This window comes from Molothrus ater, chromosome 5 (genome assembly GCF_012460135.2).
Source record: "Molothrus ater isolate BHLD 08-10-18 breed brown headed cowbird chromosome 5, BPBGC_Mater_1.1, whole genome shotgun sequence".
In the NCBI taxonomy this organism is placed as follows: domain Eukaryota; kingdom Metazoa; phylum Chordata; class Aves; order Passeriformes; family Icteridae; genus Molothrus; species Molothrus ater.
Window position 1 is genome coordinate 3964221 of NC_050482.2, and position 142012 is coordinate 4106232.

The window sequence follows — 142012 nt, forward strand, 5'->3', positions numbered from 1 at the left end:
ACCCCATTATTCCTTCTCACCATAATGTGCACTACAGTTTTCAACAGACTCCAGCTGGAATCAAGAGCCCTTGTGTAAAGTCTTGAGCATGTGCACAGTCAGACTTACTTAATTTCTATTTCATCAGCTAATGGCTGAGTGGAAAATGGGGAAGGGGGAGAAGAAAATCTCTTCAGACTGATCTAAATGCACTGGTGTAGCTGTGAAGAAATGTTCTATTTGCCCACCTTTTTTTGTTCCTTGGAAAATGTGAAAAAACCTCAGCATTTAAATATTTACATTTTTTTCTGCTTTTTTTTCCCAGTTAAAGTGATTCACTGAATTCACAGAAAGTCTCAGAGAAAAATCTGAAAATGGCTCCATTTAAAAAACCAGACTTTTGGTTGATCTATTTTTTTTTTACATTCCTTACAAATATTTGAAAACTTCTTTATAAAAGCCTAAGTGCTTAGAAAATTTGTTTATACTGTCTTTACTAACTTCTCACACAATACATGGGTATACATTTGTCTTGCAGCATATTTAGTAGCTCTTCTAACAGAAAGGGATCTCTTTGGAATAGAACACCAAACTGAAAGACCAACTAGGTGCTCTGGGTGGTGAAGTCTTTAATAAAATGGCATACCTGTCACTGGCAGTGTCCCTGATGAGGAAGGGAAAGAGGACAGAAGATTCAAACCTATGGAGAGAGAGAAATTCTTGATTTTTGTATCAATTTGCACTTCTGATGAAGAGCACCAGAGCAGTGATGAGGGCAGAGTCAGGCAGAGCCAGCTCATTCCAGCACCAGAGCAGTTCCGAGGGTGGAGTCTGACAGCTTGCCCTCTGCACAGAACACTTTAAAATTGCCATGTTTGCTTCTTGGCCATCAACAGATCTTTCCAGCCTGGACACCAACATATCTGCTGACCTGATACCTGTTAATGTTGGGCATGAAGTGAAATGGAATGGGATCCATCTAAGATCTTTACTTCATATAAGACTGGAAGGATGACTTTCAAGGTGTCAAGCTAGTACTTGAAAACATGGTTTCAACCAGGACCTGGTTTTGTCCAGAAATGTAAGCTAAACCGTCCCTGGTGCAAGAAATTAATTGAATTTCTCTCTTATCCAGAAAAGGAAGGTCTAAACTTGCCCTAATATGGGACAAGATTTTTAACAAGGTGTCCTGTAATAGTGGTTTCTTGATAAATTTTTTGTGCTGAATGCTGAAGGAGAACTGAGAAAGTTACAGCTTCATTACAGACATCAGATCATAACAAATACAAAGGCAACACTTTAGGGGAATAAATATTTGGTGCTCTGTTTGCAAGGACCCGACCTTGCTGAGGTGTGGGAGCATTTTGCAGGAAACTGGAATTACTGTTTCATTAAATTAAGGCCAAGGGGGCTTCTTTTATTATCCAGTCCCATGTTTTTCACAATCCCAATTTAAAAATTCTAAAATTCTAAAATATTTGCAATTTTTAAATAGATGTAATTCCAATAGGCTGTATTATTTTCTAGGACTGGTTTGTTGAAGGGTTGTTGTATCTATCAAAGCAAGAAATTCTTTTATCTGGATAGCACCAAGTGAAATTTTCAATGGTGTCGTGATGGAAGAGAAGACCAGACACCAAAATGTGACTTCTGTACCAGGAGCACTCTGAACCAGGCACCACAAAGAAACAGATCTATGAAATAGAGGAGAAAGTGCTGGGCTGATGCTTAAACAGTGTGTGCAGTGGTCTGGTAGGGTCACAAGGGCTGGAATGACAAAATGGGCTGAATTTCCCACTGACAGCCATTCATTTTACAGATATAGAAGCCACAGCAAACTTTCACAAAGCAGAAATCTGTACATTTTCCTGGAAATGTGTGGAGTTGCTCCCATGAGCAGGGACACCTATTTCATGGTTACTTCTCAAGGGATTGAGTGAAGGAATCTTCACTCTAATGTCTGTGTACATTATCATAATATCAGTGGTAAGTTATATTTTACTCCTAATCAATACTATTTCTTTTGTTGGCTTTAATATAGGTATCTTATTACAGTTTTATATTGTTATGATCTGCTAGTAGTTATTTAAATTTTATACTGTGTAGTAAGTAATTCTCATGAAAGCCTTTTGTCTGTTACCTCCTGTTCATTTGTCTTAGTAAACAATTCCTTTTTATATCAATATATTTGATTTGCCATCAACAGAACTTGCAGGACAGAGTGATTCCTTAAATTTAAACTGTTGATGAAATCTGAGGCTAAGGAAGGATTTGCCTTCATTTCTACCCCTTTCTGTGAAGGTGTTTAAATACACAAGGGAGTTCTTTCTTCCCCTCAGTGGCAGAGCTTCTTTAGTAAATTTTTTGAAGCCCCCACTCTCCCCATGACAGCTGGGGGGTCTGAACTCCACATGAGCAGGTCAGGACATTGCTGTGGTGTAATCACAACCATCTTACCTGGCTCAATGGTCTGTGGTGGCCACTGGGTGCTGTCATTGGTGCATCTCATATCAAGGGGGGTCCAGAAGGTTTCTCCATTCACCTCCTGGCACGTCCTGCTGCCAAAGGTGGGGGGTCTCTTATCATAACCTGTCTGGCATTTGAAATGTAAGACTTGTCCCACGTAATGCTGTTGGGGCAGCTTTATGGAGGCATGTGGAATAGTCTTGGGAGGACTACAGAAACCTGTGGGAGCACAAGGCAGCACATGGTTAAAGCAGACAGATTTTGCATGCTGCTTTTGTTCTTGAAAATCTTGTGTTCTTAGAAAATATAGACAGGCAGGATATAGCAAGCCTTTCTAATTCTTGGTTAGGATGTCAAATACTCATTTGCTTATACTGTATCATGTTACTCATCCAAGATATTAGAGAAATCGTTTCTTTCCCTCTGTCTGCAAAATAATTAAATATTATTCACCATTTTTACACTACTTCCATGGAAATCACCAGGAGAAGTATTGAATGAGCTCTTATTTACCTTTTTGTTTGGACTCTGAAAGGTCTTCTTGCTTCTGGGGTGCAGTGCTCATTGGTTCTAATTCTGGCTTCTGTGTAAGTTCCAACTTGGTCATGGGAGCCACTGATGACAAATTTTTCTTATCTGTGGAGGAGTTACATTTGTTGAGTTACAGCAGGACAAATATCAGAACAAAGTGCCAGAGCACTCAAGCTTCTAGAGGTTGGATAAAACTGTTTCAAGTTCTAACTTAGAAAAATAAGCAGAAAAGATCTTTTGTTAATGCCCAGATTTGTTTTATACCAAGTTACACATGGAGGAGAAACACCTCTATGTATAGAAAAAAAACAACAGTCACTCACCTAAGCATTTAAATGTTTTGTATATCCAAACAGCACCCTGCTGTTCAATCTTGCACTGAATTCCTGCGTATGCACTAGCTTCTCTGTCATAGCCAGGGTCACACCTATAGTACAGTTTGGTCTCTGGTGGATACGTGTCAGCAGTAACATCAGCAAATTCAGGCTCTGGAAGGCGTGGGCATTTTCCTGGTTTAGGGCAAATTTGGAGGAGAATTTCCAAATTAGGGCCCCTCCAGTAAGCAAACCCACACGGCCCGTCCCCCCAACAGGAAGGATTCCTCGGAGAGGAGTGGAAAGAACCTGTTTATTTAACAAGCACAGCACCCCCCAGCACACAAAATGAACAATACTGGATGACACCGCTCTGAAAAACATGACAAATTCAGAAAGTCTCTCTTGGGGGGTGGTCACTCTGTTCTCAGTCCCTCCGGCGCTGGGGCAGCTGCTGCAGGCCACAAGGTGCAGGATCTTGGTGTTTCCCAGGTCCCAGTCCGGAGCAGGTTCAAAATGATCAGAAAAAGGAAAGGAGAAACAGTCCAGGAAGAAATTGGACAGTTTAGCTAAACTAGCTAATGAGCACAAGCAAGCAGAAGCGAAGCAAGCAAGAGCGAGAGAGAGCAAAGTGAAAAGCAAAAGCAGAAAAAGCAAAAGCTGCAGTCTCTGTGTCCCGCCAGGCTGATAAGAAAACCAAAACAAAACTTTCTCTCTTCAGAGCCAGTCTTAAAGGTACAGAACATGATATCCAACATTAACAGAGCACATGAATGGGGATACAAGCATCATAACGTCACCCTAGGACAGGCATACACCTGCAAATAGAAAGCCTGAGAATCAGGACAGCCTGGCATTTTACTTTATGAATCAAGAACTGCCCTATTCTCAATACCAGACATGTCCCCTAGATGGACAACATGAAACATTTTCTTAATGAAGAATCATTATTATCAACATTTTCTTAATGAAGCTGTTAAGAATTGTTTTGGAAAGCAGCTACCACCACCAGAGTGTGCAGCTCTCAGTCTATGGAGTGAGGCACAATAGACAAAAGTAAGCAATTAAAAGTTACAATTGTCTATAAGCAAACATTGGGAATGGACATAGACTTTCAGTTCTGTCTGAGGACACCAAAGAACAGATTACTGTGAAATAAGTTTGCAAACCTAAATATAACTTGTCCCAAAACAAGGACTTGAAATGTTGTGTCATCAACAAATCATATCTAAATATACTTCTCAGTCAGTTGGAATGAATTAAGTTAGATCATTTCAGTGCACTTGAAAAGCCTGCTCAAGCTGAGCTGGGGACCCAGAGGTTGATAAAGGCACTACTTAATGATTATTTAAGGTCTAAAGGCTGAGAAATTAAAGAATCAAATAGTCTAGTTGCACCAGGCCTGGCACTCTGGATCTTTGGGTGCATGATCCGTGGTCCTTTATGCTTATGCACAACAGCAACAGCTATCAGGACTGAAATTTCTTAGTCATCATATTCTCACATTTTCTGCAGCCATAATTAATGCAGCCTTTGGCAGGAACGACTGTCAAAGGCCCTCGAGTCCCCGATAGCTGTTCATCATTTGGTGTCTGCCCTTGACTCCCAAAGTGCTTTCTCCTTGAAAGACCAACAGCAACTCAACCTGTGACTCCCAGCCCCAGCCCTGCAGTGCCCTTTTCTTTCATTTCCTCACTTCGATATTTTCTGCCCTTTTCACTTTATTTTGTCTTGATGTTTAGTAAGTCACAAAGTTTGAAGAAGGCAACAACGAAAGGTATGTGAGCAGTTTAACAGCTAATCTGCATAAGGGTTGTTTTAATCCCCTTGTACCTTTGTGTTATCAAAGGATTTGCCTTGTAAATGACATCAGACTGTGGCTTTGAGAGAAGCGACTGCACCCGAAATAGTTAACCACATGTTTTACCACAGACTGTCAGGGTGATTAAAATTAAAGAGTTATCAGATCAGCAGCAAGTTGAGATCATGTACTCTCACTTTCCCTGAAAGCTAAAAGCTTGTTTCCCTCAAGACTTCAAAAGCCTCTTTGAAGCAGATTGCATATCTGAATCTCAGCATAAGGCACTCCAACCTACAACTCATTAGTCTCTTCTTAAGAAAACCCACAACATTTAACCAACTCATCATAAAGGGCAAACATTCTTTTAATTGATGATCAGATGTTGGGTTCTTCTGAACTTGCACACATCAGACAGGGATTGTGCAGAAATGGTCCACTTGAGAGAAGGCGAACATCCACATTGCAGCTGGATCACACACAGCCTTTCTTGGATCCAGCCTTTTCATTTCATCCACATTACTCAAGTTCTTGTCTTTTCACATCTAAATAACTGCAGTATCTTCTTTGACCTTTACAACCATATTCCTTTCTCTGATTCAGAAAGAATTTTGGAAGGGGAATTTCCCAGGTCTTGTTGTGACCTTGTGCCTGCCTCCCTTTGACTTTTAACTGCTTCATTGTCACATAAAATACTTTGCTCCCATTTTCAAGAACCATCTCCTTTGCAACCATCATAACCTTTTAAAACACTGGCTTCTCCTCCCATACTTCTCACCAATGTTCTTGATCAAAGTTGTCAACTTTTGGGTTTATTGTTGCACCAGTCCTCACACTGGGAGGAGCTGTGAATGAATACAGATGTTGCAAAATATCCTTTGCCACGATTGCTCTTAATTGTCTCCAAATATCTTATATATCTTCAGAAGTGCTTCTCTTTATGTGGTTTTTACTCCTCTTTCTAGAAAAAGTAAGCACTTGGCATGTAATCCATGCACCCTCCTGCCAGGCAGTTTTAGGGAGTGAAAAGATCCTCCCTGAATCTCCTTTTCTCCAGGCTGAGCTCCCCCAGATCCCTCAGCTTCTCCTCATCTGACCTGTGCTCCAGACCCTTCCCCAGCTCCACTACCCTTCTCTGGACCTGTTCCAGCACCTCCATGTCTTTCTTCGGTTTCATGTCATGGCACCTCCTGGAATAGTTTAGGAAGACTGCAGAGAGGATGCAGACCTGGTGAGGTCAGGACCATACTGACCTCTGGAGTTAATTGTGCCTAAAACTTCATTCCATCTTTGTGTCCAAGGAAAACAGATGGTTTGCCCCTAAAAAAATCAACATCCTTGCTGTGTGAGTGGTAAAACAGCCAAGGGATTGGAAGAATCCAGGGAGAAGGGCAGGGCAGAATCCAGGGAGAAGGGCATTTTTTCTTACCAGATTTCTGACTTTTTACATTTTTAGGAAAGATTAGTTTCGGTTTTTGGGGGTTTTTTTTTGTTGTTTTGCACCTTGCTGATAATTAGTCAATCAACTTGTTTGAGTTGGCATGATATGAAAATGTCAATCTTTTCAAATGCCAGCAGACCTGGGCATAACCTGCCTCAGAGCCTGTGGTGTTTTGCACAGCTCAGCTTTCTCTGGATTCTGCATCCCTTCTCAGCTTCTCCAGGGTTGCAATCCTGCTATTACTGGTTTGAAATGCTACTCTCACATTACCTTGAGATGTCTTGATGTTTTGTTTGCCTCCTCATTTTCCCTCTGCACATATTCCAATTTTTCGTCCCCATGACAAGGTGTTGTGTGCCACTTTTTCCTTCTCTTGCTGTCTGATGTCCACTGTTCTCTCATTCCTTCATTCATTCACAAAATTCATCAGCCCCTACCAATTATTCTCACTTCTCACACCCCAAAAGTGTCCTGGGACTCCATTTCTCTGCACTTGGAGGTAGTAAATGGGCCAAACAGAGAGGTTGGTGTAATTGTGTTCACTGGGATTTAGCCTTTCTGTCAGGTGCAGAATTATGAGAACACTTAGCTCTCCTAAGGCAGATGGGAATTTCTGTGTCTCCCCATATTCATGGATTTTTTTGGTGCCTACAGCATTTATGGAAGTTCTGGAGGTGGTTTCAATTATTATGATGGAGTGGATGGAGACAAACCCTTGGAATTGTGTACTGAGACAATAGGTAGTTATCTGCTGAAGCGCTCCCTAAATTAAGTTTGAAAAGTTTTTTGAGACCTGCAAGCCTTGTCATCTGAGCCAACAGACAGGTGTGAGCTGGGGTGTCTGATGCCATTTGAGATGCCTCAGGACATCTGGGATTTCCACACGAGCTGTCAGAAATCAGACAGGAGAGGCTGGAGGGAAAGAAACCCAGTATCTAAATCAGCATCAGCTCTTTCAGATTTCTTCCCTCACACTTCCCAGTCACCTATGTTACTCACCCAACCACAAAACTGCTCTTGGTGGGTGAGCTGGCAGTACCAGGCTTCATGAAACCCTCCCTCCTGTTTCTCTTCCATGTCTGAGCTGGCAGAGCAGTGATAGATGAGGCTCTAAAGCAACACCTTTAGTCCACAAGACGTGAGTGTGGAAAATTCGTAACACGTATTTTTAGTGCTAGGTAAAACACAGACAGTGAGTCACGCCACACTAACCTAAACTCAGAACTTCCTCTGTCACGTGGCTGTGTGTCACCAGCAGTGACACTATTCTGATCTCAAGTTAAAGCAGCAAGGTGCAAAAATAGGTCAATTTTCCCCTTACTACAAAGGCAGTAGGATGGGATTGGTAGGAAACTGAAGTTTTGGGCAGAAGCAGTGGAAGAAACCAGGCACTGCACACACCTGCCCAGTTCAGAGATGAAGAGCACCTCTCCCCAGAGACAACAACAAATCAAACCAGGTGAAAATGAAGATACTTCCCCAGCTGTGCCTGAAAAGCTAAATCAGCCCTGGGGATTTATGTGCTGTGAGAAACTGGGCTCTCTAAATGGTGCAGTCTCATGAAGATGAAACTGATACAGGCAAAGCGAAGAAATTGATACCAACAACAGGACTGAAATGGTAATGAACTTTTTCTTACTTTAAAACTTATTCCCAAAGGATCCTTTAACAAGCAAGCCTCAGCTCTGCAGGATTCTTTCCCTCATTAATGTCATTTATTTCTTAAGTGAATTTGTAAGATGGGAATAGATCCCAGATGTGGGGTTGGGGTACAGACCCCAATTTTATTGTAACTTGCCTGTGAGATTATAATTAACTGTTCATTAGATTATAGAGAGATTATCTTAAAAATAATTTGAGTAATAGTGAGTCTGCAGTATGTGACAGAAATACAATGCAGATAAAATAACCAGGCACAAGTTTTAATACAAAGAGCAATGGAGGAGAGACCAGCCTTAGGGGGATGGAGTGAGTTTGAATATTCCCAGCAGTGGAGTACAAGAATCTCCTGTTCTAAGGATCTGGCAGTTCAGTCCCTGCTGAGTTTGCTGTGCCAGATATCTCTGTTCAAAAAACAATGTAAAATAAAGTAGAATATGAACTGGGACCACAGAAAACTGGGTTTGGGAGAAATGCACTTCTCTTACCTCTTGGCTTAATCTTGCTGACCAGCTGTTTGCATTGACCTAGACAGTGGAATCTAATGCAAAAAGTCCCATATACAGCAAGGCTAGAGCAGGTTGCACAGTGGACTCAGCTTTGTCATGCTAGGCATAATTTCTCCTCAGGAATGTGCCTTCTTAGCTCCTTCTGTGAGAAGGGAGCTGGGCAAACCTCTCCAGAGACACCTAATTTACCTTCTCCAAAGCAAAGCTTTAAGGTGCTTCTTTCTTTTTATCAGCTGCAGTGGTGGAAGAACCTTCTTCCATGCTCATATTGATAATCAGAGTGGTTTACCTGATGTATTGATAGATCTCACACCTGCCCTAGCAGAGAGGCTGGGCCGGGGACTTGAACTCAAAATGTGGAATTGGAAGAGGGAACATTAGCAAAGAGCGAAGAGGAAGGAAAACTAGCCTGGGCACAGTGTGCTGCACAGAAAATGCACTAAGTAAAGAATGGGGAACATTTGTTTTTGTTTCTGGGTGTTTATAACATCCTTGGTTCTGTGGTAAAGCCACAGAGCTCAGACTCTGAATGTAACCACGGCACATGGTTTTGTAGCAGAACACAGAGCCAAGTTTTGAGAATATCATACATGAAAGCTTTGTTTTGGTGTGTGACACTTCTGCTTAAATAGATAATCTCAGTAACCCACATGTCTTTGAAATTTTCATCTAAAAAGAAACAAAAATTGTCTTTTTAAACAACAGCAGAGATACAGATTCTTTCCTTTGTCTGGAATTTTCTCAGTCTTGCTTTTTGTAGGGCTGAAAGGGCAGTAGAGAATATCCTCTCCGAAAATAATTGAATGATCTGACAAGTGTGTGTCCCAGTCTTGGAAAAGTGAAAAAAAAAGAGGTCTAGTGGGGAAATTTTGATTTCAAATATGTGCTAAGGACTCATCTCACCTGACTTAGGGATTTAGCATGGTCATGGAACTTTGCCCTGGAGATCTCAAAAGTGAAAGGGAAGTTTTCTGCACACGAACATGATTTTTCTGATGTCATGCATGAAGTGTTTTTCCACATAGAGAGGGTTATATATTCTTTATGTGAAGGCTCGCACTTTACAAAATAAGAACATCAAGAAAAAGCAGCAGGTGACATAGAGTGCTGCTCCCCTGGCAGGGCTGAGGAACAGGGAATCAAGTGAGGAAAATCATGGAAGAGCTTTGGAAATGTGAGTTTTGGGGGAAGCATTGGAGGAGATGGAGCAAATACTCAGTGAGCCACGTTGTTCCAGAATTCAGGACCAAGGTCAGGGAATGGAATCCGTGGGTAGAAAATATCCAGAAGCTGGGCTTTGAAATAGCATTAATACAACAGGGAGAACAGGGCAGACAAAGCTGAATGTTGAGGAGATAGGGAGACTAAAATGACAACAATCTGAAGGCAACAGTGAGCAAAGTCAGGAGCAGTGGCTCTCTAGAAGTATCTAAAATCTGGATTTTCTTCCGCAATAAAAGGAAAAAGGACATTAGATCTCACCTCTGATGAGGTGGGAAAACAATTCCTCCAGCTGAAGAAGCAGGTACTGCAGGATCTCTGTCTGTAATATCTGCTTTTCCTCAGTAGGATCACACTTTGAAAACATTTTTTTACATTTTTTTACTTGTAGCTGCATATTGAGCCCTTTGTTGCTGAAGGCCACTGTAGCTGAAAGGTTTATGAAGGTATTTGCTCTCTAGTTGACCTTACAATAATCACTTGTCTGTGTCTGACAACTTTAATGTATTCTGCATTGCTTTTCAAATCCATGGGAGCCAGCACTAATATGCAAGTATAATGGGAAAGAAATTCCTCTCATTTACGTGACTGAGATCTGGTACCCATCTTGTGTGAATGAAATTCACATGAATGAATTTCTTTCTTTTGTGAGTTATAATCCTTTCCAAGTTTAGGTTGCAAATCTGTTCAGTGTATCCCTGTATGATGAACAGCAAGATGGAATGGTTGTAGGAGCACAGACCAGCTTTTACCCTGTGTTTGACCTTCACTTCAGGCTTCACCCATGCCTGCAGCTTCTAGGCACTGCTGCTGTGCAGGATAAAGGAGATAAATGTGATGCTCTTCACAGGAAAACCAGCATTTCTCTTCTTTTTGGCACTAAGGTGTAGTTTAATTTTTATTAAATGAATGATCATCCCATGCCTGAGCTTCCCCAGTCCCCCAGGACTTTTCCCTCTCAAAACTCTTTGGGAACTATCAGTGAAACTGTTCTGTACAACAAAGTGTTTTTATTTCCTTTTCCCTCTAATTATATTTATTCCTGATAGTGCATTTTTACAAACACCATCTAGGGCTGGATGCATTTACAAAACTGAACTTGCAGTGCTGGGACAAGCTGAAAATACTGAGGCAAAATAATAAAGTACTGTATGTGCTGGCCTGGTTGATTTTTTGACCAGTTTGACCCAGCCCCTTTCCCTTTGCTTATGTCTATTCCCAGGTCTCTTTGTTGATCCCCTTAAGGAATTAAATCAACAGGTCTTACAGCCACAATGCCTTAGTGTCTCCATGGTTAAAAACCCCTAAATTGGTGAAAGTATGGTGTTTCTACCTTAGCATATTATTTGCAGGGAGAAATTGCAAATATATATATAAATATTATGTTTAAACATTGGGAAAGACATTGAAAATAAGTATAGGAAGCTGAGGAAATAAAAGCTTAGAAACACAGTGGGGAATGCAATCCTGTGCACTAATTCATTCAGTGGTGAATAAAATTACATGAAATAGCATAAAATGCAACTGCTCTGAAACCCCTCGATTTTTTTCCAAAAAACCAGAACGGTTTCTGATAAACGAGAACTGCCAGAAAGAAATTTCACTACATGTTCCAGGCAGAGTAATTCAGAAAGTGTGATCTGGGGAACTTGACTCATCCCAGAACTGATCCCACTGACACATCTCTGGCTGAGCAGCTCGTGGTGCTGCTCCTGCACGCAGCACCAAACACTTCCCCTGGCCTCTGGTTCCTCAGCTGGCAGCGAAAGGAGAAGGTGCAGCATTCACTGGCAAAATAATGAGAATAAAATCACCTGGGGCTTCAACCTTCCTGAAGGTCCTTGCTGCATTAATCAGTTCAGTCATTAGTGACACACTCTTCCCTTGAGATGGCCAGCCCTGAGGAAAATTCCCAGCCCTGCTAAGGATGATCCATCAGCAGTTACAGCACCAGCATAACTGAGAGCCTGCCTTAGGCTGTGTCTGTTCATACCTCTCAGCCTGGACATCATCATCAGACACAGAAAGAAATATCACATTTATGGAGCGCTGAGAATGGAAGGGATTTTTTTCCCCCTGCCTTTGAACAAAGCAGTTTAAATTTAAATACACTAATGCATCACCATTTCTCAATGCACCCACTTGTCACAATAAATAAGCCAAATCTAAGCAGTGTCACCATTTATAAATGTGTAAAATTATGCTGAATTGGATTAGCTGTCTCCACAGTTTATAGGCACTGCTGATTGAAAGGCATGGCTGAAAAAATATTTCATTTCTATAGTATCCATAGCAAATTTGGATGGTATCTTTTAACTAATAGCATTGACATAAATTTTACCTACAGGGGTGCTGGCATTTCAGTGTCTATTTTTGTTTCCTAAAGTTACAAGCAAAATGGAAAAAGGAAATTCAAAGGGCTGCCTCAGGCTGCTTTGATCTGCCCACTGTTCCAGTGATGGGTTGGAGGATACATACATTAGTCAAACAAAAAAATATCCTCTAAAGCTCTGGATTTTCTGCAGTTGACAGTTTGTGGGCACAGAACCCATTTCTCTCATTTCCTTAGAATAATAAATTCCTTAAGCTCCTTAACATCTTTCCTTTGCTGAAAGGAGTCAGGGTGTTCTGACTAAGTTTTGGTGGTTCTAACAGCCACCAAAAAACCCAAATCATTTTTTCCCTCCCCGAAAGGCAAAAAGAGTCTTTTACCTGTCCTGTTCCCCTTCATGAATCCAAACAAGAGCCACATCAAAAGCCACTTGTGCTCCTTGGGACTTGTCCCCATCTTTTCTCCACACCTCTGAGGATGGTGAAGTTTCTCAGAAGTGATGAGCTGCTGCCAGCCAAGCCAAGGAGCTGGTTACTGCCTGCTGAGGCTGGCTGGGAGCATCACCCACGTGTGCAGAGAGGGCTTTGGTCAGCAAATCATCGTTTTGCTGGCTCCACAGGAAAGAACAAAGGCTGCTTTCTGTTCAAGTATTAGTCTGTACTCCAGGAAACCAAAGTCAGTGCTCGGAGTGGCAGAGCGTGCCATCGTCTGTAGGAAGTGGTTTGATGTGACTATGGTCACAAGGGTTTTCAGGATGAAGAAGAGACAAGAATGTTGACTTTATGATCAGAAGGTTTGATGTATTATTTTGTAATATATGTTACATTAAGACTATAATAAAAAGAAATAGAAAGGAAAAGGTTTCTTCAGCAGCTAGCTAAGCTAAGAATAGACAAGAATGAATAACAAAGATCTGTGTCTCAGACAGAGAGCAAGAGCCAGCTCTGCCATGAGTGGTCAGAAATCCAAACACCCACAGGAGACCAATCCCAGGTCTACCTGTTGCATTCCACAGCAGCAGATAACCATTGTTTACTTTTGGTTGCTGAAACTGCAGCTTCTCACAAGGGAAAATCCTAAGAAAGGATTTTTCATGAAAGAAGTCTGCGATGGTTTGACACATCAGAGCTCCTGGCTCCACAGCTCTTTCACATTTCACTACAGCTGAGGTCAGTAGGAGCAGGAAGATTTTTATAGGTTTGTTCAGGTACTCAGCCCCAAATCTGTGGCTGGACAGGTGTTAGAGATGGACCAGGGCTGTGGAATACATGTCTGGTGTGTGACAATGGATCTCAGGCTCTACCTGCAAAGAAAAGGTTCCATGGCTCACCCTTTTGGTTTTTCAGAGGTCTTCTGTTAGTGCTGATAAAGCCATTCTGCATTTGGTTTTGATGGAAGCATGTGTGCAGTTTCTCTGAACCACAGCTGAGCTTCTGAAGGATGGACAGCTTGATTAAAAAAAAAAAAACAGAACCAAAAAATATGAGGGTGAGGCTGCCAAGTTTGGAAAAAGTTTCCCTTCCCTAAATTGTCTGGGTGTGACATGCTTCAGTGAAATTTTTGCAAATGCCAGTGGAAAACTGGATATTACCAAGGAAGTATCACACTTTATGCAGTTTTTCTTCAGCCATTTACACAGAAATTATTTTCTCTTAGTAACTAGAGAATTAATTGGGATAGACTATAGAAAAAAACAGATTTAAACTATCTGTGGTATTCTATCATGATTATTACCTGCTGGGCATTTATTTCTCCTTTATAAATCCTCAATGAATTAAATCTTCTGAGCAGGCAAGCTAAGAAATAGATATGATAAATTTTTAACTGCTGCTGTGGCAGTGTCCATCACTCTGCCACCTTTCTCCTGATAAATCTCCCTTTGCTCTTTCCATGAGAGATTTTGTGCAGCTTTGTGATGCAGGTGACAAATCCTCCTGCAGGGTTTGCCAGCTGTGAGGCTTTGCCAGGAGATTACTTCTCAAATCCAAATGCAACAGGACATGGAGAACAAGTAAGATTTCTGAAGCAACTGTTGTGGGTACAACACTCTGCTCACCCTGGGGCTGCTTCATGCTCCCCAGTATTTACTTTGCTTCATTATTTGCCTTTGCTTCAGTATCAAATCATCTTCTATATTTAACAGTGCAACAGGAAAAGCTCAAGCCAAAGCCCTCTGAAGGACTTAGAGAGTTTCACTCCTGAAAAATCTGTCTGAAAGTCTTAGAACCCAATCCTTCCCCTTTTTCCAAGATGCCTGGAGATATGTAACTGCCTGAACCCTGGGCTGGTAAAACTTATTTATTATATTGCCTGGAAAAAAAATCCTAAACTTTTTATCCTTTCCTTACAAAATACAGGGTCTGTTCTTTTGAGGTGAAGGGATTTACTTGCCAACATCTGCTTCAATTTATTGCTTGGTCTAACTATTTGATTCCACAGCTATTTCAATGATGGACACAGAGATGAGGGATGTTTTCTGCAGTTCTCCATCCAGCTCAACCTTTCATGCAGCCATTTGTTTTCAGGTAACAAACCTCAGCACAGGTGAGTAACAGCCACTAAGGTTTTGTCAGAAAAGGTGAGGTTTTATCCAGGAATAAATGGAAAGCACAGTCAGTTGTACTGGAATGAATGGTGACTTCAGGTGGCTCATTGCTACAAACACAGATTGCAGGAGAAAGGCCTGTAAGTCAGCATTTACACCTCTTAAAGGTCAGAAAAAACGGTTATGGTTTGTGAGAGGAATTAGCCAGATCAGCTTTGGAAATAGGTCAGTTTGCTCAATGATTCTATGAAAAAAAAAAAAAAAAAAACCAAAAACCAGAGCAGATTCTGCAAGCAACAGACCTGAAGTAGAGCGAGGTAGAGAAGGGGAGAGTGAGAGCAGAGAGACCCAGCAAGGGGGGAAGGCACCCAGGCACAGACAAAAACTGGGATTTATGAGGAAAAAAACATAACTAGGATTATAATTTAGATGATCAACATGAGATGTTAGCAACAGAATTAGGAGTGACAATAAAGGACAGAAGGTGCTGTGAAAACTCAGTGGGTATCTGGGAAGTGGTGGAGAAAAAAAAAAAAGAAAAAAAGCATCTTGAGAATTAAAGATATCTGTTGCTCCTTGATTTTCCTCCTTTGATTAGCAGAGTTTTGCTGCTCAGGTAAGTCCCTCTGTTTCAGCAGAGAGCTGGGAGGAAAAGAGCCAGTCATGTAGCTCAGGCCACCACAGACAAGATCATAAAGATTATTTTTATTCAATATCACAAGACCACAAGTACAGAAATGGAGTTGCCATGGAGTAAACCACAAACACAGCTACAGCCTTCTTATGTCTAGGTTTAACAAGGGCTTTTTGAAATCCTGTAAGTGCTCTTAAAACTTCTGCACAAACTCATTTGGTCTGGAGGAGTGTCCTTTCCTTAAACTGGTCTCTCAGCCAGCTTGAAGAAAAGGCAACACTGTGATCTTACTGCAGCCCTTCCCAGTTCAAAGTAGCTGTAAACATCTATGTAACCCACAGAAATAAGCAAGCTTTGTGTTTTACTCAACTTTTCTGTTGTTAATCACTCTTACACAAGTCCTGTATTCAAGGGAAGAATGTTTCATATGGACCTTCCCAGGGAGGGTGTGGGGGTGGCTCTAGCAGCTACCTAAACTCTGTTAATCAGCATATTGCTTATGCATCCTTAAAATTACAGTAATGCTGGTTGTGAGCTCATGTTGTGCACCCACAAGGGCCCTTCCCAACCTCCACAGCAGCATCCAGCCCTGCTGCAGGGCAGAGGTTTGGGGAAGCCCGAGTTATACCACCCCCTCAAAATTATCATCAGAAAATTTTCATCCAACCTAACTGTCTATAAAGGTCAAACAGGTTTTAATCACTTTTTATCTCCCACAGAAGTGAAATGGAGCTGACACGAGGCACACAGATCTCACACCTTAAGTGGAGCATCTTTACCATGTCCATAGAGGGTTCAACTCAAGAGAGAGCTGTATGGTCAGTACAGTTGTTAAAGTTCCTCCTTTAGTCAGTGGAGAGTCAACAAAGGCATCTAGAGAGTGATTCACCTCCTCTTCTGAACATCTACATCCACCAGATGAGTCACTCTTATCTTCTCTCCCTCCCTCCCTTCCATCTGCACACAACTAAACCAGCACAACAGTTCTTTTAGGTAGCCCCAGCTGGATGAGACAAATCCATCCTGAAAATCCACACTGGGTTTGAAAATGGAATTTAAATTGATTGTTTAGTGACTGAGAACAGTCTTTTCTGCCAAACATCCTGGATATGGGTCATCATGGTTCATATTAACTGTTCCTTTCTTTGATGCTGAGATAAATATGTGAGGAACAATAAAAAATCTTGGATATATTTAGTTTCCATGTAGTGAGTACTGCCACAATGTTCTTAACACACCAATGCCTAGATTGGGTTCCTTAATACTTCCCCATGCAAATACAGCTGAATAGTACAGATAACTTCCTTCCTATTCTTATTTGCAGTCATCATTCCCTTGGCCTGAGCAAAAACAAAAATTGAGGAACTGGTAAATGAAGTGTATTATTGCATGACCATATCTTCTCCTTCTCTTCTTTTTCTTACCAGGAAGTTATAGTGAATCAAGTCTATTTAATCCTGTAAAATGCACAAGTGCACCCTGAAGTGAGCTTCTTACCCAAGATACCATTTCCTCGCTTTATTTCAGTAATATTTTTTTATATTATCTATAAAGTTATGGAAATATAACCTAGATGAATTATGAGGTGAGAATGAGATTTATTGGAAAAACTCCAAAAAGAAAAGTGCCCTTAAAATGGTTCAAAACTGTGTCAAATGGAAGGTCATATTGAGAGGCACTGATTAACTACCAGAAGAGAAGGATACACTCAAAAGTGGTGCTCAGGTGAGTCTTTGGTTATTCACTATTTCCAGCAGTTCCCTGGATGATGAAGACCAGCTGGCAATGTCACACATGAAAAACTTAAATCTAACCCTGGACTGTACAGCACATGCAAAGAAATCCCTTGTTTTGTGCTGTGACAGTGAAGCCATGGACAGGGTGCTGCCCCTACTTGTGGGCACTGCACACTGAGAAAAGTATGGAGCAACAATGGGAATGAAAAAAAGGTCTAGAAGACATTTTCCAAAAGAAAGAACCAAATAACTTGAAGCTGTCTGAGGAATGATGATGGAGAAGGGGACAAGGCAAGAGCCTTAGCAGTGGTGATGGAGCTCATCTAGGCATGGACTAGATGAGCCCTCAAATCTCCTTCCAGCACTGGAGTCTACTGGGACTATTTAAATAGGGCACATCCCCTCCATTAGAGGCATCTAAAATCAAGAGAGACAGATGTGAGCAAGTTTCAATGCTCAGTTTGGCACATCCCACTATTGCCATCCCACCTTTGGCCCTTAAATTGCCAAGTGAACTTCCCATGGTTGAAGATCACCATTAGAAATCTTTCTGCTGCATGTCAGAAGGCACCTTTCTGCATTTTCTTTACCTTCATGGGCAGGGTAGATGCTTCTGTTTAGAAAGGCAGAGCTCAGTGCCTTCCTTTAGCTCAGTAAAAGCACAGACAATCTTGTCTTCATGAATTTTGTTGAGTCAGCTCTGAATTTACCACTTTGTAGGAAGCTGATGTAGATGTTCCAAGAACTGGGGCTAAATTCTCTGCCACAGAAATTAAAAGCAAACAGTTTCATTTCAGGTCCTAGACCCTAATGTAGTGCCTTACCCTGGGAGTGAAAAAAACCTTCTGAACTGGATGGATTTTAAGGATTACTTATACAAATGCAAAAAATTAGAAGTTCTAAATGCAAATAGTAGTGGGAACTATTTAGAGAAGTTCTTCTGCTTGAGTAACTCGGAAAAATTCTATATTTAACCACTCACCAAGAAAAGTTGGTGTTCAAGTGTAAAAATTTGTGTGGTACTCAGGAAACAAATTCAGAGTGAGAAAATGAAAAGCTGTGTAGAAAGCTCAGAATGCATTTTGCTTCAGCCAGGCTGAAGAAACAGAAAATAATAGGAGTTTTTCCATCTTGAATAGAAATTATTAAATCTGTCCCTTTCATACAGTGCAGAATACAGTACATGCCTTGTTTCCTTGCTTCTAATGAGGCTCAGGACTTTGTCCAACATCTTTGTGATGAATCCCAAACCCTCTTCTTACAGAATTAAGTGCAATCCTTCCAATTTTTGCCAGAGTAACTCAGGCTGAGATTTGTTACAGAAGTCAGACCTGATGATTTGGGACAGAATTTTGAAACCATGATTTCCTGTGATTGCTGTAGGATTTTTTGTAGGGCATTTTTCTGATGCACATTCAGTGGTTCTCAAATACTCCAATGACACCAGTATTCAAGCAGTTGGAGATGAGGCAAACTAAAATGGAACAATTATGAATTAATGAGGGAGCACTGATGTTCAGCCGAGCCAGACACCTGAAGACAGAAAATTATGGGTGAGATATTAAATAAATAGCTCACTGGTGGGTACCCTTTCCACTGAGTCAGATCTCCATGGCCTGCTTTGGTGCAGTTAACCTAAAACCATTTTCATTCACTGAGAGCTATTTGTGCAGTGGAGAAGGGTGGGGTTGGGATGGGATCTTTGGATTATCAAATCATACAATTATAGGGTCACAGAATGGTTTGGGTTGGAAGGGGCCTTAAAGATCATCCAGTTTCTACCTCCCTGTTGTGGGTAGTGCAACCTTCCACTATCCCAGGTTGTTCCAAGCCCTGTCCAGCCGGCCTTGAACACTTCCAGGGATGGAGAGTCAACAGTCTCTCTGGGAAACCTGTTCCAGTGCCTTACCACCTTCACAGTAAAGAAATTTTTCCTAATATCTAATCCAACCCTCCTGTCCTTTGGCTTAAGGCCATTTCCCCTTGTCCTATCACTCCATGCCCTTGTGAGAAGTGCCTCTCCAGCCCTCTTGTGAGCCTCCTTTAGATACTGGAATGCTGCTCTAAGGTGTCCCTGACCAGGAGATGATGGATGTTTGAGGTGCAAAGCTCGGAGTAACTTGACAGGCCTGTGGAGGATCCCAGGGCACTTTGTGTCTTTCTCCTGAGGGAGCTCAACTGCTGAGACAAGATGAGAAAAGAATTTTGGATCCACAAGGTGGTTTTCACATTTTGTCAGTTAATGAGATGTTGGTGTATGTGGGAACTCAGCACATCACTCCAGATGTCCAGAGCTGCCAAGAGAACCCTTGGGGGGGCTCGGAAATCCTGGAATGTTTCCAGGAGCGTCTGGTGGCTTGACTTCGATCCCTCTAGGGATGTGCCACCTGTTTGAGGACATGAGAGTCACTTGGGAGTGAGTGGTGCAGGAATGATGTATTTACAGGGTGAGATATAGATTTTAGGGTTTTGGTACAGGGGGGGTTATGGAGCCAAGATGGAGGGATCAGGGCGTGTCTCGTCCTTCTTCTTTCTTCTTCTTGTCATCCATTTTCTGTGGTGACGTTGGCACTTGGGGATTGGCCCATGGTGAAGGTGCACTTGCTAACATGGGTGAAAGGTATTGGGAAATAAAGGTAAATATGATATACGTAGTTTTTAGTATAAAAAGACAGGACCGCCCCGTGGGTGGTCAGAGTGCCCTTGGCTGCCTTGCAGGTCAGGCCTCTGCTGGGCAGAAAGAAAATTCTGTAGACAAGAAATAATAAACAATCTGAAGACCGAAAAACTGAAGAGTCCAGACTCGTCCTTTGAAGCTGGGCTGCCCCAGAACCACCCTATGAGTGTCTGGGCAGAGACAGACAGCCGACCAGACAGGTGTACACCCAGACTTTTGAGTTAGTCACCCATCTGCTGTCACAGTGAAAGGAGAGGAGGAGAAGCAGCAGCTCAGATGACCTATTTCTGATGCCTGCATTGGGGTGAAATGAGCTCCACTGTGAAGTGGCTGCTTAGCTGTGAGCACCCAAATGCTGCAGATGTCACATTTGGTTTGAGGATACCCACCAAACCTCCCACCTGGCATTCAACTAGCACGAACAAACTCTGCCTGCTATAATTAGCACCAAACATTGTCCTGCGTTGCCTTGGTGTCCATAACAGTCTCCCAGTGCAAAAAGAACTTCCCTACCACCAGGTTTAATCTCTTCAATCAGATGAGCTAGAAATATGTCAATTGTCCTGGATCCAGACCCTCAGCATCTTTCTGACTCTTGTGCACAGGTTATAAATGCTGGAGCACAGCAGGTTTGGGGCTGGATTCCAGACAGTTTCACTCTTGAAGGGTAATGCAATTAAAGGTGAAAGCAATGGACTGCAGCTGGCAAATCTGTGCTATGGAAAGGTCCATGATGTCCACATGAGTCCAAACACCTGTTCTGTTCAGGGCCTCTGATGGTCAATGCCTCTCTACTGTTGGGAGGAAAAGGAAAGAGGAAGGTAAGCTAGACAGTAAAGCATGCTAATGAAATACAGGAGTTATTTCCATAAAGCAGTTCATATTTCATGCCCTGGAGCTGTTCTTCCAAGAAAACAGCAGCTATTTATCAAGCTGTTCACAAGTACCCTTACCCTGAGGAAGTTCTCCTCTGACCCTAAGGAATGAAACTGTCCACGTTTCACAGCCAGACCTTATTTCATCACCTGCATCCATCCAGCTGAGGGAACTGCCTGGTGGTTGGCTTTGGAAGTTGCACAGGAATCATTCATGTGGGCCAAATGGCCTCAAGCTTTCTCCCAGAGATCAGGACTAAGCTCATTGTAGCTTAAGGACATTCAGTGCTGGAAAGGGGTCCTCACCCCAAAATGCTGAGCTCACAGAGTGAGTGCAATTGGCTTAGAATCTGATTGTATTTACCAACTGCACAAAATGTGCAGATTTTGCTGGAGGTCACCTTCATCCAGCAGAATTCCATCATGTGTGGGATGATCTTGTGCTTTGAAAGGGTACAGTGATACTGCAGGCAGGAGATCAGATAAAAAACCGACATGTGAGATCTTTTATATCTCTTCTGGATGTACACTTACCCTCCTCTCTATTGATACCTCTGATTATCACAGTTCAGCCCTTCTGAAGTCCTGTCTATTTTGATCCCTGCATGGTAATAACCATAACCCTATGCAGTCCTCTGAAGAAAGCATTAAACAATCTTATAATTTTAGGCTCTGTCCTCAGGTGGACGGTTCCAACTCCTAATTTTCTTTATTTCTAGTTCCCAGAGATCAGCATTCCCTCATCTTGAGTTTGACTTGCAGCTTACTTTTAATATAGGGAATTATTAAATAAGCCTTTGAAAGTGAGAATATTTTGGGTAGAGTTTCACATGTCCTCATGTCCCACAGAGGCTGATGTCACTTTTGTTGAAGGAATAAAGAGAGGACAATTTCCAGGGCTGATTTACTTCCTATCAGCCAGATTGCCCCTCGCTCAGATGCCCTCTTGACCATCTTCATTTTATCTGTCACCTGCATGATACAAAGAGTGGCACTCAAAAAATGCCTCATTAGCCGTTTTCACGGGGAGCAAGTGGAAAAACTGAATATGTGATGTGACTAATAAAAGCCAGACACTGAGCTTCCTCAATTTGGAGTGTTTTTGTCAGGTCATTCAAAGTTAGAAGTGGAAAGCACTCCAGATGCTCTGCCAGATATGTGCAGCTTAGATTATAAAAGAATAGATGAAAGATAAAATGGAAAAAATTCATAATACAATGATAGTATCTACCTGCTTGGCTGTTCAGTATTCACCAGGATGATTACATCTGTATCATTTCTCTTTAGTGGGATCAAGAAAATTAAAAAATTAAATATTTGCACAAAGACAGTAACTGCACTCATTTTAATGCAACTGGGTTTGCATCCTGGTTGCTGTGGCATCTCAAATGTCCATGCACAGCCAAACCTCAGCTTCTCACACTCCCCAAAAAGTGACATTGTCTGAGCAGAGCTGCTGGCACTCACTGATTGTCACAGGCATTGCTCTGCCCTTGGAATGCTCCATTCTGACAACATCCAGCTCCAGTGTGGAGCTTTGAAATGAGAAATCATAACCAACAAATGGGAATTTCCAATACATGGGAAACCAGAAGAGCTAAGAGAGGGAGAGCTTCATGAGAAGGACTGGCTGCCAAAGCAACAAGCATCAGAAGGAGCCCATGATGCCTTGAGAGGCTGCCTGGAACACGGGCTAGAGAGAGTTAAAAGAATAAAGTAGGTATTTATAAAAAAGGCCTTCAAATGATACATCTTGAGCAGTACAAGAGCCTGGCAGTGGCTACACCCAAGATGGACAACTGGACAAAAGTTTTCACAATTTAATAAGTTTTGGTCCATTTCCATATTGGGGTTAATTGTCTAATTACAGCCCCAGGTTATCAAATCCCATCCTCCCAGATTGCTCTCCTTAATTCCCTGTTGTTTACACTTTTTGGGCCTGAAGCTGCAAAGGTGTCCTTGGTTCTCAGGCTGGAAAATGATTGTTTTGTCTAACTAAACTGTGAGGAGAATTTGCTAACACTTTATATGTTGGTTTATATCTTGGCTGTTTTTGTGCACAGGAATGCTGAAAAAGGGATCCTTCAGGTCTACAACAGTAAACCACCCTAATTCATCCATCAGTGTCAAAAGGGCAGAGGCATTGGCTACCACTGGGTGTATGTTCCTCTGTAATTTTGTTAATTGCTCTTACCATCTTGCACTAATCAATAACTCTTTACCATCTGAGGAGACAGCTAAGAGCACCTCATTCTAACTTTGGCTCCTCCACTAACTCCAAATGTGGATTGGGCAAGTCACTTCCTTGCTTTTCCCCTTGCCCAACACAGGCAAACTCTTGATTACAATAAATTCTTGATAAAAACCTTCATGTTAACTGCAGAGATGTCTCTATGTTCTCCTGCTTGATGCCATGAGCAGTCTTTGAGCTAAGACAGGACTCTGTCTTAGAATCACAGAATCATTTGGGTTGGCAGAGACCTTAAAGATCACTTTGTTCCATCCCCCTGCCATGGGCAGGGACACCTTCCACTATCCCAGGTTGCTCCAAGCCCTGCCCAGCCTGGCCTTGAACATCTCCAGGGATGGGGCAGCCACAGCTTCTCTGGGCAACCTGTGTCAGAGCTCACTACACACACAGTAAAGAATTTCTTCCTGATACCCAATCTAATGCTGTCCTCTGTCAGGCTAAAGCCATCCCCCTTTCTCCTGTCACTCCATGCCCTCATACAAAGTCCCTTTCCAGCTCTCTTGGAGACTGCTTAGGTTCTGGAAGGTGTCTGAAGTTCTCCCCAGACCCTTCTCTTTTCCAGGCTGAAGGATCATTGAAAACATCTCCTAACTCTGAATAACTAGAAAACAACAGAGCAGAACTTTAGTCAAAATGTTTCTACCTTACATTTAAAAAGAAAGAGAGAAAAGCTTCTTTTGTTTTTGCTTCAGGAAGCTCTCTGCACCAACGGAGAAGAAAGTCCCTTTCTAAAATAACAAGAAATTCATTAGCACTGCTTGTACTTTTTTAAGGTCACCATTACAGATATTTTTGATAACACATCCTTTTACGTGCATGTGGTCTGGTCTGATGGTGGAGATAATGCTGTTTACCTGAAGAGTAGGTTTGGGGTGGTTTTTTTTTATGTCTTCTTTGTTTTTCAGGAACAGAAGGGAGGACAATGCTCACACCTGGCCATTGCTCATTTATGGTTAAGGCATTGGAATGAGTGTAGGAGCTAAAACAAGGCACATGGTGAACACTGTCAGGTTGAAAAAGATGAAAGCTCAGTGTTCAATTTCCATCATTTGCCTTCCAGGATACACTGATCAGATCCATGATGGGATCAGATCATCAAGGGCTTTAGAGTCCTTTATCTCTGGCTACACTGCTTTTGTTTTTTTAAGAAATAGAAGAGTTGACAGGCTGGGCTGCATTACCCATGAGGGTAGTTCAGTATCAGGCCTTTTTCAGGAATCAGGATAATATTTCTGAAGAAGAGGCAAGAAATCCTGCCGAGAAAAATGCAGAATAATCAGCCTTTGCTCCTAATCTTGTTTTAACTTCCAGTCATTAGATTGTTTTATAACTTAGGAAAGTTTTTCTGTGTTGAATGAGATTCAGACTCAGAATAAACACACAGCTCTTTGTTTCTTACTTGAGCAGCATCTTGTGAATTTTAGAGTTATCAAAAACTGCATGGCAAGCAATTAGGTATTTTCATAAAATTAAAACTGTGACCAAAAATAAGTCCTGGGATATAAAGTGGAATATGGAAAGTGTCCCAGTAAATTAGGAAAGTGCTGATCCAAGGATTGTGTTCTAGAGATGATTGACTACCTGGCCACAGCCTGTGCTTGAAAACATATTAGGCATCTCAATTTTAGAAAGATAAAAATTGATGAGATTAATTATATTCTAATTGTATAAGACAACATCCCTATATATATCCATATATATGGTCCTCTTGTGAGATGGAAAGTATAACTTCTAAACAGCAGGAAAATGCTGCTTGGTGTTTGAAGAAGTTCCAAATCCTAAATCAGAGTCATATCCCTTAGACCAGACTGGTCAGGGATGAGGATGCTCCAGTGTTCCTGCCTCTGTTGGCATCACACACCTCTGTGGAAAAAACCATTTTTGGAAGGGTTGGCATGTAAGTCCTCTACAACAACCCTAAACCAGCATTTCTTCATTCAACAGATTCTGAACATCTGTCTTAGCTTCAAAAATTCACCTGGAATATCAATGCCACTGGACACGCTTCAGGGCCCAGGATGCTGCACTTGACCCACATGGGAAGAAATCCACACAAGAAGACAAGACCATGTCCCACCACAAAATTCTGCATGGAAAAGAAGCTGAATTTCTGTTTAAAAGCTGGGGATCCCTAATGGAGGAGAACTCCTTTTGACATTTTCCCAGTGGTAAGAGCACTTGGAGAGTAAATCCAGAGCAAGTCTGGATGTTAAATCTTCTCCTTCATCTCTCTGGAGAAGTACAGCAAGAAACAAAGCCATAGAAATAATCCCAGATTCATCAAACAGTTCAGATTGGAAACCAGGCTGGTAATGAGATCCCACCTGGATTTATTCACTTTGGCCTTGCAAACCTCCAAGGATGAAGCCTGCACAACCTCTCTGGGCAATTTGTTACTGTCCATGAGCATCTCAGAGCCCATTAATGTGCTTCTAACACCAAATAATTCTGTTTATACCAAGAATGTCGTGACAGCCACCACGACAGGACATCAGAGAATTCTCTTTGAACTTCAGGTTCTTGGACTCAGCTGTATTGGGCTGAAAACAGTGGTTCATAAGAACTTGATATGAATCTTGAGCAAGAGGAAGGGTAACCTCACCTATCTGTGAAGCATCAGAGCAGAGGCATTTCCAGAGCATTGTCACTCCTCTCGATAACAACCCACAGTTCTTAGAATTTAATCTCACATCCAGAATTTTATTTCAGTCCAAAAAGATTACCTGTAAATTTGGATAGAGCTTTCATTCAGATGTTTGTAAAGCTGACTTTCTTCTCCTCTTTCAAACCCTCCTTCACTGTTTGCCTTGGCTTAGTGTCTTTCTCAGTTATTAGTTTTAAAACTGGTGACCAATGCAACAGAGATTTAACTCCCCCCATCCCCCTCATTTTCATAAAATCACAGAATCATAGAACATTTTAAGCTGGAAGTGACACACATGAGTGACTGAGTCCAACTCGTAGCAAAGGTTCTTAATCCAGATCTTTGTTGGTCCATTTCAACTCAGGGTCTTCTAGAATTCCAAAAAGACAAACCTCCTGAAATCCCTCCAGTTTCTCAGGCAGTGGGATTTTCAGCATGTAAGAAACCTGCATTTTTGGCACAGAAACCCACTGTGGCTAACACGGGGGAGTTCTGAATAATTTCTTATCCAAATCCTTCCTCTAGCAGAGCAGCACAACCCTTTTTTTCCTCAGTGATGGCAGATATCCCATCTGTACTGAGTCTAGTCATGTGTAATATTTTCACTGCTGTGTTTTTGACGTTTTCTCACTTCTTCAAACAAGTTTGAGACCATGGTGGTAGGACAAAATGGTCATTTCCTCATTTAAAGCATGTTTTTTTTTTCCCATGGCTGGCCAAACAAAAACACTCCCTTTGCAGTGTCAAAAGCAATGGAGTTTTTTTCAGTTGTCATCAAAAATATTGAAGTATGTGTGTTGGAAACTTCATCTGTGATGAAATGTTTCTGTTCTGAGACATTTCTTACTCATTTTAGTTATGGAACTCAGCCAAAGTATGAAACTAGGTGAAACTGTGAAGCAAGTAAAAAATAGAGGAAAAACCCCCACAATTTTCTGGGGGTTTGGGTTATTCTATATATGGCAAAAGGCACTGTTTCTTTCACTGCTTTCACAGGCACATTTTCAGCTGTTCCCTTAGTAGAAGAAAGAATATTTCAAATGCCTTTATAACCATTTCCAATTCCTTCAGGTTGCTACTCCCTGAAGTTTGGGTTTTGGTTTTTTCTAAGGTAGCAAACCTAAGCCGATCGTCCCAAGCCAGGACAAGTTTTCCTTTGGGACTTTCCTCTTCATATTTCATTTTGCCCTGTGGGCAAAGCTGAAGATCACTGGGAGGACAACAGCAAGCATTTTGTGGGAAAAAGAAAAAAAGGAAAATCAAATCCAGAAAGGTTTGGAGGTTCTGGCAGGGTCACCACAAAAAGTGTGGTGTGTGTAGCAGGGTTGGTTCTCTGCTTGGGATCTCCACCATTGGCTGGAAACCACCATTTAATGAGATTTTAATTGCTTTTTGAGCAGGTTGACACTGGTCTGATCAGCCCTCATGTATTGCTTTTGTGCCATGTGCTGATCCCCACCATTTCCCACCTGTGTGAGTGGGAGCTGCTCTGCTGTCCCGATCCTCAGAGGCTCTAAAGGGTGGTTTCTCACAGCGCACCCCAAAAAACTCCAGTTAGGTTGCCATGTACTGCCCTCTAATGCCATTTTAGCATATTAGCAGCCCTCACCCTCAGAGGAGATCTGTAACATAAAACAAATCATCAATATCCACCAAAAACTTCTATCAATGCTTTAGGGAAATGAGACATAAATGAGACATTTAATGGCTGCTTTTTCCCCCCTCAGCACTGCTTTATTTTACACATTCTTAAAGATCACCATCAGGGAGAAAAATGAGAACTCCCAATTTACCTTTTCTGGACCATTTTGGGTGCTTGATGCTTCCAGGGTCCCCTTCAGCTGCCTCTTTTCACTCAACACATCTGATTTCTTTAGGTTTTTTATTGCACTGCTGCTTTTTGGAGAGGATGAGATACCCAGGAGTGCAGGTGGCCACTCAAACGTGCGTGTGCACGTTGGATTTATGAGGATACTTTCTCCTTTTTTAAGACTTTAATGCTTCCCAGCAGCCTGTTTGCTTTCCTGCTTCCTTCCTTCACTAAGTAGGCATTTCAGGAAAATTATCCCCAATGAATGCAGCATCTCTTTTCTTAATGGAAGCAGCTGATTTAGAGCTGCTGCTGTGTGTGTTCTGTTAGTGCTATTTTGTCTTGTGTGCATTGCTTTGCATTCATTAACACTGGGTCCCATCTGCCATCTCATCACCCAGCCAGTGCCACGCCATCCTTCTGCAACTTCTTGCTTCCAAATTTTGGCTGATTACTCTGAAAAAATTGAGATTTGTAGCAGATTTCACCACCTTGGCTGTTCACCTTTTCCAGGTGGCCTGTTGGTACAATGAGGGGTTCCAAGCAAGGCTGGTGGCTCTTCTCAGAGTGGGAAAATTGGTTTATTCACAGCTTTTTGGACCTCCCTGTAATTAATCTCATCTCCATAATCCTCCTCTCCTCTCTCTCCTCTCTCTCCTCTCTCTCCTCTCTCTCCTCTCTCTCCTCTCTCTCCTCTCCTCTCCTCTCCTCTCCTCTCCTCTCCTCTCCTCTCCTCTCCTCTCCTCTCCTCTCCTCTCCTCTCCTCTCCTCTCCTCTCCTCTCCTCTCCTCTCCTCTCCTCTCCTCTCCTCTCCTCTCCTCTCCTCTCCTCTCCTCTCCCCCAGCTGCATCAAACTCATCTCAAAATGATGAGAAAATGGTGAAGCTGGGAGAAAAGAGCTGCAAGAAAACATAAAGTCAGAGATTAGAAAGGCAGGTAGAGAGGTAGAACTGGTGACACCAGAAATCATGAGTGGGATTCAAGAGGAAAAGCACCACCATGGAAAGGTTTGAAATATGAATGGAAATAAAAATAGCAGGAAGATCAGACTTCAGCATCTGTGAGGGTCTGTAGGAGGCAAAAAGCTGGCCAGTGCTCCCCACCTTTGCAGAGGAAAAGCAGATTTCAGCCACAGTTAACCCACCTTCAAGATGTACAGTGCTGGGGATGAGCTCACATATTTCCCCTCCATTTCCAGTCTGTCTGGGACCTTTGCAGCAGGGTGAGGTTTCTTTATCTGCCTGCAGCCTCCCTGGATTTAATGAGAAGGATTTTCTTGGCTCCTCTGCTCCTAAGTGGGTGTGTACAGATACACTGTGGCTGTTATTACAGCAATGGATCAGTTTTGAACCGTGCCTACTGCACTTTCCAGGCTTAACCAGGAGCTGCTCCTCTCCTTGTGAGTTATCTGATTTTCCTGGCTTTAATTGGTAGTTATTTACAGGTCTGATCATTCAACCTTTACGCTCCCTGTTATGACTTGTTCTGAGGAGGAAATCTCCCATTGCTCTCGTGTTTTCCACCTTTGCAGACTCCAATCTCCTTTGAGTTTCTCTTTTGAGTGCCTGTCATGCTGTGATATTTCTCCGTGACATTTCAACCCACAGGGATTTCGCTCCCTACCTTCTGATGCAATTAATTATTTAATTCCTTCCCTTGACATAGGATACATAGTTCTTTTCTCAGTGGGATGCTTATGCTGTAAAAGTAGTGTCTTGGTGATATTTTTTGTCTTCCACGAGGTTACAGATGTGGGAATTACATCAATCCTTCCTTTAAAAAATGCAGGCATTGCTAAAGCAAAAAACCATAGGAAGATGCTTAGAAGGTCCTCTAAAAATAAAGTGAAGATAATTTCTTGTTATATTTAAGGAGCTTTCACTGTCATTATGAAAATAGACATATCTGTAAATGTGTTTAGAAAGACTGGGTTAATAGAAAGCAGCATAAGTAGGAGAGGAAGTAGTAGCTTTATTTTATTTATTTTTTCAGCTAACCATAGGGAAATAAACTGCACAGTAGCACAGTCAGAAGCAATGCTGGAGATAAAGACTTTCTGATTAATACAGAGATAGTGCTTGTAAAATTTTGAGGGTGAGGTGCCAGATCTATCTGCTTCAGGGCTGGAGGTTGTGTTTGGCTTTGCAGACAGTCTTGCATGTTCATTTGCATCATCATGTGGTGCAAGGGGCCATAATTCTTAGAAAACTCAGCTCATCTATTCCATGTGCTTGGTATGAGCTGGAGATACACCAGCCCAGTGTAAGTAAAAAAGAAAATCCATTTTTACCTCTGTCAAAAAGAAGATATTAAATAATTAGTGCAAGATATTGGGCTGGAGAATTGGTATGGTTGGGTGAATTCCAGGCTCAGACAGATGCAGAATTTTAAGGTTTGCTTTAGAAAACAAAAATTGTTTCTGCAGACCAAACAAGTCCACTTCTGGCCCAAATGACATAGTGCAGCAAGACCTTCTAATAGCCAAATATTTTGCAGTAACAATTACCCAGCGACCTCAGTGATGGCAGTGATGGCACAGTAAAATGGCAGTGATGGCACAGTAAAATGGCAGCGAACATGCTGGAATAACAGACAGAGTTATTTGAAATACACTTGATGAGGAATAAGTTTTCTGTTTTTGTAACTTTCTCAGGGTAACTGAGAACAACTCAGTGTTGCCAGACTCAGAGGAGTCTCATATCACTGTCTCTGTTTCCCCCCACCAAAATCTCAGGTGCCCTTGGTAAGTAACTGGAAATATTGAATGGCTGTGGAGACAGGTTCCTCACTGAATAAACTACCACAGATGTGGAAACCCAGGCACTGGGAATATTTCTCTGTCTGCTTTGGTGTCCCCTGACCCAGGGGAGCACTGACTTTGACCCTCATTCATGGAGAAAGTTTCCCAAACTTCAAGATGGACTGGAATCCACAAAAGTGTGAAATAGATTATAGAGAGCAGTGTAGGTGTATCACTTGATGAGAAATTTTTTGGTTTTGGGATTTTTAGTGTGTTGTGGATGGAAGCAAGATGGAGGGCACAGGGTGTTATCCTGGGTTTCTTCTTCATGCTTCTTCTTCCTCTTCTCATGGGTTTGGGTGGCATTTTGTAATTGGGCAGAAAAGTCCCCATTGCAGCTCTTTGGGAGCAGTAATTGGGTTAAAAGGGAAAATAATCCAGGTGTCAGTTCTTAATTCGATAGTTTAGTCTTAAAAGACCTTGTACCAAGAGATTGTTGGCCATTTTGTGCCTTCTAATGAAAAGATGCTGTACTCACAGTAGTGAGAATGTTTTAGTGATGTGAAAAACGACAATCACTTTTTTATTTTTAATTTTAAAAGTTTAATATTAATAAAATGGTTATAAAAATAGTAATACAATTAGAGTAATAACAATTTGGACAATTTGAATTAGGACAATATGAGACAATAGAGACAAAGAATTACGGACAGTCCGGGTACCTTTATCTGGGCATGAGCCTGAAAAAGGACCCAGGTTAACAGAGGGTTAACCGTTAAAAACAATAACCTGTTGCATATTCATACACCTCATACATGATGCATAAATTCCATTCAAACACAGGATTCTGTCTGGTCATCATCAACTTCTTCCTCCGAATTCTAACAGCGCCTTCGAGGCAGAAGAAGTTCGTTTCTTCTGATAAGAGGGCAATAAATTCTTTTTCTCTTAAAGATTCAGGGGTCCTGTGGCTGCTATTTCGCTGCAAGTCCTTTCTTTAAAAAAAGTATCCTACATAGCTTAGTTTCTATTTTAACATTTTTTTTTATAACCCAAAACTATATTTACCACACTACTTAAGAGAATTAATACAGTATTACTTTCTAACCCAACACATATAATATTCATTTTAATATTTGTGAAAAGCCAATCATAAAATACATGCATTTTTCACACAGAACATCCAGAGCAAACAGTGCTGGGCATAAATCCAGCCCTGCCCTCGGCTCCGGTCACTGTCACCACAGAGACCAGCGCCTGCCCGCCTGCTCTCGGGAGGACGCTGAAGATTCCAGGGACGTTGTTCAGTGCTCCTAAACAACCCCAGTGTTTAGGAGCACTGAACAAGGCTTCCTCTCCAAACCCTCCCATCCCCGTGGCCTCCTTCGGACGTGTTTCAGGGATTCTATGATTAAATAAAACCTCCGAGAGCGCAGATCACACCGAGGCGCACCGTGAGAACCCGAAGGAACCCGGGCTTATGCTCCGCGTGGGCAGCTGGGGCGGGGACAGCATTCCTCCCGCCTCCTGCACTCCCAGCCGCCCTCCCAGTCCCCGGGATTTGCCGTGCTGCCTTCCCAGTCCCCGGGATTTGCCGTGCCTCCCTCGCAGTCCCGGGATTTGCCGTGCCGCCCTCCCATCCCCGCTGCTCCGTACCGGGACGGCCGTGAGGGGCGGCAATGGCGGCGCTGCCGCTCCCTCCTCCCGCCGCCGGGGGGCGCTGGCGCGGGGCGCAGTGCGCAGGCGCGGCCCTTCCCGGCGTGCTCAGCGCCGGCTCATGGCGGCGGCGGCGCCGGGACGGGTGAGCGGTGGCTCTGGGCCCGGCCCGGCCGTGTGGGGAGGCGGCTCCGGGCCCTGCGGGGTGTGGGGACTCAGGGCAGGGCAGGGCAGGGCGGGTGTGTGTGCCACGCTCAGCGGCTCCTCGGAGGGGTCCAGGCCTATGTGGAAGTGGGGGGGGGCGTCAGGGCCTGCTTTGCCCCCTCTGTTCTCAGAGCGACGGAGGTCGCAGCGCGCCCTTCCTTTTACCGTGGGGACAGCTCCTGTGGCTCGCAGCCTTGAACCTTCCCCGCGGTGACAGTGCCATCCCTGTGAAACAGAGTAGAAATTCTTTAAAGTGGAAATCTATTTTGATTTAGGTGAAATGTACATCTTTGAGTCTGTAGTTAGAAAACATAGCTATGTAGCCTGACTGCAAAGCCTACGCTCAGAAAAACTACTTCAGTGAAAGACAGATAAGGGGGGGGGAGACAGAAAGTGATAAAGAGAGACGGAGAGACTGCTGAGAGCAAGTCAACCTGACCTAAGAATTCTTTCTGATAAAGAAGAACTAGCGGCAAATGTCACGCGAAATTCATAAAAATGAATATGTATGAACCTACTGTGAAATTGTATGCATATGTATTTGAGAGGGGGATAAAAAGAGACCTGAAGTTCCCAGAGGTACGCATGTCTTTTAAGGAGAGTAATCTCCACATGCGTCCAGCGCTGTAGTAAACATACTGGCTTTACAACTTTCACAAAGTTGTAGAGTTTTTGATTATCTCTGCAAAACAGCTCCATCCATCCATCCATCCATCCATCCATCCATCCCTCCATCCGTTGTCCAGGGAAGGGTCTGGAGCACTGCTCTGAGGAGGAGTGGCTGGAGGGGCTCAGCCTGGAGAAGAGGAGGCTCAGGGGGGAATTTCTCGCTCTCCACAAGTCCCTGACAGGAGGGGACAGTCCGAGGGGGTCGGGCTCTGCTCACAGGTAACAAGCAATAGGGCAAGAGGAAATGGCATCAAGCTGTGCCAGGGGAGGTTCAGGTTGGATGTCAGGAAGAATTTCTTTTGGAACAGGCTGCTCAGGGAGGTGGTGAAGTCCTCATCCCTGGAAGTGTCCAAGTTAAAAATGGATGTGGCACTGAGTTCTCTGGTCTGGGTCTCCAGACCCATTTGGACTTGATGATGTCAGAGAACTTTTCCACCTTGATTGATTCTGTGATTCCCCAGTGCAGGCTGTCTCCCCCTGGATAGATCAATCCTGCTACCAAAATCCCACTGCTCTGTGGCAGGTGGGAATTCCTACAACACCCTGTCCTCATCTGTGCCTTTATAACCACCTCTGTGTTCATCCCAAGACCAGATAATCTTCAAAACCTTTTCTTTTTGCAGTAAACTTCTTGCTATTGAGCCCTACCCTTTCATATTCCACTGCAGGATTAAATTAATTCTTGAGCAGTTCTCGTCAACTTTCAAACTGTTACTTTTATACAGCTTTGCTCTAGTTATGTATGTTTACCACTAGCCAGGGAAAGATCCATTTTCTCTGTCTGTAAGAAAAGTGAAATAAAAGGAGGTGTACCCACATATGCAAACTATTAGCAAATAACCTGGAAATAGGTTTGTGTGTGTCATTTAGAGTTTGTTTTTTTTTTCCTTTTGTCTTTCAGTTTTAAATTGAAGAGAAAATGTCACTTTACGATGACTTGGGGGTTGAGACCAGCGATTCCAAAACAGAAGGCTGGTCCAAGAATTTCAAACTGCTGCAGTCTCAGCTGCAGGTGAAGAAAGCAGCTCTCACACAAGCAAAGGTACAGTCCCTTCCTGTTTTCCAGACTTCTTTCATGTTCAGTGCATTGTGTTTGTGACCTCAGAATACTGATATGATAATGAGGTAATTTTGCTGGCGTTTGTCTGTGAGTTTGTAGCAAAGAGCCTGGCAAAGCTGAAGGGGAAAAAGGGAAAATTCATTTTTCTTAGAGAGAGCATTGCAAAATTAAAACTGAGGGAAGCACTGATGTATGTGCTGCAAACCCCTGAACTTTTTAACTGCAGAGCCAAAAGCTGATATTCAAGTTTAGCTTTAAAGATAATGAGATTCAGCTTTATAAAATTATTTTTTCATGTAAGTAGGGGTCACACTGTGATTAATTATTTACATGTTTACATCATTTGATGGTTGTTATTTAAAGGCTGTTGGTGCTAACTTGCAAATCATTATGTATTAGAAATTTTACAGCAAGTATTTCCAGAGTAGATGAAAAGGAGGAGTGCCAGCTGATTCTTATTAGACTGTGACAGGGCCATTTTCTCTTTTTATTGTTGCTTCTTTATATTTCACCCTTTTTCTTTGAGCAATGTTGATATTTTGGTTCAGGCAGGACAGAGGTGCTCTTTGGGCTGTGTAGGTTCTGTTGAGAAATTACTTAATTAAAAGAAGAAGCAGTAGCACTGATGCCAGTAACTCAAGTAGCCACAGCAGTTTTTTCACTGAAATTACTCCTGATTTATGCTGCTGAAATTGGGGGCAGGATTTAATTGATAATTGGAACAAACTGCATGGATGAAATTTACTGACTGCTGTATTTGTTATATTCTTTGTCCATGTGACTGATGTGCAGTGTATCCATAGCCCAACAGAAGAATAGGATAGGATTAGAAAACTCAAGAGTTCAGAAGAGTTTAAAATATTTTCTCTGATGATAAATTGGAAGAACAGTAGCTCTTTGGAATAAATCTGAGTTTCTTAGAAACTACCTCAGTTCAAACTCACCTGAAGTGATAGGATGAATTTTTAATGAGTGTTTCTGCTCCCAGTCAAAACCTAGGACCATTCACCTACCACAGCAAAGTATGTCAAATAAGCTGATTTTTAGAAAACTGCTTTATCTTTTTTAGACATTGTGTGTTTTGGTGATTTTTGCAGAGTCAGAGAACAAAACAAACCACAGTCCTTGCTCCAGTGATTGACCTGAAACGAGGCAGCTCCTCTGATGAGAGACAGATCGTGGACACACCCCCTCATGTAGCAGCTGGGCTCAAGGTAAGCCCAGGGCAGCTGAAAGTTCAAATGTTTTGGAAGTTGAATCTTTCCTAGTGGTCAAAAACCTGATTATTTTCTGACAATGTCTTCCTCTGCTGAGAGTTCATTAATTAACCTTTCAACTTCATTCAGACTTACTTGTGGTACAGCATGGAATTACCATGGTTAATGTGCAGTTATAAAACAGTGTTCTTAGAATCCTGGACATCTTAGAATCCTAGAATCCTTCAAATTACTTGGCAAGACAGCAATTTGGGCAGCTAAATAATGACTGTAATTGTGTTGGCACCAGTGTTGGAACTGGACCTGTATAACAATCAACTGAAAAATAAAAGAACTAAAGCCACTTAACCTTTTAAATTAATTTCTCGTGGTAAGGAGTCAAGAGAAACTTCTCTCCCTGCAGCTTTTTCAAAGGAAAAGTTCTGAAATGGTTCTTTCAGATTAAAGAACAGTCTGTGTGCCTCTGTTGGTATTATATTAATAGCAGCTGATAAAAGCCCTGATGAGATTGTGTGGGAGGACCCTGGCAGATGGTTGCAGCAGCAAGATGTAATAAAGCTTCTAATAGTGCATTAGTGGGGTTTGAAAAATTCCTGTCCATGCTGATTTGCTGCTGCTTTGCATTTTGCAAGGGGAGAGGGTGGTTTTTCTTCATGGGAAAAATTTCATGTGCTGAGAGACTGGATGAAATGTTAGGTTTAAATAAAGCCAAGATTTCTTCCAGCACCAGTGGGATTGGGATATTACCTCACATTACAGAAGGAATCAGAAGTGTTAAATTTTTCCTTTCCAGCTGGGTGTTGTTTTCAGATCTCAGCTAAAAAAAAGAATTTCTCTTTTTTCCAGGATCCTGTCCCTAGTGGTTTTTCTGCAGGAGATGTGTTGATTCCCCTGGCAGATGAGTATGATCCCATGTTCCCAAATGACTACGAAAAGGTGGTGAAACGTCAGAGGGAGGAACGGCAGCGGCAGCGGGAGCTGGAGAGGCAGAAGGAGATTGAAGAGAGAGAAAAGTAAGGCTTTTGTTTAGAGGCTTGCCACATTGACTCTTACCTAAATAACCATGTCAATTTGTTTAATTTTATCTCTCTACATTCTTGGAAGTTCTTAGAGGGTTTGTGAATACTGCGTGCTTGTAGAAACAAGAGCAGTATTTTAATTAATATGTTTTAATGCTCTTGGTAAAAATCACCAAACAGTGCAAAAACAATAAGAATTATCAACTTTGCAGCCTCTTTGGGTGAAAGCCCCTTGTCAAAATGATTCTAAATTTACTTTGTTTCAATAATAGCAGCAATATTTGGGTATATCATGCATCGTTAGCAGACTTTGACCTTGCAGGTGTATTTGATGTCATTGTCACCTGACTACAGAAAAACTTTTTCAACATTTGGTGATGAACCATCCTTTCTGCTTCTAAAAACTACAAACTGATCCATGGATGCATTCAGTTTTAAATGTAGCTAGTACAGCCTTTGAGAGGCATAATTGTATTTCCTTTTTTAATACTCTGCAATCAGTAATTTAATTATTAAGTAGGTTAATGATGTGTTTATTAATCTATTGTCTCTGGACAAAAGAAAATACTGCTTTATTTTTAATGCCTATTCCCTGAAATAAGAAATCTCTGTAATCATGTTAAGGAAGTTGAATGCAGATTCAGTATCTGATTGTTATAAGTGGTAAAATGTCTGCCAGCCGAGCAGAAGATTACATTTGCTCATTTCAAGTGAAGTGAATAAACAGTCCTCATCACAGTATGAATCATCTGGAATTACAGTTCTGCTGCCCTGTTTAGATTGTGGAAATTTATATCTCTAGTCACTGGGTCTTCTCTGTCTTCTCTCGGTTATATCTTTGTTTTGATGGAGAAGGAATGCCTGAGGCTCTGTCCTGCTGGCATGCAAGACCTCAGGAATCTGGGATGTCATTCCCACAGCTTCAGCATTGACTGCTCTTTAGTTGTATTTGACTTGTGTGTGGGCCAAGAGTCTTTATACATATAAACATTAGAGAAAATAAGTGAAAAATGCATAAAAAAAATCCGATTTTAAGCTGGGGAAACAATCTCAGCCAAACCTTCATCAGATGTGTTCTTTGGAAGTTCAGGCTGGACATTTGTTTTGATTTCATAGGATAGAGATTCAGAAATTCTGTATGGTTCCACAGTAGATCTGGTTTTGTCATCCTTTAGCACAGTTTTTGTGGCTGTGCTAGGAATGGGATTTGATTTGTGCACTAGGTGGTGCACTTGACTTTTGAGGAAAAGTGCTTTTCCTTTTTGTTGTATTAAAATGAGTAATTTTCCTGATCACATCAGAGAACAGCTGAAGTGCAAACAAATCTTGAAGCATTCCTTACTTCTTATTAGAAATTATTCCTGAATCTTATTTTAATTGCCAAGCAAGTGTCTCAACAATCTGATGTTTAAGCATGAGGATATTTTTTTATTCAGCAAACGATACTGCTCTGTGTAGTGTGTGATGGGAAAGTAAAAGGGATTCTGTCCAAAGCAGGGTGATTGATTAATTAATGTCTGTTACCTTGCTCTCTGTTCCATGCAAAGCCTATTCCATTCAGTCACTCTGGTCTGTTTCGACAGGATTTATTCAGGATTTATTCAGGTGCTTCCTCCTTTCCATGCATTCTTCTTGGCTCACTTGCAAGTGAAAAATGATCTTGACTTAGATCCATCTTCCGTTTAACCAAAAATGCCCCATGATGGTAAAAGCAAAGAAACAAATGGTGAAGGTGTTAACTTGCACTTTCATGGGAAACGTGTTAAATGCCAGTTGGATGGAGCAGAATAATTCACCCTGCAGAGGTGGGATCACAAATTCAAAGCAAGAATTAACTTCCATGGTTTCTCATCCTAACTTGCTGTGTCTCCTAGAAGGCGTAAAGACAGACATGAAGCCAGTGGGTTTTCAAGACGACCAGACCCAGATTCTGATGAAGATGAAGATTATGAAAGGGAGAGACGGAAAAGAAGTAAGGGAACTGCTTATGGTTCTGGTGTGGAAAGAGGAGAAAAAGAGGGAGGGGAATTCACAGTCCTATTTCATGGATTCTGTATTTCTCTGTCCTCACATGAGCACACTGTTCATTCTGAGCCTTTAGAATAAATCTGGCATTTAATTACAACATATTATAATGTAGAATACTGGTATTTTTCCATGGAGGCAGGTGGCAGCCAAATTACTTGTGGAAATACCTCTGTTTAACCTTAGTTTGTATACCTGTTGTAAGTTTCTGCATGGGTGTAGGTTCCAGGGAAGGGATGAGGCATGACATAAAATCAGGCTCTGAGAATCACTGAGTTTTCACTATTGTAACTTTTCATTCCTGCATTTGTTACATCCGTGCCCTTAGGGCTTGTCAGGTGATGTGGGTCAGAAATATGTCTTTGCATAAACAAAATCAGTCTTTATTCTCTTTCAGCAACAAAGTTACAGTAAATAATTCAAGTCTGTTGTGATATCCTCCAAGTGTGTTGTGTTCCATTTTGTTCATAGGTATGGGAGGAGCTGCCATTGCACCACCCACTTCTCTTGTGGAGAAGGACAAAGAACGTGAGTACTCCAAAATCCTCTTCTCTGAACCCAGCAGAGTTCATTTCCTGCTCAACTTTCTATTTAGTTAAGCCCTCCTGCTTTTCCCATTGGATTCTTTGTAGCAGCAGGACATGAAGGAGTTTTTTGTTCATGTGGGTAGGCTGTGGGAGACCTGTGATGCTGCCCTGCTTCACATCTCTGTTCTGAAGAAATCTTTATGTATTGCTGGACAAGTGGCTTGGCAAACTACAACCATGTGCAGCTACTCACTTCTGATGTGAAAGAAATGTCACAGGCAGGGTTCTCTGGGTAGACTAGAAACCTCCACAGTCTGGAGAGGGAATTTTTCCATTGCTCTTTCCTTGAGGAGGTACTTAGTGAATATCTTTTCTACAAGAGTTGTGCACTAGAGACAGAATTTTATACATTTTTCCAGGATGCAGTTCAGCTTGAAGAGATTTGTGTGCAGTGCTGGTGTGAGGATCTCAGTTGTCCACGAGATGGCATCATCCTGCTATAGGAACAAAACCATTCCCTTTTTTTCCCCCATGTCTAACGGTTGTAAATTTTAAAATTTAAAGCAATTACCAGTATGTTTCTACTTTAAAAAATACTAAGAAGAAAAAATCTTACGCACACAAAATTTTCTTTGGGAGTCTTCCTTGGATTTATGACAAGATTAAAATGTAGAAAGTACCTCAGAACTTAAGGGAATGATACAGTGAAAGCATTTGATATGTATAAACATTCAAAACAGAAAGACATTGTTTTGAGTAAATAATTAAGAGCAATTGATCAGTGTCAAGGAAAAGTAAATATAGGCTGGAAATAGTAGAAATACCCTTAGGGGAGAGTTTTTAAAATGTGACAAGGAAATCTTTGTATTGCTTCTTACTTGGTGCTCAAATCCAGGCTGGAAGAAAACAAGAAAATATTGGTGTAGCAAAAGTCCCATAGTCCAGTCCATCTGCTGTTTAACTAGGAATTACTTTTCCTCGTATTATATCCTCAAACTTCATGTCTGACCTTTTATTTGATAAGATACAAGAGCTAGTGTACAAGATAATATTCTAAAATCAGGTCAGTCTGATAAAAGTCCGTAAGTCCATTCAAAATTTTTTTTTCTAGTGTTCTAGTAGGCTTTTTTAATTTTCATTTTGCTATTTGACTTGTCAGTGGAAGCTGATTTAATAATCTAACCAGTGTGATTGAGATATCCAGATCCATCTCCATCACCAGGAATAGCTGCAGTTCAGAGATTTCCAGTGAGATGAGTTGCATTCATTCTTTTTAATAGAACTAATTTCTCTGCAAATGTGCAGTGTATTTTTATTACAGTCCTTGGGCCTTGAGTTGTGTGCATTGATCCATTTTTGTCATAATTCTGTTCCTGATGAATGGGAGTTTGTCCTCTGGATGATGTCTTTGTAGTGCAGGGTGGTCTCTTAATGTTCTTTCTCTCCATTTAATAAGAGGTTAATAAATGCATTCTAGAGCTGTGGAAATTACATCCAATGAGGAAAACCCAGAATAACTCAGATGTTATTTCTGAGAGAGAGAGAGGGAGGTGAGAGGATGTCAAAACAGCATGTGCAAAGGAAACATGCTTCTGATTTGGATTTATGTGTAAAACCTTCTCATAGTCTGTTAGGATTTTACTGAAAAAAAACTCAAATATGTCTGTTTTCTCCAGCTGTAGCATCATTCCCATATGAGGAAGAGTCAAGACCTCGAGCACCTTCTTCCAAAGCAGCAATTCCTCCCCCAGTGTATGATGAGCCAGAGAGACCTCGTTCCCCCACAGGACCCAGCAACTCCTTCCTTGCCAACATGGGGTAAATCAATGAGTGACCCCTGCACATTTTGTGGGAAAAGGCATTGGAAGGTGGTGGAAACCAAAAGCTTGAAATAGTTTGTCAGGAGAGAAGAGCAGTCTGAGTTCAGAGAGTCCAAACTGGCAGGATACAGGAAAAAATGTGGATTGACAGGATTGGGAAAAACACACCTGAGGTGGTTGCATTCAAGGCTGTGCTTTCAAGCCACACTCCAGCATAAAGTGTTTGTGGCAATGAAGTGTACTTGAAAACACAGGTGGCATGTTGGTTCTTCTAGATTTTTTTTCCAGGTTTGTCTTGAATTTCCTACATACCAGCAAATTGATATTTCAAATCATTTCAGCTCTGCTTTGTTGAAAAATTCAGAGTGTATTTTGCATGAATGTAGCAGCTGTGGCTGCAAATCTGCCCATTTACTTTCCTTCCTTGTTTTTGATGTTGTGTTAACTACTGTGGTAAGAAATGAATGTGAATTTATAGCTAAAAACAGCTTAGAGACCTCATTTTTGGGTTTGTTGGGTTTTTTTTTAATTGTCCAGGAAAAGATAACCAAACTTGATACTGTTGGACCAGCTTGTGCATTTTTACCACCTTTAATTAGTAGTACTATGGAACCCTGACTTCATTGAAGGAAGGGCTAAAAATCTGACCTGCCTTACTGACCACACAATTGACTGTTTCTTCTGTGACTTAGTGTTTAAATCTTTCAGCATTACATAGCCAGACTTTTTAGCCTTTTACATAGAAAAAAATCATGTAACTTGTAGAAGCTCCTGTACTTTCTGCCCCTGTGTAAGGAAGTTTTAGGAGGCAGGATATTTGAGCACTCAGGAGAAATGCAGTGTTCATGTTTTATGGAAGAAACCTTTATGAACTGATTTTTTTTTTCTCATTGCAGGGGGACAGTAGCTCACAAAATCATGCAGAAGTATGGATTCAGAGAGGGCCAGGGGCTGGGCAAACATGAACAGGGGCTCAGCACAGCACTGTCAGTAGAGAAAACAAGCAAGAGGGGTGGCAAGATCATTGTTGGTGAATCTACAGAGAAAGGTAATTATGTCCTGCACCAAGTGTGTGGGAGATGAAGCTCCTGGGTTTCTGTTTACCATCTGTCCTTGTTGAAAACATTGGAGTTGGAAAAGTGACTCATATTTGTTCTTGAGGAAATTTATCTTTTTTTTCTCTTTTTTTAAAGTAATCCTGTATGCATTATTTTAGCTCATCCTTCCCATTTAGTGGGGAAGCATCTTCACTTCCAGGGCTGATCTTGCTCTGCCCTGATGTTTTTTTCCCTGTCACATCCTGTTGATACTGCTCTCATTTCCCTGCTCCTGTCTGATCTTGAGACAACATCCAGGCTTCTGAACACAAGTGGCAGAAGTCAGAATACTTTTAGTCTTGTAGTTCTTATAATACAGTTCTGAGCTTAGGAATTATTTCCCTCTAAGAAGTAGTACATTGTCAGTGTTACTGCTTAATTCACACCACTGGAACTGATTTTTCTGCTTACTGTCATTCCAGGGAGCTACAAGTTGTGAATAACTATTCCTCACCAATATGAAAGTACATTTTATAGCTTTTATTCCATTTGATCAGTAAGATTCTGATAAAAGTCCCTAATTGAGCTTTAATCTTAAATTATACCATTATTCACTGTTTTGTCTTCAAACAGAAACGGGCAAGAAGGCAGATTCCAACCCCTTAACTGAGATCCTGAAATGCCCAACTAAAGTGGTCTTACTGAGGGTGAGTTGGGAGTAAGGGAATGTGTCTTGGTGTTGAAATGTTTAAACTTCTGTTCCTGATACAAAATTCTGCACAGTTCAAGTGGTTCTGGCCTGCACCCGTGGTGTTCTGGAGAAATTATGTGACTTCCTGGGGTACCAGCTGTGATTTTCAATCAACACTGCTTTAAATTGTGCAGTTCCCTTGCCTTAGGGACAGGGAACTGTCTCCTCCTGTCCTCCTGTAGCTCTTAAACTTTTCAAGTATTTGTGGTCACAGCTCACAGAGCATCTGTGATTTGTCTACACAATCACCTGCACAGACTCCATCCAGTGAGTTGGGTTTGTTCTTTGACTTTCAGAACATGGTTGGTGCTGGGGAGGTGGATGAAGACCTTGAAGTTGAAACTAAGGAGGAATGTGAGAAGTATGGCAAGGTTGGGAAATGTGTCATCTTTGAGGTAAGAGATAATCTGTCTCTCTTTTTGGCTTCTCTGGGCACTCATCCCTCACAACTGGAGTGTTACTGCTTAAGAGGGGCATACATAGAAGATCTCTCAGGGTCCTTTACTGTGTTGCAATTCTGGATTTTCTGTATCTGTAAGATACAAGCTTCTAACAATAGCAACTGTGTAAAAAACACTTGAGTATTGTGTTTTTGGAACCTTTTTATTTTGTTCTTTCACTGCCTTTGTGAAGAACAGCAATTGAAAACAATGTTCTTACTGCTGTTTTAATTACTTGTGGTTTGGGGTTTTTGTTTTGTTTCAGATCCCTGGTGCCCCTGATGATGAAGCTGTAAGAATATTTTTAGAGTTTGAACGGGTTGAATCTGCCATCAAAGGTAGGATCCTAAATTGTGTCCTGTGCAGCTCAGAGCTAACTTCTGTAGAGAGATTAAACAGTCTCACTGGTCAGGCTGTTTAGTTAAAGAGATGTTTATTTTATTGAATTGCTGCTTGCTGATCTGCTCTTTGTTTCAATTCCAGCTGTTGTGGATCTAAATGGAAGATATTTTGGAGGCAGAGTGGTGAAGGCTTGTTTCTACAACCTGGACAAGTTCAGAGTGCTGGATCTGGCGGAGCAAGTTTGATTTTAAAAATCTAGCTCGAGGTGTCATTGTTTTGGCAATCAGGTTTTCAGCAGTAGGCTGGGAATTCAGAAGAGAAAAGTAGCTTTCCTAGCAGACTGGAAACAAGCCTCATTGAATGGATTTTACACATTCGTTGTGACTTATGGTTTTTTGTAATATAAAGCCCTTTGAAAGTAAGAGTCACGTCTGTGTAGTTTTGAATTGCACATTTCTGCTTTCTGCTCTGGGGATCCTGGTTATTTTTTGAGCTTTCAGATGACTTTGCTCTGTTGAAAACCCACTGCTGAGGAGATGCTTTGTCTGTATTCCTGCTTTCTTTGTTCTGGTGCTTCATCATGGAGTCCCTGTGCTGGATCCACAATAAGTGTGAAGCTTTGGACAAGGACTGTGTGCTGTGATCTGCTCTTCCCTGATGGTCTCTCCTAGAGTTAGAGCCTTGCTCTCCTGAGTCCTCATCTCTGCACACCAGTGATTTGGGTCATTGGACAGTTGCAGCTGGTTTGTTCTGACTCCAGGACAAAGCTTCTGTGCCAGAATGGAGACTGAAATAACAAGGACTGAGTCTGTCTTCATAGAGCAAAAGAAAATCTATCTGTAATCCAGGGAAATGGAGAAAAGAGGGAATTTAATGGACTCTTAGCAGGAGCTCTGTGCTGGGAATATCCAGGGATAACTGATTGCAGGTCATTAGCAGGGAGAAGGGAAACTCCTTCCTGTATCTGGCCACCTGTCAGAATCTCACTTCTCTAACTCACACATAGACAACTAACTTTGTTTAACCATTTGCTCTTTCTGTTTATATTTCTATATTTGAGGTCAAATACCATCAGAGTTAGGCTTTCTTTTGGAAGGAGTGCTTGTGGAAGTTCTCAGAATAGGAGGCCATGGAGGGAAGTTCTCATGAAAATCTGAAGAGTTGACAAACCAAACTACTAAGCACTACTACTTCTAGTTGTAACTTGATGTAAAATAGTACACAGCTCTCTGCTCCTGGTTTTATGTTTGCTTTTTGTTTGGGAACAGTGTGTGACAAAGAGTTGCCAAGAGGGGACTCTGCAATGGTGGCACTTGTCTCTGTGCCCCATTGCACCCAGAATTGTGGAGATACTGAAGTGGCTGTGAGCCCTGAGGGCATTTTAGCTGTTTGAAAGCTGATGCTGGATGTCTTTTTCCTGTTACACACATGGACTGGGGGGAGGGGGGACAGACCTGTAGCTCAATGCTGTGAATATCTCCAGTTCTTGCCCTTTTGAGTTTTGGCTGCAGATTTCCATGACAAACCCTTGGGTCTTGTGTTTTGCTTATTTTGTCTGCTTGTGTTCCACCAACCTCTGTACAAACATTTGCTTGTAAAACAGAATTTTTTAAAAAACCTGGTATTTTACCTGCTGTGCATTGGCTTCCTTACTGTGCTCTTGTCTTGTGCAGGGCAGTCCCTCAGAGTTGGGCATTTTCTCTGATCCACCCTCCCTGCAGCAGAGGTGAGGAACTGCCATGACACCAAAACCACAGGACTTGGGGCAAAAACAGAATCTAGATTCTGTTCCTGCCTCTGCTCTTTGTTTTCTCTTTGACTTTGAGCAACACTTTTAAGACCTTTGCTGCTGTGTAGTAAAACAGATTAGCCTGGTATGAATTAGCATAGGTTTGCTTGTAGTACTCAAATAATTTGGGTGGCTGCTGTAGAAAGTTTAACCACTGGTAGCAGATTGAGTGTGATCTGAACTTAGCTTGAAGTATGACTTGGCTTTAAGCAATGTGATATATTTATGGCTCTTATTTCAGCAAATGCCTCTTGGGTGGCTAGGCAGTAAGTATTTCCTGAGGTACACAGGCTGGTTTGTGTGCCTTTAACCAGCTGTTCTCCTTTTTAGCACCACCTTCTCAGCTTCCAGTCTGATAACTTGAAGGTTTTCCATTTGCTGAGAATGGCTTTATTGGCAACTTTTGAACCATTTCATTCTGACAATCCTTACTGTGGTTGAAGACAGGAGGAAAGTTTATCCATGAAGATGTAAGGGAGAGGGTTTGTTCATTTAGTATTTTGTGTAGGAGATTCATGCTATAAATGAGATGTTTTTTATAGGGACACTGAAGCAAGCAAACCTGGAGCAGATTTACATCCCCTGAATTCCATCCGAGTGGTGGAGGCTGCACAAACACGTGACAGTGGAGCCAGGTGTGTAAGCAGGTGATGCAAGCAAACCTGCACAGCTCTGGAAACCTGCAAATGTTCAGACACTCACTGAGCTCTGTGGGCAGATTTTGCCTCCTTAGCAGGAAGCATTTTTTGCAAATGCAACTTCTCCCTGTTTTTAAACACACTGTGTTGGCTCAGACTTCCTCAGGCATGCATACCTTGAAATACTTGGTTCTGAATTTACTTCTCTGCTGGAGAATTGGCCTCTGGAATCTTGCCACTGACTTCTATTTCTAGTAGCTTCTCAAGTAACTTTTTATCTAACACCTCCAGCTTTTCCTGCTTACACATCCAGTTTTCTCCTCTGTTTCATCAGTGAGTGCCCTTTCCAAAGGCTCAGCAGCACTTAATTTGGAGCTCTTTGCAGCTACCAAGTTTTATTTGGTGGTTTGTCTTTACACCCTGGATATTGTGCAGCCACCTCATTCTGTCCTGTACCTTTGTGGTGACTGGTCTGAAGCAATAATAATATTTTTGTTTCTCTTTTTGTGTGGTGCCCTATAAAGTTCTGATTTCACAGAAAGTGAAGAGGATGATGAGCTGTTAGGAACATTTACCTTGCTGGCAGTGCAGGATTGGTTATAGTGCTTCATGTGAAGCACTGGGTGTTTTTCAGGTATGATTTCCTAAATTTAAGCTTTAATTCCTTGGTTTAAGCACCTGTGTAAATGCTGTGATTCTCTAATACATTGGATAACTGCATCTCCTCTTGGGCTAAGTATGAACTGTTCATTGCTTCTGGGAACTCAGATGCCTGCTTAGAGAGATCTGAGTGTCCTGAAGCCAGCAGGAGGCTGAGAGGGACGTGGAGGACGTGTCAGCCCAGAGCTGAATGAGGTACCTGGTGCATTAACAGCCCTGAGGTCTTAAGAACAGGGATTTGCACAGTGGCATCACTGCCTTGTTCTCTTCTTAATTCAGAACACTGGCTACTATATTAATAGTGGGGATTTAGTGATTTGATTACCTTCCTAATTGTTAAAACCCCAAGGTGGTTTTGAGCTGTAGCAGCTATTTCAGAGCCCATCGTTAAGCACATGGGTTATGATTTATTTTCTCACCTGCACTGTTCTGCACTTAACCTGTGTTGAATTTCACTGTCAGTTTATCACTTTGCCTGGTCAGTAAAGTCACTAAAATCTGATGTGAGATGGAGCTTGCAGGGAACATTTTTAACATTACTATTGTCGAAATCTTAAGTTTGCTTTGCCACACTTACATGAAAGGTGAGAGTTGTTGCCCCAAAGAACTTTCTGTCTGAATAGCCATGGAGGGAGAGAGGCAGGAACAAGAAATATCTTGCCCAAGGACATGCAGAAGGTGGTTTGGAGAGTTGGGATTACACCCTATTCCCCTGTACTTGCAACTCTGCAACAAAACCCACATTCCTGGTGGAGCTGCTTTTTATTGTGGCAACAGAAAATAGAATCTCTTAGCCTTGAGCTTTGGATTCTGAAGCAAGTTCAGAAGGAGATGTAATTCATGTGCTGCAGTCTGTGTAAGTGGTTGCCTTAGGAGAGGCTCCTGTAGGAGATTTGAGTATGTCAAGGTATTCTACCCTTCTGTGCAAGAGAAAAGATGTGTTGTAACATCATACAGTTCTCTTAAAGATAGGAAGACAAATATGGGAGGTTTCAAAGAGGATCTTAAACTCTCAGATCCTTCTTGCTCCACAAGCAGAAGTCTAATGGGGGAGTGAGAACTTTCAGTCCTCCCAGCACTTGGTGCAAGAGGCCTTGAGCAAGACTGATTTTCACCTTGTGTTACATTGAATTAATCCCATGTTCCTGCCTGGGATTTCTTCTCCTTAGCTACAGGACTTGGCACTTCTCATGGAGCTCCATGATGTTCCTGCCAGCCTCTTCCCAGCCTGCCCAGGTCCCTCTGGGTGGCAGCATGGCCTTCTGAGGTAGCTGCCACTGCTCCCAGTCCATGTGATCTGCAAATTTGCTTTAATGAAGGAGTTAAAGAGGGCTGGACCACCATTGACCCCTGTTCACCAACAGCTCCTGACCTCCAGCCAGACCCTGAGCCACTGATCATTCAGGCAGCTTTTGGTGTCTGCTCCTGCAGCTTCAAGAGCTTCTTTGTTAGGAGGATCTCACAGGTGACAATGTTTGGAACTCCTACAGAGGTCCAGGTAGACAATACCCACAGCTCTCCCCTGCCAGGCCAGTCTTTGATTGTGGAAGGTTAAGCTGGGCAAGCATGATTTCCCCTCAGTGAATCCAAGTTCACTGTTGCTGATTTTCTTGTCCTTCATAAAAACACTGTTATATTAGCTACTCCCAGAATTGTAGAAATTATTTTAAATTCTCAAAACATTGGAAGAGAGCAAGAACATCCACACAGCTGAGGTTCATGTATGGATGCATCTGGCACTGGTAACGTGCTCCTGGCTGGGTGCAAGACTAACCCCATTCCTGTTCCCAAAAAAGCAGGAGCTGCTTGTGGTCATGGAGGACTTGGTGTCACTTACAGGCACTTTGTGTGACAGTAAGTGCAGCACTGTAATGAATGAGTTCTTAGGGGGATTCCTGCCTTGAGGTGGTGAGTTATCCTTAAAGACAAACAGGGATTGATTGTGTCTAGCAGTGTGTGCTCTGTTCATTTGCTGCTGCTGAGCAGTGAGAGGACTCAGCCAGGAGATTTGGATTCCTGCTGTGCTGCTCTGGGCAGATGTAGGTTCTTCACAGATGGGTTTGAAAGTAGCACCTGGGCTTGGGAATTTTCTTGGTGTGTCCTGTAGACAGGACTTTTGATAAAAGACTTCCCTCTTGCCCTGTGATGCTGTGATTTTATTCAAGCTGCAGAGCAGCTAAAGAGCCATCCCAGTGCCTTTCTCATCCATCAGTTTGGTTTATCCTCACACATCACCACTGGCTTCTGGTTGTGGCTGTAGAAGGTACTTCTGAAGTCCAGCTGGAGATGATCAGGCAGCTCCTGGCAGTGCATGTGGCACTTGACTTTCTGTTTAATATGTGAACACAGCTTTTTCTTACCTGTGATGTAATTTAGAGGATGAATTCATCTGCTTTGTCTTGTTTTGAATCATAAAATCATAGTATGGTTTGGATTGTAAGGGATCTCAAAGCCCATCTAGTTCCAAACCCCTACCATGGGAAGAGACACTTTCCACTAGACCAGGTTGCTCAAAAATTCACCTTTTCCTGAAAAGTGACATTTCCTGCTTCACAGAGGAAGACAGGACTTTTTAAGGATGCAAAAACTGGTAATTATATGAGTTGCTCATAACATCAGCCTACAGAGCTGACAGACCTTAACCCCTGGGCAGCCCTGGATGTAACCATAAATACTCATGCCTTATGTCAGGAGCAGTAAAGGAGTAACTGCTCCTTTTTCCTCCTCATTGAGGGATTTATTAACTCTGAAACTTTTTCTAAATGAGTGCTTGGATTGGTAAGATTGCCTTTCTCTTCCTGCAGGTCAGTGGGTTACAAGTGCTGCTTGCTTTGAATGTCCAGTGTGATTTTACCTCCTGTTTACTGCAAAAACTATTTTGTGCCACTCGAGGTGCAACTCAGCCAGTTCGAAAAAATGCTGTAAAGTCTGCAGGAGTGAATGACAAAGTCCCTGTCTGTGTGCCTGTGTTTGGTACTTCAACCAGAGCTGACCACAAATACAAAAGTGATCCTGTTGCCAGCTGTGCTCCTTTAGGGATCTTGCTGCCTGTTTGTGTCAGGTGGGGCTGGATCTTGCTGGTGGCTTTTTGTGCACAGGTGCAAACACAGCTTTCCATGTTAGTAAGCAAAGTCTTGTTTAAATGGGGCAGGGGGGAAATGGATATTGAAGAGGAAAAGGTGCAATGGAAGAACAGGAATGAAAGCCGAAGGAAACATTTTGTAAGTTGAAGAAGGGGTAGTTTGTGTGTGCTCCTGCAGAGGTTTCCTCTCACACCCTGATTCCTGCTGAGGTCATGGTTGTGGCTTTATGGCTTTTTCTCTTTTTAGCATCAGGAAATTAGGAAATCCCAGAGCACAGGGTTGTTTGTACAGAAATGTAAAAACACAGCCTTATGTCTTGTGTCCAAACAAATATCTGGTGTCCAAACAACCTTACCCACCCCAAGCTTTCAGCCCTGTAGCTGTGGGAATCAGGGGATAGGGCACAAATGTCCTGCACCCAGCAGGCCCTGTCTCCCATGCAGAACATCCCCCTGCCCTGCTTTGGCAGCCCCAGCAGCTGCAGCACATGCTTGAAGCCCAAGACACCCTCAGCTCTATGGCAAACAAGATCTTTCCCAGGAAGATGCCTAACCCTTTTCTTTCTTCCCTTCTGCTTCTTAGTCCTCTTCTGGGAGGAGCATGGGGTTGTTTTTTCAAAGCAGCCTTTAAGCATCTTGCCACTTCACAGCCCTTGAGTTGTTTTTCCTCTCCCAGTCTCTTATGGGGTTGATCTCTGGCCTCCATTTGAGAGCTTGCAGCAAGTCAACAGCTCAGGAATCCACATGGTCCTGCCAAGACAAAGGTCTTCCACCCCTCTTGGGTTTCTCCACCTTCTGCCGCAGGCACAAAGCTGGGGAGAACTTTTGGACTTCTCTGCTTTCAACTTGTAAAACTTGTATAGCAACTGTGAACCAGAACTCAAATGATATTCTGGCAAAACACACTGAGCTCCTCTTGGGAGGATGGAGAGTGAAAACCGGTGGGGTTTTGTGGTTTTGGGTTTGTGCAGCTGAAGGGATGCAGTTACCACTGGGACAGGATGTGAGCTGGAGCAATTCCCAGTGTCTTTTCCCTCTTTGCAGGAAGGGATGTTGCACTTGAACAGCAAAATTTTAAGACCTTTCAAGGAAAATAATCCTGTGGCAATGAAGTGTACTCAAAGTGGGCTTCAGAGATTTGCTTCAAGCACAAATTTCAGAGGAAGATCCATCTCCCTGCAGCATTAGAGCCCTGCCCATCATCCCTTATGACACAACACCATTGCCCCCAAAGACACTGTCCCAGAAGTATCACATTCACCTGCAAGGACTTAGCTCTTCTGAGGAAGCCAGGAATTTATGGATAATAAGGAAATTAAGTTTTGAAAATATCTTCAGCTATCACATACTAGTCATAGTTTCTTCCCCTTTCTTCACTTGGATTTCTACTTCATCATTTAAAAGTAGTTTGCTTTGTTTTATTTCTATCCAGCAGGCTGATTTATTCATGGGCAAAGCCTGGTGGTTTTTATTTTTCCTGCAGTGTTGGGGAACATAAAAGCCTGGAAACTTGAGGCTGCTATCAGCATTTATGCTAAAAAATAATGGTGCTGGCATAATAAAATCAATACATCCTTTTTCCCCCCCCCTGTTTTAAAACCAGGAGGAGTTAACTGCATGGCAAGAATTTGCCTCAGCAAGCCTGGACTGTATGAAATAGAATTGGTCATCTGTCACTCTTGATGCATCAGAAGAAGGATGCAGATGTTTCTCCAAATGTGACATTTCCTCTTCAGTGCAAGGTGGGTGTGTGATAGCAGTTCAAAGCCACAGAAATCAAAGGAGATGGGAAAGTGAATTTTCTGCGTGGAAAGAGCAAAATCAAATTTAGAAATCTGCTGGAGCTGGCAGCAGCAGAGAAGCTGGGAAGGTTTCTACCTGACAGCTGCAGTATTTACTGCCTGCAGATCACTCCTGGGAAACTCTGTCCAGTTCTTTCTCTCCAAAACCCAAAAGCTGAAAATTGCGCAAAACAGGAGACTGGGATCTGCAAGGGACCAAGACTACCTGGTCACAAAATTATTTGGGTTAGAAAGGGACCTACAGATCATCTCATTCCAACACCTTCCACTGTCCCAGGTTGCTCCAAGCCCCATCCAACCTGACCTTGGACACCTCCAGGGATCCAGGGGCAGCCACAGCTTCTCTGGGTACCCTGTGCCAGGGCCTCACCACCCTCCCAGAGAAGATTTTTTTTTTTCTAATCTCTAATCTAACCCTGCCCTCTGTCAGTTTAAAGCCATTCCTCCTTGTCCTAAGTCTTTGACCTGCACCTCTCTAATCCAATCTCATCTCCACACCTTTATAGAGCACCTAATCTCTGTGATATGAAGATGCCAGCACTAATACCAGAGGTTAACAAAAGTAATCTCTCTAGGTCAGGCTACAAGGGGGAGATTGGCTGTAAACTTTCCAAAAGCTGATTGTTCCCAGTCCCTTCTGCATCTGAAGCCCTCATGACCTGGTTGTGCTGTCAGCCCAGCAGGGCCAGGCCAGGGGCCCCTCTGCAACTTTCCCCTGCTAAATTTTCAAGGCTGAAGCATCAGGCTGGTGATGAGCACATGAGTGAGGAGAGCCTGCTGTGAGAAAGGGAGCTGGATGTGGTGTTTTCTGGGGTCCTCGTGGCAGGAAGGAAGTGATGAATCTGACTCCATGTTCTTAGAAGGCTAATTTATTATTTTATGATATTATTATATTAAAGAATGCTATACTAAACCATACTAAAGAATAGAGAAAGGATATTTACAGAAGGCTAATTTTTTATTAGTTTCTAGATCTAGAGAGATTACTTTTGTTAACCTCTGGTATTAGTGCTGGCATCTTCATATCACAGAGATTAGGTGCTCTGTAAAGGTGTGGAGATGATATAGTGGAGATGTGAATGAGGAGAGCCTGCTGTGAGAAAGGGAGCTGGGTGTGGTATTTTCTGGGGTCCTTGTGGCAGGAAGGAAATGATGAATCTGACTCCATGTTCTCAGAAGGCTAATTTCTTATTTTATTATATTATTATATTAAAGAATACTAAACTAAACTATACTAAGGAATAGAGAAAGGATACAGACAGAAGGCTAAAAGAGAGTAATGAAAACTCATGACTTTCTTCAGAGTCCCACAGCTGCTATTGAGTCAATTTTAAATCTACATTCATCTCATGGTATGATAACATTCGTTCTCCTCACTTCTGAAGAGACAGGGTTATTTTTTCCCCAAATCAAGAGAATATTGAAGAAATTATCACTGATAAATACCTGGAAGCACAGCCAGGATCAAGATATAAATTTCTACCTCCTATCAGACATCTTTCATGTAGCAGATAATTATTTCTTCAATTATTTCTTTCTTGGAGGGGGACGAGCAGTTCAGGAAGAGCACAAGTAAATGGTGGATTTATAAAACAATTGCATCCAAGAATACAAATAACACAGGAAAAAACTTGTATTCCCTCAAGTACCACATTAAAGGATCATTTCTCTGCTTCCCTGCATGAGAGATTCAAGTCTCAGCACTTCCAGCCTTCCTGGAGACTCACACTCTGCAGAGATGAGGATTATTGGGATAACAGAGTCAAGGAGGAAAAGGAACGAATCAGCTTGAGCCTGATTGGTCATTAAGTTAGAACAATTCACATGAAACCAATCAAACAACCACCTGTTGGATAAACAATCTCCAAACCACATTCCAAAGCAGCAAAACACAGGAGAAGCAAATCAGATAATATTATTTTCCTTTTTCTCTGAGGCTTCTCAGCTTCCCAAGAGAAGAAACCTTGGTGAAGGGATTTTTCCAGAAAATATGACAGTAACAGCTGGGTACCAGTGTCTGGCTGCTGAGTGTGGGGAGGCTCAGCAAAGGCCCTGAAAACCTGGGCATGGGCTGAAAGCAGAGGTGTAATGGTCACTGCCTGGTCACTGAGGTGTGACCTTGAAGATTGGCTTAGGTGTGACCACAGCAGCTCAGCCAGGAACAGCTGAGCTGTTGGATAAGGGGTCTGATGCTGACAGGGAAATCAGGACCTGTGTAACCCAGGGGAGGAGGAGGAGAGCCTGCCTGAGCACTCAGACATCTCAAAAATGACAAACAGAACTTTGCAAGCTGGATCAATCACGTAAGCAAGTCCCCTGGTGTGCCCAGCAATTCCCAGCACCCTCCTCTTCCTTGGGTTTGTGCCATGCAAGTCATCCCAAACGTTATAAATATTTCAAAGGAGCTCTTTGCATTCTTATTTGCTTGTAGAGTGCAAGCCTTGCAGTGAAGGAGATCCCTGGGACTGCTTCTCAGGCTGAAAGCACTGACATTCCTGTCTCCCACTGCTCCCAGCCATGAGCTCACTGCCTGCAAAGGGAGAACAGCTCAGTACTCATTTCCTGGCTGGGGATGTGCAGGGCAGCTCATTGCATCCCCCTGCACCTTGGTGCAAAGCCTGCTTGTGCACACTGATGGATGCAGTGCAAGGTGGGGAAGGCAAGTTAAACCTCCATCCTGGATAAAAAGGTTTCTCTGAGCTTAAGGATGAAGTTGAGGGGAAAATTCTTCCCTGTGAGGGTGGTGAGGCCCTGGCACAGGTTATCCAGAGCAGCTGTGGCTGCCCCTGGATCCCTGGCAGTGTCCAAGGTCAGGTTGGACAGGGCTTGGAGCAATCTGGGATAGTGGAAGGTGTCCCTGCCCATGGCAGGGGATTTGGAACTAGATTATCTTTAAGATCCTTTCCAACCCAAACTTTTCCATGTTTCCATAAAATGCAAGGATTTCAAACCTGTGAGACAGGTAAAAGGATCCTCTAACTAAACAACTCCCTTGATATATTAGTAATTAAATTAAGCTTTTGCTTCCTTTGGAGACCCCTTCCTACAGGACATAGCTGGGAAAGCTGGCAGCAACCACTGAGGGTCCAAGTGCCTCTCCCACAGAAACCAGGGCTTGGGAAGATCTCAGGAAGTTTCTAGACCATCCCTCAGCCTTGGGGCACAATCAGTGCTGGCTGAAACCCTTCCCACCATGTTTGCTCAACATGTTCTGAAAACCTCAAGTGATGCTGAGCCACTTGCCACCCTCTCTGGCATTTGTGCTCTGCCAGGAGAGATGCTCTGATTTCACCATCCTGGACCAGAGCTTGGTTGGTTTCATCTAAATCTTGTTTTGGGAGCAGCTTGATTCTCAGGATTTTTAAAAATTATTACTATTTTTTTGCTTTTAAGTTGTCCTTTCTAGATGCCAGACAGAAATGCTGTTGAGCTGTGAGTAAGGGGTGAAGATCCTCATACACCAGAAATCCCCAGACTATGTTTGAAGTCTTTTCTGCTTATTAAAACTGTCTGGCACCACTGAGATTGCCTGAGGTGCTTTCTGCTTTTCACTAATATCTGATCTAGAGAATGATGCTCTGACTGCTGTGATGGCCTTGGCTGGAGCTTGGAAGCTGGATTCTGGAGTTTTCTGGAAAATGGAAAGCAGATCCGTTGGTGTGGACACCAAGGATGGTCCCATCTGGGATCTTTCTAGGTCAATGCACATAAAAACTGGAGCAAATCCCAGGGCAAGGACCAGGTGACAGAAGCACCTTAATGGGGACCTGAACCATCATCCTCTAATACAGGACCTGATCACAACTACACAACTCTGGGATGCTCCTGCTGGGAAGTTTTTGGAGCTGAAGTGGCATTGTCCAGGCAGGATCAGTGCTGGAAAAAAACCATCTGAGGAGTTAAGCCCCTTCCAAGATGTGCAGGCACTCAGGATGTTATGGACAGCAAACTTGGACATGAGCATCCAAACATAGATTTTCATGGATAAACCACTCATTTTGGGTTTAACCCTGAGTATATTGCATTAAGTTTCTTTTTCTAAGCCTTGGAATCATGTGCTGGGAATATCCTTCTGGAGATGAACTGCTAAACCCACTTATCCTGGGAAATAAAACTGTAAAAATCTGGTTTTGTAGAGATTTGAAAGCTCATCACTCCAAGGAATCTCACTTGTTTGCCAGAGCAGAGGACTGGGCTGAAGTTGAGGTGGACCCGAAGAACTCCTGGGTCCTGCTGCCCTGGCCTTGGGCATGGCTGGGCTCTCCTTCCCTTCCACCTGGAGTGAAGGAGGACTCCCCTTTACCTTCTGGGCTGTCAGGCAACAGCACATGGATGTCCAACCCACCTGCCTTAAATCATCCCAGTCCTTTAAGGTTACTAAACATCCTGGGAAATTCCATGTTTGGATGCTTTTTCCCCAAGGCAATGGTTGCCTGCTCAGTGTGCTTGGGCACACTCCCAGCGTGTCCTGCTGTGTTTTCCAGGGGCAGGGCATAAACCAGCTCCTGTCACAGGTTCCAGTCACTGGAAGAAGCCCAGCAGCCCATGCCACCCAATCTTGAACAATTTTGTTCACCTTTTTGCTGCACCTGCAGCACCCAACACTCCCTGAGCAGGACAGAGGAAGCAAAGCCATGTAGGACATTGATGTCCCTGTCCCTGCCACTCCTGTTGGTGTCACAGCTCTCATAAACAGCCTGGGGGGTGTTTTTTTGGAGTGCTCCTCACCCACTGGCCCAAACAGGTTTCTCCAGTGGGGGTTAAGCCAAACCTGAAGGACTTGGCCCTGGGGAGGATGAAGAACACTCACCTGGAGCATCGAGGGGGTCTGGATGGGGCTGGAGCCTGCAGGAGATGGATGGGGAGGCTTTGGAGCACCCCAGGGATGGTTTGAGGAAAGTCTCATTGGCTCCAGGAGGGAGAAGCAGTTTTGCAGGGAGCAGAGGCGCAGCATGGAGCTCATGGTATCGCTGTCAAGCACCAGGATGAAAGGATGGGTGTGGCATTCATATTTTCTGAAAAATCCCTTTGCCCAGGATTTCTCTCCTGGGAAGCTGAGGAGCCTCAGAGAAAAGGAAAACAATTCTTATCTCATTTGCTTCTCCTGTGTTTTGCTCACATGTGGAATGTGTTTGGAGATTGTTTACCCACAGGTGATTGTTTCATTGGTTTCATGTGAATTATTTTGACTCATTGGCCAATCAGGGCCAAGCTGTGTCAAGACTCTGGAAAGAGTCACAAGTTTTCATTATTATCTTTTTAGCCTTCTGTAAGTATCCTTTCTGTATTCTTTAGTGTAGTTTAGTTTAGTTTAGTTAATATAATACAGTACCATAAAATAATAAATGAGCCTTCTGAGAACATGGACTCAGATTCATCATTCCTTCCTTCTTCTGGAGGCAACACAAATACAATAGATGAGGTCCTCTCCTGCACAGTTCAAAGAGTTTCTCTTGAGCTCCCCCCAAGCCAATGCCTCTTTCTACCTTCAGGGAGGGCGTAAAGGAACCACAGTACAAATAAACAGCCCTCCCAGGTTAAAATGTTCCACCTTCGCCTCCTGCTGCAACCTGAGCTCCAGAGATGAGGACACACTGCCCTGATGCTGTTCCCAAGCTCCTGTCTCAGCCCAGCCCAGGGATGCCACCAAGGGGTATTTGCTCATCCTCAGGATCCAGCACAGCAGGATCTGAATTTCCAGTGCCCTGTGCAAGGGCAGGAGATGCTGAACAGGGGGATCTGAGTTTCTGACCCCCTTGTTTCTGAAGCAGTGGGGTTTTCCGAGTTTGTCCCACAGAGAAGATGGGATTGGTGCTCTGATGAGCTCACAAATTTGCATAAGTGATGCAGGAGGCCAAAATTCCATGATCACACCCACATCCATTACACCCAGTTCTGTCCTGCTCCTGCCAAGAAAAAAACACCACAAATCAACTCAAAACCCCTTTCCCAGTACCTTCCACCCGTTTCTAAGGCAATCAGCTCCCTGTCACCTCCCTTCCATCTCTGCTGTCTCCGGGAAGTGAAGGGTTAAAAGCTCTGAAACTGCAAGAACTTCCTCCCTTCTGCAGTGCCACCCTCGGAATGACGCTGGTTTCTGCCGGGCTTTGCCCAAATATGTCCGTTTCCTCCTGAAAGAAGGAGGAGGAAGGAAAGAAATAGAGATACAGAGGAAATATATGTACATTTTTTTTGTGTTTATACCGAAGAGAAGCCGTCCACGTCCGGGGAACCCAGGCGTCCGAGCCAGCCCTGCCTCCTCCCGCTCCATGCCGTTCCGCAAAGGTAGGGATGGAAGGGAGGGCAGCATCCCGGGATGCTCGCACAGGGACTACTCGGGCATCCAGGAATTACCTGGGCATCCAGGGACCGCCTGGGCACCCAGGGATTACCTGGGCATGCAGGGGTGGCTCCGGCAGGGTGGGCGATGGGAGCCCCGGGCTGTGCCCGGCTCTGCCGCACCGCTGGCTTTGGGGTTTGGGGAGGATGGATGGGGGACACCCGTGAGGTTGTGCGGGTGTGCTCTGTGCAGCCTGAAAAGGGCGGCTGTCCCCTCTCCGCCTTGCCTGTGGGGTTTTCCGTCTGTGCCCTGCGAGGGGCATGAGCTGCTGTCCTCCCTCAGGGGCTGGGGACAGAGGGCACAGGGATGGTTCTGGCCAGGGGGTGCTGCTGGGGCCGATGCAGCTGAGAATGCAATGCCTGCGGGCATTTGTGTCCTTGGGAGGGGCTGGAAGGAGAGACTGGGCAGGTAAACGACCCTCACCTTCTATGCCTCAGATCTGCACCCCAAACCATCCCTTTTCCACAGAAATCCCCACTCGCCGCCCCCTGGCTTGGCAGTGTGGGCAAGAAGCATCAAATATGGGACCTAAAGCCCTGCTGGGTGCCCAAATATGGGACCTAAAGCCCTGCTGATGTTCCTGTGCTGCTGTGGATGAGCTCTCCATCCTCTTTGGGCTGCTCTTAAATGTCACCTCCTCCTCTGTCCAGAGGGAATCGGTGGGACACAGTGGGATGCTTGTGGTGGTTTCTTTTGGAGAAAGAGAAGGGAAAAAGTCTTCTCCAGGAGACAGACAAGCCAGGGGAGGCAGGGTTAACACCTCAGACCTGCACCCCAAACCATCCCTTTTCCACAGAAATCCCCACTCGCCGCCCCCTGGCTTGGCAGCGTGGGCAAGAAGCATCAAATACGGGACCTAAAACCCTGCTGGGTGCCCAAATATGGGACCTAAAGCCCTGCTGGTGTTCCTGTGCTGCTGTGGATGAGTTCTCCATCCTCTTCGGGCTGCTCTTAAATGTCACCTCCTCCTCTGTCCAGAGGGAATCGGTGGGACACAGAGTGGGGTGTTTGTGGTGGTTTCTTTTGGAGAAAGGGAAGGGGAAAAGCCTTCTCCAGGAGACAGACGAGCCAGGGGAGGCAGAGACTCTTAAATGTCACCTCCTCCTCTGTCCAGAGGGAGGCTGGGAGTGGGATGCTTGTGGTGGTTTCTTTTGGAGAAAGAGAAGGGAAAAAGTCTTCTCCGGGAGACAGCCAAGCCAGGGGAGGCAGGGTTAACTCGGGATGTGCACGGACACGGGCGGAAGGCGCTGCCCAGCATCGCACACAGGTGCTCCGGCCGGCGGGGGCAGGGACAGAGGTGTCACACACTGGCGCTGGCACATCGCAAAGCAGCAGGGAGGGGGTGAAACCGGCGGGGAGAGGGCTGGATTTTGTGGTTTTTTGGAGGATGTTCCGGGGGTGCCCGCAGTGATGCTCACAGAGCCGCATCTCAGGCGCCGAGGCTTGCGCTGCCTTTGGAGCTCAGCGCAGCGGGATGGGCTTCACACCCTCGCAGCTTGACAGCGCACAGTTTAATTAATTGTAGGTGATAAACGGATTCATCTGGAGCAGAGGGAGAGATGCTGGGGAGGAAAGAGCCTGTGAGGCTTTAAAAGAGCGGAGCGGGGGAGCAGGGAGGGAGCTGGGGGTTATTTCCCGTGTTGCTGAGCAGCTCCCGTGGCCCTGCTGGGGTGGAAATGAAGGGCAGGGCTCCAGCACTTGGGGACACAGGGTGGATTTGCAGCAATTGATGCTTTTCCACGCGGTGCTGCCCAGCACACCTGGACCGGGTGTTTTGGGACACCGTGCTGCGCTTGTCATCGCTGCAGGATTTACAGGGCACAGCTGACCCGCGGATGCTCGGCGGTTCTGTCCTGCAGCCCCTGTGGCACCGTGGCAGCCGTGGCTCTTCTGCCTCCAAACTTCCTCTAGAGGTCAACCTTGAAATGCCAGAGCAGCTCCCGGCAGCTCCGCGCATCAGCCTGCGGCTCCAAGGTGGCAGAGAAGCCGGTGTGGATGGGTTTTGTCCATTGCTGGTGTATTTTAGGAATAATTTTGTCACCACAAGGGTTGCCAAGTATTGTATTTGTGGGGTGCCCCGTGGCAGGGAGGAATGATGAATCTGACTCCATGTTCTCAGAAGGCTCATTTATTATTTTATCTACTATGTCATATTAAAGAATACTACACTAAAGAATATTTACAGAAGACTAAAAGGATAATAATGAAAACTTGTGACTCTCTCCAGAGCCTCAACACAGCCTGGCCCTGATTGGCCAATGAGTCAAAATAATTCACATGAAACCAATGAAACAATCACCTGCTGATAAACAATCTCCAAACACATTCCACATGTGAGCACAACACAGGAGAAGCAAATGAGATAAGAATTTGTTTTCCTTTTTCTCTGAGGCTTCTCAGCTTCCCAGGAGAGAAATCCTGGGTGAAGAGATTTTTCAGACAATGTGAATGCCACAGTCAAGCACTGGAAAAGAGGGGCCTGGGGGAATGGTGGAGTCACCATCCCTGGAGGGATCTAAGACGTGCAGATGTGGCACCTGGGGACATGGTTTAGTGGTGGCTTAGCAGTGCTGTGACCTGGCTGCAGCCTTTAACCTCAGCTCAGAGCATCCCCACAGCACCAGCCCTGCCTGGAGCACTGCTCAGTGGCTGCTGGGCTCCCCAGGGACACATCCACAAGCCACCAAGGGCAGGAGAGCTGTGCAGAGCACGGCCTTGTGGCTGCCCTTCAAGAGCTGCCCACAGCAAGCTGTGCACATGCTGAGTGTGCAGGAGAGCTGGGTGTGAAGATATTTTCCTTCTAGTTCAGCTTGGTGCATAAAAATCCTTGCTCAAGGTGGTGGCTTCAGCTGGGTTGGGATATAGCTGTGCTCCTGACCCTCCCAGAGGGACATGGGGACTCCAGGCAGCTTGGCAAGGAGGCTGAGCCTTTACTCTGGGAGCCTTTTGGGAACAGCATCTCACCTCAGGGCTGATCCAGGCTGCAAAGAGGAGGCTCTGCCCAAGGGCTGCTGCTCTGTAGACCCTCTTGAGGCACAAGGACGCTTTGGGATGAGCATTTTGGAGGCTCTCAGCTGTCTTTGCATGCCCCTGTGTGTGGAAATGGAGCATCCTGTGGTGGAAAATGCAAGCTCCACCCCTGTTCTGGCTGCTTTCTCACTGCTTGCAGCTTTGGCAGCCCTTTCCTGTGTCTGTGAAATCCTGGTTGCCTTGGCTCTGTTCTGCCTCATTTCTCCTCGGGCATCTTAGCCAGTGGCATTGCCACAGGATCTGCACTCCCTGGCTGCGTCACAGCTGCCATTTAGCCAACCTCAAGGCATTTGGCAGTTTCAGATATTAAAGAAAGGTATTTCTAGCAGGGGTGCTCAAGCACAGCCAGGAGGAACGAGCTTAGGACAGAAATTAATTTCTCCCAGCACTGCTGCATCAGCTGGGAGCACTGGAGAGAGCCCTGATCCCCAGGCAGTGCCACTACCCTGGCAAAGGCCTGTCTGTGGCTGCAGCTCTGCTATCAGGAGGCGCTGGGAGCTTTCACCTAAAGTGCCCTTCCTGAAAAATCTGATTTAATTACTGCAGCTGATGCCAGGGAGCCTGGGAGTGTGCAGGTGATAAGCTGGCAGGGCACTGCCAGCCAGCAGACATTTGTCATCTGTCAAAGGACAAATGAAATCCCTGTGCTGCTGGCTGGGAAGGAGCTGGAGATAAGAGGGAATGCCAGTGAGCAGAGAATGAACACAGGATGACAGAAGCATGGAACAGTCTGGGTTGGAAAGGATGTGAAAGATCACCCAGTTCCAAGTCCTCTGACAAGGCAAGAACATCTTGTGCTCAATGAGGTTACTCAAAGTCCACTCCAGCCTCACCTTGAACACTTCCAGGGATGGGGCATCCACCACCTCTCTGAGCAACCTGTGCCTGGGTCTCACCACCCTCATCATAAAAAAATTTCTTCCTTATAGAAATAAATTTCTATATATAAAATTTTTATATATATATATATATATAAATTATATATATATATATAAATAATGTATAATATATAAAGTATATTTATATTTTTATATATATATATATATATATATATGATTTATATATATAAATTTCTTCCTAATATGTATCAACCCTCCTTCACTTTCAAACCATCACCCCTTGTCCTATTGCAACAGACCCTGCTAAAAATCTGTCCCCTTTAAAAATTGGTTCCCTTTAGGCACTGGAAGGGGCCCTAAGATCTGCCCAAAGCCTTCTCAAGGCTGAACACCTCCTCTCTCTCAGCCTGGCTCTATAACAGAGGTTCTCCAGCCCTTGGAGCATCTTCATGGCCTCTTCTGGACTTGCCCCAACAGCTCCACGTCCTTCTTGTACTGGAGACCCTGAGCTGGACGTGGTGCTCCAGGTGGGGTCTCACAGGCAGGACCCCTCACTCTTCTACTGCTCCCCCTGCTTTGTACATCCTGTTAGCACAAGAAGTTCCAACATCCATCCCCTGCTCTCATTTCTGCCTGCTGTGATCAAGGAGGCTCTTGTTAGCAGGGGCAGAGGCGCCCTTTGCCTGCAGCGTGAAGGGAAAGGACAGGACTGTGCCACATCCCAGCGCTGTCCCTTCTGCTGCCTGTCCCCTGAGCCACCGAGCCCTTCCTGGCTGTGCCAGCTCCTGCAGTGACTCAGATCACAACCCCCCCCGATGGGAAACTCTGCTTTGGCAGAATGGGTACAGCTAAAGTGGAGAACTGCCTTTCTGCAGCTTTCTTTAGGTACTAGAAGGGACAATCTCCTCACTTTGGGAGGGTTTCTGGATTGCTGGCAATGCCCTGCAGTCCCACATGCTGCTGCCTTTGCTGGCCATGTCACCCATCACTCCTCGATGTCGTGGCTTCCCGGCAGCCCTGGGAAAGGTTTGATCCAGGATTTCCTGTCAGGGGCACTGGGCAGGGTTTTTAAGCACTGATGGATGCAGAGAAGCCGCGTGAGGAGTCGGGAGCTGCCTGAGGGGGTCCTGCCAGCTGCAGCTCCCTGGTGACAGTGACACCGTGGGTGTCTGCTCAAGGAGCAGGGAGGAAACGTGTGGCAGAACTGGCCCTGGCTCTCCTGACTCACAGGCCCGTGCCTGAGTCTAACCAGCACCTTGTTTTCACTGAACACCTTCCCTGGAAGGCTGGAAATCCCCTCCCATCCTGCTGTGTCCCCTGGCCTGTGGTTCTCACTGTGGTATTTTCACTCTGGCTCTTGGTTTCATTTCATCCCCTTTCACCTCAGCAGCCTCAAAGCACCCAAAGGAGCAGCTGTCTGTCCCACATCTCACCCCTCCCTGCACTTCCAAGAAAGCCCTGGGCGAGCACGACCTTTCCACTGCCTCTTGGCCTTTGCACTTTCTTTAGCATTTATGGCCACTCATGGGGAGTTTTTAATGGATTTCAGGGTCACCATGCCTGGTTTTGTTCCAATTATCACTCACTGGGTCATGCACAAGCAAGCAGCAGAGGTCACCAGGTCTCAAGGTGCTGGTGTACATGCCAGGCCATGGTGGCCAGGTGGGACACCCTGGCTGCCACCAGCTGCAGGTGGAACCCCCACTGCACTAGAAACTCTTGTGCAGGCTTCTAAAGGCTGCAGGGGGACTTTTGGCACCTGCTCTGCATTCTGATGACTCCACAGAAAGCAGCTGGTGGGGACAGGACAGATGTGGGTTGTTTGCACCTCTCAGACTTCCTGAGTCTGGGAGTTAAACCACGTAACAATATTGAAGGTACATCCTCATGGCCCAGCCTGGGAGCAGGCAGACACACCTATAACCTCCCTGCCAGGGCCAGCACCCCACCAAGCAACTCAGGATGCTGGAAAACCCCTCCTTTTGCTGTCCTGCCTCCCTCCTGGCAGGGGTGGGGAAGGATTCTCCACTGCTGTATCTCCAGCCACCAGCTGAAACCAAGCTCAGTGGTTCTATCTCACAGGAGAGCAGCTCAGATTGGGCTTGGGCTTCACCCCAGCGCTCAGATCCCACCACCAACACCCCAGGTCCCTTCTCCACCTGGCATCCCACCATCCCTGTGCCACTGGGAGCCTTGCCAGCAGAGCTGCTGCCCTGCTGAACCTTTCCCTAACACACCCTCTGTGATGGAGAAATTGATCTCAGCACAAAACAGCTCCAAAGGCTTTAAATCAGATGACCACAGGTTTTTGGGTTTTTTTTTTTTTCATGGAGGGACGTGGGAGGATTTCAAAACCAGCAGCCAGCAAGGTGTGATCCCTGTTTTCCTGGTGTGTGCGTGCAGGCACTCACATCTCTGCAGGGCACCTGATTCTCTTTCTCATCATTACTACACTTTAAGGTTGGGGAAAAAATAAAAAGGATGGGGCACAGTCCCCAGCTGGGAGTCAAGACGAAGCCCACACAAGCAGATTTAGGTTTCCTTTGTGTTTTCCTCTGGAGAATTCCTTGTCCTGGCAAGGGCTATTAGGATTCCACTAATTAGGATTCCACTGGGGCAGCAGATCTTGTATAAACCTTAAATATTCCTTGCTATAAAGGACAGCTGTTACCTTCTCCATAGCATCCTTTTCCAGGCTCAAAGCTATTCCCCAGTTTTCTCCTCCCTGGACAACAAAATCACTCTCATTTTGTCCTTTCCCAAATACCCAATTCTGAAAACATCTCCCAGCTATTGCCCACCTTGTCCCATCCCAGACTGAACCTCTTCCAAAAAACCACAGGGCCTGGAGTGAGACGTGCCCTTCCTTGGTGCTGAGGAAGCAGCACCATCCAGTCCAGTCCAGAAAACCCAACCTTTCTGCATTTTGTATGCCACCCTTTTGCTAAAACATCATGGAACTGGGCTTTCCTTTTGGTTTCCCTGCCTTCCCATTTATTTAGTTATAAATTAATAATAATAATAATAATAATAATAATAATAATAATAATAATATAATAATAATAATATTTACTTCTGGGACTTCATGCTGTTTGTTCAGAATTGACTGCTGAGACCTTTTTATTCCCCCTCTCCCCAGTCCTTTCCTCCTTGTTGGGTGATTTCCAGCTTTATCAATTGAGGCAGGGGAAACTGAGGCACGGGAGGGCTGAGATGGGCTGGAGGCTGTGCTGATGGTGCCTTTAGCTGCTCATATCCACGAATCCAGCTCTCTCTGCACCAATCCTGGCAGTGCCAGAGCATCCTGAGGTGTGTGTTCCCTGTGTAGGTCCCTTTTGGGGATACCACTGGTGCAAGGTTCCTTGCAGTGCAGCGCAGAGCTTCCAAATCAACCCCTGTGGGCACGAGCAGGGTGCTAAAACCCCACCTGCAGAGATGTTGGTTGGGGTTGGGAATCAAGGACAGCTTTGCTCAGCCCTGGAAAAGATTATCTGAGGGCAGAGGGGGCAAGCTGAGACAGACCAATGACTGCTTGTGAGATGGGCTGGGGAGAAACGATGCTGCTGGGGAAGGGGTGATGGGCAAGGGGTGATGGGCAAGGGGTGATGGGGAAGGGATGATGGGGAAAGGGTGATGGGCAAGGGGTGATGGGCAAGGGGTGATGGGGAAGGGGTGATGGGAAAGGTGGTGGTAATTCACGGAGAAAAGGAGGTATTGCCATGTCCTTGTGTAGCCCCAGCCCCGCTTTGGGCTGGTGTGAAACAGCTGCACCCCTTCCCCCAGCCCCATTTATTTATTTATTTATTCCGCTCCCCTCCAGCCGCCGCTGCAGCTTGTTTACCCGCCCGGACGCCACGAGAACCTTTCCCAGGGCACCGGGGTGAGCTTGTTTACCAGCTGGGTTTGTCATTTGAGTGGCTCTGCTGGCAGGGCCGGCCCCACGGGCCCCGCACGCCCCCATCCCGTGGAGCGCTCCGGGCTCCTCGCAGCCACGCGAAGGGAGCGTGCAGGAACCCTGCTCCTGTGTGTGTGTGTCTGTGTGTGTGTGTGTGTGTGTGCCCTTTGCTGCTCTTTCCAGGAAGCCCCGAGAGCAGCTGAGGCTGGTAAACAACAGGGATAATGTGTCAGTATCTCCCCGTGGTGCCGGTGACTTGGGCTCTTCTATTTGCTCTTCTATTTTTCATATCCTGTAGTGCGTTAGTGCAGTAACTCTGAACTCCATATAAAGTGTTAGTTAGCTTCACAAACTTCACAAAACGTCTTCAAAATCTGGTCAGATGGAACAATCCCTCTGGGCCTGAGATCCAAGCACACCCTACAGCCTCAGATCCCGAAAAGTCTAAACAAAAGTGAATTTGGGGGATTCTCCAAGTGAATTCTCCAAGTGAATTTGCAGGGGAGGGGGAAGCAAACTGGGGGATGTGACTTCATTAAACCCTGATATGCAAACAGACCAAACTCATTTATGTCTGAAAAACTTGTGACTGTCATTAATTTTTGGGTGTAGCCCCTTGGGGAGGCTTTGTCTATTCCATATAAAGTCTTAGTTAACTTCACCAACTTCACAAAATGTCTTCACATTTTGGTCAGACAGAACGATCCCTCTGGGCCTGAGATCCAAGGATATCCTACAGCCTCCCCAAAAGTCTAAACGAAAGTGAATTGGGGAGAGGAGAAAACTGGGGTTATGTGACTTCACTAACCCCTGATATGCAAACAGACCAAACTCATTTATGTCTGAAAAACTTGTGACTGTCATTCACTTTTGGGTGTAGCCCCTTGGGGAGGCTTTGTCTATTCCATATAAAGTGTTAGTTAACTTCACAAAATATCTTTACATTTTGGTCAGACAGAACAATCCCTCTGGACCTGAGTTTCAAGCACACCCTATAGCCTCAGATCCTGAAAAGTCTAAATAAAAGTGAATTGGGGAGAGGAGAAAACTGGGGGGATGTGACTTCATTAAACCCTGATATGCAAACAGACCAAACTCATTTATGTCTGAAAAACATGTGACTGTCATTCACTTTTGGTTGTAGCCCCTTGGGGAGGCTTTGTCTGCCCTTAATGTACCTGAAGGCCCTTCATTAAATATATCCATTTTTATTCTTTTAACTTTGTCTGGCCTCTGTTCCTAGGTAAGCCCAAAACCACATCAGTAGTGGGAGGAAAATTGCATTTTGTATCTCCTGCTCCCAAATCCATGAGCCCCAAGGAGGGATGTGGCTTCCCAGATTCAGTCTCTGTTGAGCCAGAGACTGAAACTGGGAAGCCACAGTGTCAGCTGCTTTTACTGGGAGATAATCAGGGTTGCACTGGGTCCTGACTGCTGAGTTCTGTGCCCAGGAGACCAAATTTTTCCACCCCAAAAATGCAAGTGAGCACTGCCAGGTCACTGGTACAAGTGCAAAATAAAGGCTCCTCAGTCACCAATATGAATTTATTTGGAGGAAAATTGTGCTTTCTTGTGCTTTCATGCCAGGTATGACCCAGGCAAGCACTCACCTTAATGCCAGTAGGAGACTCTAACATGGCTGGAGCAGAGATTTGAGAATTTTACTTGGTTTTTTTTTTTTTTTTCTCCTTCTCACTGACTTTCTTAGAAATCCTCCTTATTAGCAAGGGATTTCTCACAGGAGCAGCAGGACATAGCTGAGGCTGTGATTTGGACTTAGGCACCCTGATAAAGCCCTTCCACCAAAGGAATGTGGGATGTCTTTATGCCAACACCAATTGCTCCAGGGATGGATCCGTGCTCACAAAACAACATTCCCATTCAGAGCAAAATAAAGAAAAATGAATTTGTAGAATAAACTGTATATAGAATAATAATAAATAAAAATAAATGGTAGCATTTGGGGTTTTTTTTCCCAGCCTGTGTCCATTTCCCAGCTGGAGGGCTGGATCTCATTCATGGCTGAGGAAGAGGCTTTGGGGTGGGAAGAAGAACTCAGAAGTAGCTTCACCACCAAAATCTCCATGTTGCTGCACCAAGCTGAGCAGGATGAGTTGAGGCAGAAGAGGCACCTGCCAGCAGTGATTTTTGTGTTTGTTTTTTTTCTCCAAGGTGGCTTTGCCAAAGGCGGGGAATGGATTTCCACCTCCTGCCAGCTGTGAAGATCACGTGCACAGGGGAACACAGTCAGCAAAACCTTTGTTTCCCTTCAACATTAAATCACCTCTGGTTGCTGTCATGTTTCTCCTTTCCCTTTTTATTTTTTTTCTTCTCTTAATAATTTTTGGGTGCAGCTGAGCTGCTGAGAAACCGATCACGTCCAAAACACTTACACCATAAATAAAAGAACAATGTAATAAACCAATAAATCATGTAGGGCTGTTGCAACAGCAGCAATTAGGTGGAAGGCACGAGGGTGGGAAGCATTCTTTTTTATGGATGTGACTTTCCTAGCCCAAATTCTGGACGACCTGAGGTTACCTTTTCCAGCCTGGCTTGGCCTGCGCTGTCACACGGGGCTGGGTGGCCCAGCTGCAGGCAAGATGGGACAAGGCAGCGTGGGATGGGGCTGGCATGTGCCAGTGCTGAGCTTTAGTCACCCCTGCCATCGATGACTGGCTCTGCCTGAATGCAAGAGGACCAGATTTGTGAGCGGCATCCCGAGGCATTGGAGGCTGCCAGGGCTGGGGTGGCTGCGTGTGCTCCTGCACGTGTGCAGGGGAGCTGTGCTTGCTCTGGGCTCAGATGGGTTTGTAATGGGTTTGAGATGGGTTTTCAGAGATATTCAGCTGTTTGGGTCTGGAATGAGTGCCAGTGTTTAGGGCAGGACAGGCAGGGGCACAGCACATCCACGCTCTAAGCATGTCCTGCAGGTGCTGCAGATCTTGTGGCCCTCTGGCTGCCCCACCTTCAACCCAAACCTGTCACAGACATCTTTTATGAAAAAATCCTTTCCTTAGGATTTTCTTCTCCTGAGAAGCTGAGAGGCCTCAGGAACAAAATGTAACCAATGATTATCTGCTGCTGTGGAATGCAACAGGTGCATCTGGGATTGGTCTCATGTGGTTGTTTCTAATTAATGGCCAATCACAGTCACTCTCTGTCCGAGCCACAAGCTTTTGTTTTCATTCTTTTTCTATTCTTAGCTAGCTTTCTGATGAAATCCTTTCTTCTATTCTTTTAGTATAGTTTTAATATAATATATATCATAAAATAATAAATCAGCCTTCTGAAACATGGAGTCAGATCCTCATCTCTTCCCTCATCCTGGGTCCCCTGTGAACACGGTCACACAAACCCATCCTGGTGGGATCCCCCTTAGCCACAGCTGCAGAAAGGCCTTGCTTTTGCATGGCTGGCAGGTTTGGGAATTGCTCTGGGCTCTGCTCCATGGGTACAAACTGGATCTCCCAGTGCCCCAGTGACCATCCATGGAACTCCTGAGGCACCACAAGCATTTCACCCGGCAGTGGGTGAAAGGTGCCCATCAGTCAGGAGCCTGGGGCTGTCCCAGCCTGGGTAATAACAACATGAGCTGAAGGAAGGTCATGCCTTGAGCCTGAGCCTGGCCCTCCTTTATAGGGAAGCTGGCAGGAAAGCCTGCCCAGGAGTCGGGTGTCTCTCAGATCTCTTGTTGACTGTCTAGCAGTTGTTTTCCTTCAGGCTGAGCTCTGGGTAAACAGCTGGGCTGGGAAATGTGAAACCCTGGCTGTGGCCATGCTGTCACCACAGGTGACAGCCCAGGGACGTGCAGGGAGCAGGAACCCACCAGAGCCATGCAGGGGGGCGCACGGGGGGATGGAAATGTGAGGTGAGGCCCTGTCCTGGGGTCATCTGTTTGTTTTGAGAGGTGCCCTGTTTGTGGCATAAGGTTTGTGCTGGAACAGGGTGCCCAGAGAAGCTGTGGCTGCCCCTGGATCCCTGCAAGTGTCCAAGGCCAGGTTGGATGGGTCTTGGAGAACCTGGGATAATGGGAAATGTCCCTGCCCATGGCAGGGGGTGGAATGAAATGGGCTTTAAGGTCCTTTCCAACCCAAACCATTCTGTGATTCCCTAATGGGTGGTGTTGCTGGAAGTGCTGAAGCAGACACAACAAAAGTGGTTTTCCCCCATCTCAAATTTTATCCAGTGAGGATGAGTCATAACCAATGGCCAAGATGTGTTTCCACCTGTGCCATGCCCTCCTGGCTCTGGCTCTCAGCTCAAGTAACAGCAGCTATTTGGGAGAAAACTGAGGCCCTCACAAGTGCTTTGAAGCACAGCATCCTTCCTTGTGACCCCTGCCAGGCACCCAGACCCTGCTTTGCTACTCCCTGGTAAACTCCAGGGCAGATATCTAAACATTGAGCTCAGTTTTGTTTTGGTTTTTTTTTTTTTTTTTCCCCAAGGAGCTGTTAACAGCTTGTCATTGCGGGTTGGAAAATATAAATGTATTTGAGAAAATATGTTGGCAGCAAGCTCCCCATATTGTTTGTTTCAGCTTGCCCCAAAATTCCAGAGAAATTTTCCATTAATATTTTTCATGTCTGATTGGAAAATATCAGAGAAAGAAGAAACAAATTCTGTAGATGTTTTTAAATAATTTTAGACTTTTTTTTCTTCCCCAGCCAGGTCTCCATGGCATAGAAAAAAGTAAATGAAACACACAAATTAAAGTCATCTGCTTGGACTTAAATGCACTAAAATCATTGCTCTGTAAGTGGAAGAATTTTAAGAAAACCATGATAAGGAAATTTGGTTATTTAATTTCTGCATTCCAGCAATCTGTGTGATCTGATTCCAGTGATTTGGGTCCAAAACTTGGTTAGGAGAGGTGTTAGGAAATTGGAGGTTCCCTGAGAGAGGTTGTGACTTTTAGGAGTTCTAGCAAAAGATATGGAAACAAAACTGGCCCCTGCTATTCTAAATTTCAGCCTGTTGACCACACACTTTCCCTCTCACTTGTCTTTCGCAGAGCTCCTAAAAGCAGTGCCTGCAGGTCTTGAGTTTAAGAGCACATGGCAGCACTCTGGAAAAGTGGGACACTGAGGGCTCACCTTGTGGTTTCCAGCAGCTGAACGGAGAGGGGAGCCCTTGGGGAGGCAGATCCAGGGAGCAGCTCAGCCCCAGCGGTGGTGCTGGTCCCAAAAGTGGCTCTTCTTGGCCAGAGCTGAGGTGTGTGGGCCACTGTTGGGCAACCATTGTCTGGGTCGTGCCAGCCCCGTGAGGAAGCAGGGGTGAGCAGGTTGTCCATGGGGCAGATGTGCTCACAAAGGTGAGGCGTGGGTGGGAAGATCCTCGGCACGTACACGATTTCAACACGCAGCTCTCGCCAAAGCTCTGCCCTGCCTCCCTGCATGGGGCTCTGCATTGGACCAGGACTTGTGTTTTGGGCCACCTCGAGCACTGAGGTGTGTGTGGAATGGTTTTGGGCACAGCTCTGAGGTTCCCTCCATGCTCAGAGGACACCAAGTCCTCCAGGACACATCTCACCCTGGTTTGCAGTCAGTGCCCACAGCAGGGCAGCTGGATTGTTCCCTGTGCAAGTGAGTGCCCATTTCTCTCCACAGGTGGTAAAAGTGGTCAGAGGCGACCGATTCCTTGTAGACACCCCAAAATTACATCAATCCTTCCCCAACTCTACCCACAGCTTTGCTGTGGATGGAGGCAGAACAGCAGGAGCTGAGAGCTTCAACGCCTCCTCCCTGCTCAGCATCCCTCAGGGGAGCCTTTCCATCTGAGCCTCCCAGGCAGTGCAGATCCTTCTGGGATGCAGCTTCAAAAGGCCCTCTATCAGGAGCCAAACTGATTATCAGCGGGGGTTGAGACCTGAGATTAAAAAATACCCTTTTTCCTGGGCTGTGATTATTAATCTGCTGCCCGCCGCTGCCTCCAAGCGCGTCCTCCTTGATGATCAGAAACACAAACCCATGTTCTCCCCCAGAGCTTTGTGTTTTAAGGTTTTTTTTTTTTGCATTACTTTGAAGAGATTCCCCAGCATCTCTGGGGTATCTGACTTCACCACATCATTGCCTACAACTTTTTAGACGCTTCCCTGTCACCATGACGATGCTGAGGTTGTCACTGGCCCGGGCTTGTTACATAATGAGGTGAGTCAGCCGCAGAAAGGCCACAGCCTTTGCCATTGTTGGATTTAATAACCTGCAATGACGAGATAACGATCCGGGCTCTTAATGAAAGGTGGGCGGTAATGAGAAGTTAGGAAACAGTTCAATAGCAAAGTCCAGGGGATAATGACAGGCTGAGATTTCCGGAGGGTGATCACCGTCCACCCTCAATGGGCTGAACAGATCCATCATCCACGAGGGGTTTCACATCCAGCCCCGAGCCCTGCAGGCAGCAGACCTGGAGAGCTGCATCCCACCTGCATCACCGGCCTGGGAATTCAGTTCTTCAGTGAACATACTTCAGCCACTGGGCAACTCCATGAAAATAAATCCTGTAACAATCTGCTCATACAGGAGGGCTGGAATTCTTTGTTCTTCCCATCAGATCTCCAAAATGCTGCATTGCCTTGCAGCACTGTGCTGGTTTGGGCTGGGACAGGTTGATTTTCTTCAGGGGAGCTGCTCTGTGATTCTGACTTGTGGCCAAAACTGTGTTGGTAACACAGAGATGGTTTTGGTTTTGCTGAGCAGGGCTTACATAGAGTCAAGGCTTTTCTGCTCCTCACCCCACCCCACCACTGAGGAGGCTGGGGGTGCACAAGGAGTTGGCAGGGGACAGAGCAAGGACAGCTGACCCCAAACTGATCAAAAATATGCCATAAAAGATTCCATTCTGCCGTGTTTAGTAAAGGGGTGATGGTGTTTGCCATCCCAAGCCACCACTACGTGTGATGGAACCCTGCTTTCCTGGGGATCACTGGAAACCCGTGGGAAGTGGGGAATTAATTCCTTGTTTTGCTTTGCTTGTGCACGTGGCTTTTGCTTGACCCAATAAACTGTTTGTACCTCAGCCCATGAGTTTTCTCACTTTTACCCTCCAGTTCTCTCCCCCATCCTACTGGGGAGGACTGAGCGAGTGGGGCTGAGCTCCCAGCCGGGGTTAAACCATAAAAATCCTAAATTAGGTCTGGTTCAGGTGTGAGCACATGGCTGTAGTTCTGCTGATTTTCCCGGAGAAGGCACTGTGGTAACACGTGCCAGGTTCTGCTGGCAGCAGCAGGACAGGAACATCTGATCTGGCAGCGGGGACAGAGCAGCCCTGTAAACACACTTTTCTCTCAGAGCAGCAGGATTTTTCTGCTGGATCAGTGCCTTGTCGCAGGTGGTTGTGGCCTCTTGATTAGGGATGAGGTAACCTAAAGTCAAGCTCAACATCCTGTGGATTTACACCCTAAAGCAATCCCAGGATTTTCAGTGGGGAATTTCACACCTTAAAATAACAGTGCAAACAGGGAAGTGTTCCTTTCATGTAACTAAAAGTACCTGGGACTAGAAGGCTCAACCCAGTGCCAAGATAATGTGAATATTGTCTTTTCAGAAGCTCTAACAATGCCAAAACCTGAACTGTGGCTCTCTGACCGATCTGCACTCTTTAACCCTTGTTATTAAGACCAAGCCTGAACTTCTGTAGCCAGGTTTTGTTTCAAGAAGAACCAGTATTAAATTCCTGAGACTGGAATATTCCAACTTCTTGCCATTTAATTACCCCATAACTACTTTTAGAAACCAGTGTTTCGTAGAATCACAGAACGGCCTGGAATGGAAGTGACCTTTAAACTCATCCAGCTCCAACCCCTGCCATGGCAGGGACACCTTCCACAAAAATAGGTTGCTTCAAGCCCTGGACACTTCCAGGGATGGGGCAGCCACAACTTCTTTGGGCAACCGGTGCCAGGGCCTCACCACCCTCACAGTAAAGAATTTATTTATAATATCTACCCTAAATCTACCCTCTCTGCCACCTATGGAGTCAATTGTCTTTATGGTTTAGCCCGTTTATGGGGTGAGTTTTGTTTTGCACTGGTCTTGTACAGTCAGGAACTTTCACAGGACGTTGCTCAATCCTCCTGGACCAGTTTCTGAGCAGATCTGCCAGCTTTGAGAAATGTCCCTGCTTTAATGGATGTTTGCAGCTTCAGAGTGTAATCCCCAAATTATATTTTTTTTGAGAACTGCAGAATAGAATTATTTTTTTAAATTACAAATAAGCCTCCTTTCTTAAATATGAACCTCCATCTGGGAGGCTCCTTTGGGGTCAGCAATCCTGGCTAATGGACACCTATTGTACACCTCCCAATTTTTGGTCTAAGATTTACTGGGTCTTCCCTAGCATCACCCAAGACACATTTGGATGCACATGTCCACCTCTCTGAGGACAGTAGAGGAAACCTTGATTGATTTTGCTTTTAATTTGATTAATTGAGATTGAATCAAGGCTCTCCTCCTTCCTTCTTCCCCATATTCATCAAAGCCAGGCATTGCATTTACAACTCCCATTTCCTTTCCTGCTACCCTTTAACTCAGCCAATTATAACCAAGCACCTCTAAGTTAGGGCACAAATCCAACCACTCAAAAGGAAAATAAGGATTGAACCCTTGTCCTCCTGCATGAAGAGTTATAAATTAAAAGAAATTAAACAAACAACTTTGCAGAGTGTTGACTTCAGGAAGAATTTACTGTCCTTGAAAGAGTTCCTGCATGGCTCAGAGTGTGGCAGTGAAACCACACAGGGAGCTCAGAGCAGAGGGCTGAGCAAAACCAGCAGATCCCCAACCTGCTATATCAGCTGAATGAGGCTGAATTCTGCATTTCTGCAACCCCTTCCTGGCTTTTCCTGTCCCTTGGCTGCCAGGAAAGCAAGGCCAGCCCTGGGTGCAGTGTTTGACAGGGGCTGATAGCAGGGTGAGCAATGCCCTGTGCCTTGCTGGGGATTTCCCTCTCTGGGGCTCAGCCCTGCTTTCTCAATGCCAGAAGCTGAATTTCCCCCCTTTTCTCTGCTTGTGGTTATTTTTAGGCAAAGCTGCAGCCACAGGCAGGCATGTGGCAGCCCAGGTCTTGCTCCAGTGGTGTCCCAGCACCCGGCTGCTGTCAGCAATGACTGGAATTCCTTGCAACCGGCCGAGGAAGGAGTTTCATGAGCACATCAGGTGCAATTAGAGGGTGCAACAGGCTGAAAACTGCACGGCTTGTCCAGAGCCAGAAAGGAGCACGCATGTCTGCACTGGTGGGTGAAAGGAGGGAGAGCCCTGGAGCACACGATGTTCCTGCCCTGCATCCTGCACCCCGGGCAGGGCTCAGCCCTTGCTGCTGCAGAGGGACCAGGAGCTCCCCTGACTTTAGGGTAAATCCCTGCTGAGGAACCCTTAATCCCTGCAGGAAACCCTGTCTGGGGTCATCTGTTTGTTTTGAGAGGTGTCCTATTCGTGGCACAGAGTTTGTGCTGGCACAGGGTGCCCAGAGCAGCTGTGGCTGCCCCTGGATCCCTGCAAGTGTCCAAGGCCAGGCTGGGCAGGGCTTGGAGCAGCCTGGGACAGTGGAAGGTGTCCCTGACCGTGGTAGGGGCTTGGAACTGAATAATCTTTTATGTCCCTTCCAACCCAAACCATTCTGTGATTCCCTGATGTTGCTGCCTGCAAATAATACCGTGAAGAGATGTTTTGGCTTGGTTTCTGTTTCCCTTTGTGGCAGGAGGAAGAAAAGCAGTGTGTGACTGCAAGAACGGGGGGGAGGTGACAGGCGAGAAATGAGGAAGCAAACCACAACTTGTTTAGAGGAGGGCAAATAAAAAATTCTTTTTTACGGCAGAAAAAAACCCCGATCCATTACAGGGACAGATGCAGGAGCTCTTGGTGTCCCTCCCGGGCATCAGGAGCTGGGTGGGATGAGGGAGAGGGAGGGTGGTGGTACAGGTACAGTTCACACTTTGTTCCTTGTTTATTTATTCCTGTAACTGAAATACCTGCGAGGGGCGAGGGAGGCAATTGAAAACTGCAGGCGCAAAGGACCGTGAACTCCAGCTGCCTCTCCAAATCCAAACATTTTTATCAGCCTGATAAAATCAGACTTTTATCACCCTCCCCTCCACGAGGCTGACCCGCAGCAGCTTTTTCTCAAGTCCTTCCAAAAGAAAGCGCCATCATTGGTGAAAACTGCTCAGCATCCAGCTGGCAAGGGCGGGGGTCCATCAACCATTTGGTTTCCTTCCTGACCTTTCTGAAAGCATCTAATTCCCCGAAAAATGTTGCGGACAATTTTCTTGGCTTCTTCAGTATCCTACCACTTTATTTTTTTTTTTTTGTAAAAAAATTAGCGATTTTTTTTTTGTTGCTGTTGGTTTGTTTGTTTGGGGGTTTTTTGGTTTTTTTTTTGGGTTTTTTTTGTTTGGTTTTTTTTTGTTTTGTTTTGGTTTTGTTTTTTTTTTTGTTGTTTGTTTGTTTGGTTTTTTTTTCTTCCTGAAAACCATATAAATTCCCCTTGGTCAGCCCAGAAGAATAAATTTTTCAAGAAAATGTCATTAACGCACTAATAAGAGTCTGGGCAGCTGCTGCCTGATTTTTGCAACCACCCTCCCGGGGTAAGGGAGCACTTTGGAACAGCTTTAAACTGGATGAAAGTAGATTTAGATGGGATATTAGGGAGAAATTCTTTCGTGTGGGTGTGGTGAGGCCCTGGCACAGGGTGCCCAGAGAATCTGTGGCTGCTCCATCCCTGGAAGTGTTCACAGCCAGGCTGGGCAGGGTTTGGAGCAACCTGGGATAGTGGAAGTTGTCTCTGGACATGGCAGGGGGTGGAATTGGATGATCTTGAAAATCCCTTTAAACCCAAACCCTGCTGTGATTCTGAACTCTGTGCCCACATTCCAGGCTGATAAACCGAGGCCACACTGGAAAGTGCTGCAGATGAAGCTGCCCTGACATGAATGGAGCACAATGTGTGGCTGCACCTACACAGAGATGTACACACAGCTCCCAGCCACCCTCTCCCAGTTTCTAACCAGGCAAAGAATTCCTGGATGTGTGACTGGGATCCCACCAGGCATCTCCCCCCCCTCCCTCCACTGCACATCCAAAGGAGAGGATGTGTGTTGCACTGAATGTAGGCAAGAACGTGACTGGTCCTTCCCTTCCAAGTTTCCTTTAGAGGGAATCAAATAAATAAATTTAAAAAAGAAAAGGCATTAAAAGAGGAGGGTGAATCATGGCTTAGTCAGAGTTGGTGCTGGCATTTTGATGACAGGGAAGGCTGGCTGGTGACCAGTAGGTTCTTCCAAAGGGGATGGAGAATGAAGTCTGGAGCTGTTATTTTGGGATGCATCCAGAGCCTAATGCCACTGTTCAGGATGGGTTGCTAGGTGAGTTTGACGTTGGAGCAGCAGTGGAACAAAAGAGGGAATTGTGAGGTTTTAGTTGTGGTGTTTCAGAGAAGTTTGAAGACTGTAAACCCCATAAGAGGTGGGTATTCCATTCTCACAGAAATGGGGTTTTCCCCCTTCTCTTCCAGACTTTCCCTTTTTGTACTTCCCTCTCCCACCTCTCTGGACCTGCTGCATGAATCCTTTGGATCTTAAGGTCAAATTTTTTCTCATCTACCCCCGTGACTTTCACATTTCAAACCCTGGCATTACATTTATACCCCTGTCCCTTCTCATTTATTAAATATCTGCCAGTTCCTGACTGGGGTATGTGTGGCTGGTTGATTCCTCCCTGCACCCTCTGTGCCACACTGTGGGACAGCATCACTGCCTGTCCCATGTCCCCCTGTGCCTGTGGTGGCTCTCCAGGAGCTGAAACATCTTCCTGACAGCATTCAGGCTGCGCCAGTGACTTGATTTCCTGAAAAATCGCTGAGCTAAGCACCCCTTTGGGCTTCTTATCACAGCAGCTGCCAGCAGCATTTTATTTACCACTCCAGGTGCTATTTTTAGGAAGCTGGGATTTTGCATAGCACAGTTTGGGAGGGGGGAAAAATAATCCTGTGAGTGCACCTAGTGCTCCCTGCCCTCTCCCCAGGGCGCAAGTGCCTTAAAAATAGAAATGCTTCTTCCAGCTGACCTCCCTGGGAGCAGCTGGGTGCTGGTGCCTTTGAAATCCAGGCCACTTATTTAGGAGTTGAAGCTTTCCGCTCCAGTTATTTGGGAGTTTCTAAGCCAAGAGTTACTAGGTGGATCTAATTTGAAGCGACTGTGATTTTAATTCAGGCAGGGTTTTGCTTTCGGGCTCCTTTTCATGTCCTGGGGGTGGTGATTTGTGAGGTGGGAAAGAGCCAGTGGAGAAGGGAGAGAGCTGCTGGGGGAAGGGGGATGATGATGCCCGAATTCCTGGTCCTGTAAAATCATGTGAATTTTTGTCCTCCTTCTGACTCATGCTCTAGCTGGGAAGCAGCTTTCGGTTGCCCTGCATGTGAAAAGGATTTGGGGATTTTGTGCAGAGTGGTCCAGGGAGGGCTGTTGTGCCTCACTCCCATCCCATCCTTGCCAACTGGAGCACTCACAGCTCTCTCCCATCTTCCTTCCCACACCCCGAATCTCTGGTTCTTTTCCAGCTCACTCATAGTAGCTTTTTTTAAAATTTCTTTTTAATTTTTTTTTTTTTTACTTTTTGCCTATGAATATTTTTTCCCTTGTGTAGGAGAGGGAAAGATTGTGCACTTTTTTACTTCATCTTGACTCCATGTAAGGAATTAGCCAGAAATATCTTCCTTCTAAATGCGTTATAAGAATACAAGCCTTTGCTTCCAGAGAAGGAAAATGCCCTAAGTAAAAAAAGATTATTGAACATTTTAGGTATCCGAGATGCTCCTTATCAGGCTTTAAATTGTGAAGCAAAATTTGCTGTATTGAACACCATCAAAGCAGATGCTCCCACCTCTACAGCTCTTCCCACCCGTGACACAATCCCACATTTCCCTGCTGTGGCAAATTCCCAAAATCCTTCCAAAGAAACCCCTCCATGACAGGTGGGATCATCTCCATCAGTGCTGGGGGACAAGGGGGTTTGGGGCACCTGCATGTTTGGGATTTGGGTGTCATCACAGGAATTTCCAGGGTGGTCCCAGCCCCTCCATGCTGCAAACAGAGGCTGTGTGGGGGTGTCAGCATTGCTGGGGTGTACTTTGCAGCCTAATTTAGAGTGGAAATATAACTTGCAGGAACCTGGTGAGTGGATTAAGACACTTAATAAACTAATAAAACATTATTATTATTATTATTATTATTATTATTATTATTATTATTATTATTATTATTATTATTATTATTATTATTATTATTATTATTTATTGTATATTAACATGTCATAATTAAAAACAATTAAATTAAGAGTAAAATGAAAAAATAATAAAAATAAGAACATAATTTTATGAAAGCATTAAATGATAAATAAGAGTAAAATGGAAAAAACAAATAATAATGAAAAAATAAAATGAAATAATGAAATAATAAAATAATGAAAAAATTAAAAATTAAAAAAGAAATAAATAAGAGTAAAATGAAAAAATAATAAAAATAATAACAAAATTTTATGAAAACATTAAATAATAAATAATGTCTCTCGATTATTAAATTAAAATAACATTAAAATTTTTAAAATTGATTAAAAATTAGCTTTAGCGCCCGTTTGAGAGCAGAGGCTCCTCGCGGAGCATCCCCGGCTCTGCGGCCGCTCCAGCCGGCCCCGGGCCGCTGCTGGCGGAGGGACGCGGGGCGGCCCTGGCGCGGAGCGGCCCCGCCCGGGCGCGGAGCGGGGCGGAGCAGCCGCGGTGGCCGCGGGCGGAGGCGGAGCCGCCGCATCCCGGGCATCCCCTCCGGGGGAGGCGGCGCGGCACCGCATGTGCGACGTGAGCGACGTGCAGGAGCGCAGGGCCGGCATCCCCCGGCCCCCCGGGACCCCCCGGCATCCCCCGGGACCCCCGGCCCGAGCCCGCTGGCCGCGGAGTGAGGGGCGCAAGGGGCGCGCCGGCGGAGCCCCCCGCATCCCACCGCTGTTGTACTAAGGGTTCCTTTCTCTATTTCCCCCCCCCTCTATTTTATTTTTAAAAATTGTTTTTATTTCATTTGCCTCTAGTTACTTTTTTAAATTTTATTTTTTATTTTGTTCAACTTTATTCCCAATTTTTTTTCTAGTTTATTTCCTTTCCCCCTTCTTATTTTCGCCTCTATTCCCTATTTTATTTTCTTAATTAACTTTTAATAAATTTTTTTCCTCTTCGCATCTTTTACTCCTTTTTTATTTTTAAAGTATTTTTTAAAAAGTTATTTATTGTCGAGTTTCTATTTTCCTTTTTTAAAAAAGAAAACATTGATTCAATTTCTATAATTTTACATCGTTTTACATCATTTTACATAGTTTTACATCGTTTTACATCGTTTTACATTGGTTGTAAAGACGCGAGAAATGAAGTAGGGCATTTATTTAACCATAAATATTTTAGTCTGGGGGTCCCCTGCGCGCCCCAAATTCCCGCGGTGGGGGAGGGCTCGGTGTCGCGCTCCCCCCGCGGAACAAAGCGCGTCCTTTGTCCGCGCTGCAGTGCGGGGCGCGGCCGGCAGGGGGCGGCAGGGGCCGCGCCGGCATCCGCGCCTTCTTCATCCTCCTCCTCCTCCTCCTCCTCCTCCTTCTCCTCCCCATCCTCCTCCCTCTCCTCCTCCTCCTCCTCCTCCTCCTCCTCCTCCTCCTCCGCGGCGCCGCAGCGCCCGCCCGGCCCGGCCCGGCCCGTCCCGCCCCGCCCCGGAGGCGGTCCCGGCCTGTCGGGATAGAAAGAGGCGGCGCGGCGGCTGCCGGCACATCGTGAGCGGAGCCGGCCCGAGCAGCAGCCGCGATTGTAGCACCGCTCCTTCCCCGCCTGCCTCGCGTGGAGATTCTCCTGCCTTTCTTCTCTTGCTATTTTTTTTTTCCGATTTCAAAGGAAAGATATTTTAATTTTTTATTTGTTTTTTTTTTTTTAAATATCTGTATTTTTTTCCACCCCGCTTTCCATCGCGGTTCGCAGCGGGGCTCGCCCTCGCTCCTTCTCAGCGCGCAGCGGCTGGGCTGGGGCCGTTCCTGCCCGGCTTTGTGCCCTGCAGACCCGGCCCTCCTCTTCCTCCTCCTCCTCCTCCCCCTCCTGCCGTAAAACCTTCACGAGGCTCGCAGCAGCATCCGAAAGCGCCGCAGCCGCTCGCCCAAACCACCGACTGCAACAAAAACCCTTTGTATTATATTTTTATCGTATATTTCCCCCGCCTCCTCCCCCCTCCCCTTTTTTATTTCTCCTCCTCCCTCCCTCAAACGCATCAAGGTGGACGCGGAGCGCAAAAAGACCTTTGTTTTAAAAATGCCCATGGAGCTGACGCAAAGCCGCATCCAGAAGATTTGGCTTCCCAATGACAACCGCCCGGCGCTGCCCCGCCGCTGTGAGTACGGGCACGGCCGCATCCCGGAGGGATGGGGTGGGATGGGATGGATGGGGAGCGGAACTCTCCCCTTTCTCTGCGCACCGCGGCGGGGCTCTTTGCAGCATCCCTTCTCCTCGGCGTGCCCCAGCATCCCAGCCGTGCCCGCGTCCCACTCTCAGCATCCCCCCAGCCCCAGCATCCCGGCGGTGCCCGCATCCCCCCAGCCCCAGCATCCCGGCGGTGCCCGCATCCCCCCAGCCCCAGCATCCCGGCGGTGCCCGCATCCCAGCGCTGCCATCCCGTGACTCAGTCTCGGCAGGGCAGGAAGGTGCATTCCGCTGTCACATGGCCCGCAGGATGCGGGGAGGTGCCGGCACACGCGTGGCCCCATTTCCACTCTGCGCTGCCAGCGCTGGGATTAAAAGGGAAGGAGGGAGCAGGTTGTTCACCTCGCAGCCGGGGTGCCAGCTCAGCTGGGATTTGCGCCGTGGTCGAGCGGCTCGCCCGGGGATTTGTTAATGGTAGAAGCATGAATGGTTTGGGTTGGAAGGGACCGTAACGATAATCTCGTTCCACAACCCTCCTGCCATGTGACAGGACGCCTTCCACTACACCAGGTTGCTCCAAATCCTGTCCAATTAGCGTGTCAAATTAATTTTTGGGGGGGAGGTGGAGGGAGGGATTAGGGCAATGTATTTTAAACCCCAACCAGACACCAGCCGTTTGCAGTTTACCATTTAACCCTGAGGGGATGAGGAGGCAGGTGGAGGGGAAGGCAGAAATCACCGCTGAAACTTCTGCAGTGGTTTCCCCTTGTCTCTGAAGCTCGGAATATAAAAATGTTTGGGTCATCCCGGTCTTACTATAAACCAAATCTCGAAGCGTGATCCCATCCGAAAGCTCAGCAAGCAGCTCTTTAGCAGCCACACTGACAAGCTGCCGGTTGTGCGACTCCCAGCTCGAAATGAGCCTCGCAGGAATGTGCGGAGCCGGGATGGAGGGGGCGGCACTCGCAGCCTGGCGAGGGATGGAAGTGGCTTGGGTGAATCAGTCTTTCCGCTGCTTGCCTTCATCAGGCGTTTAAAGTCGCTTCCGATGTTTATTTACCTTGGCTGGAAAGTTTATATATAACAATTTTTTAAAAAGTAGATATGCTGTGAACTTGCCAGCTGCTGTTGCCCGTGGCTGTGGGTCAGGCGCCCTGGAGCAGATGTTGGGATGCGCAGCCTGTGCCTGGCAAGGGCGGCCCTGCAGCGGGAGCTGCCGAGGAGATGCGATTTCAGCAACAGGCTGCACATCTGGGCAGCCCAGGGGCTTCGCTTGGAGTGGGGTAAAACGTCTCCCGGCTTAATGCTTTGCACGTGTGTCTCTGCGGCTGGGTTTTTCTCAAGGACTGGCACCTCTGAAAGAAGTCCCTTGTGCACGCAGTGGTTTTTTGCCACTTCGTTCGCCGGGTTTCTCAGCGAGAGCTCCCTTTTGGTAGCGGAAAAAGCTAACATATTTGATCTATTAAGGCACCGAGGGGATTATTAATAACATAGTGTGGCTTGTAATTATATTTTCTTGGGGTGGGAGCGAGCCACGCTGTGAGAAGAGGCTTTTTAGGCTTTTTTTAGCTGACTCTTTTTTAACTCGGGGTATTTTAAACGCGATGTGCTGTTAATTCCTCAGCAGCAACAAAGAGCGAGGGCTGCAAAGCCGGGCGGGAGGGAAGGGAGGGATAACGGAGACCACTTCCAGCGTGATGCCTGGAGGGAGCGGGCGCATCCCGGGGAGCATCCTCCGGGAATGGCGCATCCCGGGTGTGAAATAACCAGTCCGATGGTGTGCTGGCTGGTCTAGGGGAGGCTGCAGGGACTCCTTCAGCTGCCCTTTTGACGGCGATCCATTAAATCGCTGTCACGCCGCACGTCTCTCACGTAGGGGCTGGGAAAGTGGAGCCCTCGAAGGCGCTGGCTGGGCAGAGCCGGGCGAGGGGAGGGGATGCTCCGGCAGGGAAGGGGCTGCCGCTGCCTCTCCCCATCCTTGTGGCTGCTTTTTCCCGTCCCTGGGGCTCGGTGGGGGTGGCACACACGGCGGGGACGGTCCCGTTCGGTGGCGGTGACAGCGGTGCCGGGGGAGCGCGGCATCAGGGAAGGCGCTGGGATTGCAGCTGGGAAAAGGGGAATGGGACTGACAGAACGGGCAGTCTGGGCTTGTGGGGGGGGCTCGGGAATATTTATATTTATATCAGAGAGTGAAAATGCCTGAAGAGGGGAGGTGGCTGTTTTATCAGACTTGTTATAGAAGCAAATTTCCTTCCCTTTTGGGCTGGTGTTCTTTTTTTTTTTTTTTTTTTTTTTTTTTCCCTTCTTTTTTACCCACTGGTGAAGCTGACTTTCTGGCAAATAGCAAAAGTGATAAGCTCCTGTTAAATACCCTCCGACTGAGCCTGAAAGTCATCCCTGCCCTTGACTTACCTGGCTAGATGTCGATAAGGAGTAATGAATATGTATTGAAATCCCTGATAGCTTCCCAGCAGTGGTGAAAAGAAATGATGAATGAGGCCTTTGTGAAAGACTGGGAGCAAAACACTGGGTTCTGTTTCATCCCTGATGCGAAGTTTCCCGGAGACTTTTGGTTTGGGCTCAGATTCCTGATGAAAAGTTGCTCTCTGCTGATGCCGTGGTGTTTTGGGAGGTGCTGTTCCATGGTGCTAGGGCGGCAAAAATTCCAAATTCGGGGTGTTTAACTCTTGCAGCAGCCTTTGGAGGTGACACGTGTGTGCCCACACAGTGCCAGCCCTGCTGCTGTCACAGCTGTCTGGAGCCACAGGGACACGAACAGTGCCCAGCATTGTCCCTTTACTCTTGGAGTGCTATTTAATGGCCCTAAATCCTCTTAGCTCTGCTCTTTGAGAGCCTTTGTTCACTGACAGGTAGGGAAAGGAAGAGTTTCCTTATTCAGGTATTATCCCTTCCTCCTCCCTTTATCTAATAATTGTGGGGGTTTTATGCAAAGCAGACTTGCACCCATAGCTTGGATGAGGATGTGAGATGGTTAGAGGGGGAAAAGTGTTTTTCTTGGTATGTTGCACAGCTCCCTTGTGCCTCAGCACAGAAAACTGGCATTTGCTGCCAAAATCTTTGGGAGCTGCCCTGGGGTTTTGAAATGCAGCACTGGGCAGGAGGCAGGTTGCACAAAGGGAGGAGGGAGTGAGGGCAGCTCCAGCCTGGTGAATGAAACAAAAAAAAAAAAAAAAAAAAAAAAACCTGTATTTTAGGTAGTTTTTTTTATCCCTTGCCTGCTGAATTTGCTTTGGTGAGAAACTTGGGAAGATGATGGGTGGCTCTTCTCTGCCATCTGGGTACCAGTGCCATAAATCTTCCTTGTGGCCTTAATTTGGTTTCTCCAGGTATTGGATTTGTTTTCCTAGAAGGGGAAGGTGATCCCATGTGCTTTGCACGTTCTATGGGTTCCTCTCAGTCTGTTTGCCCTTTCCAGATCCACACTGCCAAAAACCTTCCCCAGCCCTGTGTCCATCCCAGGGAGCCCCTGGCATCCCCTGGTCCCACCTTGAGGCAGCTGTGGCAGGCAGGCAGAGCTCTACACCCAGGCCATAATTAAGCTGGGTTTTATGGCTCTGCCACCAGCCACTCACTCCCTGCATTCCTTTCCTATGAGGTCTCTGTGCTCACCGGAGGGATGGAAGAGTGGGTGAGAAATCCCCTGCAGGGTCCCATCTGTCCTGCAAATGCTGCCCATGGGTTTTCCTTCCAGCTGTTTGACATGGACCCTCTTCACCACCACAACAAAAACCCCAAAAACAAAACCAAGAAAACAAACAAAAAAACCCACCTAAAAACCCCAACAACCCAGCTTGGGTTTGTGAGGAAAAAAAAGGATAAATCACTTGGATATCTGCTTTTAAATGCTGCTAGTTCTGTGGTTCTCTTGCCTTGTTTGTCTTCAGAAAATCCAGTTAGCTGGCTGTTTATCAGCTGGAAGTCTATTCAAATATTTTGGGAGATGCTTTCTGTGGGTGAAGATCTGGACCAGACCTGGTGTTTCAGCACAGACACTGCTGCAGGGATGGGTCCAAAGTCCTTGGCTATCCTTGAGCTTTTCATGGGATTGCCAAGCCATTGGAATGTGAAGTTGTGCTTGCCTTGAGTTTGAATTTTATTTTTTAAATTATTTTTTATTTGAGTTGCAAATGTGGAAATTGAGGCACAGAGGCTCTCCAGGGAGCCTGGGCCAGCTGCTGGCTCCTTGCCTACTTTGCACCCATCAGGATGTTCTTGCTGTGGCTTTCATGTTTCCTCCAGCTGCTGAAGGACTTGGAAGGAGTCCAGATGAAAACAAGTGCCTTGTTGGGTCAATGCAGGCTGAGCTGGAGAATTAACAGCTCCTGTTCTTTTTCCTTGCAGCCTGTGGGCCTCAGCTTGCCAATTCCCCCACTGTGATAGTCATGGTTGGCCTCCCAGCCCGTGGCAAGACCTACATCTCCAAGAAGCTGACTCGCTACCTCAACTGGATCGGTGTCCCCACAAAAGGTAAGGCCTGCACTGGCTGCCAGGGGAAAGCAGGAGGTCTGGTTCTCAGGAATTCTTCTAGATCACTGCTATGGGAGATTGGAGTTAGTGGGAGATGTTTCCAAGATTCCACAGGCCAAATATAAATATCTGTCTTTTCATATCCTGGGTTCTCCTTCACGTTGAAGACCAAGGGGTGCCCTGAGGATGTAATTTCGTGGTCCCAGCTTGCTTTAACTGCAGAAGGTACACAACTGGGTCATGCCCCTCATTTTGATGGTTTGTTTTTTGCTTTCCCACCTAGTTTTCAACGTTGGGGAGTATCGTCGCGAGGCCGTGAAGCATTACAGCTCCTATGACTTCTTCCGTCCTGACAACGAGGAAGCCATGAAAGTCAGGAGGTGAGAGTGGGCTCCCTGACCCCACATGGTGCTGAGGCCCATGGCTGGGAGCAGAGTTACCCAGTTTGGGGGTGATGAGCAGAGAAGTTGGGCTCTGAATTTCCCCCTCGACTTGAAATTCGGAGTTGGGTTCTCAATTTCCCCTGCCTGCTCAAGGAGGATTCTGAGGGCTCAAAACTGAATCTGTACAGGATTGGTGACTTCAGGGTGACCACCACACCCCGAGGACACCAGGGCCACACGTCTGTCCCCTCTTTTGCAGGCAATGTGCCATGGCTGCCCTGAGGGATGTGAAGCTGTACCTGACGGAGGAGGCCGGGCAGATTGCGGTGAGCTCCAGATGTGCTCTGGGGTTTGGCAGCTGTGCTGACCCCAAAAGTCCTCTGCAGTCCCTTCTCTGAGGAGGGGCTCTCTGGGAAACCAGGCCCTTGTGGTGCTCATTGAGATCTTTTGCTTTTAAAGGTGTTTGATGCCACCAATACCACAAGGGAGAGGAGAGGGATGATCCTAAACTTCGCCAAAGAGAACGGGTTCAAGGTTGGTGCTGTGGGGCTGATGCCTGCATTGTGAGGTCCACTGTGGTGTAGACAAGATACACCAACTCTAACTCATGTATCATCCTCATGCTGCTCCTTTCTGAGGGAGATTTCACTGCTGGGTTTGATTAAAAACATTAAACTCTTCCTTAATTCCCTGTAGTGAGCCATGGGGAAGGGAAGGATGGGAGTGGGGCAGAGGGAGAGCTCTGTGGTCCAGCAGGGAGGAGCTTGGGTTGAGCAAGCAGCTGGCTGAGTGTTACAAACCTTGTTTTGGTGGCTTTCAGCTGAGCTCTGCTTTGCTTCACAGGTGTTCTTCATCGAATCTGTCTGCAATGATCCCAACGTGGTTGCCACCAACGTTATGGTAAGTGTGGAACTGGTGGGAATGTCCTGCTTTTGCTTTCCCTCCATAGAGAGGTAGGGATGGCATCACCTTCATAAGCTCTGGTCTTCGTGGTGGGCTTCAACCACTCTGGTATCTGCTGGAGGGACAGCACAGCATGGCACTGCCAGTCCAGGAGGTTCCTGGAATGTGTTGGTGACTTCCTTCTCCAAGTGACAGCACCTCTCCTTGTTTGCTCTGTGCTGCACCTTGTTGTCACCAACAAGGAGGGGCTGGTGAGGAATGTGAAGCTCCAGGGCAGCCTGTGCTGCAGCAGCTGTGAAGTGAGATGTCAGGAGAGCAGGTTTTGGCCTGGAGTACTGTGGGATAAAAAGGCCAGGAGGGAAGAGAGGAGCCCAAGAAAACTGGTTCACGTTCAAGGATCATCTTCTCCAAGTGATGCAGCCATCAAAAATGCCAGGATGAACAAGGAGTTCCTGGACAAACTCAAACTCAAGCACTAAAAGGAAGCCTACAGAGAGAGGATGGAAGCAAGGACAGTCAGCCTGGGAGGAACACAGAGATTGTCTGAGCAGCCAGGAATTGGGTTGGGAAAAAGAAAGCCCTGACAGAACTGGGGGCTACAGGTGCAGTCTCACATCAGTGTTTGGGAAGATAATGGAGCAGATCATCCTGGAAACTCTGCTGAGGCACATGGAAGATAAAAAGGTGTTTGGTGACAGCCAGCATGGCTTCACTGGAGGCAAATTGTGCTGCCTGACAGGGGGTGAAGAGTGTCTTTTGCTCCTGCTGGGAGCTGTTATCCCAGTGACCAACTTTTTGAGAGGTTGCATACAGCCTTTTCTACAACAAAATGCTCAGTTTGCTAGTTTTTTTTTTTTTTTCCCAAGCTGGATGTTTTTTGAGGATTTTAATCCCTTTATTTGGAAACTAATGCTTGAAGGGTGAGAAAATCAGCTCCTAGCTGAGCATGGGATTTTGCTCCCCAGGATACTGCAGATGAATGGTGCTCTTAGTGCTGGGATCAGTGTGGAAAATGCACCCCAGGGCTGGGATGCTGCCACATGTGTTGATCCATTGTGTTATCCTGCTGGTTTCAGGACTGCTTGTGAAGTTACCAGTGTGTAATGCTGCTGTTCATACCAAAATCTTCAAGAAAAGCAGCCTGTTAGATTAGTTCAGGCAGGAATTAGTCCACGAGGGTTGTGGATATTCACACTGCCTGTTTCTAGTGTCTTTCAGGCCAACAGCTTGCAGCAAATAATGCACAAAAAGGGGTTGAATGTTGCCATCCCACTGTCCTGATGCTGAGCTGGGATAAGCAGCTTGTCCAGTTCATGCACTTCCCTTTCTCAGCTTGAATTTGAACCTGATGGGGTTTTTTAGCCATTAGGAAGCTCAGTTTTCCTGCTGTTGGGTGGTGAAGTGCTAGCCCAACTTCTGGGAGAATGGGAGTGGATTGATGGGTGTCTGTACTAATCAGGCAATGGTTGATACCAAATTCTCCCACCTGATGCTTGGTTTTGGGTCTAATTTGCTTCTGTTCTTCCCTGTGATGAGTGATGACTGTAAAGTACTCATCACTTTAGTTTCAGCTAATCACTGGATCTTGGCAGGACTTTGAAATTCCAGATTAGCATTGTCTGGCTTGGAAAGCTTCCTAACCTCCTTGTGGTATGTTTTATTTTTTTCTTTCTGTTGCAGGAAGTCAAATTGTCCAGCCCAGATTACCGGGACTGTAATTCCACGGATGCCATGGAGGATTTCATGAAGAGGATCAATTGTTACCAAGCCAGCTACCAGCCCCTGGACCCTGATGACTATGACAGGTAAGGGACCTTGACTTCTGAGCTGCCTTGAGCACCTGCCCTCACCCAGGAGAGGAGCAGTGAAGGGTGGAGCTCTATTTCACTTTGGATTTCACTTCAAACTGTGCTAGAATGATTTATGGCCAGGCCTCAGCTTGAATTTAGGCCTTTCATAGGAAAATGCTGCTTTCCCCAGGCCCTGTGCCAGGGAAATGGGCACTGATGCCTTGCCAGGCTCTTCTGGGCTCAGATGAGCTGTTTTCAACCTTGTTCTGCAGGTCTAAATACAAAGGCTTTGGGAAAGCTCTTGAGGTGGAGTGGTTGAGGTGCTTTTTTCACTGTCTCAGTTAAAGGAAGGGACTGCTTGGCTCAAAGCACAGGACTGAGCAAGCCCTGTGGCTCCTGCCTGGTGGCTGTGTGCCTTGGGAGAGCTTTGCTGTCCTGCCTGACTCTGCAGGCACCTCCCAGCCTCTCCTCTGCTCACAAACACTTGTGTGTGTGCCCTGTGTGGACTGTCCCTGTCCTGGGGAGGAGCATGTTCCCTGTTAGTCCTGGTTAATCCTCTTTGCTGCTGCAAGAGGAGGGGTGGTGATTACACTGCTGCTATTCAGCTCTCCATGAATCCCCATCACCTGTTGGCTCCCTGCTGAAAATAGCCTGCAGGAAATCCTTTGAGCTGGCTGATTACATGGACAGAGATAACTCACAGGGCTGCTTTGGAGAATGACAGGAAAGCAGGAAAAGGGAAAAGTACTCCCTGGAGAAATTGTAAACCTCTGTGATACTGGGGAAACCAGAAGGAAGCAGCTACAAAAGAATCGTGCAGGTTGAAACCGTGCATGATGCTACATCTGGTATCACAGCCCAGATGTTTTCAGCTGGTGTTAACTGAAGTGACATTTATAAAGGTTATAAGTGCCTGTGCCAGAAGAGAGCCTGAAAATCCAAAGCAGAATATTGAAAAGAATATATTTTTTCATGTTGACCACTCTTTTAATATCTATATTAATTATTTCAGTATATTGTAATATTTTGTTTTGTTTTAATCAATGCAAATGATGTGGGATTGTGATTATTTTTATTTTAAAAAATAATACTAAATAAGCTGGAGGAATGAATTGACATTGTGAAATTACTTAATTTTTCTTATGCTCCTTGTCACAGAAACAATATGGAGCTATTGGGCAAAAGAAATCAATATCCCTAACCTGTGCATTTTATTCATTAAGATTTTCATCTCTGTTTAAAGATAAATTTATCTTTTTGTCCTTTCAAGAAAAATAATTTTATGGAAAAGAGGAAAGACAGAAGAATGAAAAGCAGGAAGTTCTTGTTTTGCAGACTTAAGGGGTCTGAAGTAGAATCAGACCTTATCATTACAGAAAGGATGAGAAATTATTAAGAAATATTGGACTTATGTATTGAATACATATAAATATATACGAATATATATAAAACATATATAAATATATACGAATATATATATAAATATATACGAATATATATAAATATATAAAAATATATAAATGTATATTTATATATAAATATATAAAATATATAAATATATATAAATATATAAAATATATAAATATATATAAATATATAAAATATATACAAATATATATGGAATGTATATCATAAATATATATGGAATGTATATCATAAATATAAAGATATAGAGATATATAAATACATGAAATAGAAATATATAAATGTATGTATATTTTTATATATACATATATATAAAAAATATATATATATATATATATATATATATATATATATATATACACACACATATACATATATATATAGATAAACAATAGACAGTCTCTGTCTGTCCCCAGGGAACTTTCTCTCATCAAAGTCATCGATGTTGGCCGGAGGTTCCTGGTGAACAGGGTCCAGGACCACATCCAGAGCAGGATTGTTTATTACCTGATGAACATCCACGTCCAGCCCCGCACCATCTACCTCTGCCGGCATGGGGAGAGCGAGTTCAACCTCAAGGGCAGGATTGGAGGCGACTCTGGCCTCTCCAACAGGGGCAAGAAGGTGAGGGAGAAGGAAAATGTCCCCCTCTGGCTGTAGTAGATGCTGTGCCTTTGGGTTAAATGTGTGAGGAATGGTTGCTCATAGTTTAGGAAGGTTTATTAAACATTATCAAAAATACAGCAGAAAACTGAATAGAGAAAAAAGGTTACAGTGCTGGGAGCAAAGGATTTTCCCTGCCATGTCCTCAGCCCCCTCACAATGGAGGTTTTCCCTTTTTAACCCCTCCCAAAGTTCTGTCCATCAACCCCTTCTTTGCTACTTTCCTACTTTGGAAACAGAAGTAGAACAAGAGAAAAGTGGCATTCCCTCTGGTTTTGGCACTGTGGTGCAGTGAACCAGCTTGCACAGGTTGCATTTGTAGTATCAATACAATTAAACCTCAGCTGCCACAAACAGGGCTGCAGGTTTAGTTGGGGCACAAACACTTCTCTCCAGCTTTGAGTCACGAGAAGGTTTTCCATGACTCCAGCAGCCTGCATCCTGAGCAGTGTGGGTTTGAGGTTCATCTGCTGAAGAACCTGTTGCTTGGCTGGAATGCACTCTCCAGCTCCTCAGGAACAGACCCAGCTGTTATGGCCTGGACACTGCAGTTGTGAAGGATCTGTTTCTTTTGTCTCCTGGATGTACACTTTCCATTTGTCCAATGTGAAAGCAGCCACTCTGAGAGCCTGACCTAGCATCGGAGAATCTGATGGGTTCTCTTTGCAACACCCCAGATATTTGCTCCACCTTCGCTGTCCAGTGGTGGAGATCTCTTCCCCAAATCCTGATTGGAGGTCAGGTGTCACCATAGTGACAAGCCAACCCTCCCAGATGTCCCTTGATAACAATGCAAGGGGGATACAACATAACTATAAATCTATAATACTTTTCTTAACCTATATACATGATATTTGTCTGTTAATTGTGAGAGTCAGTCATTACTCATCTATCACAAATGCACGTTTGATGACAGCTGGGCTGCTGAGGGTCCATCTGTAGCTCTTGGGGATCAATGAATGTGTGGCTGCCCTTCCCCTCAGAGCAGGAGGCTGATCTTTCTGCCTGTGGAGGGCAACACTTACTGGGAATAGGGAACAAAGGACGCTGTGGACCAGGAATCAACCCCTTCTTTTCTATGTCTCACAGTTTGCAGTGGCACTGAACAAATTTGTGGAAGAGCAGAACCTGAAAGACCTCAAAATTTGGACCAGCCAGCTAAAGAGGACAATCCAAACAGCAGAAGCTCTCCAGCTGCCCTATGAGCAGTGGAAGGCACTCAACGAGATCGATGCCGTGAGTATCTCTGCAGCCACAGCAGCTGGATGGGGCTGGTTGTTGCTGAACAAGAGAAAATGAGGTTTTGCCTGGTGGCTGTGCTGAGAGCATGTCCAGTAACCTCGTGCTTGTCCTGCCCTGGCAGGGTGTGTGTGAAGAAATGACCTATGAAGAAATCAGGGAGCAACACCCAGAGGAATTTGCTCTGCGTGACCAGGATAAATATTACTACCGATATCCTTCGGGGGAGGTAGGTGTGCAGGGACACCTCCTGCAACGTCTGCAGCACTTGTACTTTAAATGTGGCCTTTTTTCCCCCCTCATTCTGTCCCCTACTCTTGAGCAGAGGAGCAGTGGGAGCTCCAAGAAGCTAGAATTAAGAGAGCAGGGCTCATGTTTGCCTCTACCTTGAGCTCTTTCAAAATCTTGCTATATGAAGATCTCACTAAGAAATATGTCACTTAACAAACAGTCCCACTGACTTTATAGCAAATTAGCATGGAAAGGTCTCTGGAGGTTTCTATTCCAACCTCCATCATTATATCTGCTCACAGTTTTGTGCTGCCCTAATTTTCTTTCCTTTAATTTCAAAAAAAAGCAATTTTCACCTTGTTCTCAGTGTCATTCCCTAAGGCTTGATGGTAATATCTCTGTTCCTGGCAGTCTGCTTTCAGGGTGTGATACAATGAGGTGGGAATTGACATCAGTTCTGGATGATACTTTAGGCTGTGAATTGAGCTAATTATCCTCAAATTGAGAGTCTTGCCCATAGACATTTCAGAAAAATCTTTGGAGACATCCTCATGACCCTGTATCTAACAGAAGAATATGTGGGGATATCAGACACCAGCTCTGGGTTTCTGGGGCTCCTTCTGGCTGCCTGTCATGGTTTTTATGAGGCCCTTCAAAACCCTAGGGTTTCTCAGGTTCCTCCAGACTTCTCAGAACTTTCAAATCCTGTACCAAATAAAATATCAAGGAGAGGCTCTATCTTCAAAGCCCTTGTTGTTTACCTTAATTCTCCAGGCCTGAGCTGTGATTCACTGAGATGTGCATGGCTCCTTCTCTGCCAGAAGAATTAGAAGTTCCGAAGTAGCCTGGGGATGAGGGTTTATTTGTCTTTAGCAGTTTGTTGGTTTGCTCAGAGGCATGAAATCAGGAGGTGTACCAAGACAAGGACTCTTGTTTCTTTGGGATGCTCGTTGCATTGATTCCATGCCTCACCTCCCTTCCCTTCTTTCCCAGTCCTACCAGGACCTGGTGCAGCGCCTGGAGCCAGTGATCATGGAGCTGGAGAGGCAAGAGAACGTCCTTGTCATCTGCCACCAGGCTGTCATGCGCTGTCTCCTGGCCTATTTCCTGGACAAGAGTGCAGGTGAGCTCCCTGTCTCTGGAAGAGGATTTGCCCTGCTGGAGGAGGGATGATGGATGCAGCTCTGGGCTGTTCACATCCTGTGACTGTGTTCACAGGGGTCTTAGGATGAGGGAAGAGATGAGGATCTGACTCTGTGTTTCACAAGGCTTGATTTATTATTTTATATTATTATATATTAATTATATATTATTATATATTAATACATTATAGTATTAATTTTATTAATTATATAGTAATTTATTTATTACAGAATAATATTATATTTTATATTATATATTAAAATATTGTATATTTTATTATTTATAAAATAATATATATTATAAAATATTTATTTTATTATATATATTTTATTAAAACTATACTAAAAGAATAGAAGGAAAGGATTTCATCAGAAAGCTAGCTAAGAATAGAAAGAGAAAGAATGATAACAAAAGCTTGTGTCTTGGACAGAGAGTCCAAGCCAGCTGACTGTGATTGGCCATTAATTAGAAACAACCACATGAGACCAATCCCAGATGCACCTGTTGCATTCCACATCAGCAGATAACCATTGGTTACATTTTGTTCCTGAGGCCTCTCAGCTTCTCAGGAGAAAAAATCCTAAGGAAAGGATTTTTCATAAAATGTGTCTGTGACAGCAGTGTGCATCTCTTTGGTGTGGGATGAAGGTGTCTGAGCCTCCTGCCCAGGTAACCCTCCTGCTTTGCTGTCTCTGCAGATGAAATGCCCTACCTGAAATGTCCCCTGCACACAGTGTTGAAGCTGACCCCGGTGGCCTATGGTGAGTGAGACCTTCCTAAACATGCCAGGGGGTTGACTTGTGCCTCCTCCTGACTCCAGGCTGTCTGGGGGAAAAGCAGGGATCTGTGGTGGGGCCCTTGGGAACGTCCTGTGCCTGCTGGCCCTGCTGATCTGTCCCTTTGTGCTCCTTTCTGCAGGCTGCCGGGTGGAATCCATCTCCCTGAACATTGAAGCAGTCAACACCCACAGAGATCGGCCAGAGGTGAGTGTTGCTTTTCCCTGGAGCTGTCCTGTGGTGTCCCCCTCCTGTCCCCTGTGGTCACCAGGCAGTGGGAGCTGCCAAATCATGCCTGGGGTGGTGGTGGGCATGGGGAGATTGCTCAGCTGGGTGCTTGGAAGTGCTGCTGGAAGACTGGGAGCATCAGATGTGTTCTTGCTCTGCAAAGTCGTGGCCAGCTGAGGGTTTTCCAAGGGAACAGGACTGTTGGCATGTCCCTGCTTCCCTGTGTGTTTGTCCAGGGAAAACTCCTCCCTGGTCTCTGACTTTCACCTGCATGGTCATCTGCTGGCCTGAGCAGGGAGTGGAGCTGTGGATGGAGAAGGTGACTTCTCCCAGGTCTCCCAGCTGGCTGGCAGAGCCTGGGCTCAATGCTTGCCCTGCATCTGCCCCTGAGGGTCTTTTCCTGGTATGCCCGTGGCTCTCTGTCCTTCTGCAGGGTGGGAGGTGGCAGTGCTGGGCTGTCTGTGGAGCAGGCCCCTCCTGTGGAGACAAATTCCTGTAGGGTTGGGTCTGTCTGCCAAGTGCTCCACTGGAGCTCAGAGGGCAGAACAGGAGGATGCAAAGCTCAGTGTCAGGGCTGGGCAGCCACACAGAGTAGGCAGCACTCATGTCCCAGGATGCTTGGGACATTTCCAACTTGTGCTTAGTGGTGGAGCCCAAAGTGATGCTTTTGGCCCACATCTCCTTTCCTTTGCTTCCCCTGTCAGGTGGCAGCACCTGAGCTGCCTGTCCCTCCCTGCAGCTGTGGGGGGAAGCCAGTCCTTCCCCCTGCATGGGGACACTGATGCCCTGCTCTGCCACCCTCTCTGGGAATGGCAGCAAGGCCTTGGGTAGGACAGGGTCTGACAAGTGCCAAGTGCTTGGGTGCCCCTGCTCAGCTTTGCCTCCATCCCCCCTTGCTTGAGTTGGAGCTTGGCGTGGCGCTGACCCTCGCTGCCTGCTCTGCTCCCATGTCCCAAATCTTCCTGATCAGCCTGGGCTGGCTCACCTTCCCTCTTCTTGCTTTCACTCCTCTCTGGGTGGAGGGACCAGCTTCGAGGAGGAGACTGATGGGCACCTCTGTGTCCTGCAGAGTCATGGCTTGTTGGCTGCTGGGTGTGTTCAGCTACCTGTAGTTACTTTTTTTTTTTTTTTTGTCAGCTGAGACTCAGATGAGGAGAAAATCTGTCTCATATCTGAGTGCAGAGCCATTTTTTTCCTCCCTCCCCTCCTGTGCTCTTAAGCATTTTGCATCAGGGATTTGGTTTTTTTTTGTGCCCAGAGACTTTCAGTGCATCCTTTGCTCATGGACAGTGACTATGGGGAAAAACAGAGACCACTCTAAAACTTAAAAAAAAAAAGAAAACCAAAGCAACTTGCTTCTTTTTTTTTTTCCTTTATAACTGTCGCCTTCTTCCTTTTTCCTTTATTTTGCTTTATTTTTTTATATTTACTTTTATTTTCTTTGTCTCACTTTAATTTAGGAAGCAAAGAAGGGACCTAACCCGCTCATGAGACGTAATAGCGTTACCCCTCTAGCAAGCCCAGAGCCCACCAAAAAACCTCGCATCAACAGCTTGGAGGAGCATGTGGCTGTTTCTCCTGCCCTGCCAGGCTGTGTTCCTCAGGAAGTGCCCACGCAGATGCCGGGACAAGTTAGTTGAACTCTTTTTTTTTTTTTTTTTCTTTCCTTTTTTTTTCTTTTTTTTTGGTTTTTTTTTTGTTTTTTTTTGTTGTTGTTCTTGTTGTTTTATTGTTTGTTGTCCTCCTGTCACTCCTGAAGCTGAGGAGCTGCTTGCACTTGTCGTACGCTGTGCTGCTGTCTGAGATGCATCTTCCTCCCATGGCTGCTGCCCCTCCCTGCCTTGGGTCACTGTTGATCCTCTCTTGGGTTTTGAGAGCATCATCAACTTCCACCAAGCTCTAGGCTGCATTAATTTAGTGCCATCAGCCTCCTGAGGGGCTCCTCCCTGGAGTGAGCAGGAGCAAAGGGCTCGTGCCTTGCCTTGCCTCTGGGTGCTCTTGGCTCTGTTGTAGACCTGGCCATGGCAATAAATCAAATGCTCTTGTGCTTCTCTGAAGGAGGAGCTGCTGCCAAGACTCATCTTTGGCTGGAAGGGTCTCCTTCATCCTGGAGACCAAAACTGAATTAGAAGGCTCTTGGTGTGGTGAACCTGGGTGAAACCCTGTGGGTGGCTGCCATGGTGCTCATGTGTCCTCTCCTCTGTCACCCACCCATGAAGGGACATCGAAGAGAGGCCTTGCTTTGCTCACTTTCCCAGGCACAAACCCCTCTCCCAAGCTCACTAAGGAGTCCTATATGACCTATATGCCATGCTGCCCTTCCCACCAGCTGCCTGTTGGACCTGGCTGTCTTGCCCAGCCCCTCTCCCTGTTGTCTGTGTTGGTGTGATGTCCCCCTCCTTGCCCAGGTTAGGAATGGCTCTGTGCTCCACCACTGCTCTGCTTGGTTGCTGCTTTGCATGAGCCTCCCAGGACAGCTGGGTCTGTGTCAGCTCCCAGGGCTCTGCTTGGGCTGCTTGAGCCTCACAAAAACCTTTTGCCAGCTCTGGCTGCCCAGTGCCCCTCGCTGCTGTCCACTGTCCTCTGCCCAGCGTGGCACAGAGTTACTGACACCTCTCTCTGTTCTCTCTGTCTCTCTGCAGCCTTTACTAGGGAAGGCATGCCTGTAAGTACCTTCTTGCCTCTTATTCCCCTTTCCAACCCTTTTTTCCATGTCTCTTGCCATCCTGCTGGGTTGTTCGGTTGTTGCAAAATCCGGACGGGGTGTGGATTTCTTGGAGTTAATATTTTGCTGGTTTGGGGGGGATTTGCTTTAGGAAGGTAAAAAGGAGACTCTGGGTGCTGGTTTGTATCCTAGCTGGATGGAATGTCCCAGTTTTGTTGTGAAATTAAGCAAATTATGACTTTCACTCTGATGGTGATGCTGTTGGGTTTTCCTGGAGCTGTCTCCTCTGTGATAGAACGTTGTACTGGAGGTGGACCTGGGTGCTCAGTCCTTCCTGAGGGCTCTGGGTTGTGAGTGATGGCACCAGAGAGGCATCTGAGAAGCTTCTGACCTTCTCAGGAATGTGTTTTCTGGAGCTGGATGATCCTGGGGACCAGCCATCTGCAAACTTGGATTTTGGAAACAGTCAGCCTAGGTGTTGTGGGCAGAGTGAATGGAAATTGTCTTTCTCTAGCTCTGTTAAGAAAGCAAAACACCATGAGCATTTCATGCATTAATTATGAATAATTAAGGCTCTGGCAGTTTGGCTTAGGACTGTTATATCCCTGAGGAACAGGACAGCTCCTGGGTAAATTTGAAGCCTTTGGACTTAGTTAATGCTACATTGAGTTGAGAGCAGCACTTATGTGCTCAGATGTCTTCTCAAAGACTGGGAAGACTCTGGGGCTGAGCTGATACTGGGTAGTATCCAGGGGGTCTCTTTGCCCCTGAGGCCAGTTTAAATCAGCCTGTGAGCATCCCTGGCTTGGGCTGTTTAGTGGGCTGAAGATGGAGGGATCTGCTCTACCATGGCCAGGCCAGAGCTCAGCCCTGCTTGCTTGTAGCAGCTTTTGAATCTCCTATTTCTTCCCCTTTTAGAGTAAACATTTTTGAGAAAAGGGAAGTTAGGGCTGTTGCCCTTGGCTTTGCTGGTGGCTGGGTTAGGTGAGATCACAGAGTGTAGAAGTTGAGTTGCTCAGCATGGCCTTGCATGCCTGTGATCCTCCCCTTGCTGCTCATGGCCACGAAAGCCCCTGATGAAACCTGAGCCTCTTGGGTTGCTCTGAAAGCATTTTAGGTTTTCTCCATCCTTCCCTCCACCCTTTTCACATCTGTGTTGTAACAAAAGGCACTGCATGCCTCGGTGCTGGTTGGGAGCCTGAAAACACACTCAGGGGTTGAGTTTGGGAGATGGATATGTCAGATTTTGCTGGAGCAGGCAGTGATGGTTTTACCCACACCAGGTGTAGGCTGGCAGCAGCAAGTTTAAAATCTCCAGCTGCTGGGAGCCTGCCTGCCCCTCCTAGTGTGGGACTGAGTGTCACCCATGAGGACATGCCAACCCCAAGGCTTGGTGACACTCACTGCTGTAGTAGCTCTGGGAGGCTGCTGTCCCGCACACTGCTTGGTCCCTCACTGCCACCACCTGTAAGGGGCTGGGGAGGTGGAAAGTGCCTCTGTCACAACTTGAATCATGAGCCTGGGTTGGTGGTGGGAGCTTCACTGCATCAGCCCTCATTGTTGGGGTCTTGGCCCCCATCCAGGAGGACCAGGGGACACCTGGGAGGGGATGGGGACGTGGCTGAGTGCCTCAGAGTCCTGCTGGCTGGGGGATGTGGGACTACCTGGCGTGATGATTTCTTTTCCTTTTGCTTGCTTTGTGATCCAAAGTGCACTTTTGAACAGTCACCTGATTCCCCCCTCCCTTCTTCTTCCCTTCACTTTTCATGCTTAAAAAGAAGACCCGTTTGTCACTTTCTCAAAGTTTTCTCTTTGCTAATATTTCCAAGGTAAATGGCTGTGGTGCATGTGGCTTTTCCTCACCTTCCTCCTGTCTCCTTAGACAACAGAGAGAACAGCTCTGCCTTGTAGCCTGGCTGGGATTCCTGGTGCTTGTAGGAGCAGCTTAGGTAGTAAAAGCATTAAAAAAACTCAAAAAAAAAAAAAAAAACCCAAAACAACCAACAAACAAAAACTGCCAAAAACCAAACAAAACAAAAAAAAAAAAGAGAAGAGAATCCTTCCTTGCTGTTTCCTAGTCCTTTTTTCCCCTACCTTGTTTCATGTAGTTCTGTGAGTTGGGCAATGTCCTTGTGGTCCCCTGGGCTTTTCCTGGAGCAGATCTGTCCTGGGGGGCTGCTCCTGCTTGTGTGTAGCTGGTTGTCTCTGGTTTTGTGGTCCTCACCACGTGCTGGTGGGTACCTGCTGTCCTCATTCTGTACCAGGGCTGTGTCTGGAGCGTGTCTCAGGCCCATGAGACCTCATGGAGTGTCACCAGTGCTGCTCTACCTCTGGTGGTGGGTGGGTCCTTGGCATGGCCAGCAGGAGCTGCCTGTTCTTGGCATTGCCAAGGATGGACAAACAATGGCCTTGGCAGGCAGGGGGGACACTGCCCACCCTCAAGGGGAGCAAGAGAGACATGATTAATTGGGCTGCTTGATTGAGACTGTGGTCCCCTGTCACCTTGCCTTGACCAAAGAGCAGATTCAGAAGTGCAGACAGGGTGGGGTGGGAGGGTGTGGATATTCTCAGTTCAGTCAAAGAAAGAACAGAGATGATTTCTGCCAGGCCAAGCCTGGGAAACTTGGAGAAAAGAATTAAAACAATTATTATCTCTCCTTCTGTAACCATTGTTTATAGATATGGTTCTCCAGAGTGTGCTATTCATAGGTCACCAATAGTGTGAGGGGTTTTTACTTTGAGACCAACCAAGTCTCACCTTAGCAAGTCACATAGAATCACAGAATAATGAGGTTGGAAGAGACCTCTAAGATCATCAAGTCCAACCCCATGCCCTTACACCTCAACCAGACTATAGCACCAAGTGCCATGTCCAGTCCCACTACCTTCATTAAATTGCCTTCTGATCCCTGGAGTCTTTCATTCTGTCCCTGACTCAACAGCATCAGGAGGGGTTCAGCTCAGATTTTAGGGATATATGTAAATTCTAACCCTGTAATTAAAGCCAGGCAGTGCTTGAGGAGGGGCTTGTGATGGTGTTCACAGGGGTCTTAGGATGAGGGAAGAGATGAGGATCTGACTCCATGTTTCAGAAGGCTGATTTATTATTTTATGATATATATTATATTAAAACTATACTAAAAGAATAGAAGAAAGGATTTCATCAGAAGGCTAGCTGAGAATAGAAAAGGAAAGAATGAATTACAAAGGTTTGTGGCTCGGACAGAGAGTCTGAGCCAGCTGAGTGTGATTGGCCATTAATTAGAAACAACCACATGAGGCCAATCCCAGATGCACCTGTTGCATTCCACAGCAGCAGATAACCATTGGTTACATTTTGTTCCTGAGGCCTCTCAGCTTCTCAGGAGGAAAAATCTTAAGGAAAGGATTTTTCCTGAAAGATGTCTGTGGCAAGGAGCTGAGCAGTGGGTCAGTCACTGCCTCTCTCCTCGGCTGGGCAGTGTCCTCTCCTCTGTGGTGGGTGCTTTGTGGTGACCCGTGTGTGGCTGTGTTCACGTGTTCTAGAAGCTGCTGCTGGGCTGGAGCCTGACCCCAACCCCTCCTTCCCCTCTCATTCCAGAACATGAACAACTCCCAGAAGCCGTCGTGACTCCGTGGGCACCGCTGTGAGGCCGCCGGCGCCGCCAGCTTCCCATCCCATCGCCATTCCCGAAGCTTGCTTCCAACCCAGGCGGGGCTGGCTCTGCTCCCCCTGCCCCAAACCCTGCTCTGCTCAGCGGGGAGGGATGCAGGAGAGCCCAGGAGGAGCCCAGCTCCATCCCAGGGTCACCACCAGCTCTTCAGGCTGCAGCGTTTGCTCTCCTCTCCGGCGTCCTGTTAGGTCGTAGCGAGCTGTAAAGTGCTTCTGTAGTGCACAGGAGTTTCATTTTCTTCTCTTTTCAGTGGTTTTTGATCTTCTGTATAGATGATTGGTACCCATCTGTCTCTGGGTGGGGTGTGTATATATGTGGATGGTGCGGGGTTAGTAGAGAAATAGGGGGAAGGGGGGGTGGGTAAAAGGGGTTTTGCGTTATTTTTTTTTAATTATTATTAATGTTGTTAATTACTTTTGAATAAGCCCCTAACATGCTGTGCTGCAGTCCCTCACCCACACTACAGCTGGTCACACATGTCAGCCTGGCTCATGCAGATCTGTGAGCACCAGGAAAAGCAGCTGTGTGAACTCCTTCACTGCAAGAACTGCTGGGTTTAATAAAAAAAACCAACCCATTCTTTCACCTTTTTTTTTTTTTTAAATCAATAGACCTTAAAGGGGTTTGCAGTTTTATCTGCTGCTAAAACTGGTTGAAAGATGCCTGCAGTGCATGAGGAACCATGCCAGCAGGGGCTTGGGTGATGCTTTCATCTTGGGGAGCACCCAGGGATGGTCTGAGTTCAGGCATGGGTTGAATTTTGGGGAGGCTGGGCACTGTTTGAGGTGCTGTGCTGGTACTTCATCTCCCCTTTCTTCTTTTTTAGATGGAAGTGGAGGTATTGGGAAGGGTTTGAATCCCTAGGCTTAGATGCATTTTGTAGACACACAGGTCTCATGGAGGTGGCCAGAGGTCTGGCTGGGTTGCAGGAGTCCCTGTCTGACTGCAAAGAGCCACAAGAAGGGACAGTTTTGTCTGTATTTTTTAAATTTTATATATACATGCACACACGTGTGTGTGTGTGTATGTGTATACTTAGAAACTGCTTGGTTTTTGCACTTTATTTGTGGCAGAAGCATAACTACTTTATTTTTTTCCTAGCTGTGCCCCTTAACAGGGAAGCCTGAATACAGGCAACTTTTTCTGTTTGTTTTTAATTGTATTTTGCATGCTGGAAAGCTGGGACTACAAAACAATAGTAGTTACAGTGTTTAAAGTGGGGGAGCAGGGTGAGGACCTGACTGACTCCATCAGCCAACTCCCAGTGGTTTGATGCATAAGATCCCTTGTTGGCAGCCTGTCCTGAGCTGGGAGGCAGCAGTTAAAATTAGCAATTAACCACTATTGCTTTGTGCAAAAATCTGTGGATTTCGGATTTTTTTTTTTTTTTTTTTTAGGGTTTTGGGTTGGGTTTTTTTTCCCCTCCACCTATATGCAACATCTTCTCCATGCCCATCTCGTGTTTTTTTTTTTTTTGGCTGGAGGGAGCCACCCCTCCTGCAGCACTAGGCTGGGGAACCGGGGGTGGGCAACCCTTTGGATTCATCCTTCCCATGGCATTCCCCAGCGTCCTGTGTAGGGAACACCATCCCCAGAGATAGGATTGGTGGAGAAATGATCTCCTAGTGGGTGTGTGCATGTTTTGGGGGTGGGTTTGGTCTGTTTTTTTCCTTTGGGAAAAGGTGAACCACAGTGCCTCGCGCTCCGCGCTGGAGCGGCACCGACGGCGGGAGGGCTCCGGGGCCGCGCTCAGCCCGTGTCCCATGGGGTGACAGTCCTGGCACTGCCCTGCCTGTGTCAGCTTGTGCATATGTGTATCATATTCCTGTACAGATAAAACACTCCCCCCACCCCTGCTCTGCTTTATTTCTGTTTTAACAGCCTCATTAAAAGCAGACGTCTCCCTCCGTGCCCTGGGTGGCAGCTGCGCTTTTTGGGTTTCTCTGCCTTCCAGATAAATGAATGTTTTGGGCAGGCCACTCACTTGGCTCTTTTCAACTTCCTCCTTCGTGGGGAGTTTTATCTCTCTCCTCCTGCTGCTGCTGCAAAAAGATAAGCCAGCAAATACAAACATGACGTCTGGCTGCCCCGAGATCGATCCCGTACACGTGTAATTGCGTGGATGTTTTGGTGTGTGTTTGTGTGTGTATATAAATATAAATATATATATATAAAAAAAAAGAAAAAACCCAAAATGGCCCTAAACTTTCATCCTTTAGTAGTAATAGATGTCTCAGTAGGTCTACAGAAATCTGGAATTTGAACATGGTGTTTTTTCCAGCTTTGGGAAAACTGCTTTCCTGAGTTTATCTTGTGCTGGAGGGGTTGGTGGGATGGTGTCCAACCCTGTGCCATCACAACTGCCCCAATAAAATTGCTGTCCATCTTTTTAGTTAACAGAGGCAAGGACTGGGCAGTTGATGCCACAGCCAAGGCAGATTGGCAGTGAGGACATGTCAAACCAGACCAATGATTTCTTCCCCCACCTTTCTTTTTTTTGCTCTCTGGTTTGTTTTCCTTTGTGATACTTGAATTTATTTTTTTAATTTTTTTTTTAATAGCAAAGCGCTTTTTATTTATTTAATGTATACTGCAAAGCTTGGAGAGAAGGGTGTAGTTACTTGGGATTACTTTTTTTTGGATTTGTGATATGTTAACTGTTCTGTATATACATCTGGAATAATTGCCTGATATAAAGCTGTGCCAGCTTAAAAACAGGGTATGCCTTTCAGAAATTTGTATATTTTGCAATTGCTGGACCAATAAAATATCTTGTTGAAATACAGATGTGATCTGCTTCTTCCTTGTGTCAGAATTCACGCTCTCATGCCCTCTCATGCCCACATGTGCTACCCTGTGCTGCCTTGCACGTGTGTTCCTGTGCCTCATAAATAAAAATTCTCATAAAAGAGAGATTGTGGATGCTCCATGCCTAGAAGTATTCAAGGCTGAGTTGAAGGGGGCTTGGAGCACCTTGGTCTAGTGGAAGGTGTTTTTCAAACCATTCTATGAATTCTATAAGTGTTAACAGCTGCTTAGAGCAAGCAAATGCCTCCCAAGCTCTACATGCTGCATCACTCTTGGGTAGAAAAAGTGATGTATTGGGATTTGTCCTGCCAAATTAGGCAGAACTAGGCATTTATTGAAACCTAGTCTAGTTCTTGAAATCAGATACCTGGGTGCTGAGTGGAGGGCTGGACAAGAGCTGTCCCCTGAGATAAGGGCTCTCTGCCCTGAAGGCAGGAAAAGAGCAGCTGCCACCTGCAATTTAAGTTCCCTGTAAAACTATGTGTGGGTTTTTTATTAATTAATTTAATATTCATTTATTGTTCCAGTGAAAAAGTGGGAGAAGGCAGAGCAGGGTGTAATTTTTGGGAGCACACCTCGGGTGGATGCCTATTCTGTGACAAGAGGCTTGTCCCACTATGGGAGTTGTATCTCTAAAAGCTTGTGGGGAGCTGAAGGGGCTAAAAGGTGCAGAGTGTTTTGTGCATCCCAGCTCAGCTCCGTGGTTTGGCTCCTGCTGGTGATGTGCAGCCCTTGCTCTGCTCTCCCCTGGGCTGGCAGACCCTGTCAGGTCTTGCTTTGGGTCAGAGCTTTTTGGGGTGCACAGGGATCATCTCCCTTCTCCCAGCTGCTCTGTGCTCCAGGCCCTCTCACCAAGGAGGGTGTTCTCTCATTTTAAAAGTGATTGAAGCACCTGCAATAATATTTTCTAGGTGGACATGCTGAGGTGTGAGATTTTGGCCATGCTCATCCCTTCGTGCATCCTGAGGACAGGGAGGACCCCAGGAAATCCAGCAGCCACTAGATTTTAATTATTTTTTTAGACATTCTTTTTATCTCTAGCAACCTGGCTGTCTCCTTGAACCAGGCAGAGACACAACACTTGTTCTAGGGCAATGAACATGGCCTTGCACCAGCCTCACAGGGAGCCCTGCAGGGGCTCTGATAACGCCTCCAGCCGGGGTGGGCTGAGGTCACACGAAGCCACAACATCAGAGCAGCTCCCCTGCCCTCCCCAGGGGCTCTTTGGAAGCCCTGATAAATCCTTGTCCTTGTGGGAAGAGCACAGGGGGGAGGGTTTTGCCTCCCTGAGAATGGCTTTGGGCAGCATTTCCAAGGTTTCTCCTCCAAAAATCTGTTCTCTTTTCCATGTGCAGGGTGGGGCTTGTGTCACACCACCCCCAAAGTGAGGGAGGGGAGCCAGTGCCATCCCAGGCAGCAGCATCCTTTATTTTCCTTCCAAGTGATGCATTTTGTAGCAGCATCCCAGAGAGGAGAAGCTCCTCCAGGCAGTGCAGCCTTAAAGGTTATACTCTGACAGCAGGAACATTTCCCTGCTCCCAGTCAAGCCCCATTTTTATTAAAAAAAAAAAAAAAAAAGAAAGAAAGAAAGAAAAAAAAAAAAGAATAACCCCCCAGCTCCCTGCTGGCAAACAAGGCGAGAGAACTTGTGATGTCTTAAAAAAAAAAAATAAAAAGGGCAGAGCAGTCACGCTGGCTGACTCAGCTCTGATTGATGGCTCAGGAATGTGTCTGGGATTAACTCAACCACGGGCAAACCTTCCCAATGCAACACATTGGATGGAGCACAGCCGGCAGCGCTCACCTGCCTGCGGCTGGGGAGTGGCTGCCCTCGCTCATGGGGTTGGAGGGGATTTTCTTCTTTTTTATCCATCTGTGAGGAAAAAGATAAAAAGGAACGGCTGTTTTCGGGAATGGCTTTGCAAGGGGCTCTAATAGGAATTATTTGTAATATTTCCAGGCGCACTCGTGCAGTTTTGTTGTAACCAAGACGTCCTGGGAGGGAATATATTTATGTTGAGATATGGCATAAATCATCTCCCCTTTGTTGTTTTTTAGGTGAAAGTGGAGGTATTGGGAAGGGCTTGAAGCCCCAGGCTTAGAGGCATTTTGTAGACACACAGGTCTCATGGAGGTGGCCAGAGATCTGGCTGGGTTCTAGCTCTGTGTAAATCAGTCTTGCTGCTCCCAAACTCTGCCAAATGTCAGGGGGCCCTTCCCCATCCCCAGGGAAGCTCCTGCTGCATTCATGGATAATGGAAAGCTGTGTGGATGTGAATATTTTCCCCCTCACATTTCCCTTGTCTGTGTGTCCAACTGTGTCCTCTTTGAGGCTGAGTGGTGTGGTGAGTAGGAAAAAGTGTATCAAAAATGAATTTATTTGTCAGCAATGCTGGAAGATGTGGATGGAGGAGTAGAGGTAAGAGTCAACACCAAAGGCATTGACATAATCCCATAAACCTGATCTAGTTGAAGATGTTCCTGCTCATTGCAGGGGGGTTGGACAAGATAACCTCTAAATGTCCTTTCCAAGCCAAACCATCCTATGATTCTGCTCTAGGAAATGAATTTGCAGTGCCTACATCAAGGTTGGCTTCATCTCTCATGCTCCCCCTGGCAGTGCCCTGCTCTGTGGGCCACCCCAGGAGCTGCGACTGCTCTGGGGAGCACATGGGTGTAGCCAGCAGCTCCAGCTCAACTGATGGTGGCATAAATGCCTTGAGAGGTCTTCTCTGGATGTTATCTCCCACAGTCCTAAGGAAAATCGAATTTGCACTGTGACAACTCTTACTGAGTCTGGTGAGCTTCAGGGCAAGCCAGATAAAACCCAGCTGATGCCTCTGTCCACCCAGCTTCCTGCACAGGGAGAAGATTTTTTTTTCTTGCTGATCTAAGACTCAGATCTAACATGGTCTGAAGAGGCAACATTCAGGATCGCCCAGGCTTTATGAATTGCTCTCCCTCTAGTAGAAGATGCAGACTCTGATACTGCACCCACTCCTGGCCAGACACCAGCAAACATTATTTGATCTTTAAGAGGTATCTGAGTGCTCTTTGTACTGATTTGATGTTGGTGGCTCAGAGAAGAAGTTAGAGAAGTGGGTGGCTGCAGAGGTTGTGACCAAAAAATGCAGCTGAATTAGAGCTACAAAGAGAAACAGTAATTAAGACCCAACGAATAATTACCATGGGGGAGGACAGCTCAAGAATGAGTAGAGCTCCAAATCCAGACATTTCTAGCTGCAGCTCAAACCCCACAATTAAGCTGTGATTTTGGTCATTATGAGGAGGTATTTCCAGAGCTGGGTCTTGCCTTTTGCTGCCTTCACCCACCCAAATGAGTGCCTGAGCATCAGCAGAAGGAAAACCCAGCATTTTGATAAATGTCATCCAAACCAGACTGGAGAGCCTGTGCTGGATGCCTCCACCACAGCTGGGTGCCAACCTGTGGGCAGAGCTGGAGATGAAGAGAGGAGAGGAGAAGGCTTTCTGGTGAGCTGGGGATGTGTTGGCTTAGAGGTTGGTGTGAAAAATGCCTATTTTATCATTGGCATTTCACAAATATTCAAATTAATATTATATGTGTTAGAAAGTAATGCTGTATTAATTCTCTTAAGTAGTGTGGTAAATATAGTTTTAAGTTTTAACAAAATGTTAAAATAGAAACTATGCTGTGTGGGATACTTTTTTCTAAAGAAAGACTCACACTGAGATAGCAGCCACAGGACACCTGAATCTTTCAGAGAAAGAGAATTTATTGCTCCATTATCAGGAGAAAAAGACTTCTTCCTGCCTCACTCAGCCCTGAAGACACCATCAGGTTTCAGAGGAAGAAGCTGACCCTGACCAGACAGAATCCTTTGTTTGAATGGAATTTATGCATCATGTATGAGGTGTATGAATATGCAACAGGTTATTACTTTTAAGGGTTAATCCTCTGTTAACATGGGTCCTTTTTTGAGCTTATTTTGCCCAGAAGAGGTACCTGGACTGTCTGTAACTCTTTGTCTCTATTGTCTCATATTCTCCTAATCCAAATAGTCCAAATTTTTATTACTCTAATTGTATTACTATTTTTATAACCATTTTATTACTATTAAACTTTTAAAATTTTAAAAACAAGGGATTGCCATTCTTCGCAGTTGGTGGCACCTCAAAATACCGATGTCCTCCCTTGGGAGTCCCACCACGCAAATGTCACCTTGCGTTTCTCTGGTTCTTGCTCCATGTCCAGCCACTGGCACTGATCACCCCAGGGCACTGATCCACCAGTGGCAGAGGGGACAGGAGGCTCTCACACACAGGTCACCCCATGCACTCTGTGCTGCAGGCACGCTGTCCTCGGGTGTCCCCTTGGGTGTCACCTGCGTGTCGGGGTGATGGCACCAGTGCTCATGGCTGATCTGCCTCCTGCCTCTCCCACTGCTGCAGGGGACTGAGATTTACCCTGCTCTCCTCCCTTTCGGACATTGTTAATGTCACCCTCTCCCCTCAGTGACACCACAGTGGTGCCCTGACTCTCTCCCTCCTCCTGCCAGCCTTGGCTCACCTGTGACAGCTTCAGATGTGTTCTGCTGCCACACACCCACCTCATCCTCTCTGCCTGCCTCATCCTTCAGCATTGCTTTGGTGTTTTGTCCAGTTTCCTATCATCCATTTGGGCACTTTCTCAGTGGCATTTTTACACCATCACTGGTGTGGATGAGCCCACCTTTTTGAAGTCACTTGGCACAGGGAGGTTATTATCTGTCTATAGATTACCCAGCAGGGACTGGCTGCTGTATAAGCAAGGCACAAGAAAATAATAAAAAATTGATATTCATCATAATTAATTTTTATAATGACTGGGATGCCTTTCCAGACTTGGTAACTGGTTTATGGTGAATATTTCTGAGCATGGCCACTGCACAGAGACTGATTCAAGCCTCTTTTTTTGGCACAATTTTGCCCGTGATGGGGTCTGTTGCAGAAAAAAATCCACCTGCATCCCTTAAATAAAATCACTTGCAGGAGTCAGCAAACCCTGGAGAGAGATGGGACTGGGAAGGAAGTGAATTAAGCCAGAAAAGTTGTAATAAAGGGTTTGAAAGACTCATCGTTACAGCTGGCTGGAAACCAAGGATCTTGGTTCACCAGAGATCTTCTTTTTAAAATGTAAATAAAAATAAAAATACCTCCCTGTCCAAGTGGAATGGAAACTGATATTTTTCAAAATTTCTGAAGATCTCCTTGACCTCGTGAACTGACATATCATTTTCCCTGTTTTGCTGAAGATGTTTTTAGAGACGTGTTGGCCTTCTTTGAAAAAAAAAAAATATTCCCTTGTTGGAAAACCCTGCACTGGAGTAATGTAAAGTAAAAAACCTTCTTGGGGGAAGAAGAACCACTGATGGGAGAATGGGAGTGACCTTTTATCACTCATTAAACATGAAATGAGGTTTTCACTGCCCTTATCTTGCACAGGGCCGGACCACCCCCAGGCACCTCCTGAGAGGAGCAACCTCAGGAATGCAGATGTGACCCAGCCTGGTGTCTCTGGTGTCACCTGTCACCCCTGGAAATGCTCTCAGCAGCTCTGTCAGCAGTGCCCCAGACAGGGAGAGAGGCTGGGAGGTCTGGGCTGGAGCACAAAGCCCACCTGTCTGCCCTTGGTGCTTTTATCAGGCTATTAATTACCTTCCTATCTGCTAAGCTGATCTGAGCCTGTCTGCACCTTCCTCCCCGAGTCTCTCCTAGCAAAGCTCTGCTGCCCTGTGCAGAAGGACGGGCTGGAGGGTGATTTAGGGCTGTGAAGGTGTCAGCCAGCCCAGGATGGCTTTTTGCCTCAGCTGGGAAGCTGATTTTCCTGCAGAAAGGCCGACTCAGCAGAGCTGGGAGGGTTAAGCTAAGCCAGGCAATCACAGGGATGCCACAGGGTGAGCCATGCACGTGCTGGGTTTGGCTGATGGGCTGCCATTGCCATGGTTTGGTTGTGTGTCTGAGACTGTAATTTGAGTTTTGCAGCTCCTTTAGGAGCCTCTTCAATTTTTAATTTTTTTTTTTTTCCCCTCACAAATGCAGCCTGGGGATCTGCCCTCAATGGCAGCAATGCATTGCAAAGTATTTCTCTTACTGGGTGCCCTGGAGGGTTTTTGTGCTAGCCTGGGGGAGAGGATTTGGTTTCATGGCTTGTCTTTGGCACAGCCATTGCCAAGAGCATGCAGGAGCCCACACAACCCAATGTCCAGCCCATGCACTGGCTGTGGATGGAGTTCCCATGTCTGTGCATCTCTTGCAGGCTATGGATCAAAGTTGTAGAAGTGTAGAACAAATCAGGTTGGAAGGGACCATATGGATCATTACATCCAACTCCTTACTCCTTACAGAATGACCTAAACCTAAACCATCAGTGCCAAAAGTGCCAAAAGAAACACATCAGTGCCAAAAGAAACACAAGCAACAACTGATGAACACCAACTGTCCAGAAAGTCAGTGTTGAAGTGCTAAATGAGCACAAGCAAACTGTCCCTGCTCCAAAAGGGGATGTGTTTGCCCCTGTACAAAGCTAAAGGGAAATATTCAGCAGCTGCCAAATTCCTCTATTGTTTTGAAGAGCTGATTTGAGATAAACAGCTGTGGAATCCATGTCTGGAAGAGGTCTGGGTCCAGTTTGGAAGGGTGGAGTCCAAGGCCAGGCTGCGTGGGAGATGCACTCTCACTCACAATCCCCTCATGCCTCAATAGGCAAATGCCAGAGATCAAGGTACCTCTGGATAAGGAAACATTTCCTGGGAGGGCTTAGGAACAAATCCACCAGAGGAAATGGACCTAAATGCTGTATCAGGATCAGGCCTGGTGTCCTCGGGTGACCTGGACATGTTTCAGACAGATCCTGTTAGCTGCAACCCTCTCTGGGTTATCATCCCCTCTGCTGAGACAGAGTACAGCACTGAAGCCATCAAAAACTGAAATATTCCAGGGTGGAAATCCAGTAGCATCCTCTTCTAGGTAATTAACCAAAGGGCCCAAGCAGCTATGTGCAAAGAGCAAATTAAATCACTGTGTATTGGTCATGCCTGCAGCAACTAAATCTGTCAGGGAGGTCATTCCTGGTGCTGGCTGGGATTATTTATAGCCACTGTCTGTAGGAGCTCATCTGAGCAGGCAGGGATCATGGCAGGGCTGTGGCTGCTGGGAGAAGTCATCTGTGTTTAAGTGAGGCTGGGAATGCAGGCAGAGCCATGCAGGATTCTTCTGGGTGAGCTTTTTTCCTGAGATGAAAACGTTGGTTTGTCAAAAATTGAAGCTCTCTGCATCTTCATGCCAGGCTGTGTTTATACTGGCAAACCAACAGGGTCAGGGCAGGGGTCATCAGTGGAGTTTTGCTGCGTCCCTGGTGTGTGGCAGGAGCAGTGCAGGGGATGCCAGGGCTCAGGGATGCAGCCACTTTGTACCCATCACCCAGTCTGGGCACGTGCATCAGCTGGGGGTGTCTGCTGTCCAAAGGTCCTCTCCCAAAATAAATCAGAGGGCTCAAACCACCTCCTTATTTGAGGCACACTGAGAAGGATCTTGACCACAGGTGCAGCCTGTGGACCACAGGGTGGTGTGGATTGTAAGTACAGGGTCTGTGAGCACAGCTGAGGGCAGCATTCTGCTGTCAGGGGGACAATAACCATGATGGATGAACTGGGCAGGACTGGGAGCAGCTGCGGCCACATGAGCCTGAGGCACTCCATGGCCACACCGTGCACAGCCCCAGGAAAGTCCCAACACTCAGAGGGAAGCTCCATCCCCACCACTTGCACATGGAAGGGGACAGCTGTGGGAAATCACCTGGTTTTGCACAGCTTTGGGGCAGAGGCACAAAATATTTCCCCCTTCAGCTGCCAGCTCTTGTTGTTGAAGCACTGCAAGTTGCCCCTTGAGCTGATGATGTCTGTATGTGTGCAAATCACCCCAAGGCAGGTCTGGCCTTGATAGACAGAAAAGTTGTATTTTTTTTTTAATTTCTATTATCATTGTTGTCTTTGTTACTATCACAGGTGTTATGTCTGGGAGTGTCATGAGCTCCTCTGCACATCTTGGCAGCCAGGAGGTCAGAGAGGGATCCAGAGAGTGGATTCAGGATAGATCTGTTGGAGCTCAAACCCTGTGTTTGGTTCATTTGTCCAGGAAGGGTGTGACAGAAGTGGTGAATGGTCTCATTTCTCACTCTCTGTGATCCTCAGGGGTACTTCAGTGATTCCTGGAGGGATAAATTCCTGTTAGAGCCTCTAGGAAGAGTCACACACCCACCTGGATCTCCATCAGTTTGAGCCACGAACCTGTATGGGAAGAGATCAAAACCAGGGCTCAGATGTGGCGCCCATTCTGCTCTAGAACATAACCAGGGCATCTCCCAAAAGAGAGACAAGGTGGAAACACATCCTCCCTGCCCTCCAGAGCCAGCATCCCCACCATGGTCCCAGTTATGGGTTTTCTGCAATCCTGGGACCTGCTGTTAGGCGATCCCAAGCAAGCAGTGTTCCCACAGGGCACGTTTACCCCGAGCTCTCCCCTCACTTTGGTCACTGCCCTCTAGGTCAGGAGCTGCTGGGGTTGGGGGATTGCAGCAGAAGGGATCTTGTCTGATGGGGCAGATGCTGGCAGAATCACAGGGTGGTTTGGGCTGGAAGGAACCTTCAAGATCATCTTGCTCCACCCCCTGTCATGGGCTGGGACACCTTCCATGAGACCAGGCTGCTCCAAGCCCCATCCAACCTGGCCTTGGACACTTCCAGGGATGGGGCAGTCCCAGTTTCACCTGGCAAGTTTTTCCAGTGCCTTACTACTCTTTGAGTAAAGAATTTCTTCATAACATCTAATCCAAATCTCTCCTCTTTTAGTTTAAAACTGTTCCTCCTTATCCTATCACTATTTGTTCATGGATCAGAGGAGTCATAAAGCACAGGAGAACCTCTAACTGGTGTCCAAACTGGATATTTACTTCCTTTAGCTTCTTGCCATTACATTTATTAGTGTTGATGCTTTGATTTAAAGCCTGTGCCTTGCTTGGCAGGTGCTGGCAAAATTTGCAGCTCCCTTTGCAGCTGACAGCCAGGTATTAATTGTTGTATTGCTCCAGGAATACACCTGGAGGAAAAGGTTGGAAAAGGTTGGAAAAGGTTAACAGCAGCCAGCCTGAGCCATAAAACTGCTGGACTTCAGGTGCATTCTGTCCATCCATTTCCACAAAGAGCAGAGGCAGGTGGGTTTGGCTGCTCCCTGGAGGCAGCCAGGGGCTGTGAGAGGTTATTGCTCTGGTGAGTGCAGCCCTGTCATCAAAAAATGCCTCTTTTATGATTGGCTTTTAGCAAATATTCAAATGAATATTATATGTGTTGTGTTAGGAAGTGATGCTGTATTAATTCTCTTCAGTAGTGTGTTAAATATTGTTTTAGGTTTTAACAAAATGTTAAAATAGAAACTATGCTATGTAGGATACTTTTTTTTCTAAGGAAAGGAGTTGCAGTGAGATAGCAGCCACAGGATCCCTGAATCTTTCAGAGAAAGAGAATTTATTGCTCCATTATCAGGAGAAATGAACTTCTTGCTGCCTTGCTCAGGCAGGAAGATGCTGTTAGGATTAAGAGAAAGAAGCTGACACTGACTGGACAGAATCCTGTGTTTGAATGGAATTTATGCATCATGTATGAAGTGTAGGAATATGCAACAGGTTATTGTTTTAAAGGTTATTGTTTTAAAGGGTTAATCCTCTGTTAATGTGGGTCCTTTTTCGGGCTTATGCTTCCCAGAAAAGGTACCTGGACATCCATAACTGTTTGTTTTTATTGTCTCATATTGTCCTAATCCAAATTGTCCAAATTATTATTACTCTAATTGTATTACTATTTTTATAACTATCAAACTTTTACAATTTTAAAACCAAGTGACTGGCGTTTTTCACAGTGCTGAGTGCAAGAAGTGACTGAGATTTTGCATTTCTGCCTGGGCTGGCTCAGCTGCTCCGGAGTCACGGCTGCATTCACACGGGGGGAGAGAGGAAGCGAGGGGGAGGATGTCACCACATGTCACAGTCAGCCTTTTCCAGTAATTGCCGTGTGCTGAGGCAGAGCTCATGTTTAATTTACCAGCAGGCAGATGGTGGAGAGCTCTCCCACTGCTTGGTCACAGGGCTTGAAGCCTCCTGTTCCTTCTCTGCTGTTGAGAGAGCAGAGACAACCAGCAGCGCTGGTCTTGTGAGCCATCCCTACGTGTGGCCTCCTGGAGAGAGGGCTCCTTCCAGTTCACTCACTGGAGTTGTGGCTGAAGGGCATCCTGGGCTGCATCACAACAAGTGTGGGCAGCAGTGGAGGGAGGGGATTCTCCCTCTCTGCCGTACTGCAGTGAGACCTCACCTGCAGAGCTGCCTCCAGCTCTGGGACCTCAACAGCAGAAGGATGTGGAGCTGCTAGAGATAGTCCAGAGGAGGTTATGGAGATGCTCCAAGGGCTGGAGAACTCCTGCTCTGGAGACAGGACCCCAGGAAGAGCTGGGGAAGAAAAGGCTCCAGGGATTCCTTAAAACACCTCCCAGTACTTGAAGGCGGGATTATAAAAAGGAGGGTGATTTTTTACATAGGCAGATGGTGATAGGACAAGGAGGAAGGGGTTTAAACTAAAAGAGGGGAGATTTAGATTAGATAAAATGAAGAAATTCTTGGCTGAGAAGGTGGCACAGGTTGCCCAGAGAAACTGTTGCTGCCCCATCCCTGGAAGTGATGGCCCTACCACTGCCTCACATCTAAATTGCATGAGATGGGGTCAGGTACTTTGGGTTACCTGCTTTTGGGGCTCCTGGCACAGCTCCTTCTGCCTTTGGGTTACCTGGACTGGGGCTCCTGGCACAGCTCCTTCTGCCTTTGGGTTACCTGCTTTTGGGGCTCCTGGCACAGCTCCTTCTGCCTTTGGGTTACCTGCTTTTGGGGCTCCTGGCACAGCTCCTTCTGCCTTTGGGTTACCTGCTTTTGGGGCTCCTGGCACAGCTCCTTCTGCCTTTGGGTTACCTGGACTGGGGCTCCTGGCACAGCTCCTTCTGCCTTTGGGTTACCTGCTTTTGGGGCTCCTGGCACAGCTCCTTCTGCCTTTGGGTTACCTGGACTGGGGCTCCTGGCACAGCTCCTTCTGCCTTTGCCCAGCAGATGGATGTCAGAGGTCCCAAACTGGCTCCTGACTCCAAGGACACGTGGTTTTATGCACAGCTCAGAGGCTGCACTGGAAAAGCTGGGTGGGTGGGCAGGAAGTGAGGAAGCAAACCATATCTGTTGTTTAGGTGCATCAATCTAACAAATTCTTTGCCAGCTAGAGTTTGCTTTACAGAACAACCTGGGAACAGAGTTCAATAGTTATGCAAAGCTTCTTGATTATGAAAATAAAGTCTCAGATAAGTCAAACTTACCTGTCATGAATTAAGAACAACAACAACAACAGAAAAGAAGGTTTTAGAGAGAAGCAAAACCAGCTCTCTGCTGGGAGAAATGCCCTGGTTCCTAGTCCAGGACTGTGCATCAAGTCCTATCTCATCTCCCAGACAATGCACTCGGTCCTCATCTCCTCCTCCTCTTGCCCACAGGATGTTTTGATTCCAGCACTGAGCAAAGAGAAAGGCATATGTCACCTAAATCAGGTTTTACTTCTGCTCACATCCCTGCAGCTGGAGTAAACAGCAGAGGATGTGACTGAGAGCACATACGGTGCCTTGCCAACGCCTCCTCTGCTCCAGGTCTTCTCCTCCATTTGCCAGAGGTGAGTTTGACTCACTCTGTATTTAGGGAGATGCTTCTCCTTTCCCCACACTGCTCATTAAAGCTCCCTGATGAGTCGATCTCCAGCCCACCTCTGCAGCTTTTCTTGTCACACAGAGCAGCACTGCCAGCCCCTGCCTGCCAAACCCCGCCAGAGGGCTGGGAAAGGATGGGAAAAGCCCCCCTGGAGACCGACAAAACAAACACAAAAGGGACTCACTCGATCAGCCTGAGTGCCAGCCCCACCCTGGGGTGTGGAATAAACACTGGCAGGTATTTATTTATTGCCAGTCAGCATCAAAATATTTGTTTCTGTGTCACAGGGGCACACACTCATTCGTGGATGATGGATTCCTTTGATCCCAGCAAACCTGGGCACACTTTCATCTGCTAAGGCAGGGGAGGAAAGGAGCTGGCAAGATTTGTTATAAATATGTTGGGATTTCTAGCAATTTGACATCTAGGTGCACAAGATTTCTTTTTGGATATCTGAAGAACTCTTCTGCACCACACATTTGTCTGTCCATTTCTAATCTTGCACTGAGAATTCTCACATATTCATGTGTGTATGCTAAAGCATTTAACAGACATAAATCTCCATCCACCCACGTTCACCTACGTATGAGTACTCAGTGCTGGAAATGATAATCTGGGTGTCTTGGCATTAATGATGCATAAATCAGATGTTTGCAGGAGTGAATGCATGTCAGATGATGCCATTTCAGTCTTGGCACACACACACATGTGCATCTTTTCTCCATCTGTCTAGTTATGAACATTTAGGTGTGCTTAACACCAGGATGGGCTTTTATGGGAATGTTTCTGGTTTGAATTAAGTTAGCACACAGCACTGGTTATCCCAGCCAGAGTAAACCTCAACAGGAGCAATTAATTAAAAGTTACAGAATAGTCTGGGTTGGAAAGGAACTTAAATTCCATCTCATTCCAACCCCATTTCCATGGACAGGGACACCTTCCACTATCCCAGGTTGCTCCAAACCCCATCCAACCCAGCCTTGGACACTTCCAGGGATGGAGCAGCCACAGTTTCTCTGGGCAACCTGTGCCAGGGCCTCACCACACCCTCACAGGGAAGAATTTCTCTGTAATATCCTGTGGTGGTGTTCACAGGGGTCCCAGGACGAGGGAAGAGATGAGAATCTTGACTCCATGTTTCAGAGGGCTGATTTATTATTTTATGATATATATTATATTAAAAGAAAATGATATACTAAAACTGCACTAAAGAACAGAAGAAAGGATTTCATCAGAAGGCTTGAAAGGAATAGAAGGGAATGGAATGATAAAATCCTGTGACTGCTCACAGCCTCAACACAGGTGGCTGTCATTGGTTATCAAGTAAAAACAATTTCACATGCTGGGTAAACAATTCTCCAGATCACATCCAAAGCAGCAAAACATGGAGAAGCTGAAGCTTCTCAGCTTCTCAGGAGAAAAGATCCTAATGAAAGGATTTTTCATAAAATATGTATGTGACAATATCCAATCTAAACCTACTCTCTCTCTATTAAAATCCATTCCCCCTTGACCTGTCACCACATGCCCTTGCTCCTGTTCATTAAAAAAAAATAAAAAATCATGCACCTGCTGTACTTTGCAAAATCAATATGGATCCAGTGCAGGCATCAATGTCCTGATCATCTCAAGGTAACTGCCATGAGAAGAATGAAATTACCTTGTGTGACTAAATTCTAGGTCAATTCTAGGTTTGATCACATGACCACTGAAGAGTTCCACCCAAGGTCTGATTTAATGAGGCTGCAGGCAAAATGTGGAGGTGTTGCAGCTTCCCCTCTCCGTGAGCACACACAGCCAGGTGATAACTGTCCCGTGATCTGTCCCAGCTTTATGGATGTCAGGAAATGTCTTTAGTGCAAGCAAGGTGGAAATACTGACCACAGAGATTAGATAAGGGGTGTTTAGTGAGAACCTTAATTTCCTGTCTAAAATGGTAACAACGACCTGTGATGTGATGAGTAACCATGGGCTGCTGGAGGTCAGGGAACTGGCCCCAGGGGAAGGTTTTTTCCAATGTCTACCAGGGTGTGAAAAAGAGGGAAGTTCTCAGCTACCTTGAGTATTTTATGGAGCTGGGGTTTGTTCTGATGTCATCCTCGGGGTGTTTCTCCTGAATTGGAACTGGTTTGAACTGGAAGAAGCATTAAGGGTAATGTGGAGATTCTTGTCTGGCCCAAGTCTGGTTGCTTCTGTCCTCACAAGCAATTAAGGACATATTTTATCCTTATCTACTTTTATAGCCCTTATGGCACCAATTTGCCAGGAACACACGGTACTTAACTGAGGTGCCCCAGCAGGGCCCATATTGCAATTTAACTCCAAGGGAAATGTGGGTGATGCTCAGCTCCCAGAGAAAGCAGCAGGTGTAATGTCCAGTTTAGACTTAAAAAAAAAAAAAAGCCCATGTGCCTTTGACTCAATTGATTGGACAGGGAGCCAGGATCAGGCAGACCTGGCCATCTCCTCTGCTCTCTCTGAGGCACAGAAGGCACAACTCAGCCACGCCAGAAAGTGCTTCAATATGACACCTGCTCCACCTGAAGTCATCCTTTCACTGCTCCTTGCTGTGGGCACCTGGAAATGTGCATTTCTTCCACCCACCAGTGGAATAGACACAAATTTGCAATTTTTTTTTCAGCTAAGAAATCTTTGTGATCCCAGGTCTGAGTCACCATGAGGTACAACCTCCTCCAGCCACACCACCACGTGTGTATCACCTACAGAGCAGCCAAAGGAATACTTTCCTCTGCTTGTTTTTTCCTTGAAACCATCAGAAGAAGAGGCAGGGAAGTCTGGGAGGTCACAGCAGTGTTTTACTTGTCAAGTTCCAGCTAAGATCCAGGGTGTTCTATCAGATAAGAGGAAGTAGGATGGCTCCTGACCCTGGAGATGTGGAGTCCCCACGGGTCTCACGGTTGACAGCGGCAGACAGTGCCTTGGAGCCACCTTGCAGCACTTCTATAATTGGAACCACACTTCTGAATCTATAAATGTAAATTGCCTCTGGAGAGATCACTGAGATCAGAGCAAGGAGCCGTCAGCTGCTTTGTGGCCGTGTGGAACACTCCAAATAGACTGGCAGCGGAAAAGGGCTGATGTCCAAAACCAGGACAAAAATCCAAAATCTTCTGTGGTCCCTGGCTTGTTGCCATTTTCATCCTCCCAGTTAGACCCTCTAGCCATCATCCAGCATGTGGTCTCGAAATGTCCCAGGTTTCAGTGGCAAAGTCTCCCTGTGCTCTGCTGTAGGAGGGGAAGAGAGTGGGGGAAGGTTTTTTGGGAAGCCCTACAAGGTGGGAGTGGGTTGATCAGGGCTCCTTGATGGGCTCCAAGACCTTCAGCGCCATCTACTGCCATGCCATGTCTTGGCTCCTTGTGATCCCTCCAGGAGTGGGTTTGGAGGATACTTCCAGGATCATTGGATTGAATAATTAGTAGCTAGATCCTGTTTTTATGGGCTGACTGCAAATTAAAAAAAAAAAAAAAAAGCCAGTGTCTGGAGACAAAACCCTGGTGCCATTTCCCTTCAAAATTCATAGGAAAGGAAAAATACCTAAGGTCTGTTATCTAAGATTAAGCAAACTCCAGGCAAAAGATAGTGATTGTGAGTTCCAGGGCTGTTCTTTCTGGTCTCTGTCTGCCTATAGGATGTTCTCCACTGTCAGCAAAAACTTGTGAAGATTGAGCAGATCCCTCAGTGAAGGTCAGAGGGAAACAAAGATAAGATCCCCAGAGAACCTGTAATTGCCCCTGGATCCCTGGCAGTGTCCAAGGCCAGGCTGGACAGGGCTTGGAGTAACCTGGGATCATCTTAAAAGTCTCTTCCAACCCAAACACTTCTGTGATTCTCTGCAGAGAGGTTTTCAAATATGGTTCTGTAAGCAGATACAAAGCATCCCTCACATTAAACAGTGAGGAAATGTTAGAGGGAAATGTGACAGGACATGTGCAGCTGAAGCAATGGGTCTGTCTCTATGTCATGTTCCAATCTCAACCAGCTTGAATCAAATCAATTGAAATCAGTGAAGATATATTGAATTGCCAGCTCCTGTATTAAGAACAGAGCTTGATTGTGCTCTTCCCAGGACAAAACTCTAGAGGGTCAAAACTGTTCCAGGCCTAGGAAAGGTCAAATTTATGGAGCAAGGCAACAAGTAATTTCTGATATGTGCCAGGATTTAATCCTTGTGAGCAGAGCCATGACAGCCAGCCCCAAAATCCATCTCTTCCACCATTTAGGAGCTGGAATTTTTCTAAGGCATTTTGTGGGAACGTCCCTTGCCTTCACTCTCAGGTGTAGCAGGGATTCAAAATACACACATTCATCTCTAGCTGCTCAAGAATGTTGTTATTCATTTTATGAAATAGAGACCCAAAATTGATTCTGTTCAAAACTCCTGCTCCTGTGGGTGAAGCCAAAGGCCGGAAGCTTTGGCACCTCCCAGTCCTCAGCAGTCCATGCTCAAGGCAAAGGGGAAGATAAAGTGTATTTTACATCATTTATAAAACCATCAGAGAGCATTAAAAGGGTTTCAACATAATGGAAATGAGCAGCACTCAGGTCTCCTGTGGTGTGAGCAAAGATGTTTGGGGCTCCAGAAAAAAACATCAATAATTTTTAGTTGAACTTGCCCTTATTTATGAAATACAAAGCCTTTCAGGTGTAAAAAGGACAGATTTCAACTCATTGACTCAATCAATGACTGATTTTATACTCTTGTGTGCCAATGGCCAAGATCAGAGAATTCTAGGAAGGTTTGGGTCAGAAGGGACCATAAAGGCCATGTAGTTCCAAACCCCTGCCATGGGCAGGGACACCTTCCACTAGACCAGGTAGCTCAAAGCCCCATTTGTTTGCACTTAATTCTTCTGGTTAGTGAAACCATTATTAGGAACTTGGATCAGTTTGCCCAAATGGGAAGGTCTGTAGGATGACACCAAGTCAGAGTTTTGACAAAATGTACACATTCAACTTTATATTCCTATTCTGTGAGCCATTAACAGGGCAGGGAATCCTACAGGTGGCCTGGACATCATCTAACATCTTGGTTAAGAGATCTGGGAGCTGATCTCAGCATCCCACACCAAAAAACAAACACTTTGCTTTCCCAAGGTCTCATATGCTGTCAGATTCTCTAGGTCCTGGAAAATGGAAGGAAGCAGCTTTGGAGGAACTTGGATCCCAAAAGGAGGGTAGATTTTGAAGGATGAACTGCAAATTGGAGATAATTGAAACCAGTTTGCTTAGTGACACCAGCAGTCATCTAGGAGTTAAATAGCATGTCAGGACCTCTTGCCTGCTCTTCTGGTGAGGATCTGATCAATCAGGACATCAGTAGATATTAGAAACAGTTGAGAATCTGCCATTAATGAAGGTTTAGAACATAGCCCGACATAATTGCAACCTAAGAGCTTCTGCTGAGCTCCAGCTGGTGTTGATTCACCACCAGCCTTCTGCTGCAGATGGCTGGGTAAATTAGGAATGCTTTGCATAGCAACCTGTAGGCTTTTTCCAAGGAAAACAAACAAAAAAAAATATCTCAGTGTAGTTCCTGCAGGAATGGAACTCCAGCTGAAACATTGGCTTTGTCACTTTTCTGAAGACCAGTCCTGGAGACCAGGTCTAAAAGGGTATGAGAAATGCAGACTCCCCTCAATCATGCATAACTTCCTGGAAAAAACATGTTTTTTTACCAAATCCTGAGTAACATCTCTTCTAGCTGACATGCTTGTGCTGCTCCTCCTGGCATGCTGAATGTCTGATAAAGGTTCACTTATGCAAACACACCCAAATTCCTCAGGGGCATTGCCCAGGTCTCCAGCTGGGAAATTTGACATGCAAAATGTGACCTTGATCACGTGCTGAATGCTCCAAGGATGAGGTGTTGCAAGCAGCCTTTCTGGGATGGCTTGTAGGGATGTGATAAGATTAACTGGTGTTCTCACCCACCTTGGGTGTCCCTCTGGGTGTCCATCCCCCTTTGGCACCTTGGCATGAGGAGACCTGCGTTTCAGGAGTTCACAGCCACCTCTCTGATCCCAGACCTGCCTGTGACTGAAAAGGACAGGCCTGGGGTTGGGTTATTTGACTTTCCAGGGCTTCCATTTATGTACACATGAATTGCTGATAAGGAATTCTTGGAGATCTCTGCAAACCGCATCATGCCTTGCTTATGTAGGAGTTAATTATTCTAATTATTATATTCCTTTTGCTACCAGTGATTCAGCACAAAGGAATCTACCTGAGGTGATGGGACAAGGAGCTTTTGACAGTGCTCCATCAGCAGGATTTGGAGAGGAAACATCTGAGCTCTGTTTCTGAATCTGTGGCTGAGACTCCTCCAAGACCTTGGCCAGGACGTTCAAACACCTCTGTGGCTCACATTTCCTGTGTGTTAAACAGGAGGAACAATGAGAACCCTGCAGGAGGGATGAATTCCTCACTGTCTGCAGCTTGACTGGAGAAGCCTTGAGTGCCAGGGAATGCAAAGGTCCTCATAATTTTCAGTTTGGGACTTCAGCAACCACTCCATGATCTGGAGAGGCCTGTGATGGCAAGTTTGGGTTTGGGTTATGACAACCAACAGGAACAAAGGGATCTACACCTCTGCTGGAAAATGCTCCAAAATCAGGGGGAAGAAGTAAAAGCTTAGATTACTCTGCCCTATTCAAGGCCAGGCTGGATGGGGCTTTCCACCTGGTCCAGCGGAAGGCAGTCCCTGCCTGTGGCAGGGGGGTTGGTCTAGGTGACCATTCTAACATCCCTCCCAACCCAAACCATTCTGTGATTCTGATCCAAATGCACAATAACAGAGAATTTTAAAGCTTTGTATATTAATAGACTCTAACTTGATGAGGAAGTGACTATGCATGAGTAGCCACAGCAATAGGAATCAAATTCTGCTGATGTGGGCTCTGGAATGAGCTAAAGCTGCCTGTCATGTTGGCTCTACCCGTGGGTGGTGTCCACAGGGAATTTCTCTGCTGAGAAGTTGCTTCTCTTTTACTCCAACACAGATTAAATTAGTCAGATGACAACTTTGGGCCACCTTCTCAGAGATGTGGCTATTTCCAGATTCACAGAGATTAACATTTCCATGTAAAGAGTTGAAACCAGTGAAATTTTTCCAATTTTTCCCAGTGGAAGAAAAGGGAGATGTTTACTCTTATCTACCACAGGATCATCTCTTATACATGCCCTTCATCCTTTGCTGTCAGTACTGCTCTAGCAATTTTTTTTTTTTACTTCCTTTTCATTTTATTTTTTCAGGTTCTTGTCTACTCTGAGTTGTCTGTGGAAGACACACAAAGAATATTTTGTAAGAGTAACAAGAGCTCCTGAGGGACATGGTTTGCCATGTCTTTCACCCATCCTCAAGGATGACTTGGGGCAGAATTGCCTTTTCAGTGCCACTTTACACACAGATTGAATCAAATTGTGGTGATTTGCTGTGCTGAGGGGAATCCCTCCAAAATAGGGAATAAAGATGAAAGATAAATAACGAATAAAGATGACTCACACATGTGGTACAAAGTTCTCCAACACAAAGAGTTTCCATTATTCTCACCACTCCTTGTTTAGAGCCTGCTAACATGGTGATGATTGAAAGAATAGTGAACAAAAACAGTTCAGGGTCCAAAACCTCCCAGGAGTTCTAAAGCACCTGAACATTCTTGGAAGAAAAACAGATTATAAGGGCAACTATTATCAGTTATTATCATTATTATCCGTTTAAATTCTGCTTTCCAGGCATATGAAGTAGCAAGATCCCAGAGCTGCACACCACATGCAGCAGTGGAACTTGATCCTTGCTGCAGGGTGAGCTGTTATTTGGACTTTGTACTGCCTAAGACAACATTTCCAGTCACAAGTGGCTTACAAGACTTGAAAATAGAGTTTTAAATCAAGCAGATAATTTGTAAGCCCAGTACAAAACCCCTGAGATGTAATTCTGATATGTCCTCAAAGACACAAAGCAGAATAACACTGTTCTTAACAAATTAATCTTTTGGTGTGGGAGTTCACCTGGACTTAACTCCTGGAATATTTGAAAATTTTATTCTTACCTTTCAGGCATTATTAGCAAAATAGTGTATTTCGTGTGCAGTTTTCTTTGTTTGTTGCTTTTGCTTTCTTTTCCTTCCACATTGGAAATTTGAAGAAATAAGACCAAAAGGAAAACTGCATTTGGCAAATGAGGAACTATGTGTACCCATTCCTGAGCCATGGTCATGGAGCAAGGAAGGGCTCAATGTGGGCTGCATTTTGGACCTCATTGCCTGGACTTGAGGACTACTGGAGACCTTGGCTGAAAAGTGCTCCTATCCCACATTGCAATTGCCTCTGGCTGCAAAATTAACAAACAAGATTTTTTAAAAAATGCCTTATTTGGACTCATTGACCAGAAATGCTTTCTCTTCAGTAGGAATGCTGATGTCAAACAGAATGGCTTTTGCCTCTGGCTCTTCCTCTTGAGCATTGCACAAGACCCTACAAAAACAAAACCAAAACCAAACAAGCAAACAAAGTATTTCAGGTTATTTGGTCTCAGGCATCATGGTGGTCTGCAGTGAGAAGTGAACGTTTGCAAAGCCCAGAGCTCCTTTTTCCTCTGTGTTGTCCCCCACTGGAGCTCCGGATCTGGCCCAGCTCCCCAGGCTCTGTGAGATCTCCTGGGCCTAAAGTTCAGCATGGAGGGAAGATCCAGCTCCTCCCCTGGAGATAACCAACACGTGGAAGGGTGATGCTTCTACCTGGACCTTGTGCCTGCCAAAAGAAGCCTTCTAAGAGAAATAAACTCCTGTGACTGTACAGGAACAGCAGGGTGACCTTCCCTTGGGCCTGCCATTCCCTTGGGCCTAGCAGAGCTCAGGAGGAAGGTTTTTTCTTCCCAAAAACTCCCATTATCACCCAGCAGAGCTCAGGAGGAAGGCTTTTCCTTCCCAAAAGCTCCCATTATCTTGGTGAGAACAGCACTGGGTATAAAGCTGGTCCTTTTCCCTGGTGAAATCTTTCAATCCCCCTGTCCAAAACCTCCACAGGAACCCCTCCAGATGAACATGTGGCTGGATGAAGCCCATATCCCTTCTGAGGAGGAGCAAACCTGTCATCTAGAGAAATTCAGTGGAAGATCTCTTCAAGGATCAACTACAGAGGGCCTCTAGGACTTACAGCACAAGGGGAAAGCTGGAGAAAGCGAGCAAGACAAGGATCCAAAGTGGATCCTGCAGCCTGGTTGTCTTAAGTTATTGCTCCACAGCTGCTTTACTTTGTGCAGAGGCTACAGATTATTTTGCATAAGAAAATGAGACAACATAAATGAGAATTAGTCCCCCAGGTATTGTTTTTATCACCCAAAAAACAAGGCTGGATTCTGCTTGGCTGACTCTGAGGCTGGAGAGGGACTTTTCTGCAAAGGCATGCAGTGGTAGGAGAAGGAGGGATGGCTTTAAAATGATAGAATAGATTTGAATTGGATATTAAGAATAAATTCTTCACTTTGAGAGCACAGGTTGCCCAGAGAAGCTGTGGCTGCCCCATCCCTGGAAGTGTCCAAGGCCAGGTTGGACAGGGCTTGGAGGAACCTGGTTCAGTGGAAGGTGCCCCTGTTCATGGCAGGGGGTTGTAATGAGATGATCTTTAAGGTTCCTTTCCAACAAAACCATTCTGTGGTTCTGTAATGACATTTCTGTCACATAAATTCTTTTGGGACCAGGTTGCCACTAAAGCAGCTGACAAGGACAAGATGGTGCAGGACAAGGGACAAGACTCATTTTCTCACGTTCTTGTGAGCTATTTCTGCCCAAAAGGAGAGGGACACGATAACATCACCTGCTGCAGTCTCAGCCTTTGTGAGGCCTGGGAGGAGATGTTGATAATTAGGCTGTGACTCATGCTGGTGCGAATTTCTGCTCTAGCGCTCTGCTAATTAGCGCACACTTCCTGATCAATGGCGGGGTAATTAAGAGATTAGGGTTAATGGGTCAGAGTCATTGAAGGCTCTTTCCTCTATGTCAGATTAGTCCTGCTGTCATTAGCTTTACCTTTCCAGGCTGCTGGGTACAGACAGAAAGAAGCACCCACAGCGTCAGTGATGAAGCTCCAGGGACCAAGACGTTGTCAAGGGAGTTTTGCTTCCACGATTGCGCCAAAAAACAAACTTTAAACATAGTGAGGTCTTCCAAGTGATGCTTTTCATGTATCCACGGAATCATTTGCTTCTCTGCTAGAAGGCAGGCAAAAAATGGTTCCTCTGCAGGATTATTCCAGTGAAGTGGTGTGAGGGGACCTATTTTGCTTCAGCAGGCTCTGTTCAAGTAGCAGCTTGTCTGAGAAACAGATATTCACCACAGGCCAGCAGTGTTCTGTTCTTGCAACCAGATCTGAACCAAATCTTGACATTACATTGACAGCTTCAGTCTTTTAAAGTAATTTTTCCTGTTTTTAAGGTTTAAAGAAGAGTTAATGGATCATGTAATGGATCATGTAATGTCATAGAATCATAGTATCATTAAGGCAGGAAAAGACCTCCAAGGATATTAAGTCCAACCTTCAAGCAAATGCCACCATGCCCACTAAGCCATATTGAGAAGTGCCACATCTACAAAGTTTTTTGAACACTGACAGGGATGGTGACTCCACCACTTCCCTGGGGTGGAGTCACCATCCAGGGACTCCAGAGATTTTTTTCACACTTCCTCAAGATTTTTTCCAACACCGTTTAAATTCCAAAATGATTCAATTGCCTTTAAAGCCTCAATTTTTTTGTCGTTGTTGTTGTTTCCAGGAGTCACAGCTATGTTGTAGCCTCTCTTCTGGTATATTTGCAGCCAAGCACTAAAACAACCAACATACCTGGCAGCAAAATCTAAGGTCTTCCCATAAGGATGTACAACTCTGGTGTGACAATTTTGGGGACATGAGGAGTTTCCCATCCAGCACATTAAACATCTTGATTCACCCTTTGCTGCTCATGCAGCAGGACTATCCTTCACAGAGTTATTCCAGTAACACAGCTCAGGCAAAATCCTATTTATTTGATAGTAGTGGTCCCATTAGACATCCCCAAATAAATCTGACTATAGAAAAGGAGCAGTGTTAGCACCTGAGGCTTTTCTGTGCTGTGTGCTGCTCTCCTGTTTCTCTGGAACCTTCACCCCTCTCCTGTTGCTGCTCTTGGAGCTGCAGCACCTTCACCTCAGTCTTTGTAAAGCACAGGGGATGGAAAAGCAGAGCTTTGTGTATCCACAGATGTTCTCCATTGCCAGGCACATATTTTCCATCATCAAATATGCCACGGACAGAGTCCTGCTGCTTTCAGGGTTTTGAAAGTTATTTGCACAAATTCACTGGGACAGCATTCAGGAAAAATGTGACCATGTGTTTATCTTGTCATATTTTCCCTGAGATCACTGCTGTAAACCAAAATTCTGGGCTAGATGGCCCTTGACTAGTCATTTTTAAGTTGTTTTCTACAAATAAGTACAAGACTTGTGTTTGCACTCTCTGATTCCAGCCCACAGTGCACAGGATGAGCACAAGAGTGGGATGAGAGAGGATCAGGCCAGTGCCATCCCTCAAATTAAAGGAAACAAACATGTAAGAACAGGATGAACATGAGAGCAGCTGTACAGGATCACACTGATGGTCCACATGCAGCACTGCCAGCAGTGAGTGAGCAGAATATGGGAGCCTTCTGCTGGGACAGCCTTGAGTGACCTGTGAGTCACAGAGCATTAATGGGAGAGGCTGAGGTTGGAGGGAAAGTCTTGGTCTGAGCAGCTTGGAAAGTGAGGTGCATCAGCTGTGGACATAGCTGCTGGCTGTTCTGAATCCTGTTTCTTCTACACTGGGTCTCAGCTGTTCAGTGTGAAGGTCTGACCTTAAACATCAGCAAGGAAAATGTGCAGAAATGCATAGGGATCTGTGGGAGTGTGAGCAACAGGGGCTGAGGTGGTTGTGTATAGTAAATCAAGGCAACCCCCATGAAGGGGAGAAATGATGCATCTGACTCCATGGATATCAGAAGGCTAATTAATTACTTTATTATACTATATTATTCTATGCTATATTACGCTACATCTAAACTGAATCTGCACAAGCACTCAACTCTACTGAACAGAATCTCATGACTGTCACCCGACAGTCCTGACACACACACCCGGATTCAATTGGTTAATGAAGCAAAACACTCACACCAGAATCTAATTACCAATTCCTTTTAGGTAAATAATCTTTTACAATGTATTTTACTTGTGATCAAGAGGAGCAGCAGTTGAGATAAGAATTGTTTTTTCTTTCTTTGAGGTTCTTCGCTGCGATTCTCAGAAATATTTTTGGGAGGTTGTGCCTTGCTTTTCTCTGTGAAATGTGGCCAGGAGACACTGGAGAGGATAAATTGGGAGAGCTGAGAGGGCTCAGGGCAGAGGACAAGTTCACCTCTGCAAGCACTGAAGAGGTGTTTGGTCACCTTCAATCCCAGGCCCAGAAATGTGGGAAGCATCTGGGGGAGGTTCTTTAACCTGCATCCATGACAGAGGGGCAGAGGTGCTGCTGACCCATTTTTGCTATAGCTGGCCAATAAACCACCAGCCCTGGAAGAAAAGCCAGCCCAAAATCCCTGCCCTGAAAGTTTGATATATGCCAAAATCTCCTCTTGAAACGCTAGGCAAGATTTCCCTACCTGGACATGTCTGCTCTGATCCCTCAACCCCAAATTCCCCAAATAGTTTAGACATTGAAAAAGTGCCTGTTTGCATTTGCTTAGAACATTATTTCTACCTTTTATGAGCAGGGTGGCAGTTTTCACAGGGAAATAATTCCAGACAGAGTTATTAAAAGATTAAAAAACACACCCAAAAAGGAAAAAAGAAAAAAAAAAGAAGAAGAAATCCAGGCTGAAAAAACAAATATCTCTACCAGTACTTCAGGGCGTTTCTCATAACATCTTGCTTATGTTATGAAGTCTGATTTTTTTTTTTTTTTTTAGAGGGGGTGAGGTAGATTCAATTACTTTGCTGAAATTCATATGACCTGCTGATAAACCAGATTAAAAGTCACCTGTTGAAGCCTGGAAGTCCTGCAGGAACCTCCCCAGCTCTGCAATCTCGTTGGTTCCTGTGCTGACAGGAGAATGCCTGGGTCGAATTTCCAACGTGCTCACGCCTTGCTCTGGTGCCAGCTCAGAGCTCACCCCCTGTGTGGTGGACACGTGTTACCTGTGGCCTGGCAGGTCCCTGGGGCTCGTGACTCCTGGCAGAGCTGAGTCACAGCCCCAGGTAGTGCTTGCAGGTGTGTCACCTTGTCCTGGAGAGGAAAGGTGATGTGGTTGCGAGCGGCTCTGTTTGAACTCCGGCTGAAGAATTGAGATATCAAGGAAGTGAACCTGAAAACCCTGCAAAAATTCAAAAAAACCAAAACAAAACCAAACCCCCCAAACCCACCAAAAATAATATTAAAAAAGCATGAAAAAGACAGAAAAGCTGAGATTTAAAGTAAATCTCGGTGGAAACTCAGAATCTCTAAAATGATGAAGGATTTTAAGGCACTTGTGTCAAAATTTGCTGTGCTGAAACCCACTATAAACAGTATCAATATTACTTTCCATGGAATTCTTCAAGGCCAAGAGGGATAGGGCCCTGAGGAAGCTGATCTAGTGGGTGGCATCCATAGCAAGGGGTTGCAACTGGGTGATTTTTAGGGTCTCTTCCAACCCAAACCTTTCCATGATTCTCTGACATTCACATTCACTGCTTCACCTTGCTCATCTAGGATGAGATATTTGCTCCTTTTTAAAGTAAAAAGTGAATGTACAACATCAAGCAAGGAAAGCAGATGTATTTATAGAGTTACTGATGTTTGCTTGAGCCGGCAGATGCTGGGCATGTCTGAAATATCTGCGCTGTTTGGTTTTGTTTTGGATTTTTTTTAAAGTCACCGAGTCTCCTGGAGATGAAGTCACTGTCAGAGGTGACTTCAGGACACAGAAATCACCTCGAAGCTCTGTTGGACTTTTGCCTTATGTCTGTACCAGGTGTTCTGTAGCACAGTTTGCTTTACACATACTTCTGTCTCTTGAGACACCCGGGACCAAAACAAAGCCCTGTGATCCCCTTTCTGTCCTTTGGTCATTAAAATCACAGTGATTCCTTACAGCAGGCGTGCTGCAACTCAGGGCTAAATATGGTTTTAGAGGAAACTCAACATCTTCACTTGGAAAAAAAGCCAAACAACCTCTGCCCCTGCTTCCCCCGTAATTAAAGTTTGAAATAACGAGTGGTGTTTATTAACTGCAGCTCTCAGAGCTGATGTCACCGAGTTGGGGTCCGGGAAATCTCTGAGTCATGAGGAAGGTGCAGAGCCAGGAAATGTCAGCAGAAGGAAAAGGAGTAAATATTAAGGTGAAAGATGTTAGAAGCTGAGCAGCTTCCTGTGGGAAGCTGGACAGTGCTCAGAACAAACTGTGGCCTCGGGTGAAATGTCAATATGCAGCTTGGTTGGCAAATAAAAGCAGAATATTTGCCATGATGATTCCCTAAGGATGTAAAGGAAAAGGAAAGCAACATGCTCAGGTGAAAAATGTGTATGTTATGATTGGCTTTTTGCAAATATTCAAATGAATATTATGTGTTGTGTTAGGAAGTTATGCTGTATTAATTCTCTTAAGTAGTGTGGTAAATATAGTTTTAGGTTATAACAAAATGTTAAAATAGAAACTATGCTATGTAGGACCCTTTTTTTCTAAAGAAAGGACTCACACTGAGATAGCAGCCACAGGACACCTGAATCTTTCAGAGAAAGAGAATTTATTGCTCCATTAATCAGGAGAAAAGGACTTCTTCCTGCCTAGCTTGGGCAGGATGACGCCGTTAAGATTAAGAGGAAGAAGCTGACACTGCCCAGACAGAATCCTGTGTTTGAATGGAATTTATGCATCATGGATGAGGTGTATGAATATGCAACAGGTTATTGTTTTTAAGGGTTAATCCTCTGTCAACGTGGGTCCTTTTTTGGGCTTATTTTGACCAGAAGAGGTACCTGGACTGTCTGTAACTCTTTGTTTCTATTGTCTCATATTGTCCTAATCCAGATTGTCCAAATTATTATTACTCTAATTGTATTACTATTTTTATAACCATTTTATTACTATTAAACTTTTAAAATTTTGAAAACAAGTGATTGACTTCTTTCACACTCATAGTGACCCAAGGCCCTGTATTGTTAACTGTCCTTTTCCTTCACCAGTTCAGATAATTGAGAAAGCAATCAGTGCCTCTGTAGGGGGATGGGGAACCCATTTCCATCTCTGTTCATTTTCCTGTCAGACCCAGCCTTGCACTATGTGGGTTGGGACTGGGCTTTGGTGTCCCAGTGACTTTAAAGGCTCAGGACTTGGGCTGAGAGAGTGGTTTTGGCATGAATCAGAGCTTCAGATGGGCAGAAGCTTGCTGTGGATTCTGCATTAATTCAGCAAATGATCACAGGTAAAGAAGATTTTGGAAACATATTTTTTATAAATCTGGGTGCAGGCATCTTTTAACAGTCATTGCCTGCTCAACTCCACGCAGTTTTAATTTTTTCTTCCTCATTTTTACCCACTGTATTGGTGGCAGGTGTTTTGTCACTAAATAAGTAGAAGAAAGGGGAGAATCTTGGGGTGAGAAGAGAAATCAAAGAGAAATCAAGGACCCATGAGACCCTGATGCTCTGCACTGAGTATAAACTTAGACTGGGCTGCCCCTGTTCCAGGTGGCTTGGTAGAGTGTCTGAAAGGCAGACTGTGGCTTCTGAAAAAAGTTGAAGTAAACCCACAGAACCAAACCACGAACAAACCCCAAGGCTATTATTTTTTAAACTTTTCTCTTATTTTAAATTCCAGTTTTCCCTCATGAGGTCATCTTAGTTACAGGGGTGCAGGGCTTTGTATGGACAAGCAGAAGACAAGGGAAGAAAAGATTTGTCGTCTCCTGTATCCGTGAAAAGAAAATGTCTGTCTAATGACTTAAGGTAAACCTGGTGTGTTTCTGCTTGATCTGGTAAAGAAATCAGAGTTTCACTTCACTGTGGCAACTTTGCCTGTGGTCTGAGATTGCTGTCACTTGCAGCACCATGTGTTTTTTTGATACAAAGCTTTCGTTCCCCTGTGCTGAAGCATGGCAGAATTTAATCTGATTTCACTTCTGCAACTGCAGCCCTGGCTGGGGAAATGGAGTGTGAGCACAGGGAGAGCCCAAGACTTTGGTTCCTACACTGGATGTGCCTGGCCATGGAGCAGAAAGGCCACATTCACACTTTTCTCTCCACTCCTTGTATGTGGCAGCACACTGCAGCCTGTGATGAGGAGGAAGCTGCTGGTTTAACTTTCCTTTCAGATGAGTTCTTTCACAGCATGACTCATTTTGTGCCCATCTTTGCCATGTTTTTAACAGCTTTTTTTTTGTCTAAAATAAAAACTCTTTAGCCAGGAAGAACATCTCTTGCCTCTGAGGGATGTGTGTGTGCAGTACAGAGGTGATGGAGTGGTGTGTGAACAAATTTAAGAGGGATGTCCCAATGGAACTGGCCTGCACCAGAAATCGTGAACCTTTTCTCCAGTTTCTCAAAGTTATGGAGAGAAGCTTTTTTATAATATTTTTATAATGCCCAGCCTCTCAGAAATCCCAAAGTTCCTGCTGTGTCTAGGCTGTCATCTCTTTTAAACTGAGCTCTCTGGATGTAAATGGGTTGAGGCAGATGGGAATTGCAGGGGCTGTTACCAGACCGTGCTCTCCTGCTGCTCCATCACATGTGGCTCCATCCCTCACTGCAGCTGCACAGTCTAGACAACCTGCCCTTCCACAAGGTTCAGAGTCAGAGAATACAGCTGCACTTCATGTGCCTTTCTGCTCAGCCTCATGCATTTGCATTTTTTTATCGTGGTTGCTTCTTGCCTTTTGTCCTCGTTCTGCTCTTTCGAACTCTCTCTGACCTCCTGCGAGGCTTATCTCTGCCTCATGCCAACCAGTGATATGCTCTGGGAAGCTGGAACAGCTGACTCTGGATAAGGCAGTGAAGGTTGGCATAATCTCTTGTAAGTACGTCTGGAAATAAAAACTTTGAATTAAATCAGGAGAATTCAGCTGTTTGCAATTTCCCCGTTTTTGGCTAACTCTGAAGAAATCTTTGTCCTGTTTTAAAGCACAGTGGAAACGACTGGAGGTGCTGCTTCTCTTCAATTCATCATATCTGAGAGAATGAAAGTGATTTTAAAATCACTCCCAAAGGGCTTTATTCCCCAAAAAGGCTGGGATCAAAGCCTTTTGCAGAGTAGTTCCAGAGACTCAGATTAATGCTATTTACACGATGATTAATGATTAAAGGAAAAGTTTAGCATTGAGCTCTCTGGTGCATTAATGACTTCATGTCGCTCCAACATTTTGGCCACCCTGCAATCTCAGTTTTATCTCTCATTGCTGTAGCCCAGTTGAAAAAATAGAGCCATGGGAGACAGCAACAGCGTTTGTGGTTGTTGTCTCTCTAGTAAAGAGCCTAAAAATGTGACACACCCTGTATTGATATGTGGTGGGAAGGTGAAACAGGACCAGACTGGTCACAGCTGCTCATCTGTCCTTCTGAAAGGATCAGCCACACACAAGGGGCTCCACAGTGCTTTTATTTAGCCTGCAGGACACTCATATTTCTTACCACGTGATTTTTGAAATAAAGTCAGCACCCATAAAATTGTGCTCTCTGCAAAAATAGAGGAGAAAAAAAAAAACATTGAAGGCTGGGCTCTCCTTCTGCCCCACCAGGTCTTCAGGTCTTTAAGTGGTGACACAACGTGCATCAATCCAAATTTAGTTTCTGTTGAACTTTTTCCCCTTGTTTGTTTCCATTATGGGATGTGTCATCCCAAAACTGACACTCCAGGGTCTGTTTTAAGGAGGTGTTTGAGTGAAGACCTGCCAGGCAGGGAACAGGGTGTCCTGAAGGAGGAATTGGCATGTGGATGGAGGCATGGAGTTGCTTTATTCCTGCAGAAAAAGCTGTGTGGCTGGGGAAGGGTAAGAAATCACAGCAGATGTAATCCTCTCCTGATTGGAAAGGGTATGAGAACATTATGCAGATGGTGAATGGAAGCTTAAAAATCAAGGGAAAATGGGCACCATCTGATGTGTTTTGGATGGAGAAATCTGGGGGAATAGGCAGGAAGAGCAATAGGGATTCACACTATTTTCATTCTGATGTCTAGGACTTGGGCGTCTACTATAGAACTATTTGTATTTTTTAGTGTAGAATTCTGAACTTTTACAAATATTTGCTCCAAAGTGGGACTTCCCACTTTCTTCATCTGCTCCTGACCTCCCAGAGATGATGTGTCACCTCTGCAAGTCCTTTGCAGATGTTTCTGTCACCCATGGGTGTCTCAAATGGCCCTGGGTGCCTCTGTGCTGTTGGAACAACCAACTGCATCAAGCTCCTGGATTTGGTCCCAGCCAACTCCACAAGGCAGAAGGGACCACAAGTGGGATTTTTGTGTCTGAGAGCCTCAAGGCAGCTGTGCTCTCACACAGCTATGGGTGAGAGCAGAAATAAAGGCCAGGAGGGAAGAGCTCTGGCACTTCAAGCAGTTCTCTACACTTGTTCTGTGATTCCTTCCTCATTTCACCTGTTTCTTGCTTCAAGCACTGGTGCTGATACCAACATGGGCCATGAAGAAAACTGTGTGTTTTGGGCCTAAAGTTTGTGTTGGAATGACAAATTTCCTTCCTGCCAGTCTGTGAAAAAGTCAGAGGAGGACAGAGTGCAGAAAACACCATCAATGGACACCTTCCCCACTTTAAAAAGTCATCCCTGCTATTTAGTGGTTCTGTAAAACCCTGGAGGGTGGCACTAATGTGTAAATTATAGCTGTGACACTTAGAGACAGACATGTTGTGCTGTGGCTGTTGTTTGAAGGCTGGGAAATGGAGCCTGCAGGGCAGAAAAGTTGAAATCTCAGATTTGGAGGGCACAGGAAGGTGAAGCAGAGACGAGTCTGAGTCAGTTTGTAGCTTATTCCTGCCCTGGCTGGGAGCTGGGCTTTTCCATCACTGAGATACATGATGAAGAATTAAAACTAAATTAATACCACATCTTTTTGAGGACCTGCAGGTGAAGGTGCCAGCACAACTTGTGGGGATTGCTGCTGGCAAGGCTTTTGCCTTACTTTTGCACTCTATTGCCCAATTGTTTAGGGATGGTGTTGGCAATAATCTCACCCCATTTCAGGGCCTTGATTCATGAGCTCAAACTCACCCCAGGTATGAGACATCCACGTGGAGCTGTGAACATGATCCAGGACCTACGGGACCACAAGGCTGCCTTAGGGGTTGGCAGCTGGAAGCCAGCCAGGTCATGTTGGTTGACACTGGGTGTCCCCTTCAAGGGACTTCCCCACCATAAGGGTGGCAAAAGTGGAATTCTAAGGGCTGGATCCACAGGGATAACGAGGTGTGGTGCCTCCTTTAGCACTCAGCCACCCACAGGTCTTTATGGAGGCTTTATTTGACTCACCTGCACCCAGAAAAAAGTGGCTGCTCCAGCTAAAGCTGAGAGAATCTGTCAGAAATTTCTTAGGAAGCTGCCCAGGAAGCCCCAGGGATGTCTGGCACATCAGGAACAAAGTGTGAAAAGGCAATCTTTGCTCTGAACTGATGTACATGGGGCTTGAACATTGGCTTTGAAAAATGAGGCTCCTGACCTTTGTCACAACCATTCCATGAACTTAAAAAAATAAAGCTACAGCTTTAATTTAATAAAATAAAGCTCCTTTTCCCTTCCTTTTCCCCCTTCTCCTAGCTAAATTACTTTCCTTATTCATCTCAATTTTCCCAGACTTTTCAACGCTGCAGCTGAGAGCAGTTTTCATATTGAACCATTTCCACTGACAGTACCTTCCTTCCAGTGAAATCACAGCACATTCCCTTTGTTTTCAGACTCGTAGACAATCACATTTATCTGCTCACTGCCCTTCAATAGCAAGCAGCTTCTAATGGATTTCTGCATGAGGACTGTACCCCCTACCCACTCATTGAAATTCAGGGCACAGAGTCACATCAGTACACTGGGTGGTGGAGAATATCAATGCACACAGCCTGGAGGGGGAACTGGCAGAGGGAATTTTCAAATTTTTAGTGCCCAGCAGCAAATGGAAGTGGGAATTCCAGTGCATCAAAGCACTGGGATATAGTCATGCGCTTCAAACCTTCCCAAAATGTAAATGGGATGGACATCTGTCCTCCAGTCACTTCAGGAGACAGGCTTAGGGGTTTAGATAAAATGAATGTTGGAAACTTCACTACTTTTCAACCTCTGGTTATAGGAAAAAAGCAGCTTTCAGCCAGCAGCTGGAGTGCACTGACTCCTGTGCTGGATCTGAGGATCAGAGCCTGGGATGCAGAGCTACACCTCATGGTTAGAGGGCCTGGATTGATGGTCAAGAGACCTGGGCTACATTCCCAGCTCTGCCTTCTGGATGACCACAGGCATCTCAGCTCCCCTCTCTGTGCCACACTTCCCTCACCCACGAAACAGATCCTTTTCCTGTGGAAAGTCATTTGGGTTGCTGCTGGAAAACAGACAAGAACAGATGAACTCATAAGAAAGGATGAGAGATTTTTAAGACCCAACAGAGAAGGATGCACTGGATGGAAGGGATTTCTCTCAGAGGATGTGGACATGGTTCAGCTTCCCAACAGAAGTGTCCTGTGCCATATGTGAGGACCTCCCACCTTCCAGCTGCCACTCCGAAAGGGAATAATTTTCCTGAAGCTCTTATGTCTCTTGTATTTGTGCTGCTTAGATGTTTCAGGACAGCCAGAACACCTCACCTGGCTCTTGGCAGCTCTAAGTGCTTGGTGGAGGCAGGTAGCAGGAATTGTCTCCTTGGAAGCAGGAGGCTGGGAGACACCTGCACGTAGAGAAGGATCTGCTGCTTAAACACAGGTGTCTGCTGTCACTTGAGATGTCCCCACATGGGGCAGGCAGATATGACAGAGGTCTGGGAGAGATCCATGCCTTGAGGAGGAGCAGCTGGAGAGCTACTGGGAAGGTGTGGTATGGAATTACATACAATGCTTATATTTACTCAGCTGAGTCCTTGTGTCACCTTGGGCGCTGCAGGTCACCCCAACACTCTGGTGCCCTAAAAAACAGATGCCTGTTTTAAAGTAGTCCCTAAAAACACCAGCTGGGCTGTGATTGGCATGGAACCCCTAAGGAGACCAGCCCAACCAGATGCCCTTAGTGAGATGGCCTCCTTGACTTTGAGATGGGTTTTCCTGGTCCAGGCAGTGAGTGACATCTGTAATCAAAACCACCAGTGACCAAACTCCAGTTTAGAAGTAACCAGGTTTCTGCTCCTCTGAACTAGGAAGGCTGAGCTTAGGGAGATCTTCTGGTAGGTTTTGGGGTGAGTTGCTTTATCTCCCTTGTGCCTCAGAAGGAGATGGCAGTACTTGACTCTTTCTTATCTACTAGGAGATAAAACTCCTTGTTAAGAGGAGCTATCTCTCAGATAGACAATTTGGGCTGCACTTATCAGAACTTTCTTGCATATCCTGAAGTCCCCTCTCCTTGTACACACAGGGTAACCTTGCTGTTACTGAAAAGGAATATTTTTAAACATTTTTGTTTATTTTTGCCCTGGGAGAAGGGATCATTTCTCACAATATTTGCAGACAGCCCTCGCTAAAAGGAGGTCTGATCTCAAGCACAGTCTCCAACCAGAACTATAATTCGAGTGGTGATAATAATAATAATAATAATAATAATAATAACAAACACAGCAATAACCATGCCCAAATATAGCACTTGGCACTGCTTTTCCTGTTCAAATCCCAATTCCTGTGACTGTCATTCTTTGCACGCTTCCAAATGCTGGCATTTGGAAATGGCAGCCGCTTCCAACAACGCCTTTTTGTCCTAAAGAGATTATTTCCAGCCGAGTGCTCTTCAAACTGCCATGCTGCACTTCATCCCTCCAAGGTAGGGATGGGGACAGCGTGTGACTCATGCCTCTCATATGATCCTGGAAAGGGAATTGTTGGTGCAGGCTTCAGCTGGGCTCTCTAATTTCAGCATGAGCCTCCTCCCTTTAGACAAAGACAAGTCCACTCTCATGATTTCATCTTTTGGCTCTATGAGTTCTCAACAGATCCTCTTTCCCCATTTTTCTTGCAGTGCTTTCATCAGACTTGCTCTGTTTCTTCTTGCACCCACCAGGACAGGAGCCAACCTCCAAAGAGCGTGGGCAAACTGTGTTTCTCATGAAAGGAACATTGCCCAGTTCCCAGAAGGTCTGGAGATGCTGGACGTAGGGCTGTATTGCAGGCAGTTGAAACAAGAGATGTGGGATCAGTAAAATGCCATTATTTTCTTCCCAAATTAGTAAAAACCAGTCTGAAATACTCTCATTTCCAGAACAGCTGTCCCTCTCTTTAAACATGTCTCTAAATACCTTATTTTGGTATTTCTAGTCCAAAGGAAATATTTTCAAATTCCTGGATTTAATAACGTTTCTGTTTGTTTGGGTTTGGTTTATTTTTTGATTTTTTAAAAATTATTATCTTTTGTTGTGGGTTGTTGTTATTTTTTGGCAGAGTATTTTTCCATAACAATTAACCTGAATCTTTCTGAGCTGTCAGAGACCATCTGTGTTTGGGTTTAATGATATCAGGCTCCCCTCTACCCCCAGCCAGGCACTGCTTTCCCCTCTTTTACTGGATGAACATGGACACGGTGCAAGTCAAGGTCTAGGGCGTACCAAGGAAAATGTTGTCCATCCTGGAATGTTGCCTCTCAGCTGAATAAAAAGGTCTAAGACACTGGAAAGCACTTTTATGAAGTCCCTGTATAATGAAAATAGGCAGAACATGAGGTCAGCACGACCCAAGCAAAATGCTTCGTTTCTGCTTAACAAAACAAAACAAATGGGTTCAAGTGATTTTAAGCAGAAATGGAGTGGTTTGTTTTCATTTCCCCCAAGGGTAAAGAGTAAAACTGTGTGTACATGTGGGAATTCAAATTTGCTGGCAAATGATATGAACCTCCAGCTATACAGAGACTGTATTTTCCATTAACCTAATGCACAGAAATGGGTAGAAAATCCTTAGGCTGATGGAGTGATAGGATTTCTCAGATATGCTTGGTTTCATGAGCATTCAAGAGAAATTAATGAAAATTCAAAAAATTAAAAAGCCTCTTTATCCAGGAAGAAGAGCAGATTGCCAGCCTCCCTTGCAACCTGGAATGCAATTAGGAGAAATAAAATTAAATCAACAACGACCTCCTAGATAGGTGGGAATGTGAAGGGCCAAGGACAGTAGGGAAGAGGGAGAGGAGAATCCAAGAGGTTGAAGGAAGAAATGGGAGGGGATGGACTCAAAGACAAATAAACTTCTCTCCCTGCACTGTTTTGGGTAGGATTTACTGGGCAGATGAAGGGGGATGGACAATGCTAATAATGTTTTCATCCCTTTTGCCCCACTGTGGCTGGTGTAGCTCACACTGACAGCATGGCATGATCGCACAGACCCTGCTCTGGGCTGGAGGGAGGGGATTGATCCTTCCCAGGACTCACAGACAGGAGCTCCCTGTGGTGTTGTGGCACTGGAGTGCCTTGGCCTTGCTGTGAGGCAAGCGGAATCACAGAATGGGTTGGGTTGGAAAGGACCTAGGTTGCTCCAAGCCCTATCCAACCTGGCCTTGGACACTTCCAGGGTTGAGGCAAGCACAGGTTCTCTGGAAAACCCATGCCAGGGCCTCACCACCCATGCCAGGGCCTCACCACTCTAAATTCACACTGTAAAATTTCTTCCTTATACCTAATCCAAACTTGCCCTCTATCAGATTATTGGCCACATCCAACACACATATGACTGCCAGGATTTATTGTCTCCCTTCTCAATCCAAGCATTTTCAGTGCCTAAAACCATTGGGCAGGGTCTGGGCATGATGCTGTGATTACAGTCACCTCCTTTGATCAAGGGAAAGCAGTGGTTTAGTTTTTGTAGCTGTAACTGATATTCTGGATGTCAGGTGAAACAGCACAGGCTCAGACATGTCTTTGCACTTCAGCACTGAAAGACCAACCTGTCAGTGTGAGCTCTCTGACTCCTTTTGAAATGCTGGTTTTTAAATAGTCACAACTTTGTAAGCCAGAAAGGAGCATCATGGCAATCTAATCTGTCCTTCACACCTGTCAGAAGACAAGTGACCCCATCCTGTGTTTTCAGTCCTGCAGCATGGTCTTAGATCAGCATTCCTTGGCATTGCAGTTGAACCTATGGCCTTGTCCTGATTGCCAGGCAATTTGTATTCTATTTGCCATCTGTATGGCAGTTGTCTTCTGTTCAGTGGGCAGTTTTGCTTATCTCTTCCACAACCAATCCTCCCTTGTGGGGGGACATCTGCTGATAACAGCTATTGAATGTCACTGCATGGCTGATAAGAACTACAGCATCCCATTGGGAGATGTGAGCCCAGAGGGAGGAGCCAAGCATTCCTACCTGGATATAATCTGGAGATTCTGGAACACCAGCACAGCTTCTCCACTGGATTGTCCAGAGGAACAGCAGCTGCCTCTTCTTCCACTGGATCTTCAGAGGCAGACTGCGCCCTTCTACAGGATCCCTGCTCCAGCAGAACCAGCCCTGACACTGCAGGAGGGCTGCAGCCACAATTCCAATGGGACTGCTACCAACACCCAGACCCACAGGCTGTGTCCTGACTCTGTCAACATTGTTTGGATTTACTGCATTGTTTATTTTATCTTTTTATTTTCTTCCCTAATAAAGAACTGTTATTCCTGCTCCCATATCTTTGCCTGAGAGCCCCCTTAATTTAAAATTTATAGCAATTTGGAGGGAGGGGGTTTACATTTTTCCATTTTAGGGGTGGCTTCTGCCTTCCTTAGCAGACACCTGGCTTTCCAAACCAAGACAGGCCTAGAAGAGGAAAGATCTCTCTCCCCAGGCATGGAAGGACCAGAGAAGAGATTTGAAGGCTTCTCCTGATCTCTAACCTATATTCCCCTTCCAAGGAGGTGAGAAGGAATTTTGGACCACAAAAGCTGAATTAAAGAGACAAAGGTTTTCTTTTCCTTCTCTCCCAATCCCACTGCATCCATGTGGTTCCTGTCCCATCCCAAGAAGAAGGATCCCCACTGAGAAACCAGTGCTGACCATACCTGTTGATTTTACTCACATTGAGAAGGGCTGTGTCCCTTACCTGCTGTCCTGGGTGAGGGAAGCCAAGGGATGTGGGGGGCTGGCTGCAGGCAAGGATGAGTTGGACCTGCTTTCCAAAATCTGTGGATCTGTGGGAATCCAACAGGACAGAACCTGGATCCCAGCTGTCCAGCTCCTACCTGTGCTTCCTTCCAGGGCTTCACTTGTGGTGAGAACTTGACTCTCCTGCACTCCCAGAAAACTACACACACCCAGGAAATGATGTGTGAAAATGCAGGGAGACAACATTTACTTCACTTGTTATCCCCAGACAACAGTGTTTAATATTAAATTGCACTTTCAGTGTCTGCTGTGCAGATGTCACCTCGAGTTAACCACTGACAGCTTCCTTCTGAACCCCTGGGAGACATCAGGCACTTGGAAGTGTGATTCATTTGCCCTACTGAGGTTCAATAACCCTCAGTCCAAACAATTTCTCTTTATTGACATTGGAAACAAATGGCTCAGATGTTGATAGATCTGACTGTGTTTGAGCTGTTGAGTCCCATCCCTACACATTAAACCAAGCAGGATATTTTCCTACAGTGTCCAGCTCTATCAGGACAGCAGAGCTGAGTCACTACCAGGCTGATGATATGGTCACAACGACCCCCTTCAGGCTCCAGCCTTTGTGTCTGTGAGTAATCACTGCTGAGTAGCAAACTCAGGGTTTTAATGAGATCCAGGGTTGCTTTCTTTGGCTATCAAAGGTCAGTTGTCGTCCTTCATCTCATCCACCCTGAGTGCAAGTTACACTCAGTAATTGAAGAGCTGAGTGATCAGAACAGCAGTGGCAAGATCCCTCCTCATCTGTCCCTGCTCTGTTAGATTTACCGTACGTGTTTACACAGGGAGAGGGGGAAACCTCAAATTCTAAGATTTTTACCTTTTTGCATGTGTGTGCTTATATGTGGTTATTTTATTCTTGCTGTCAGTTAAGAAATTCCTTTAAAAAAATCTCTTTTTCTTGTCCTGTCTGCACTGTGGGGTGTTTGATGGTACTGATTGTGTCCATAACCACCATCAGTGCAGGCCCCATCAAAGGCTGCTGGATTTATCTTCCTCTTGCATCATGTCCTGGATCTGACAGTGCCTGATGTTACATATTCTAGCATAAGGTCAAACCAAAACCTGTCATCTCCTTTCCTCACTTTTCCCTCGCTTTCCCCTTTTCCTGGCCACTGTAGATGGGTTCAGCTCCATGCTTTGGTACAGGTGTGACTGTGCAAGCAGACCTCTTGCCTTGCTTTTCATTCCCCAGTAAAACACAAAATTTTAAATCATCACAGCTCAAATCTTGTTTATCATCGCTGCTGACAAGTTTCCAGTTACTACAAGCTGCAATTCCCACATATTTTTTTTGCATTTCCATTGTGTTTCCCACAACAGCCCAATCACATGGGGATGGTTATTGCTCTGCATAAGAAGGCAGTGTGTCGGAAGTAACAGGGAAGCTCAAGGGGTACTCAGGTGAATTGTTTTCCTGGATTTAGTGAGGAAATCTGGAAGTTCTTCATGGCAGCTGGAAGAAATGCTGCATGACTTGTTTGTTGAGACTTAAAAAAAAAAAAATGTTTCTCAGGGCAAGAAGGGGAGTGGTTACAATGACAGAAAACAATGATAGAGGAAATGACATTAAGAGCGGCAGAAAAGAGAAACAAGCTTTTTTTCTTGCTACTTTAATTTTCCAGGCTGCTAAAGCTCCACTTTAAATTAAGCTTAACCTTTACTTTCAGAGACAGCTGAGGAAATATATTTTCAGCTGAAAAACAGGCAGTTGCTCTCTGAGACAGGCTTCCCCTTTGGGGCTGCCAAATCTCAATGCAGCTCTCAGCACTGTCCTCACTTAACCTCTCCCAGAGCCAAAAAATATCCAAATAACTGGCTGCCTCCTGCCCTGGCCATTAACACAGCTCACACCAATCAGACAAATTAATTCCAGTGCATTTAAACAAAACCCTCCTGTGGCTGTCAGATAGCCAGTGGAGTCTCCCAGTTTTACTGGAAAGAAAGTGGGAGAGGTAAATAATTCCAATCAAAAGTTCTCTCCAAGTGTGTGAGTGTGGCTGTCCTGGGAGTCCTCTGGAGGTGGAGATCCCACAAGCAGGGGGGACTTTGCTGTCCTTGAGGGACACA

At 45.5% G+C, this 142012-nt stretch overlaps 3 protein-coding genes across 13 annotated transcripts in view; 2 read left to right on the plus strand and 1 right to left on the minus strand.

Moving 5' to 3' along the window:
• LOC118697502 (interleukin-2 receptor subunit alpha-like) overlaps positions 1-12890 on the minus strand; it is a 14978-nt gene extending 2088 nt beyond the window's left edge. The window contains exons 1-5 of the mRNA XM_036400184.2: positions 12631-12890; positions 3300-3485; positions 2959-3081; positions 2437-2664; positions 626-679 (exon numbers count right to left, since the gene is read on the minus strand). Of these exons, the coding sequence (XP_036256077.1) occupies positions 626-679; positions 2437-2664; positions 2959-3081; positions 3300-3485; positions 12631-12706 (667 nt within the window). The 5' untranslated portion in view covers positions 12707-12890. The remainder of the gene's footprint in view (positions 1-625; positions 680-2436; positions 2665-2958; positions 3082-3299; positions 3486-12630) is intronic.
• An 18994-nt stretch (positions 12891-31884) lies between these two features.
• Positions 31885-44558, plus strand: RBM17 (RNA binding motif protein 17). 2 transcript variants are annotated; one of them, XM_036401217.2, is made up of 12 exons: positions 31885-31963; positions 33593-33733; positions 34849-34965; positions 35815-35981; positions 37862-37959; positions 38484-38540; positions 40216-40357; positions 41256-41407; positions 42030-42103; positions 42444-42542; positions 42853-42925; positions 43071-44558. In XM_036401217.2, exons 2-12 carry the CDS (start codon positions 33611-33613, stop codon positions 43172-43174), a joined length of 1206 nt encoding a protein of 401 aa, XP_036257110.1. In that variant the 5' UTR covers positions 31885-31963; positions 33593-33610; the 3' UTR covers positions 43175-44558. The 2 variants fall into 2 exon arrangements, with proteins under 2 accessions (XP_036257110.1, XP_036257111.1); XM_036401218.2 differs by lacking the exon at positions 31885-31963 and having other exon boundaries at positions 37865-37959.
• Positions 44559-57015: 12457 nt separating this feature from the next.
• Positions 57016-100357, plus strand: PFKFB3 (6-phosphofructo-2-kinase/fructose-2,6-biphosphatase 3). 10 transcript variants are annotated; one of them, XM_036400789.1, is made up of 18 exons: positions 57016-57185; positions 80287-80401; positions 84793-84918; positions 85202-85298; positions 85561-85627; positions 85761-85835; positions 86145-86201; positions 87885-88009; positions 89836-90043; positions 91172-91318; positions 91446-91550; positions 92546-92675; positions 93394-93456; positions 93614-93678; positions 95160-95330; positions 96342-96364; positions 98143-98193; positions 99945-100357. In XM_036400789.1, the coding sequence occupies exons 2-18, from the start codon at positions 80323-80325 to the stop codon at positions 99949-99951; spliced, it is 1596 nt and encodes a 531-aa protein (XP_036256682.1). In that variant the 5' UTR covers positions 57016-57185; positions 80287-80322; the 3' UTR covers positions 99952-100357. The 10 variants fall into 10 exon arrangements, with proteins under 10 accessions (XP_036256682.1, XP_036256680.1, XP_036256681.1 ...); XM_036400787.1 differs by lacking the exon at positions 80287-80401; XM_036400788.1 differs by lacking the exon at positions 80287-80401 and having other exon boundaries at positions 98146-98193.
• Positions 100358-142012: the final 41655 nt, after the last annotated feature.

Excerpts from the sequence above, each read along its gene's own strand:
- RBM17 (XM_036401217.2), top strand. The coding sequence starts at position 33,611 with ATGTCACTTTACGATGACTTGGGGGTTGAGACCAGCGATTCCAAAACA. Across the intron at positions 41,408-42,029 it reads TGGTGAATCTACAGAGAAAG|AAACGGGCAAGAAGGCAGAT; the intron begins GTAATTATGTCC and ends GTCTTCAAACAG. Across the intron at positions 42,926-43,070 it reads GGTTGAATCTGCCATCAAAG|CTGTTGTGGATCTAAATGGA; the intron begins GTAGGATCCTAA and ends TTTCAATTCCAG.
- PFKFB3 (XM_036400787.1), top strand. The coding sequence starts at position 57,080 with ATGTACATTTTTTTTGTGTTTATACCGAAGAGAAGCCGTCCACGTCCG. Across the intron at positions 86,202-87,884 it reads TGGTTGCCACCAACGTTATG|GAAGTCAAATTGTCCAGCCC; the intron begins GTAAGTGTGGAA and ends TTTCTGTTGCAG. Across the intron at positions 88,010-89,835 it reads GACCCTGATGACTATGACAG|GGAACTTTCTCTCATCAAAG; the intron begins GTAAGGGACCTT and ends GTCTGTCCCCAG.